A 144179-nucleotide genomic window follows, 5' to 3' on the forward strand; every position below is an offset into this window, starting at 1 on the left:
GGAACACAGCTCTGGTCCATTGTCAATGTGGTAGAGCTCACACAGAAGTTGTTTTCAAACCAATCAGCTTTCTGTTGGTCAGTGCACCAAATCCCCATCACCAACTTGAACATGAGTGAGATGTGTGTGGGAAGCTTCTCCATCCTGAAACTTTTGCGCTTTTCTATTAGAATGACTGATACTAAATTACGAGCAATGGTAAATGTGACCGCACCTTAAGTTAGGATAGAAGTTCATTGTTGTCCATCAATGTTCTAGACACACAGGTGGATTATGTTAACACCCTAACGTATGAAACTCTCTTCACAGGGGTGATCCGTGAGACGTACCACAGAGACCGCGATCAGATGGTTCCTGTGACGCTCCTGGCCATCGCCGTCATCCTCGCCTTCGTCATGGGCGCCATCTTCTCTGGCATCATCGTCTACTGCGTGTGCGACCACCATCGCCGGCGAGACTTTGAGCTGCCCGGCCGCAAAGACAAGGACTCTGTTCAGTCCAGACGAGGCTCTATGAACAGCGTCACCAAGCTGACGGGCCTGTTCGAGACGCAAGCCAAGGATGGCCGGTCAGAGGCCATTCTGACCCCGCTCATGCACAACGGCCGTCTGTCCAACGGCAAGATGCTAATCAAAGCTGACCAGCACCCGGATCTGACCGCCCTGCCCACGCCCGAGTCTACGCCCATGCAGCCGCGGCGCAAACCCAGCCGGGGTAGCCGTGAGTGGGAGCGCAACCAGAACCTGATCAACGCCTGCACCAAAGACTTGTCCTCAATGGGCTCTCCGGTCATTCCAACGGACCTGCCGCTGCGGGCGTCTCCGGGCCACATCCCCAGCGTGGTGGTGCTGCCTTTGCCCCAACATCAGCAAGCCTACCAGCACGAGTACGTGGAGCAACCCCACCGCGGCGGAGACCTTGCGGATGACCAGGCCGCCACGCTGGAGTACAAGTCCCTCAAGAGTCCGTGCCTGGGCTTGGCGGACGGCGAGGGAGCGCCGCCGCGTGTCCCCCAGCGAGAGGCATCTCTGAGCGCCGTGGTCCCGCCGGCCGTCCCGCAGATGGGCAAGAGGCTGGATGTGCATTCGTCCATGTACGGCCGCGGATATCCCATGAGCTCAGGCCTCAAGAAACAGCACAACACCAACTCGTCCAACTCATCCCACATGTCAAGAAACCACAGCTTCCGCGTGGAGACGCCGCCACCCGCCCCGCAGCGGGTGGACTCCATGCACGTCACCTCTCCGCCGCCGGTCCTCGGACTGTCACGCCACCCCAGCCTGAGCTCGTACGGCTCTCTCGTGAGGCAGCTCAAGCCCGACGTCCCTCCCAAACCGTCACTGGTGTCCCTTTCAACGAAAGTCAAATCCGGCGACCCCTGCACATAATCAATGCAGAATAAAAGATGGGGAACATTAAAGTGCGTCTGCTTTGTACAGCTGTGTACAGGAAATGCAACTCACTTTTTCCTTTCTTTTGTTTTTGGGTTTTGTATATTTTTTAATACATACATGTCGAGCTCAGGCTGATGAGTCCCCGGTCCAAGAGGGCGAACATCTGCTCCCGAAAGGAGGAACTCTTGAAGATTTCGCCGTGTTGCAGCTGATGTTTGATTTCTGCCAAAAGCACATCGGAGACAGGCGGAATTGAAGCTACGAGACGCCCCGGTTATCAAGTACTTGAACAAGTCCAGACTGGAGTTTACAATGGAAAACTGTGAAAACCGCCGCCTGTCTCAGTGTTACTGTTACTGGACAAAGCAATCGAGTTCTGCCTTCGTGCAAGAGTTCAAAACGTCTACTGAAACTGACTAAATAACACGTGACTGTTAATACTAACAGCAGGTCGTATTTATTTTTTAATAAAGTGCTTTTGCAGAAAGAGCATCTCTTTTAGGCTCAAATGAGACGCGAATGATCTTTTTAATTTGAATTAATCAAGTGTGAAGTTATTTAAAGTCATTAAACTGGAGCCAGTACTTCTGTCAACTAACTCTTTGGACGTTGCTAAGCAAACTCAGAGACGACGGAAGCCTCCATATGGAAGGAATATTTCTCGAGCTGTGCCAGAGGGGCTTGTGGGTAAGAGCTTACAGCCCGCAGACAGGAACTCCTGAATCTCACCTCTTCATCACCTTCAGAAAGCCGCCGGTCGATCACCGAGTGCCATTCTCGCTCGCGTCCGCGTGACGTGAAGCAAAGTAAAGGATGAGCCGCACTTAAGACGCTTGGTTTATGCTTTCGTTTTCTCGTCTTGTCCACACACACACACACAGGCCTTTTCGTTGAATCATTTCATTTTACAAACAAGCCTGTTTTTCTCCTTCCACCTGTAAATTTGTGCCTTACACCCCTCAGTAGTGAAGCGTTTGTTAGCTGTTAACTGTCGTAGTTCTTATAATGATGTTTGTTTTCCTCATTTGATTAAAAAAAAGAAAGAAAAAAACAACGTAATTGAAGAATGTAGGTGTTGTCGTCGTCGACTCTGGTCCCTTTGCTAACCACAAATGACTTTGTGCTTGATTTCTGATTGTGCCAATGAAACGTTGGAATCGGCCCTCTTCTTGTGCTGGAAGAATGTTGTTGTTTGCTTTGATTTTTTTGTTTTGTTTGTCCTTTTTTTTTTTTTTTTACTTTTCACAAAGTCAAAATGATGTTTTTACACTGTTTGTAGATGAATTGATGTGTATCTGTGGATCTGGCTGCTTCGATGCAATAAGAGAAAAACACATGAACGAATCAGATATGATGTTTCTCCCAAACACACACAAGCTTTCTAATGTATATGATCAAACACAGTTTTTAGGCAGTGAATACAGGCTGGCTCCTGTGTAGATATGCACCAATAATATTAGGAAACAGATTAATGTTTTCAATGTTTGTGACAGATTCCGATTAATATAATTTTCTAGCTCTATCGTTGTGATGTAATATGAGGGATTGTTATTTAACTATTTTGACACACGTTTTATTGAACTTGGCGTCCAGGAATCTCTAGTTTGGCTTTGTAGATGTTGAATTCACTCGTCGTCCGTAGCCACGTCTGAGACGACTCTAAATCTGTGCCGTCTGAATATACTCGCTCCGGCCGTAGCGAACGGAGAACACGGAGTAACACGTCTCCTTCTGCGGACGGAGGATCCCGTGCTGGTGCCTTTCGTCCGTCACCCTCCAGACGCCACTAGACTTTGGAAGTGGAGTTTGTACTGTTGTATGCTATGGTTTCGTCACCGGCCCTCTCCCACATCTGATTCACAGCTAAATGTATGTTGTAAAGAAATTCTCTTTAATAAATGGAAAAAGTAATAAAAACATTTCAGATTCTTGTCACAGAGCTTGTGTTGTTTGTCAGAGTCTTTCCTTATGTTCCCATTAAGTTGTGAAGACTTTATTTTCAGTGTTCTCTTTGAATGATCATTCTGTTAACGTTACTGGAAGAACATTAGTCAGTCCTGAGAATGTTGGTCTCATCAGCCGGAGTGATCGCTGAAACATGAGACTGACTGATTCACGCCACGATGAACACTTTTATCAGGCGGCGTCACATGAGGGTTTGGCACCTCCGCAGCAAAGACTCGATTGTTTGACATCTCTAACCGTGAATAAACATGGTGATAAGGATCGCTCTGGAGCCCCATGCGGCCGTCTACACGTCGACGATGACAGTTTAAAAGTTTCTGGGGCATTATATGTCTCAGGTGTCCTGTTGTTTTGTCTCAACATGCCCTCATCTTCACTGTTGGTCCATACGATATTTGTATAACAGTAACTTACTACTCGCTTTGTGTTCTAAATAAATGACTTTGACCTCCAGAACCTCGACCAAAGTTCCTTTAAGGAAAGTCATTTCACTCTGCGACCATCTTTGAAACGCCTCTCGGGCATGCAAGTGCAGCTCCTATGTCTTTGAATGGGGAAACACTGAATTCTCCTAAGCTTTCAATTAAATTTCACATTTGAAATCACCGATATAATCTGACATCTATCTAATGAACTTTGTTTCTAAACGCTCGAATCATGACAAAAAAATGCATTTTTTAGGCTGGATCAAGCTAATGTGCATGCGCAGTCCTAAGTGCGCATATAGAATTTACCAGTCTGCTATTGGCTCTTATTTAGAAGGCGGGACTTATTCCGCCATTTTGCATGTTGTACTTTCTCCCATTCGTAATAATACCAGTGTACCGTCTTTCTATGCCTCAACTCGTCAATTGAAGCGCTGCTTTTGAATTGTTTACACTTGCGATGGTCCTTTCGTGAGTGAACGCCATTGATTCACAGCCTGTAATCGGGAAACAGGCTTAGAGCTGTAATCCATCTGATATCTGCTAATGACCATCACCATGTGCCATTTCTGCTGCGGTCAGACTCAATTCACTCGTGTAGGATAGAGAATCATTAAACCAGCTGATTAATTGATGTCAGCTGCCAGCGAATGAGCCGATGACTAAAGCTCCAGACCACACAGACATTTAGCTTTTAACTCTACAAGCACTACATTATGTGAGTTTATAATGTGAAAAAAGTCTCGTAGGATGATGTGCAGTGCCTTATAATAAATCACATTCATAACTCATGGCATTTATCTCTCAGTTTGTTTCACGTCCAAACCCTGTTCATATTTTCATTGCAATAAAAGTCATATTTTAGATGCATGTTCCAGATTGCAAACGAGACGATATGATACAAGTGATTGTAACTGAACCAAACAATAACACTCTAAAAAATGCTGGGTTAAAAACAACCCAAGCTGGGTTGAAAATAGACAAACTCAATAATTGGGTTGTTTTAACCCATCGATTGGGTTGTTTCAACCTAGCGAATGGGTTGTTTTAACCCAGTGTTTGGGTTGTTTTAACCCAGCGTTTGGGTTGTTTTAACCCATCGATTAAGTTGTTTTAACCTAGCGAATGGGTTGTTTTAACCCATTGATTGGGTTGTTTTAAACCAGTGTTTGGGTTGTTTTAACCCAGCATTTGGGTTGTTTTAACCCAGTGGTTGGGTTGTTTTAACCAATCGATTGGGTTGTTTTAACCTAGCGTTTGGGTTGTTTTAACCCAGCATTTGGGTTGTTTTAATCCATCGATTGGGTTGTTTTAACCCAGCATTTGGGTTGTTTTAATCCATCGATTGGGTTGTTTTAACCCAGCATTTGGGTTGTTTTAACCCATCGATTGGGTTGTTTTAAACCAGTGTTTGGGTTGTTTTAACCCAGTGGTTGGGTTGTTTTAACCCATCGATTGGGTTGTTTTAAACCAGTGTTTGGGTTGTTTTAACCCAGCATTTGGGTTGTTTTAACCCAGTGGTTGGGTTGTTTTAACCAATCGATTGAGTTGTTTTAACCTAGCATTTGGGTTGTTTTAACCCAGCATTTGGGTTGTTTTAACCCATCGATTGGGTTGTTTTAACCCAGCATTTGGGTTGTTTTAATCCATCGATTGGGTTGTTTTAACCCAGCATTTGGGTTGTTTTAACCCATCGATTGGGTTGTTTTAAACCAGTGTTTGGGTTGTTTTAACCCAGCATTTGGGTTGTTTTAACCCAGTGGTTGGGTTGTTTTAACCCATCGATTGGGTTGTTTTAAACCAGTGTTTGGGTTGTTTTAACCCAGCATTTGGGTTGTTTTAACCCAGTGGTTGGGTTGTTTTAACCAATCGATTGGGTTGTTTTAACCAATCGATTGGGTTGTTTTAACCCATCGATTGGGTTGTTTTAACCCAGCATTTGAGTTGTTTTAATCCATCGATTGGGTTGTTTTAACCCAGCATTTGGGTTGTTTTAATCCATCGATTGGGTTGTTTTAACCTAGCGTTTGGGTTGTTTTAACCCATCGATTGGGTTGTTTTAACCTAGCGTTTGGGTTGTTTTAACCTAGTGAATGGGTTGTTTTAAACCAGTGTTTGGGTTGTTTTAACCCATTGATTGGGTTGTTTTAACCCAGTGTTTGGGTTGTTTTAACCCATCGATTGGGTTGTTTTAAACCAGCACTTGGGTTGTTTTAACCTAGCGTTTGGGTTGTTTTAACCTAGTGAATGGGTTGTTTTAAACCAGTGTTTGGGTTGTTTTAACCCAGTGTTTGGGTTGTTTTAACCCATCGATTGGGTTGTTTTAAACCAGCGCTTGGGTTGTTTTAACCCAGTGTTTGGGTTGTTTTAAACCAGCGTTTGGGTTGTTTTAAACCAACGCTTGGGTTGTTTTAACCTAGCGTTTGGGTTGTTTTAACCCAGCATTTGGGTTGTTTTAACCTAGTGAATGGGTTGTTTTAAACCAGTGTTTGGGTTGTTTTAACCCAGTGTTTGGGTTGTTTTAAACCAGCGCTTGGGTTGTTTTAATCCAGTGTTTGGGTTGTTTTAAACCAGCACTTGGGTTGTTTTAACCCAGCGTTTGGGTTGTTTTAACCCAGTGTTTGGGTTGTTTTAAACCAACGCTTGGGTTGTTTTAACCCATCGATTGGGTTGTTTTAACCTAGCATTTGGGTTGTTTTTACCCAGCATTTGGGTTGTTTTAACCCATCGATTGGGTTGTTTTAAACCATCGATTGGGTTGTTTTAAACCAGCGTTTGGGTTGTTTTAATCCAGTGTTTGGGCCCAACCTGCTGGGTAGTTTTATTTAACTATTGTTTAAAAATGTACTGTATTTTTTGCTTAAAATGAACCCAAAATATAGGTTGGAAATGAACATTTATTACTATGTTTAATAAATTAACATTTATTATTAAGTTTAATGAATAATAATTAAACAATAAACATTTATTAAATTGCTTATTAATAAATGTTCACCTTTTGATTATTATTGTTGCCCTTTATTATTGTTTTTCCAAAGCATTCATGAACTACAACCTGATAGAAAAGAAAGAAAGACGGCCTGTAAATGAACAAGTGAAAACACTCAGACATATGCACATCTGAAACATGGTGTTTTCCAGACTAGCGTTTCATCATGTGATGTTCTCATAGCCGCGAGACCTCCAGCGTGGAGTAAATCCCTGGACCGCGGCGATGGAGGGATGTAAGCCGTGGCACTCGGGGATAAAGAGGCGGCTGAACGCAGCTGGCACCAGGATCACAACTAGATGCTCTACTTTGCCTCGGCTTGTAAAACTCTTGGGCATAAAGAGTTTGCTGAAGTGATACGAGCCGCTGAAATCCCTCCAACCACAACAAAGAGAGGCTGGATGAGCCTGTACTAACGTGTCTGTGTGCCTCGAGATGCTTCAGATGTTTCTGGAGCTCACAGTCACGTTCAGACAATCATGTTTCAGACTGAAGCAGCAGCAGAGAGAGTTCAGACAGTTGTTGGAGCATTTTCTGCGTCTGAAGGTCGTGTCGTTGTCTCCAGAGTATCCTAAAGAAAGCTTCCCTCGAGTCCACTGTGTTCAATTCCAGAATGCCAGGCATGTGTCACTTCTGTTCTTCATCGCATCTGCCATAAACCAGCGATCCTCAAACGTTTTCATCAGCCGAAACGCCTTGAGCTAAATATTATTTAAAGGGATCCTATAATGCCTGTTTTCACAAGATGTAATATCAGTCTCTGATGTCTCCAGAATGTGAAGTTTCAGCTCAAAATCCCCCACAGATCATTTATTATAGCTTGTCAAATTTGCCTCTATTTGGATGTGAGCAAAAACACGCAGTTTTTGTGTGTGTCCCTTTAAATGCAAATGAGCTCCGCTTTCCAGAAGAGGGCGGAGCTTTAACAGCTCAACAACAACAAAGCTGGAGAATCTCACGCAGCCAAAATGAGGAAAGTGTTCAGCCTTACATTGTTCAAACCGGAGTCGACACTGATGGAGAGACTCAGGAAGAAGTTACAACTTTTAGACGTTTCTGAATGGTTAGTGGATAAATTGATGTAGTTGCTGTGGAGTTGATTCAACTCATCCACTAGCATGTGCCGTCATGTTCATCTTTTGTGTTGAATTGACCCTCGTTTGTGAAGCAGTCCGGCGTAAAATGACGGCATTTACAAAAACAAATCTTCCTCTTCTCTAAAGCAGCCCAACATGGCCCCGCCCCCTTTGTTGTGTGTTCTCGGGGGCGGGGTTTATGTAAATTTGGGGTTTGTGATGTCACTAACCTTGGAAGAAGCACGTTGTAGTCCTTAAAAAGTGATTTCTGTAAAAGAAAATATCTCTGAACTTTGAGTGTTGTAACTTTGCAGATGTTGTTTATGATCAAACAGCAACATTACACACTAACTAAAGTTAAAAAAGTGAAACCAGAGTCAACCACCGCTTTAATAAATTAACACATTTTCACACAAAAATTGCTAGTAAAGAATTAGACACATTGAATTAAATGTGAAATTTTGTAGTATTTTCTTTCAAAACATATTCCACTCTTCTTCACTAATGCATTAAAAGTGACCTTTTAAATAAATGTTTCTATTTTAAAGCATGACATTTTTATGATTTATTTCATTATTAACGTTTCACAAACCCTAGTTTAGGAAACTCTGGCGTGAAGCAGTGAATGGATTCTCAGGTCGTTCCCACTCGTCTGATTGAGCAGAATCACGTTCTTTGTGTGTGGAGATCTTCAGGGATCAGCTGCGCCGGAGGAAGAAGATGAGCTGAAGGTCGGATGGACGTTCGTTCAGACCGCGTGACCGTCCAGGTCTCGAGCCGCAGATGGATTTTCTGTCTCCCGGGGAATTATTTTCAGCATTGAATCACGTTAATAGCAGCACTTCAGAATGAGTGATACTGTCATTGAACACGAGAGGACGGCGCAGTAACGACCTCATGCTTGATTACTGCGCGGACGGAGGTTAATTAACACATTTACACTCCTAATCAAAACCACAGTATTATTTTTATTACTCTTCATATTCTAAAGCTGTCTACGGCTACATGTTCATGTTGAGCTCAGCCTTTGGTTTCAGTGAAAGTCTGACCCTATTGACCCAAAGGTCAGAGGTCAGACGAACATTCATGACACTGAGTGCTGAAGATCCCTGGAGAGTGAAATGAGTGGCAGGTCAGTGGGAGGAAGTGATGTCATCGGCTGATGTTGTATGCATGTAGGTTACTGAAACCAGAGCAGCAGCTTCATGCATAATAAACAAGCCCCTCCCCCTCCGTCCCAGGTGTCCTACAGCTGTGACACAATTTGCATGCTGCCCCGCCCACTTTCGTAATCATGCTGACAATGCATGGAGAAAACACACACACACACACACTCGCAGTGAAAAGCTCCTCAATGCATTTCGTGAACAAACAAATTCAAGAACAATTAAGCCTCAATGAAGTCAAAATCAATTCCTCTTTTCCAGCATATTAAAAACACATTCTCTGAAAGCCAGACTTGTGCCGCTCCTCGAGTGCATTTATCTTGTTTTGAACTGGAAAACAAAACTGATTAAAGCTGATCTGGGTCACTCTATCAGCAGAAGATCCAGACGTGATTGACTCTCCTGTGTCAGTGTTTCACTCCTAATAAACACATCATGTTTGGATGAATCTTAATAAAGGGTTTTAACGAAGCGAGAGCCTCCGGAGGAAACGCTGAAGCCGAGCGACACACATGAACAGATGAGCTCTAAACGGATTAAAGGAATAATTCACCCAAAAATGAGGATTCTGTCATTATTTATTCACCCTCATGTCGCTCCAAACCATATGCTGTTATTTACTGTGGGGAAGTTTGGAGTGTTTTGAGGTCACTGGGAACGGTTGAGATTTTTCCGTGTGAGTAAATGGAGACAGAATCGACGTGTTTTCAATGGAATACTTCTCTGTGAGTGTGTGAACGGTGAAGCGAGCTGAAGGCGAACGCAGATCTTTGTGTGAAAGAGGATCCGCGAGGCAGATGGAGAAAATGTGCAGCCATGGGATTTTCCGCATGGATTTCTCTGCGGGTACCTGGATTTGGGAAACAGGATTAGCGGGTGTGTAATTACGGCTGCTGTAGGGTGTGTGTGTGTGTCTGAGAAACACACAGTTCAGCTTTAAAGAATTCATGAATTCTGTCCTAATTTTAGAGTTCTTGGCGGAGTTGAAATATGAAGCAGGATCTTCTGCTGGAAATCTCAAAGCAAAACACGATGTTTTAAAGACAAAGACACGCAACGCACTAGTGACTCCAGAGAAATCCTCCGTCATCCAGCATGGAAACCCAGTTCCACCACATTAGAAAAAAAACAAACATACTTTTGTAAATCATGACAGAAAAAGATGAAATTATGACTGTCATATTTATGAAATGAAAACACAAAACACATATATGAGATAAAAGGTCAAAGTTATGACATACTAAGTAATTTATTAAAAGAAAAGTCCAAACTGACAGTCATTTATTGGATAAAGAGTCAAAATTGAAATTTATTGAACGAAAAGTTGAAATTGAGTCAATTTATTGAACAAAAAGTCAAAATTGAGAGTCATTTATTAAAAGAAACGTCGAAATTGACAGTTATTGGATAAAAATTTGAAATTGAGTCATTTATTGAACAAAAAGTTGTAATTGACAATCATTTATTGAACGAAAAGTCAAAATTGACAGTCATTTATTGAACAAAAAGTTGTAATTGACAATCATTTATTGAACGAAAAGTCAAAATTGACAGTCATTTATTGAACAAAAAGTTGAAATTGACTAATTTATTGGATAAAGAGTCAAAATTGACATGTATTAAACGAAATGTCAAAATTGACAATCATTTATTGAACGAAAAGTTGAAAAAAACTCATTTATTGGATGAAATGTTGAAATTGAGTCATTTATTGAACAAAAAGTTGCAATTGACAATCATTTATTGAACGAACGGTCAAAATTGACTGTCATTTATTGAACAAAAAGTTGAAATTGACTAATTTATTGGATAAAGAGTCAAAATTGACATATATTAAATGAACTTGACAATCATTTATAGAACGAAAAGTTGAAAAAAACTAATTTATTGGATGAAATGTTGAAATTGAGTCATTTATTGAACAAAAAGTCAAACTGACAGTCATTAAAAGAAACGTCGAAATTGACAGTCATTTATTGGATGAAAATTTTAAATTGAGTCATTTATTGAACAAAAAGTCAAAATTGACAAATTTATTGGATATAGTCAAAATTGACAGTCATTTATTGAACGAAAAGTCAAAATTGACAGTTATTTATTGAACGAAAAGTTGAAATTGACTAATTTTTTGTATGAAATGTTGAAATTGACTCATTTATTGAACAAAAAGTCAAAATTGACAGTCATTTATTGGATAAAGAGTGAAAATTGACAGTCATTTATTGAACGAAAAGTCAAAATTGACAGTTATTTATTGAACGAAAAGTTGAAATTGACTAATTTATTGGATGAAATGTTGAAATTGACTCATTTATTGAACAAAAAGTCAAAATTGACAGTCATTTATTGGATAAAGAGTGAAAATTGACAGTCATTTATTAAAAAGAAACGTCGAAATTGACGGTCATTTATTGGATGAAAATTTGAAATTGAGTCATTTTTTGAACAAATTGTAACAGTTGTAATTGACAATTTATCAAACGAAAAGTTGAAATTGGCAGTCATTTATTGGATGAAGTCGAAACTGATGCATTAAATCATTGATCGGATGAAATGAAGGGATTTATGGGATCTCAAAATTTTGACTTTTAATTATGAGTCAGTATGTCAGAATTTCAATTTAGAATATCATATTGCACATTTACTAAAGCATGATTTATTTATTTTTTAGGCTAAATGGGCATCCATACATTAGCTTTTGGTGTTTTAATGCCTTGATAATGAAGATGAAGTGCTCGCAGCTCAAAGCAGATGATTGACAGATCTGGCTCTAGAAGTCCCGCTATCGAAATCTTCATGTCAGTCTGTTATCTGCTGTAACGATCCCGTCTGGTGCCAGTTTGAGGTCATAAACTTGCTAAAACAATAGCGGGCAAACACGCGCCTCGCTCAGGGCAACATGTGAATGAGTCTCTTGATGCTCTCGTCTCGAGGGCAACAGTAGCACAAACGTGGAGAAAAGAGACGAGAGCCAGAGAGAAAGAGGCAGTGTTTGTGAAGAATAGAGGACGAGGCACTGGAGAAAGAGAGAAACGTCTTCAGCTGAACACAGAGTTCAGTGAGGAGCGTCACAATGAGCCTTCAGCTCCTCCAGACACTCGGATCACGAGTCCCATTCAGATCACTGGGAAATATTAGTGTTGCTTTAACTAAAATGAACCCGATTGCCTTAACCAGAACCCGAAGTTTACTGAAACTAAAAAGTTGAGTTAATACAAAGAGAGAGATGTTTAATCAACAAAAACTGTTATCTGAACAACATTAGTCAATTTAAGTTGATTTTAAATGCGAAAAGACAGAAGTTATAACTTGCGAGTCATTAAGTCAGAATTGCGAGACATATCTGACTTTATATCTCGCAATTCTGACTTTATATCTCTCAATTCTGACTTTATTTCTCGCAATTCTGACTTTATTTCTCGCAATTCTGACTTTATTTCTCGCAATTCTGACTTTATATCTCGCAATTCTGACTTTATATCTCGCAATTCTGACTTTATATCTCAATTCTGACTTTATTTCTCGCAATTCTGACTTTATATCTCTCAATTCTGACTTTATTTCTCTCAATTCTGACTTTATTTCTCGCAATTCTGACTTTATTTCTCGCAATTCTGACTTTATATCTCGCAATTCTGACTTTATATCTCAATTCTGACTTTATTTCTCGCAATTCTGACTTTATATCTCGCAATTCGGACTTTATATCTCGCAATTCTGACTTTATATCTCGCAATTCTGACTTTATATCTCAATTCTGACTTTATATCTCAATTCTGACTTTATTTCTCGCAATTCTGACTTTATTTCTCACAATTCTGACTTTATATCTCGCAATTCTGACTTTATTTCTCGCAATTCTGACTTTATTTCTCGCAATTCTGACTTTATTTCTCGCAATTCTGACTTTATTTCTCGCAATTCTGACTTTATATCTCGCAATTCTGACTTTATAACTCGCAATTCTGACTTTATATCTCGCAATTCTGACTTTATTTCTCGCAATTCTGACTTTATTTCTCGCAATTCTGACTTTATTTCTCGCAATTCTGACTTTATTTCTCGCAATTCTGACTTTATATCTCGCAATTCTGACTTTATTTCTCGCAATTCTGACTTTATTTCTCGCAATTCTGACTTTATTTCTCGCAATTCTGACTTTATTTCTCGCAATTCTGACTTTATTTCTCGCAATTCTGACTTTATATCTCGCAATTCTGACTTTATATCTCGCAATTCTGACTTTATTTCTCGCAATTCTGACTTTATATCTCGCAATTCTGACTTTATATCTCGCAATTCTGACTTTATATCTCAATTCTGACTTTATATCTCGCAATTGTAACTTTATATCTCTCAATTCTGACTTTATATCTCGCAATTCTGACTTTATTTCTCGCAATTCTGACTTTATATCTCGCAATTCTGACTTTATTTCTCGCAATTCTGACTTTATTTCTCGCAATTCTGACTTTATATCTCGCAATTCTGACTTTATTTCTCGCAATTCTGACTTTATTTCTCGCAATTCTGACTTTATTTCTCGCAATTCTGACTTTATATCTCGCAATTCTGACTTTATTTCTCGCAATTCTGACTTTATTTCTCGCAATTCTGACTTTATTTCTCGCAATTCTGACTTTATTTCTCGCAATTCTGACTTTATATCTCGCAATTCTGACTTTATTTCTCGCAATTCTGACTTTATTTCTCGCAATTCTGACTTTATTTCTCGCAATTCTGACTTTATTTCTCGCAATTCTGACTTTATTTCTCGCAATTCTGACTTTATTTCTCGCAATTCTGACTTTATATCTCGCAATTCTGACTTTATATCTCGCAATTCTGACTTTATTTCTCGCAATTCTGACTTTATATCTCGCAATTCTGACTTTATATCTCAATTCTGACTTTATATCTCGCAATTGTAACTTTATATCTCTCAATTCTGACTTTATATCTCGCAATTCTGACTTTATTTCTCGCAATTCTGACTTTATATCTCGCAATTCTGACTTTATATCTCGCAATTCTGACTTTATATCTCGCAATTCTGACTTTATATCTTGCAATTCTGACTTTATATCTTGCAATTCTGACTTTATATCTCGCAGACTTTATTTCTTGCAATTCTGACTTTATTTCTCGCAATTCTGACTTTATATCTCGCAGACTTTATTTCTCGCAATTCTGACTTTATATCTCGCAATTCTGACTTTATTTCTCGCAATTCTGACTTTATTTCTCGCAATTCTGACTTTATATCTCGTGATTCTGACTTTATATGTCACAATTCTGACTTTATTTCTCGCAATTCTGACTTTATATCACGCAATTCAGACTTTATATCTCGCAGATCTGACTTTATAACTCGCAATTCTGACTTTATATCTCGCAGATCTGACTTTATAACTCGCAATTCTGACTTTATATCTCGCAATTCTGACTTTATATCTCGCAATTCTGACTTTATATCTCGCAATTCTGACTTTATATCTCGCAATTCTGACTTTATATCACGCAATTCAGACTTTATATCACGCAATTCAGACTTTATATCTCGCAGATCTGACTTTATAACTCGCAATTCTGACTTTATATCTCGCAGATCTGACTTTATAACTCGCAATTCTGACTTTATAACTCGCAATTCTGACTTTATAACTCGCAATTCTGACTTTATATCTCGCAATTCTGACTTTATATCACGCAATTCAGACTTTATATCTCGCAATTCTGACTTTATAACTTGCAATTCTGACTTTATATTTCACAATTCAGACTTTATATCTCGCAATTCAGACTTTATATCTCGCGATTCTGACTTTATATCTCGTGATTCAGACTTTATATCTCGTGATTCTGACTTTATATGTCACAATTCTGACTTTATTTCTCGCAATTCTGACTTTATATCTCGCAATTCAGACTTTATATCTTGCGATTCTGACTTTATATCTCTCAATTCTGACTTTATATCTTGCAATTCTGACTTTATTTCTCGCAATTCTGACTTTATTTCTCGCAATTCTGACTTTATATCTCGCAATTCAGACTTTATATCTTGCGATTCTGACTTTATATCTCTCAATTCTGACTTTATATCTTGCAATTCTGACTTTATTTCTCGCAATTCTGACTTTATTTCTCGCAATTCTGACTTTATATCTCGCAATTCTGACTATATAAGATGCAATTGTGAGTTTTTATCATGCAATTCTGAGAAAAAAAGTCAGAATTGTGAGATAAAAAGTTGCAATTACCTTTTTTATTTAGTGGTGGAAACAAGCTTTCATACGATTTATATCATGTGAATTCATACGAAATCTCCACCTCGTAACATAGTTACGCTTTCCCGTGAGATGAAGTATGAAACATCGCAGCAGTGATTAACTTCGACATGCGGCCTCTAGAGGATCTCAGGTGATCTTTAAAAGCAGAGCAAGTTATTATACTTTGATGAAAAATGATGAATTATTCACAGTAAGGCCAGGAACACATCATGAGTCGATTATGAATTCATGTTGATTTTAAATCTCATCTCATCCTGCCATATTCATCCAGATCTTCTGATGAAGCACACGATCGTCTCAAACATGAAGGTTTGAGTTTATGGAATCAGAAGCCGTTTAATATTTTTATATGCTTGTTTTTATATTATGCTCAATTATTTTTATATGTAAATATGCTTTGGCAATTTTTGTATATTTTATTATATTTCAAGTAATGTAAATGTTATGTTATGTTTTAAGTTTTAATTAACTATAATAACCCTGTATGTATGTTATATCATATTATATTGTGTTGTACACTGTGGTCAGCATTGCAGTGTTTGAATATGCTGTATAAACACACTTCATGTGTCGGTGTTTGACCTTCATCTTCCAGCTGCAGCCTCTACATGAACCTACAAACATCCCTAAATGCGTCTGTGATCCGGCTGGGTTCTCCAGAACTCTGTGTTCTGTGTTCTGCTGGTCTCTGCTGGAGTCTCGCAGCACAGAGCGTCTCGCCATCTGTTCAGCGATCTGCGCGTCACACGCTTCCCTGCGGCGCTGCTTCACAACACGAGAGAAACTGTAACTCGGGAAGAATGAGTGCACTTAAAGAGAAGAGAACCACCTGCTGATGGAGAAACTCACTCATTGTCCTGTTAGTGTGAATGAGCTTCAGATAATGTGAAGGAGATCTCCACCATCATCAGATCTCAAACACTCAATTATCACTCAGCAAAGACACACTTGAGCAGAAGAAAAGCAGAGTCAGACGCTGGACCTTCAGAACAAAATGAACCTATTTAATGAAACATCATCAGACGTGTGATTCTGTCATCTGAGTCATCTTCATTATCACCTCGACATCAGCATGAAGTCTTCTTCACATCCAGGAAACCATCAGACAAACTGAACGTCTGGAGCGTCACGTGAGCGAGTCCAGCTGCGTCTGTATCCTCTCCATCTGTAAGACACGTGGAACATGAGCGTCTGAGCGTTACGCCGACGATCGGCAGTCATGAGGGATTCGGTCTGACCTGATTGTAGAAATCCAGCAGATCCTGATGGTTGAATTCCACACAAACATCCTGCAGACGCTGAAACAGAAGAAACATCCCGTCAGCTGCAGGATAAAAGCATCTCATCCATTATTAGCGAAACAATCACTTTCCCTCTGTGACTGTGAGCACATGTGACCCGTTTCTGAAAGTTTCATGATCATATCAATAAAATATATCAATAATACACCTTGAAATAAAACACACAGCTTTTGTTCGCTTTCAGAAATTCTGCAGAGAAAAACAGGACAGAGATATTCTGCAGGAACACACACACACACACACACACACTGATTGTGTTTATTACTGTGAAGCTGCTTTGAAAAGGTCTGTACTGTATAAAGCGCTGTAGAAATGAAAGAAACACACGAATGAAGAACACGTCACCGCACATCCGTGACACACGCCTGATTCCTGCCTCTACTGTAGGTCAATAGTGTTGATGAGAACGTGTGTGTGTGTGTGTGTGTACAGTATATATGAGCACTCCTAGCCGTGCGATATGGCTGTATATCAGCACGGCTGTGGTTCGGCCGTAGGTAATCAGAGTGCTAATATACAGCCGTATTGCATGGCTACAAGTGTAATATTGCGTTTATACAACAGTTTGATGGCACGAGTGTGTAAATAAATAAGAAACAACAACACTGTGTCTTTAAAAACCATCTTTTGTGAGGAACTACTTCCTTCCGCCATGGATTCAAATCTCAAGTGGACAGTTTGACCAAACCTCCGTTACTAATTCTAAAAACTCACTGTATTTTGTACAGTATTAGAGAGAGAGAGAGAGACTGATATAACATTTATTATTAAGATCGATGTCCATAAAAATCAGTTTGAATGTCTGCTGAGGATTTTTACAGTTTTTACAGGAATTACATACAGTGCTACAACAACATCCTTTATTTACAAAAGTCCCTTTCAATTTAAAAGTCTCTTGCGACTGACTCATTCACTCGTAAAGTTTGCCGCCATCTAATGGCGTATTAATGTAACTTTAATTACGCACTAATGGACCCTTTCTCAATACAAAATACAACATATTATTTCAATAAAATAATATTTATTCAACAATAATATTTAAATTTACAACAATAGCCAACTGTTTAAGTACTAAAAGCTGGTTTTGGTCACGCCTTACTGATCGGATCAAACACGACTTGCCACGTGAATACAGTAAACAAACTTCCTAGCAACAACACAGAAGTAAAATCAAACTAGAAACAACACAAAAACACTTACAGTATGTAGATCCTCTTGTTGCTTGACTTCTTCTCTCTAATAAATAAAGCATTAATATTACATTATTACATTTAAGTTAAATAATTAAGTTAAACATAGCAATAATATTAAATTATTACATTTAAGTTAAATATAGCCTTAATATTAAATTATTAAATTTAAGTTAAATAATTAAGTTAAATATAGCCTTAATATTAAATTATTAAATTATTAAATTTAACTTAAATAATTAAGTTAAATATAGCATTAATATTAAATTATTACATTTAAGTTAAATATAGCATTAATATTAAATTATTAAATTTAAGTTAAATATAGCCTTAATATTAAATTATTAAATTTAAGTTAAATAATTAAGTTAAATATAGCCTTAATATTAAATTATTACATTTAAGTTAAATATAGCATTAATATTAAATTATTAAATTTAAGTTAAATAATTAAGTTAAATATAGCATTAATATTAAATTATTACATTTAAGTTAAATATAGCCTTAATATTAAATTATTACAATTAAGTTAAATATAGCATTAATATTAAATTATTACATTTAAGTTAAATAATTAAGTTAAATATAGCATTAATATTAAATTATTACATTTAAGTTAAATATAGCCTTAATATTAAATTATTAAATTTAAGTTAAATAATTAGGTTAAATATAGCATTAATATTAAATTATTAAATTTAAGTTAAATATAGCCTTAGTATTAAATTATTAAATTTAAGTTAAATAATTAAGTTAAATATAGCCTTAATATTAAATTATTAAATTTAAGTTAAATATAGCATTAATATTAAATTATTAAATTTAAGTTAAATAATTAAGTTAAATATAGCCTTAATATTAAATTATTAAATTTAAGTTAATTATAGCCTTAATATTAAATTATTAAATTTAAGTTAAATATAGCCTTAATATTAAATTATTAAATTTAACAGAGTGCAATATGATTTGCTCAGGAACAAGTAATAGATTAATAAAACCAAAGATTACCCATTTTATGTACCCAAAATTAATTATATCTCATGTTTAACCACCATAAGCATTGCCAGCGGCAAATCCCCGAAGCACTGGCTGAGATGAAGCTGTTCTCAGCGGGTACTCGAGCACTGAACGACCACTGACGGCCTGGAGCTCACATCTCCGAAAACGTCCAAACAAATTGTAAAATAGGCACTATGATTAAACATGAATCACATATTTTAGGTCTAAAAAACTACATTATTACCTAAAGAACTCTTAAAACTACAGTTCATAGTACAACAAGTGTAGTGTTTGTAAAAATACGGTGGATTCGCTCGGCCGCCGTTACAGTCGCTTCCAGCGGGGTGATACGAATGGTGAAAAGGAATGAGTGCTGTTATCACTAGAATATCACTCCAGAGTATAGAGTCCCAGTAGTCTTCATCTTTGTCAGAATGGGCCCTGGCAAACTCTAGGCGGGCTTTTTTGGTGCCTGGGCTTTAGGAGAGGCTTCTTTCGTGGACGGCACCCATGTGTACGCCGTATTGTGTCACGGGAAATAGTCACCCCAGTTTGGCTTTCTACTTCTTTAGATAACTACAGTGAACTTGCATGCCGATTTTCTTTCTACTGTCGAGGTGTTAACTTCCGTGGACGACCTGGACGTCTCTGTGAGATGGTTGCAGTTCCATCTTTTTTAAACTTTTGTACCACTTTTGCTACAGTATTCTGACTGATAAGTATCTTCTTGTAGCCTTCACCTTTCTGGTGTAAAGAAATGATTTTCTTTCTTAGCTCATGTGATATTTCTCTTCCATGTGGTGCCATTGCTGACAGTAAGAAATGGGTTTTTAACACCCTTTTATAGTCAACTGTCTGATGGACACCTGTGTAATGAATTATTACACTCACCTGTGGTTGAATTCTTGTTAAATTAGACATTTGTAGTCTAATATTTAGCTTTGCTCCAGAGACTTTCAGTGCGGTGTACTAATTTTTGCATCACCCTATTTTGAGTAAAACTGAAAGTTATATTATTAACCTTACTTACATGTTATAAGTTAAATAGATGTTATATATATGTTGTCTTGTTTCTAGTCAAAATATCTTAAAGTTCTTAAATCAAGAAGCATTTTCTTGACAAGTAAATTTTTTTTCTTGTTTTCAGGAAAAATAACTCAAAATTAAGTGAGTTTTTCCTTAAAACAAGCAAAATAATCTTATTTCAAACCAAAAATAAGCTATATAATCTTGTTTTCAGTTTGGATTAAGATTATTTTGCTTGTGTTAAAGAAAAAAAAATCACTTAATTTTGACGTTTTTTTTGTTTTTTTTTTCCTAAAAACAAGAAAATAATTTTTACTTGTCAAGAAAATGCTTCTTGATCTTAGAATTTTTAGATATTTAGACTGGAAACAAGACAAAAATTCTAAGTAAGAACAGCATTTTTTGCAGTTGTCAACATTTTGGAAATTGTTTGTGTTCATTGAGATATTGTTTAAAATGTTACTTTTCAAAGGGGGTGAATGTAATGAATATGAATAATGAATATGTAATGAAAACATATATATATACACACACATACACACAGAAGTCCGTGTGTGTTCAGCAGAGTTTGTTGGGCAGGAACCCGTCAGCCCACATTAATGGCAAAGACATTAATTAGACACAACATTATCATCCATAATTAAGAGTAAAAGGGGAAGCGTTATCTTTAGCAGAGCCGCTGGAGACACGGCTAATATGTAGGACATCCTGGACAAAAGCAGAGCTGAAGAACAGGAACAAAAACACCAGAGAAAGAGAAGATCCATGTGATTCAATAGATTCAATATATCATTACAGGTGAAGAACATCCACAGCAGGATCGTGTGTGTGTGTGTGAGAGAGCATGAGTGTTCATACACACACGGGATGAAAGCAAATGTGTGTCAGGAATCAAGGGTTAATTTCAGCCTCAGTTTCAGTAAGTGTTTTGACGTATCTAGGCTAAAGCTAATGGCTCCTGCATGCTTTCAAAGCTGACGGGAGAATCACAGCTCTGGGACGATTGCTGACACACACACACACACCAATGAAACACGCATGCTGATTCTGATTCAGAGATCGACACAGAAAAGCTCTTCACACAAACTGAATCTCCATCAGTGAAACTCTCAACACAGCACAATGAATCTGTCTGGATCAGATACCCGACACACACGTCTGTAAACCCTCACTGAAGTATTTTTAGCTCTGAAGCGCTTTATGAAGAAATTCGAGCATATGGCAGATTAAGATGACAAATATGAGCACACATGACCTCACTTCAGTTTGTCTTTATTTCATTGCACAAAGACATTCAGACATAATTCATAAACCACACATAATGATAAATAAACCCATAAAACATCTAATCTTTAATGTCCTCTCATTCAGTCTGAAACAATGAGGAACAAACACTGACAGAAACAATAACAAACTCTGAGGCGCATCTGTTTCTCCGTTTGATCCTGACTGGAACATTCAGAGGTCAAATATTCCTGAATAATGAATCATCATCTGACAGCTCATGTTTGTGTTCGGAGTCATTTCTACTCGAATCAGTGGGTTTCACTCACTAACCCTGCGTACAAACACTTTACACCAACAAATGATTATTCAACATATTGATTTGACTCCACTGACACTACCAGATAAGAACAAACTGCACTGAATCAACATTGAAATGACTCTTTCTTCTGTTCTACACAGCAGAAACTGATGAATTCTGACACTGGCTGTAAAGGAAAGCTTGTGAGGGAAACCCTTATATGGGCATGTTTTGGGTGTGTTTTATGCAAATGAGCACTCATGTACAATACTCCAAATCATTAGAATGAGGTTAAGGACAAATTCATGTTTGAATTAGATGGAAATTTTTCGTGAGTTCTCTCTGCATATGAGGGCCATTCTACAGAATTGGTGCAAACTGCTGTCCCACAACTAAAAAACACATTTAAGTATTCAAATCTTAGATGTTTATTAAGATTCTTCTATTGTCTATTGAATCCCACAATAATATTTAAAATATCAGTAAGATTAACATATATAAAATCATCATTTATTGGGTAATTTCAATTGGGAGGTGTCTGTCCCGAACCCTGACCCCTAAATTTCAACTTGTGAAAATGATATTGAAATTATTTTTTAAAAACAACAATGGAAAAAATTTATTAGATTTTTTTTTTTTTATTTAAGTGAAGTTAAATAAATTTTTAAATAATGAAACTTTATGTAAAAAATGTGTTCAGCATTTTCACATCACTACCGAAACAGTGTGTGTTTGAGTCACTGAGTCTGATTTTATCACACTTCTACATTTCTTATCAGGCAATATTCCTGTGTTCCTCCTCTCTTTCACAGCAGATAGATCATCATTCTGAGTTGAATGTGTTCAGAAGCCTGAAAATCTGTGAGGAACTTTAAGAACGTCACTAACAAACACCTTTTTCTGCAATTAAGCAAACTTTTTTTGATGGTATTCCATAAAATGTAGTTTTGATGTGTGTTCAACTGTTCAGATTATCATCTTTGAGCGGCTCAAAAGTGTCGAAAATTGTCACTACCGAAACAGTCATGATCGAAACATGTCATCATTGTTTTGGTAGTGACAACAGGAACACAAAATCATTTATTTGAGGGAAATAAACAATTTTAGTACAGTTATGCAAATCATTAGTGTTTTAGTATGCGAGTTAAATTGTGTCATGTGATGTGGTCACTACCAATGGGATGTTTTGTTTAAAATAAAGAATATTGAATGATCAACTCAGGTGTTATTATAGTTTTTATTCAAACTAACGAATCCTTCACTTTGAAATCAGTTTGATAAACTTTATGACTTTTACAATGAAAGATTGGATTCAAAATACAACAAATCTCATAAATTGCACTTGAAATATTGTTAAAATTGTAATTGTTATTGATTTACCTGTGAAAACTTTCTTTAAAAATAGCAAAAAATATATTTACAACAAAGAAGATGTAAACAAAATCTCAATAGGTCAATGTGACCCTTCTTATTAAATTATTTATTATTGTGTTTCGGTCGTGACAAATTTGAAAATAGGAAAAATATTCAAAACTTTCTGAAAATACAATATGAGAATTAACTGCACAATTACTAGAAATGTGTACCTTGGATATTATGCAATTTGCATCAAACAAAATTTGTGGAAAAATAATTTCAACCAATTCTGTAAACTGAATGAGACCCAGTTTTTAATTCACATGTGTTTATGTTTTGATAAATAACAGAGTCATTAATGCAGAATAATATATAAAATAAAAATGCCTTAGAGTGTCTTCATGACTCTGGAGACACATATTAAATTTCTCACGTATGAATTCCCTGTGGTTTTTCTGGATGGGTTGTAGCGGGTGTTGAAGTCCTGCAGCTTCTCATTTGTTTAGTAAAGATGCGGTGAACGGGACAGCCCGCGCTTCCTGTATTAGAATAAACCACATCCTCTGTTTTGACTAAATAAGAACACACAGCGTCAGGTTGACGTGCCGGTCAGAGCGAGCGACGACGACACCAGCGCTCTGGATTCACGCCGCTCTGTTTTGTTTGTGAGCCGTCGAGGGGAAAAGGCCTCATTGTTCTATTGAGGTTCTTGTGTCTCTAAAGCGGGATGAATGGAAGGGGGCCAGAGCGGATTTTCACACGCTCGTCCCACTGCGCCGCCGTACAGTATGCAAGAACGCTGCGCCACAAAGACTGGGATTGTCCCACTATAGAGGCGTCTTTGAGAGGCTTTACCTTGAGGCCTCGTCCTAAAGCTTCAATACAAACCCTGCTGAAATATGACGTGAGACTTGAGACGTTCACATGACGTGACATCTCAAACATCTCAACATGCATCATTAATATATGCGTCTGGTTTGGTTTTATTCAATAAATAAGTGTTTTTAAAAAATCCTTGTGCACTATTCCATTCTGTAGTATAAATAGTGTGTTTAGTGTTTCACACTGAAAATTCCAACAAGAAAAGGTGCATTTCAAACACCCGGATGATGCACTTCATTAACCGAAGAAAGGAAGTGTGGAATGTCGGGCACTTCATGCATTCAATGGTCGCAGCTTTAATTATGCAGCGGAGGGGAGGATTTATCTATGGAGGCTCGTTTGCTCCACTAAATAAAAAAAAATTAAAAAGGTAATTGTGACTTTTTATCTCACAATTCTTACTATAACATGCAATTGCAAGATATAAAGTCGGAATTGCGAGATATAAAGTCAGAATTGCAAGATATAAAGTCAGAATTGCGAGATATAAAGTCAGAATTGTGATATAAAGTCGGAATTGCAAGATATAAAGTCAGAATTGCGAGTTATAAAGTCAGAATTGCGAGTTATAAAGTCAGAATTGCGAGATATAAAGTCAGAATTGTGATATAAAGTCAGAATTGCGAGATATAAAGTCAGAATTGCGAGATATAAAGTCAGAATTGTGAGATATAAAGTCAGAATTGCGAGATATAAAGTCAGAATTGCAAAATATAAAGTCAGAATTGCGAGATATAAAGTCAGAATTGCGAGATATAAAGTCAGAATTGCGAGATATAAAGTCAGAATTGCGAGATATAAAGTCAGAATTGCGAGATATAAAGTCAGAATTGCGAGATATAAAGTCAGAATTGCGAGTTATAAAGTCAGAATTGCGAGTTATAAAGTCAGAATTGCGAGATATAAAGTCAGAATTGCGAGATATAAAGTCAGAATTGTGAGATATAACGTCAGAATTGCGAGATATAAAGTCAGAATTGCAAGATATAAAGTCAGAATTGTGATATAAAGTCAGAATTGTGATATAAAGTCGGAATTGCAAGATATAAAGTCAGAATTGCGAGATATAAAGTCAGAATTCTGATATAAAGTCGGAATTGCGAGATATAAAGTCAGAATTGCGAGATATAAAGTCAGAATTGCGAGTTATAAAGTCAGAATTGCGAGATATAAAGTCAGAATTGTGATATAAAGTCGAAATTGCGAGATATAAAGTCGGAATTGCGAGATATAAAGTCAGAATTGCGAGATATAAAGTCAGAATTGCGAGATATAAAGTCAGAATTGCGAGTTATAAAGTCAGAATTGCGAGTTATAAAGTCGAAATTGCGAGATATAAAGTCGGAATTGCGAGTTATAAAGTCAGAATTGCGAGATATAAAGTCAGAATTGCGAGATATGAAGTCAAAATTGCGAAATATAAAGTCAGAATTGCGAGATATAAAGTCGAAATTGCAAGATATAAAGTCGGAATTGCGAGTTATAAAGTCGGAATTGCGAGATATAAAGTCGAAATTGCGAGATATAAAGTCGGAATTGCGAGTTATAAAGTCAGAATTGCGAGTTATAAAGTCGGAATTGCGAGATATAAAGTCGGAATTGCGAGATATAACGTCAGAATTGCGAGATATAACGTCAGAATTGCGAGATATAAAGTCAGAATTGTGATATAAAGTCGGAATTGCAAGATATAAAGTCAGAATTGCGAGATATAAAGTCAGAATTGCGAGATATAAAGTCAGAATTGTGATATAAAGTCGGAATTGCAAGATATAAAGTCAGAATTGCGAGTTATAAAGTCAGAATTGCGAGTTATAAAGTCAGAATTGCGAGATATAAAGTCAGAATTGTGATATAAAGTCAGAATTGCGAGATATAAAGTCAGAATTGCGAGATATAAAGTCAGAATTGTGATATAAAGTCAGAATTGCGAGATATAAAGTCAGAATTGTGAGATATAAAGTCAGAATTGCGAGATATAAAGTCAGAATTGCAAAATATAAAGTCAGAATTGCGAGATATAAAGTCAGAATTGCGAGATATAAAGTCAGAATTGCGAGATATAAAGTCAGAATTGCGAGATATAAAGTCAGAATTGCGAGATATAAAGTCAGAATTGCGAGTTATAAAGTCAGAATTGCGAGTTATAAAGTCAGAATTGCGAGATATAAAGTCAGAATTGCGAGATATAAAGTCAGAATTGTGATATAAAGTCGGAATTGCAAGATATAAAGTCAGAATTGCGAGATATAAAGTCAGAATTGCGAGTTATAAAGTCAGAATTGTGAGATATAAAGTCAGAATTGTGATATAAAGTCGAAATTGCGAGATATAAAGTCGGAATTGCGAGATATAAAGTCGGAATTGCGAGATATAAAGTCAGAATTGCGAGTTATAAAGTCAGAATTGTGAGATATAAAGTCAGAATTGCGAGATATAAAGTCAGAATTGCGAGATATAAAGTCAAAATTGCAAGATATAAAGTCAGAATTGCGAGATATAAAGTCGAAATTGCAAGATATAAAGTCGGAATTGCAAGATATAAAGTCAGAATTGCGAGATATAAAGTCGAAATTGCAAGATATAAAGTCGGAATTGCGAGTTATAAAGTCAGAATTGCGAGATATAAAGTCAGAATTGCGAGTTATAAAGTCAGAATTGTGAGATATAAAGTCAGAATTGTGATATAAAGTCGGAATTGCGAGATATAAAGTCGGAATTGCGAGATATAAAGTCAGAATTGCGAGATATAAAGTCAGAATTGCGAGTTATAAAGTCAGAATTGCGAGATATAAAGTCAGAATTGCGAGATATAAAGTCAGAATTGCGAGATATAAAGTCAGAATTGCGAGATATAAAGTCAGAATTGCGAGTTATAAAGTCAGAATTGTGAGATATAAAGTCAGAATTGCGAGATATAAAGTCAGAATTGCGAGATATAAAGTCAAAATTGCAAGATATAAAGTCAGAATTGCGAGATATAAAGTCGAAATTGCAAGATATAAAGTCGGAATTGCGAGTTATAAAGTCAGAATTGTGAGATATAAAGTCAAAATTGCAAGATATAAAGTCGAAATTGCAAGATATAAAGTCGGAATTGCGAGTTATAAAGTCAGAATTGCGAGATATAAAGTCAGAATTGCGAGATATAAAGTCGAAATTGCAAGATATAAAGTCGGAATTGCGAGTTATAAAGTAGGAATTGTGAGATATAAAGTCGGAATTGCGAGATATAAAGTCAGAATTGTGATATAAAGTCAGAATTGCGAGATATAAAGTCAGAATTGCGTGATATAAAGTCGGAATTGTGAGATATAAAGTCAGAATTGCGAGATATAAAGTCGAAATTGCAAGATATAAAGTCGGAATTGCGAGTTATAAAGTAGGAATTGTGAGATATAAAGTCGGAATTGCGAGATATAAAGTCAGAATTGTGATATAAAGTCAGAATTGCGAGATATAAAGTCAGAATTGCGTGATATAAAGTCGGAATTGTGAGATATAAAGTCAGAATTGCGAGATATAAAGTCAGAATTGCGAGATATAAAGTCAGAATTGCGAGTTATAAAGTCAGAATTGTGAGATATAAAGTCAGAATTGCGAGATATAAAGTCAAAATTGCAAGATATAAAGTCAGAATTGCGAGATATAAAGTCGAAATTGCAAGATATAAAGTCGGAATTGCGAGTTATAAAGTCAGAATTGTGAGATATAAAGTCAAAATTGCAAGATATAAAGTCGAAATTGCAAGATATAAAGTCGGAATTGCGAGTTATAAAGTCAGAATTGCGAGATATAAAGTCAGAATTGCGAGATATAAAGTCGAAATTGCAAGATATAAAGTCGGAATTGCGAGTTATAAAGTAGGAATTGTGAGATATAAAGTCGGAATTGCGAGATATAAAGTCAGAATTGTGATATAAAGTCAGAATTGCGAGATATAAAGTCAGAATTGCGTGATATAAAGTCGGAATTGTGAGATATAAAGTCAGAATTGCGAGATATAAAGTCAGAATTGCGAGATATAAAGTCAGAATTGCGAGTTATAAAGTCAGAATTGTGAGATATAAAGTCAGAATTGCGAGATATAAAGTCAGAATTGCGAGATATAAAGTCAAAATTGCAAGATATAAAGTCAGAATTGCGAGATATAAAGTCGAAATTGCAAGATATAAAGTCGGAATTGCGAGTTATAAAGTCAGAATTGTGAGATATAAAGTCAAAATTGCAAGATATAAAGTCAGAATTGCGAGATATAAAGTCGAAATTGCAAGATATAAAGTCGGAATTGCGAGTTATAAAGTCAGAATTGCGAGATATAAAGTCAGAATTGCGAGATATAAAGTCGAAATTGCAAGATATAAAGTCGGAATTGCGAGTTATAAAGTAGGAATTGTGAGATATAAAGTCAGAATTGCGAGATATAAAGTCAGAATTGCGAGATATAAAGTCGGAATTGCGAGATATAAAGTCAGAATTGTGATATAAAGTCAGAATTGCGAGATATAAAGTCAGAATTGCGTGATATAAAGTCGGAATTGTGAGATATAAAGTCGGAATTGTGAGATATAAAGTCGGAATTGCGAGATATAAAGTCAGAACTCCAGGGTTCTTGACTCCATTTTAAAGGGGTCCTTGATTATGATTTAACTTTTTTAACTTTAGTTAGTGTGTTGTGCGTGAGATTCTCTAGCTTTGTTGTTGTTGAGCTGTTAAAGCTCCGCCTCTTCTGGAAAGGGGGCGGGAGCAGCAGCTCATTTGCATTTAAAAGGACACACACAAAAACTGCGTGTTTTTGCTCACACCCAAATAGGGGCAAATTTGACAAGCTATAATAAATGATCTGTGAGGGATTTTGAGCTGAAACTTCACACACACATTCTGGAGACATCAGAGACTGATATTACATCTTGTGAAATTGACATTATAGGGCCCATTTAAAGATCTGTTTATGCCAAAAAGGTTCTATATGTGAAGCACCTGGGTTTAGAACTTTATCTTCCAGATTAAAAATAGTTTATTGACTCACAGAATATCAGAACTGGTCAGCGAAACTTCAAATGATTGCAGTGCCGAGCCCTCATTAAACACGTGATCATCATTAGCAGACGAGACTCCACAGAATGGGCTCTAATAAGACTCTCAGAGGGACTCATGATGCTGTTTACTGCTTCTGATGCTTACAGTAAGAGCTGCGGTCCTACAGGCCGAGACGATCATGTGAAACTGGGCCATCGCATGTCGCAGACGCCATATATGAACCGCACAGGTCTGAACACGTATGAATCATTCACGAGACACACTTGTGAACGCACCGAACACACTCCAGCTGACGTCTGAGAAGAGGACGAGACGCTTTCTCACACACAACTCAGACTGCTTATAGTTTCATTTTTATAGTTATAGTTTCACATGAGCACTAAATGAGGAGATTCTAACGTGTCACACGACCTGAAATCCAGGACTGAAGATGATTTTACGGACCTCACAGAGCCAAGAATAGACCGGCTGAACGTCCCTGATGGTTTGAATTATATAAGACGCACGTTTCTGGCTGCATAAACAGGTAAACAGCTCCAGCAAAACATTCAGATGCGCTTTAATAATTGAAGGAGCTCAGCGGGCGGCGCTGATGAGAGAAGCACATTTGCCTGAAAGCTGATGAAAAGAAACACAGAGAGGAATCAGCAGCAGGAATTTTCATCTGGGTTATGAGACTTTGAGGCCTTCAGTACGAGTTAAAGTCACGCCTGATCTCACACAAATTTGTGAGGGACGCCACCAGATGAAGTCTGCAGATGAAACACCATTCATGCATTTCTGCAGAACAATCGCTTAATTCGTCGTTACTGTCTCAATACGAAACTGATCAGGATCATCACTTCAAAACATTAAGCGACAGCAAAACTCTGCTCTAAAAGGTCAGTTTCTCCAGCAAACGCCTCATGAACCTTCAGAAAGACACGTTTAGGAGAGAAACCGGAAGTCTTTCATCACAGTGTGAGTCAGACGTGATTCTGCTGGAGACTAAACACTCGACAGCATCGCCATCTACAACGAAACTGCTTTCAATACTAGTCAAAGTTAAAATAATAATAATAATAATTTTGATCTTCTAAAGCAAGAGTTCACCGTTTACTCTTAAAAATCAAGCTAGGGCCCTATGAAATCCATTTTATTTTTTCTCCAAATTCCATTTTTCCGTTTTAATTTTTTTGGATTTAAATTTTTTTGGACTTTATTTTAATGGTTAAATTAAATTTTAGTAATCAAAAAGCATGTCTAATTAATTGAAATCATGAAACTCATACAATTTATTAAAAGTTTAACAAAGATTAAATTTTTTTAGGACCCTTTGAAATGTGTTTTTTCTCAAATTCCGTTTTATTTTATTTTTTCAAAAAGCCATGTCTAATTAATTGAAATCATAAAAACAACTAAATTTATTCTTTTTAAAAATATATGTTTTTTTTTGTTTGTTTGTTTTTATTTAGAATTCAGTTTTGTGGTTTTTAATTTTTCTGGCAATCAAATGAAGGCATAAGATATTAATTTAATTTCTCTTTCAATCATATGACAAACACTTTTTTGTCAAAGTGCTACAACAGAGCTTTACTATTAAAATTAAAACATGGAAGAATTGTGATTATTGCTTAAAAACAGAATTTATTATTATTTGTATTAGTGTTAGTATTATTATTACATTGAGACGTAGCTATTCTCTACTGTACAACAATAATATATTTGTCACAATTTCTTCAAGTTAAACAAACTTTTATTTTGACGGGTTGCCGTGAAGACTTTCCAGTTTCGGTGTGTTTATGATATGATGATGATAGTTTTTCTCAAATGAAACGGTGAAATGTTCATGAAATGACTCTGGAGATGAAGTTCATACATTCAGGTCCTCATATAGTGAGCGACAGACACCGTGAGCGTCACGCGGGCTTCAGTGTGTGTGTGAGGTAAAAGAAACCGTGTGTCTGTGCCATTCATTCATATTTAAATAGTCTTTTTGCAGTTTAATATTCACAAACACTAGATTTCAGTATACTGACCTACTTTAATATAGTCATAAAAAAGTCAAAGTCATGACATTCTGTGTTATACTGTAAAATTCCTTTTTTTATGACTGAATTCTGTGGTTCCCTCTTTGTTTTTTGTATTGCGGGAATCATAGGGTCCTATAAAAGGTTCAAAAAGAGGGTTTTACATAAAAAAAAACATTTCTGGTTCCCCAAAGAACCCTTCAGTCATCAGCTCTTAAAGGGTTAGTTCACCCAAAAATGAAAATAATGTCATTAATTCCTCACCCTCATGTCGTTCCACACCCGTAAGACCTTCGTTCATCTTCAGAACACAAAGTAAGATATTTTTGATGAAATACGATGGCTCAGTGAGGCCTGAGCAATGACATTTCCTCTCTCAAGATCCATTAATGTACTAAAAACATATTGTCATTGCTCAGAGCCATCGGATTTTATCAAAAATATCTTAATTTGTGTTCTGAAAATGAACGAAGGTCTTACGGGTGTGGAACGACACTAGGGTGAGTAATAAATGACACAATTTTCATTTTTGGGTGAACTAACCCTTTAAAAGAACCAAAATGCTGTTCTTACATACTAGAATTTCTGTCTTGTTTCCAGTCCAAATATCTAAAAATTCTTAGATCAAGAAGCATTTTCTAGACAAGTAAAAATTATTTTCTTGTCAAATTTAAGTCAAAAAGTAAAATAATCTTAATCCGAAACTGAAGATTATTTTGCTTCTTTTAAGAAAAAACTCACTTAATTTTGACTTATTTTTCCTGAAAACAAGAAAATAATTTTTACTTGTCAAGAAAATGCTTCTTGATTTAAGAACTTTAAGATATTTCAACTAGAAACAAGACAAAAACTCAAAGTAAGAGCATCATTTTTTTCAGTGATCTTAATAATCTAAAGAAGTTAGTGGAACCAATCAATGGCAATATTTTAAAACTACACTTCCTGTCATTCCAATTCTACTTCCTGTGTGTTGTGGCCGATTCTTCAGTTCTGATCTGAGGGGAACGCGACAAAAACCTCATTAACATTATAAACGGATCTCGGGGACAAATGCAGGATGATGTAAAACATAAAGCTGATTACAAACAAGACGGTGCAGTAATGAAAGAGCAACACGGCAGAATTACTGTAACAGAACAAGAGAGACAGAGAGAGTCTATTGAGAGTGTCCGAAGCCTGCGGACGGTCACCTAGACGCCCCTCCGGACGCCTGCGGCATCCCCACACACACACACACACAAGTCTTGGGTCTTCACTGCGGCCTCTGAATCCAGTGGGATTAACAGACACAAAAGTTCAAACATGATGAACCACCGTATGCATCATACATGTGTGATGAAGAAGAAGATGATGAAAGGCATTGTCCACCAAACTCCAGCGTTCCCACCAAACATGCCATGAACAAAAAGGCGCTTCATTGCCCCTGGAATGCCGATGTTCCTAACGCGGGCCTCACGCGCTGAACTCCGGCCAGATCCAGTCAGAAGAGACAAAGATGTGACATCAAGCTCTGGATCAGGAGCAGAGCCTCAGATAATCTCAGAATGATCGAGTATGTGCAACAAAACAAGCAAAAACATGATTTACAACGACCCTGAAACTCAATATAAGGGGGCAAAAATGCCTCAGTGTGAGTTGTTGTCATATTTCTCGATGATATAAATAAGCAATATTATTATACAGAATAAAAGCATGACTGCAAATGTGATATTATCTTATACAACAGATAGAAGTTTATACACACAATATTCAGCAGAAGTGTGAACGAATCAATGATTCACTTGCTTCATTCCTGAATGAACTCTATGATTCATTCATTAAGACAGGGATTTGCCGCCACCTACTGGTGGTTTTAGTTTCATATTTAAAATATTTCATTTTTAAAACATTAATCTCATAGCGGGATTGTAATTGCAGTCTAAATGCAGCTTCTGCAGTGCAAAAATCATAAATTTTATTTGATTTGGTAACAGCCTATAACGTTTTATTATTCTAATTGAATTTACTGATTAAATGTAAGAATTTTACATAAAAGATGATGCATACATCTAACAAGAATAGAAATAATTGCCCTCATAAAGCTTAAAACACCCCTGGAAATCCATTTAAGTTATCAAAGGTCACCTCATAATGAACTGAACACCGCTGAGAATAAGCTTCGACAGGCACAGAATATCTAATATAGTCACTGACAAAATCACAGAAAGCATCGCACTGAAGAACTCTTACGAGACAAATGACAGGAAATGAGCTCAGCAGTCAAACATGATGCTTAATTACTGTCTTTATCTGCTGCTGACGGAGAATCAGGAGCGTCAGCTCCTGAAAACACATTAACACCAGCTGCTGATGGACAAATGAAGAGATTCATTCCTTCTGTAGGTTCACACACACACACACACACACACACATGCTAAAAGTGCTGTTTTTCTCTAACATTCACATAACATTTAAAATCTGGGCATTTTGAACGTCCTTAGATCATATTTTTGTTGGCTTGGGAGCAGCTTCATGAAGAATATGGGAACAAACATCACATTATCATCTCACATCAACAGAGCAACATCAATTACTCGACCCGCATCTCAACCCGTCAATCATCCGCTTCACTTCAAGCTATTCAAATCTCACTGTCATGAATTATATCTTTTCATATCCAATTCAAACCACAGTTGTGATCTGAAGTATAAATGCATCTTATATTCAGGTTATGCATCTGATTGTGAATAGCTTTATAATGCATCATATCATACAGAGTATGATTTCACACACTTCATCTTTATAATAACAGTGATAAACAGAACGCAGCCTGCTGAAATAATTCTATGGCTATTAAAGGAAAACATTCAGTGTTTTATGGCAAGCCGTTTTGACTTTTAATCACATCTCAGGATATGAATTCTTGATATCAACAATTCAATTATTGATATCAGGAATTACATTTCCACTAGTGACAATGTTAATTCTTGATATCAACATTTGAATTTCCACTAGTAAAAACTAGAATTCTTGATATCTGTAATTGTATTTTCACTAGTGAAATGTCACCATAGGCTGCCATTCAAATTCAATTGTTGATATCAAGAACTGATTTCTTACTAGTCAAAATTCCAATTTCACATATCAGAAATACAATAAATCATAAAAATCGTAATTTTTGATATCAATAATTACTTTGCTACTAGTAAAATGTTCATTTTTGATATCAAGAATTCAATTGTCACTAGTTGAAATGTCAGTTCTTGATATCAACAATTGAATTGCTGCTATTAAAAATGTTCATTTTGATATCAAAATAATCAATATAATTTCAGATATCAAAAATGGCTTTCTTACTAGTAACAATCACATTCATGATATGAGAAACTAACATTGTCACTAGTGAAAATTAAATTATTGATATCAAAAATTTACATTTTTACTAGTACTAATTCAATTTTTGATATCAAGAACTGACATTTCAACTAGTGACTGAATTATTGATATCAAAAATGAACATTTTACTAGTAGCAATGTAATTATTGATATCAAAAATTACGATTTTTATGATTTATTGTATTTCTGATATGTGAAATTGGAATTTCGACTAGTAAGAAATCAATTCTTGATATCAACAATTGAATTTGAATGGCAGCCTATGGTGACATTTCACTAGTGAAAATACAATTACAGATATCAAGAATTCTAGTTTTTAATTCTTGACATCAAAAATTAGTATTTTAACTAGTGAAAATTGAATTGTTGATATCAAGAATTCATATCCTGAGAATGAATAAAAGTCAAAACGGCTTGCCATAGTGTTTTGATTCTGAAATGGTCAACCGAAGCCTTGAACTCAGTCACAAAGCTTTAGACTCTGAGAAACACACATGCAGCCACAGCGCCACCATGTGACGGCCGCAGGATTTGCAGCTCAAATCCCTCAGATCGAACAGCCTCACATTTAAAGAGACAAACACTCACATGCATGAGCTTCTGCATGTTCCCAAAACAATTAAAGGCAGTTTTTTCATTATTTTATTCTTTCATTTTATTATGTCTTATGTGTGTGCATGAAGGCAAGAACTAGTGTTAGAATTGAGCAGATTTGTCTCTGTGAAGCTGCTTTGAAACAATCAAATGTTGTATAAAGCGCTGTAGAAATAAAGCTGATGAACTGAAGTTACAGACCTCGGCGTCGTCTTCCGTCCGGAGCCCCAGATTAAGCACGGCGTGCGGCGCTTTCAGACGGCTCTGATCCGATCGGGCCATCTGCAGGTTGAGCTGCCATCCCACGTGATCCAGCTGAAGACACGGCGAACTGTTACGGCCGATTATATTGCGTAATGTATTATGAAAATCATGATACAACAAATGGACCTGAACTAATCCTCTTCTGGAAAGGGGGCGGGAGCAGCAGCTCATTTGCATTTAAAGGGACACACACAAAAATGGTGTGTTTTTGCTCACACCCAAATAGGGGCAAATTTGACAAGCTATAATAAATGATCTGTGGGGGATTTTGAGCTGGAAAACTTCACACACACATTCTGGAGACACCAGAGACTTATATTACATCTTGTGAAATGGGTCTCCTTTAATATATCCAGTAATATTATTGATCTGACTGCATGAACCCCTCGAACTGTGCATGAACTCACCTTCTTTGGGGCAAATATCCCGTGTCTGATCTTCTCCACCACATCTGGACCAGCTGAAGCCCAAACCTGACTGAAGACTTCAGCTTTCTCAGACGCAACGCTGATGTTTTCCAGCTGCTGTTTGAGAGCCGCCGGTTTAACGCTGTGATACACGGCCTGGAACAACAGTCACAAACGAGCCTATAGAATCTATAATGTTCTGCAGTTCGACGCAGAAATGATTTCAGAAGGTGCTGTAAGTGTGTTCAGAGAGTGTAAAATGTTAGACAATGGCTCACAAAGTCAAACATCATGAGAGGAAGAAAGAGGAGAATAAAGAAACCAACAAAAGTTGAGAGTGGGACAAGTGGAGCTTCGAAGCACTTGAAACAGAAAGTTGAAAATACCATGTTTATACCAAAGCGGTGGGGTTGTAGAAAAAGGGGCGCGTCTAAAACGCTGGAACTGATGACATCATTTACAGCACCTTTAAACTTGAAGATGAAAGATGAAGTTGCACTCATCTTTTCTTCTCTATTGTGCGGAATATCTATGGAAGCTTGTTTCCGCTACTAAATAAAAAATTAAAAAAGGGAATTGCGACTTTATATCTCACAATTCTGACTTTTTTTACGCAATTGTTTTTGATCACGCAATTTTGATATCTCGCAATTCTAACTTTTTTTCTCAGAATTGCAAGATAAAAATTCGCAATTCCGACTTTATATCTCGCAATTCCGACTTTATATCTCAATTCTGACTTTATAACTTGCAATTCCGACTTTATATCTTGCAATTCTGACTTTATAACTCAATTCTGACTTTATATCTCGCAATTCTGACTTTATAACTCAATTGTGACTTTATAACTCGCAATTCTGACTTTATAACTCGCAAATCTGACTTTATATCTCGCAATTCTGACTTTATATCGCAATTATGACTTTATATCTCGCAATTCTGACTTTATATCTCGCAATTCTGACTTTATATCTCGCAATTCTGATTTTATATCTCGCAATTCTGACTTTATATCTCGCAATTCTGACTTTATATCTCGCAATTCCGATTTTATATCTCAATTCTGACTTTATAACTCAATTCTGACTTTATAACTCGCAATTCTGACTTTATAACTCGCAATTCTGACTTTATATCTCGCAATTCTGACTTTATATCTCGCAATTCTGACTTTATATCGCAATTCTGACTTTATATCTCGCAATTCTGACTTTATATCTCGCAATTCCGACTTTATATCTCGCAATTCGACTTTATATCTCAATTCTGACTTTATAACTCGCAATTCTGACTTTATATCTCGCAATTCCGACTTTATAACTCAATTCTGACTTTATAACTCGCAATTCTGACTTTATAACTCGCAATTCTGACTTTATATCTCGCAATTCTGACTTTATAACTCGCAATTCTGACTTTATATCTCGCAATTCCGACTTTATATCTCAATTCTGACTTTATAACTCGCAATTCTGACTTTATATCTCGCAATTCTGACTTTTTTTACGCAATTGTTTTTGATCACACAATTTTGATATCTCGCAATTCTAACTTTTTTTCTCAGAATTGCAAGATAAAAATTCGCAATTCCGACTTTATATCTCGCAATTCCGACTTTATATCTCAATTCTGACTTTATAACTTGCAATTCCGACTTTATATCTTGCAATTCTGACTTTATAACTCAATTCTGACTTTATATGTCGCAATTCTGACTTTATATCGCAATTCTGACTTTATATCGCAATTCTGACTTTATATCTCGCAATTCTGACTTTATATCGCAATTCTGACTTTATATCTCGCAATTCTGACTTTATAACTCGCAAATCTGACTTTATATCTCGCAATTCTGACTTTATGTCTCGCAATTCTGACTTTATATCTCGCAATTCCGATTTTATATCTCAATTCTGACTTTATAACTCAATTCTGACTTTATAACTCGCAATTCTGACTTTATATCTCGCAATTCTGACTTTATATCTCGCAATTCTGACTTTATATCTCGCAATTCTGACTTTATATCTCGCAATTCCGATTTTATATCTCAATTCTGACTTTATAACTCAATTCTGACTTTATATCTCGCAATTCTGACTTTATAACTCAATTCTGACTTTATAACTCGCAATTCTGACTTTATAAATCGCAATTCTGACTTTATATCTCGCAATTCTGACTTTATATCTCGCAATTCTGACTTTATATCTCGCAATTCTGACTTTATATCTCGCAATTCTGACTTTATATCTCGCAATTCTGACTTTATATCGCAATTCTGACTTTATATCTCGCAATTCTGACTTTATATCTCGCAATTCCGACTTTATATCTCGCAATTCGACTTTATATCTCAATTCTGACTTTATAACTCGCAATTCTGACTTTATATCTCGCAATTCTGACTTTATAACTCGCAATTCTGACTTTATAACTCGCAATTCTGACTTTATAACTCGCAATTCTGACTTTATATCTCGCAATTCCGACTTTATATCTCAATTCTGACTTTATATCGCAAGTCTGACTTTATATCTCGCAATTCCGACTTTATATCTCGCAATTCCGACTTTATATCTCAATTCTGACTTTATATCTCAATTCTGACTTTATAACTCGCAATTCTGACTTTATAACTCGCAATTCTGACTTTATATCTCGCAATTCTGACTTTATAACTCGCAATTCTGACTTTATATCTCGCAATTCCGACTTTATATCTCAATTCTGACTTTATAACTCGCAATTCTGACTTTATATCTCGCAATTCTGACTTTATATCTCGCAATTCTGACTTTATAACTCGCAATTCTGACTTTATATCTCAATTCTGACTTTATATCGCAATTCTGACTTTATATCTCGCAATTCTGACTTTATATCGTAATTCTGACTTTATATCTCACAAATCCGACTTTATATCACACAATTCGACTTTATATCTCACAATTCTGAGAAAAAAAGTCGCAATTACCTTTTTTATTTTTTATTTCATGGTATGGAAAGAAGCCATATATATCCGAGTGAAATGGGTTTGCAAACAAGAACAAATGTAGGGCGGGGCTTGATTTTGTCTGTAGGGAATTGATTGGATGGTTGGAATACTGTAACATTCCAGTAGTTTTGATGTGATGGTGAGTTTAAGCGTGAACGACCTGCTCGAGGATGAAGGACACGGTTTCCAGCAGCAGCTGCAGAGTCTGTTTCTCCATTGAAAAAGCGCTCTGTAGCTTCTCCTCCTCCTCCTCGCTGAAGGATCGCTCCTGCGGACACACACACACACTTGTTCAGTCACACACACACACTCACACACACACACACACACACACACACCTGAAGCTTCTGAATCACAGACCTTCAGGTGCAGCTTCTGCAGAATCCGAGACAGAAGTCTGGAAAACTTGCTGCTGTCGATGGAGTTGATGTGAATCACGGCCGCTTTAATGCTGCAGATCATCAACACACAGAGAAAGCAATAATGTGTAAGAGATGGATGGAGCTGATCATTGTTAAATCATCTGTCAAACGATTTACGCTTCCATTACGAATACAGCGATCAGTATCGTAGATTCATGTACAAATTTCGCATGAATACAAATAAAAACTGTATTACCTCTGTGTTTCTGGGATTATTGAACTCATCGTCAATCCGTTCGTTTACTTTCTTAGAAACAGTCACTTCCTACCGCTCAGGCACGTGACGGTGACGTCAGCGCGTCAACACGCCCACCGAGTAAACGCGAGGCGAATTCTGTCCACAGTCTATGATTCTGTCCTAGGAACAAAAGTCCCCATGGCAACCATACAATAATTACTACAGCATTTTGTTTACTTTCCGTAAAAAATGAACTAGAGAATAATTATTATCTTTTATTGTTTTTATTTATGATTTCACATGGTTTTTCAAAACCAGCACTACCATGTTTTGTTTAAAACTAGAATCCTTGTTTGTTATTTATCTTTCATTATTTGTGAAGTAAATGAAAATATGTCTATGAGTTACATATGTGTGTGTTATACCTTTCATGCATGAATTATGAAAACCTCCCTCAGGATGTGTTTATTGCTCTTAGGGCATGAAAAACAAGATTTGAACTTTTTTTTACACATTTTTCAAAGAGATCTGACAGTATGTGTTTTTGGTTTTGGCTGAAGAGATACTGTATTAAACATAATACTGTAATAACACTACTGTGTGTATTTAACAAACCACTGAATAAAATTATATAAAATCATGTTAAAACTATACAAAAAATATAATACAGCTTCAATTATTGCAAACACAATTGAGTTTGCTTCTGGTCGATCAGCAGGCAGAGAAGACCTTCATACAAGTTGAACTTTGCGTGTCTGTGGAAAAACTAGAGATCAGGGGTTTTCAATCTCATATGAAACGAGCAGTGTTGGGTGTAACGCATTACAAGTAACGTGCATTACGTAAACAGGTTACTTTTTTCATGTAACGGGTAAAGTAATGCATGAGTAATGTGCATTACATAATCAGATGATTTTTTTGATGTAACGGGTAACATGTTACATGTAACATTCTTTACTGTAACAAATAATGAATTACAATTAACGTGCATTATGTAATCTAATTTTTTTGATGTAACAAGTAAAGTAACGCATTACAGGTAACATGCATTGCATAATCAGGTTACTTTTCTGATCTAGTGAGTAATGCATTACAAGTAACATGCATTACGTGAACAGGTTATTTTTTTCATGTAACGGGTAAAGTAACGCATAAGTAACTTGCATTACATAATCATATAATTTTTTATTAAACGGGTAACGTGTTACATGTAACATTCATTACTGTAATGAGTAATTAATTACAATTAATGTGCATTATGTAATCAAATAACTTTTTTGATGTAACAAGTAAAGTAACGCATTACAAGTAACATGCACTCATAATCAGGTTACTTTTCTGATCTAGTGAGTAATGCATTACCAGTAACATGCATTACATAAACAGGTTACTTTTTCATGTAACGACTAAAGTAACGCATTAGTAACGTGCATTACATAATCAGATAATTTTTTTATTAAACGGGTAACATGTTACATGTAACATTCATTACTGTAACGAGTGATGAATTACAATTAATGTGCATTACGTAATCAAATAACTTTTTTGATAAACGCATTACAGGTAACCTGCATTACGCAATCACTTTACTTTTCTAATGTAACGAGTAATGCATTACAATTAACGCTCATTACGTAATCAGATTACTTTTTGATGTAACAAGTAAAGTAATGCATTACAGGTAATGTGCATCATTTTTAATTTTTCTGCTGTAACGAGTAATGCATTACAAGTAACATGCATTATGTAATTAGATTACCTTTTTCATGTAACGAGTAAAGTAATGGATTACAGGTAACATGCATTATGTAATCACATTATTTTCCTGATGTAACAAGTAATGCATTACAAGTAACATGCATTAGGTAATTAGATTACTTTTTTCATGTAACGAGTAAAGTAACGTATTACAGGTAACATGCATTATGTAATCACAATTTCCATGCTGTAACAAGTAACGCATTACAAGTAACGTGCATTACATAATCAGATGACATTTTTGATGTAACGAGTAAAGTAACGTGTTGCATGTAACTTTCATTACACAATCAGATTACTTTTTTTGATGTAACTGCAAATTACATTCTTGTGACACAAATACATTTACAACCAAAAAGTGACTGCAGATGAAGTATTTTCAAGAACAGTCACAGTAATAGTATGAATACAGCTGTTGTTGCATGATGTCAAATTTAGTGGACAAATGATTAATCAGAAATTCCTCCCAATCTAAAATCAATATTTGGAAAATTTATCAATGATATGACTTATTAGATGTTACTTAATCTTGGTTTGGAGGAAAAAAGAAATCCACATGCAACAGCTTGCCACTTGGTGGCAGTGTATGATACACTTTTGTCGACTGTAGTGTTTTATGTGCAACTATGCCATCAGAACCCATGCATACGCAAGAAAATGCTTTTTGAATAGCCGTCCAGCGTAGTGACCTCTATGCGTGAAAGGGTTAATTGTGTTTGAATGTGTCGCCGGGTATTAATAACTAACCATCCATCACAAAACAGAATAGTGTTTATGGAAGGTGTAAACTTGAGTATTTCATCAAACACAAGACACAGAGTTAAAGAAGAAAAAATAATTTGATACTTTATTTTGTTGCAAAAGGAAATACATGCACCACTTAAAAACCAAAGCAAAACTACCGGCATAATAAAAGAGAAGACAAATCATATATAAATATACTCTGAGTACACACATATAGCAATATAATTTAGGCATTTACAGCATGATTGAGATTTCCATACTGGAATGTTTGTTAGGAGTGATGATCGGAGCACGCGCGCACACACACACACGCACGCACGCACGCACGCACGCACGCACGCACGCACGCACGCACGCACGCACGCACGCACGCACGCACGCACGCACGCACGCACGCACGCACGCACGCACGCACGCACGCACGCACGCACACACACACACACACACACACACACACACACACACACACACACACACACACACACACACACACGCGCACACACACTCACGACCTCCAACACTGCAGCGAGACACACAGAGGACAGAAGAATCAAATAAATACTTCATTTACAGCCATCATCACACAGTGCCTTCATCAATTGTGATGTCACAATATCTGCTTTGCATTCTAGTAAACACAGTTTCACTGTAAAGACTGGTGTGCAGGCCAGTGTTCACTACTTAAAAGATGGCAGGTTTGGCACTTTGATGCTGATGTCCCCGATGTTAATGTTCTTGGGCATCTCTGGCAGGTTCATGTTCTTGACGGCCGAAACAGCACGTGCCGGAGCTCCCGCGATCCCGGCCTGAACGGACACAAACACACAGTTAAACACGAGAACGTCGAAACAGAATCACTTCACTCCATCAATCACGCCGAACGCTCCACATCACACACGATGCAAACCGCTCGTGATCTCACAGCTCTGCGCATGCGTTACTCCACACGGCGGGAATCAGACATGACGGGGACCGAGGGACAATTTGAAGGAAAAAAATATAGTGTGGAAAGGGAATGACGAAAGACATGATAGAGAGCAGAATCTGATCCAGATGAAATGAGGAATGGGAAACGCACAAACCCTTCGAATCTAGGTGAACAGCGAAAGCAACGACTTGTCTTGAATAATTTTATTTGCTCATATTTTCTTCTCTATTGCGCCATATATCCGAGTGAAACTGCTTCTCAAACAAGAACAAATGTAGGGCGGGGCTTGATTTTGTCTGTGGGGAGTTGATTGGATGGTTGTGGTTTGCTATTGGTGGATCTCATGTGAGTGACAGGTTGCCCCGCCCTCATCATCAGAGAAGTCGCTGCAAGAGAAAGGGGAAGATATTCTGATTCAAGATTACGAGGAACATGAATTTAAAAACTACAGATTCATAATTTAGAATAAACACTGCAATCTTCCATAAAAAAACAAGAACTGTCCGTTTTGATTTCATGGTGACTTTAATAACCCGATGCTCACGTCACTAAGCGGCAGGATTAGGGTGGGTTAATCCAGATCAAATCCACTGATCAAGATCCAATTAAACTCAGATGATTCAGGTTGTGACGTCAGAGAGAATGAACATTTACTCACATCAGCTTCGTCAAACGGCAGGGTTTGTTTTAATGCCAAAATATATGAATACACAAAGTAAGACTAGTTAAAAATTAAACTAACTAGTACACAAACAAGTAAAGACTGACTGTATGTGTGTTAGCCTCAGATTCTCATATCTGAAAGATGCTTTTAACCCTTATAGGGTCTTTGGGGTCTTTTTAGACCCCAAACGACGTTTGCTAAAATAAATTTAAAAAAAGATCTCTTTGTCCAAATGACATGAAACTTTGTACAGTTTTTAACACTTTCTAGATCTACAAAAAAAAAAAAAAAGAAGGAAAAAAAAAGTGTGATATGTTTTTATGTTAGTGTAGAAAAAAAAGTCACACTCAGGGTTTTTGGGGTCTCCAGAGACCCCAGGCAACTAAATGTAATTTTGTAACAAAATAATTGTTTTTTAAAAAAACAAATGTAATTTTACTCTGTTTATTAATGTTTTTACTTCATATTTGTGCAGTTTTTAGAGGATTTATCTTATTTTTTAAATTTATATAAATAAAATATTTTTTAAAATACGTTTTTATACAAAAACAGCTTTTTATGTAAAATTCACTTTATAAAGACCCACATTTTCTAACTTTCATTCATGGGGATCACATGGATAATTTGACATGGTTTAGTGTGAGATTTTTGCCCATCTTTTGGAAAATGCAGTTTTAAAAGTAAGAAATGATCACTTTATCCAGTAGATGGCAGCAGAGCTCCACTATTTGCTGTTTGACTGACTGAAAGACATCTTTACACAAGTATTTTTCAGTTGGATTTATATCTAAATATTATGAAATAAAAATTATAACAATAAAAATTACTTTTTGTCAAAGTTTAACATTTTTTTGCACTGAAATTTTTTTTTTTTTTCAAAAATGTAGATTTTTTTGAGGATGATTTTTGTGCATTTCCTAAGCAGGGTCTCATCATAATGTAACAATATTGAAACACAGATTTTTTTTATTACAAAAAATACTAAACTTTGACAAAAAGTAGCTTTTATTGTCATAATTGTGATTTCATAATATTTAGATATGAATTCAACTGAAAAAAAAAACTTGTGAAAAGATGTTTTTCAGTCAGTCAAAGAGCAAATAGTGGATGTCTGATGCCATCTACTGGATAAAGTGATCATTTTTTACTTTTAAAACTGCATTTTCCAAAAGATTGGCAAAAATCTCACACTAAACCATGTCAAATTATCCATGTTATCCCCATGAATGAAAGTTAGAAATGTGGGTCTTTTATAAAGTCAATTTTACATAAAAAGCTGTTTTTGTAGAAAGAAAAACGTATTTAAAAGATATATTTTTTACATTTATTTATATAAATTTAAAAAATATGATAAATCCTCAAACTGCACAAATGTCGAGTAAAAACATTAATAAACAGAGTAAAATTACATCTGTTTAAAAAAAATATAAATATATTTTGTTACAAAATTACATTTTGTTGCCTGCGGTCTCTGGAGAGAGACACCAAAACACCCTGAGTGTACTTCCCAAAGGAAGACCGCACAAGGATTAAAGCATCCAGATGGTTTTTGAAGTGTCAGAAGATCAGTCAGTCTTTACCCGTGTCTGTTCAGCTGGAGCAGTGCATCATGGGACAGTGCAACAGGACAGATGAGAATATTCTACTTACCAGGCATGAGCTGTGAATCTATCTGTGCTACGGCTCTACGGCTCATCTCTAGAGAATTACACCAAATATTCACACAGATCTGCTCTATTCTAACCTGCCATCCTGAGGACCGACATTCCCACCGACGGACAAACACTGCAAGAAAGCGGATGCGTTTTACATCTATGCATCTGTTGGATCCGTTCTGGTTCTGGTCAATCCGAGTGTCGCGTTCCTCCATCGGTCGTGTCGGTCGCGCAGTGAATGTCAGCCCTCAGGATGACGCGTGTGACAGTCATTGAGTGTGGCGTTCAGCCCTACCTGTGTCTACCTGTCCTGTCTGGGACACTGAAAGATAAACGTCTGCAGAAAGAGAGAAACGCAAAGAGCTGGAGACAGTCAGGAAAGAGTGAAGAGAGACAGTTACAGCAGCTCAAAGATCAACACACTTCATACACAGAAGGGCTGTCGTGACCCACCGCACACCGCCGGTCTTCATCAGGAGAGAGACGTCGTGCTGGTGTACGGTGGGTCTTTATGAGAGGAGATTCAGCTGTCAGATCAGAATACCAAACATTTAAGCATTAAAGAGGACCTATTACTCAGTCTTTGGGCTCTACATGCTTGAATGTTCATCATTTTCCTCATTGTTGCAGCTCCTCTCTTCCCAGTCTGTCAGTAACGCTCCTGTCTCTATGAAGCCCCTCCTTCTGAGAAGCACAATGTGCTCTGATTGGTCGGCTGGACCAGTTGTGATTGGTGTTTGGGAAATGTCCCGCCCCTTACCATAACCGCCAGTTACTAACTTACTCAACCAGGCCCCGCCCCTTTATTCTGCGCATTAATTATTTAAATGAGGAACATTGTGACGTGTTTGGAGGCGTTTGAGGGAGTTCAGAAACACTGACACTGATATAGAGAATTCTGCAGCGCTCAAACAGCAACAGCTGAACGTGTAAAATAGCAGAATAGGTCCTCTTTAATGCTTTTTTTGCATTGGGACTCAGTCGTTGTGCATTTGTTTGTAAGAACTGAATTTTAATATTAATCACTGCTGAGATGATACTGCATTACAGTCAATATAATTTTGGCTTTAAATGTAACAGAAATAATGTCATAATGCAAAAAAAAAATGTTTTTAATGATTTATTTTTGCCTTTATTATAGAGACATGACAGGAGACGGGATTGAACTCAAGTGTTGAAGCGCCATCGGCTCCAACCGCAATGCAAAAAAATCGCAATCAATGCATAAATTGAGTTTGAAATATGGCGTTTGTCAAGAGCTGCAATTGAACTTCAGAAGAATAATCGAGCACAAATAAACATCCTGATTTCACCGACACACAAACACACAGGCGCTTCTCTCGTGGTTTGATGATGTCGTGCGCGTGTGGATGTTTATCTGTGTGAGATGAAGATGATCAGACGTCGCATCTGTGAGCGCTGACTGAGCCTCGGCCAGACGATGCAACGCGTTTGGGTTCGTTTCCTCTCAATGGCAAAAGCAAGGAATCCCACATGGGGTCTGACCTTCAGAAGAGCAGCGGCAGCAGACATTCAGAACGAAGGCATCACAGAACGGCATTCTGGGACATGCGTTCCACACACACACACACACAGACATGCTCACGGACTGACACGTGTCGCTCTCACCTCAGATTTCTCCATCTTGGTTTGCGCTTCCACCTGCGTGATGATTTCACTCATGTTGGTTTCCAGCACCATGCCGCCCATCACCATCTCGGCCAGGATGTTATGAACCTGCAGGAAGATTCGGAGCGTTATGAATCTTTTATGTCGAATCATGATTCGGATCACGATTCAAACTGCTGAAATCAAGACTTTGGCGCTCTGAATCTTCCCGAAGCAGTGTTTTGAAATTGGCCATCACTCGTTATTTAGTTTTTTTGGCGCACAAAAAATATTCTCGTGGCTTTATAATATTAATATTGAACCACTGTACTCACATGAACTGATTTAAATATGATTTTAGTACATTAATGGATCTTGAGAGAGGAAATGTCATTGCTCAGGCCTAGCTGAGCCATCGGATTTCATCAAAAAAATCTTAATTTGTGTTCTGAAGATGAGGTCTTACGGGTGTGGAACGACATGAGGGTGAGTAATTAATTAATTAGCATCTAATGTGAGTTTGAATATCAATTTGTGTGAATCTCTTCTGATTGGCTGTGTTTTTGATTGACTTTATCGCATCTCATACAGCTATTTTCTCATTTTTGTTGTGTGTTTATTTAGTTTTTGAGAGGAAAGTGCAGCACTTATTCATCTAAATGTGGATGTGAAGAACAGAACAGAGTTCGGCTGTGAGTATATCGTGAAGCACGTCACCTTATCCATGTGGAAAATCAGGTCGAGTTCACACACATTCTCGAAGCATTTGTCCAGCGTCTCCACGAACACCTGCAGACACAGAGAGTCACATGACCACATCATCACACTGACCGACCAACATCAGCATCAGTGCCGCCCTCACACCTGGATCAGATCCAGAATGCCCAGCTCGCTCTCTGACGAATCCACGCAGAACACGAAGTACAGGGTGGCGTAGTGTCGGTAGATCAGCTTGTTCTCCGAGCCGCCGATCAACCTGAACACACACACACACACACACACACACACGAGACGCAATGAGCCGCGACACATAGGGCTGGGTATTGACAATTTTCACAATTCGATTCGATTACTATTCGATTTGAGATCGATTATTTTGGATTTTAATTACATAGCATATTACATTTAATTACATACTAATATTATGCATTATTATTATGCAAAATTACAGCATTTAAATGGTTTTCCTTTTCCTATGTTCTCCTTGCTGTCATATAGTGTCTCTCTCAGTGAATGGGACACAGATTTTACTAGTAAAATTTATAAAATGAATAATAAATGAATGATAAGTCTTTTCTGTCTGTGGGGGAGACTACAATAATTTACTATGAATTAAATGGAAATCAAATTAAATACAATTTATAGTGTAACCAAAATACCAATAATGCCCAAAAGAAAAAGAAAAAAACTTAGCGTGTGACTTTTAATTATAAACAAACCCGAAATACACCGGGACTCTTATTTTGAAATGTCTGTACTATTGCAGGCTGATCCTTCAATCGTCTAAAACATTTTATATAAAGGCCATAAAGTAGACATTGTAATAATTCATCAACTTGAGTTCATTAGCAATCGCTTGGCATAAATCTGAACTTTTCATTGATTGAGAATCACTTTGAAGCAGTCTGAAGCGCTGTTGCGTGAGCTTGTAGAATGCAGCGCCCGTGGGAATGTTAGCGGGAGTAAACAGTTCTGACGCACACGTAACGAGCAGGTACGAAACGACTAGTTAATCGATCGCGGATGGTTTCGTTATATATAAATGTATAAGAGGATAAATATAATAAAAGCAAAAATGTGTCTCCAAATATACCTGGGCGGCCCGCCTAAGTAAAGTCTATGTGTGGGAAGCACTGAGGTTAAATTAACTTATTTATATACAAACGCTTAAATTACACTCAATTATGTTTTTATTATAAGTAAAGTTTAGAGTTACATAATCGTATTTTCTACTCCAATTCGTCTTTTTGAAATATAAACATTTAAATCGCGGCTGATTTATTCAAACATGCATTAAATATTGAATAACATTAAAGATTATAATGAATATGTAACGGTGCATAGCTATATTTATCTTTCTAGAGTCACTTTTCTAGCTGACTAATGAGTTTATGGTCACTGAATGTGTTTTTCTGAGGTAAATGTGACGTCACGTGACACTGAAGCTGTTTTATTGAGGTTGAAGCACTGATTGAGCGATTACACGAGACATGATACGGATTTCAGTAAGTTGTACTGTATATTTTAACATACCTTCAGATGTTCATGTTTATTTCGCTGTAACTGGTATTAAAGCGGAGGAGAGGATGATCACATGCTTCTCTTTAACTGAGGCGCTAAAGCGATCCGTCACGCCACATTAAACAGCGCCAAAACGCTATTTATTTTCTGAATCTCATAATAAGATGGACGTCATTTGAAATCTGAGACTTTGCTTCATATCAAAAGTAACAGATTATTGTGATTTATTGGATGGGAGGAGCTACATATTCTGCTCATTCATCAACTGAAAACAGACTAGACTAATCGATTCTTGGGATTTAAGAATCAATATCGGTTCATAAAAATGAGAATTGATTAAAATTGAGAAATCGAGCCCTAGTAACACACACACACAACGTCGCTGGAGAAATGCATGACTTACAATCCGCCCTCCAAGAAGTTGCAAACGTTCTCGTCTCGTTTGGAAACCAGATGAAACGTTTCTCTAATGATCTGCTGCTCTGTGTCTTCAGTCTGAAAGGAATAAAGCAGGCGTTAAATGAGTCACTGTAGAGCAGAAAACATCAGTTTCATGAGTTTATGATACGCGTCACACATTCTCCGGGAATTGAACCCATGACCTCCTGCTCTACTGCTTGTAGTCCACTGAAAGCATCAGGAACATTCATGGTGAAACAGCGACACCTGCTGCTCACACTGAGGAACTGCAGCAGAGGTGGTCTGTCAGAGTCTGCTGCAGTTCCTCAGTGTGAGCAGCAGGTGTCGCTGTTTCACCGCTCATGAATGCCACGCTGGCAGAATCAAACTGGCTTCCAGGAATAAATCTGCTCCATCGTTTATTATAAACTGATTTAGTTTCATAATTCTTAATTCTGCAACTGGTATTTTCCTGTTTATTACCGTGAAGCTCCATTTGTATTACATAAAGCGCTGTAGAGATGAATGTGAACATGTTAAAGTCGTTTCTTCTCACACTAATAAAGTTTCTAGAATAGAGTTCAGATCAGATCTTCAGTAACGTCTGTGAGTTTCTGTTCAGAGGAACAAACACGAGCGAGTCACAAGAGCCTGTGAAAATGATAGTGTAACTCTAGAGTGACCTCTGACCCCGATCACATGTCAAGAGACAAAGAGTGGCTCCCTCTTTAATATTTCACAGGCTGCGGTCACTGCGCTCACACACACACACACACACACTCATACAAACACACTCACTCAGACACACACACACACACTCATTCACATGCGCACACACACTTAAATAAAAGCACTCAAACACACACTCACACAAACATACACACTCACCTACACTCAGACACAAACACACACTCAAACACACTCGGACACAAACACTCATTCGCACACACACTTAAAAACACAAACACACTCATAGACACACTCAGACACAAAAACACCTATACACTCTCACACCTACACTCACACACACACACACACACACACACAAACACACTCTCAGACATACATACTCACACACACACTCTCTTAAAAACACAAACACACTCAGACAAACACACACAAAAACACCTATACACACTCTCACCTACACTCTCACACACTCACACACACTCTTAGACACACACACCTATACACTCTCTCACCTACTCACACACACACACACACACACACACACTCACACAAACATACACACACCCTTAAAAACAAAAACACACTCATAGACACACTCAGACAAACACACACAAAAACACCTATACACACTCTCACCTAAACTCACACACACACACTCTGACACACACACTCTGACACACACACACTTACAAACACTCACTCACTCACTCACTCACACAATTATGTTAGTCTATAATCAATAAATATAAAATTCCTCCATGACATCTGAATAAAACGACATTTATCCTAAATTATAATTCATATAAGCTTAATATTTATGTAACAGCAACTAACCAAACACTTTATTTATCTGACAGATCAGCTGTTCAGTTATTCACACAGTAACAGTAAACAGAGGCATTAAATGATAATAATAATAATGATTCGCTCACGTAATGCTCGTAGAATTTCGACAGTCGTGGTTTTCCATGATTATTAAATATCAGAATGGCTTTTATCATGTTCACCGCGATGGTCGTGTCCAGCTGCGGCTGAAGTCGTCGAGTTTAGAGAGTTTATTACAATAATCAATAACTAATAATCGCAATCTGACACTCACAGCACAGCAGAGCAGAAGAGCGGAACCTGTCAGAGTGATTTCCGCTACAGCGAGAAGCTTCCAATGACGCAGCGACACTGTCAAAATAAAAGTCATGAAAATCTGATCCAGAAGGCGATTTACTTTTTTTTTTTTTTTACACACAATTTTTACACATTGAATTATAATTATAAATCAAATAATTATTTATATTTATAAATGAATATAATTATAAATTAAATATATTTAATTGAGATATAGAATTATTGTCTGAACAACTTCTGAAATCTACGTCTACAATATTTTACCCTTCAAATAAACCTAATTTCTCATGATCGTCCACATGATGGCGCAAGATCGCACACAAACGACAAGAAAACAATCGATCAGAACATTTTACAACGCAGAATAACATTCGGTAGTTTTAAAACAAATATTTTCTAATTCGTATTTTCCGTCATGTTAAAGATTCTAGAACATCTAAAGAATCTGTATTATTTCGACACTTGAAAAAAATAAATTCCATACTTTCCATCAAAATAAAATAATATGACACTTTTATCTTTTGTATTGTATGTGTAAAGGTGCCAGTTTAAAGATATAACAACCGTTAAATATAAAGTTCACTTTCTGAATGAAAAAGCGGGTCAATCCAAACTGTAAAGGGGGTGTTCCATTATTAAAAATCGACAAAGAAACAAAAATTATATTTATTTGCTCTCATATGTTGGTTTGTTCAATCAGTGACTGCTTATTAAAATCTACATCATAGGTTAAAGGGCATGTTTACATACATTTTTTGGTAAAACTTTAATCGCAGTCCGCGGACCCCCCCTCTCTCGCATGCCGGTGGTACAGTCCATAAAAGTTCTGCTGGATCTATAAAAGCTCGAACTCCCTCCGCGAGACTCGAACCGCAGAAGAACCGCTGAAGATGGAGCAAACCGAAGTAGTGAAACCAGAAACTCTGGATGATCTGATTAAAACTCTGCACAAGATTTTTGAAAGTGACACTATTAATGTGGAAGAAGTGCAGAGCATCATGGAAGCGTATGAAAGTAAACCTCAGGAGTGGATGAAATTCGCCAAATTTGACCAGTACAGGTAATTATTATTATTATTATTATTAATAACGATAATAATTGTCTCATAAAACAATTATTTTTAATCAGTAGTCTGCTAAAATTATGCATTTAGGCTTACAATCACTATGGTTTTATTTTCTATATTTTTAACACAACTGAATTTTTTTTTTTTTTTTTTAATGTTTTATTTTTAATGTTGTTTTTTAATGATGACACTATTGCGCGATTTCAATCAAATGCAAGTCAATTTATTTTTGAGGAGATGCGATGCGTTCAGAGTCAGTTTTTCCTCCGGTGATGTTTTGAGAGGGGCGGGTCTTCGTTTCAGGAGGCGGAGATGAGGCTGGCCAATCAGAGCGCGGCTCCTGGCGCACACCCGCTGCTCTCCGTTCCATCAAATGTTCCAGCAGAAAAACACACATTCCATTCCCGCCACATGGAACAAACCTTTCTAGATTGTTCGACACAAACAGTTTCAAGATACAGGATGTTCTCTTTATCTCACCGACTGAAATCATTATGCTTAATGAGTAGTAATGCCAAAATTGATCCCTGCAACAACAAACAGTAATTCTAAATTATCATTAATCTCCAACATCAACTTGTATAGGAAATAAATACTGGAAGGAAAAACTTTTTCCACCACAATCATGCTTTTGTACATCATCATAATAATGAAAATTATGATACAAAAAACTGTTTATGATAACTGTGACGTATTAATTTATAAGAGATTAAAAAGGTGAAACGAGATGCAATCAAAGTTATAAAAATATTTAGTTTTTTCAAATTTTTTACTTCATTGGAATGGTACGAAACTTGGAAAAGGTTTTTGCGCTTGCTTATGAACACATAAAAAATCATGGACATGATTCGAAAAAAGGTTAAATGGTCCTGAAAAAATAGTCACACTTGTATTCACTGAGTGTAAAACATGAATATTCTGACATAATATCACACAATTCTGACTTTATATCTCGCATTTCTGGCTTTTTTAAACTCGCAATTCTGACTTTATATTTCACAATTCTGACTTTATATCACGCAATTCTGACTTTTCAAACTCGCAAATCTGACTTTATATCTCACAATTCTGACTTTATATCTCGTAATTCTGACTTTATATCTCGTAATTCTGACTTTATATCTCGCAATTCTGACTTTATATCTTGTAATTCTGACTTTATATCTCGCAATTCTGACTTTATATCTCGCAATTCTGAATTTATATCACGCAATTCTGACTTTATATCACGCAATTCTAACTTTTCAAACTCGCAAATCTGACTTTATATCTCGTAATTCTGACTTTATATCATGCCATTCTGACTTTATATCTCGTAATTCTGACTTTATATCTCGCAATTCTGACTTTATATCACGCAATTCTGACTTTTCAAACTCACAATTCTGACTTTATATCTCGTAATTCTGACTTTATATCATGCAATTCTGACTTTATATCTCGTAATTCTGACTTTATATCTCGTAATTCTGACTTTATATCTCGCAATTCTGACTTTATATCTCGCAATTCTGACTTTATATCTCACAATTCTGTTTTTTTTAAACTCGCAATTCTGACTATAATTCGCAATTCTGACTTTATATCTCGCAATTCTGTTTTTTTTAAACTCGCAATTCTGACTATAATTCGCAATTCTGACTTTATATTTCACAATTCTGACTTTATATCACGCAATTCTGACTTTTCAAACTCGCAAATCTGACTTTATATCTCACAATTCTGACTTTATATCTCGTAATTCTGACTTTATATCTCGTAATTCTGACTTTATATCTCGCAATTCTGACTTTATATCTTGTAATTCTGACTTTATATCTCGCAATTCTGACTTTATATCTCGCAATTCTGAATTTATATCACGCAATTCTGACTTTATATCACGCAATTCTAACTTTTCAAACTCGCAAATCTGACTTTATATCTCGTAATTCTGACTTTATATCATGCCATTCTGACTTTATATCTCGTAATTCTGACTTTATATCTCGCAATTCTGACTTTATATCACGCAATTCTGACTTTTCAAACTCACAATTCTGACTTTATATCTCGTAATTCTGACTTTATATCATGCAATTCTGACTTTATATCTCGTAATTCTGACTTTATATCTCGTAATTCTGACTTTATATCTCGCAATTCTGACTTTATATCTCGCAATTCTGACTTTATATCTCACAATTCTGTTTTTTTTAAACTCGCAATTCTGACTATAATTCGCAATTCTGACTTTATATCTCGCAATTCTGACTTTATATCACGCAATTCTGACTTTTCAGACTCACAATTCTGACTTTATATCTCACAATTCTGACTTTATATCATGCAATTCTGACTTTATATCTCACAATTCTGACTTTATATCTCGCAATTCTGACTTTATATCTCACAATTCTGACTTTATATCTCGCAATTTTGACTTTATATCTCGCAATTCTGACTTTATATCTCGCAATTCTGACTTTATATCTCACAATTCTGTTTTTTTTTAACTCGCAATTCTGACTATAATTCGCAATTCTGACTTTATATCTCACAATTCCGACTTTATATCTCACAATTCTGTTTTTTTTAAACTCGCAATTCTGACTATAATTCGCAATTCTGACTTTATATCTCACAATTCTGTTTTTTTTAAACTCGCAATTCTGACTATAATTCGCAATTCTGACTTTATATCTCACAATTCTGACTTTATATCTCGCAATTCTGACTTTATATCTCACAATTCCGACTTTATATCTCACAATTCTGTTTTTTTTAAACTCGCAATTCTGACTATAATTCGCAATTCTGACTTTATATCTCACAATTCTGTTTTTTTTAAACTCGCAATTCTGACTATAATTCGCAATTCTGACTTTATATCTCACAATTCTGACTTTATATCTCGCAATTTTGACTTTATATCTCGCAATTCTGACTTTATATCTCGCAATTCCGACTTTATATCTCACAATTCTGTTTTTTTTAAACTCGCAATTCTGACTATAATTCGCAATTCTGACTTTATATCTCACAATTCTGACTTTATATCTCACAATTCTGAATTTATATCTCGCAATTCTGACTTTATATCTCGTAATTCTGACTTTATATCACGCAATTCTGACTTTTCAAACTCACAATTCTGACTTTATATCACGCAATTCTGACTTTTCAAACTCACAATTCTGACTTTATATCTCGTAATTCTGACTTTATATCATGCAATTCTGACTTTATATCTCGTAATTCTGACTTTATATCTCGTAATTCTGACTTTATATCTCGCAATTCTGACTTTATATCTCGCAATTCTGACTTTATATCTCACAATTCTGTTTTTTTTAAACTCGCAATTCTGACTATAATTCGCAATTCTGACTTTATATCTCGCAATTCTGTTTTTTTTAAACTCGCAATTCTGACTATAATTCGCAATTCTGACTTTATATTTCACAATTCTGACTTTATATCACGCAATTCTGACTTTTCAAACTCGCAAATCTGACTTTATATCTCACAATTCTGACTTTATATCTCGTAATTCTGACTTTATATCTCGTAATTCTGACTTTATATCTCGCAATTCTGACTTTATATCTTGTAATTCTGACTTTATATCTCGCAATTCTGACTTTATATCTCGCAATTCTGAATTTATATCACGCAATTCTGACTTTATATCACGCAATTCTAACTTTTCAAACTCGCAAATCTGACTTTATATCTCGTAATTCTGACTTTATATCATGCCATTCTGACTTTATATCTCGTAATTCTGACTTTATATCTCGCAATTCTGACTTTATATCACGCAATTCTGACTTTTCAAACTCACAATTCTGACTTTATATCTCGTAATTCTGACTTTATATCATGCAATTCTGACTTTATATCTCGTAATTCTGACTTTATATCTCGTAATTCTGACTTTATATCTCGCAATTCTGACTTTATATCTCGCAATTCTGACTTTATATCTCACAATTCTGTTTTTTTTAAACTCGCAATTCTGACTATAATTCGCAATTCTGACTTTATATCTCGCAATTCTGACTTTATATCACGCAATTCTGACTTTTCAAACTCACAATTCTGACTTTATATCTCACAATTCTGACTTTATATCATGCAATTCTGACTTTATATCTCACAATTCTGACTTTATATCTCACAATTCTGACTTTATATCTCACAATTCTGACTTTATATCTCGCAATTTTGACTTTATATCTCGCAATTCTGACTTTATATCTCGCAATTCTGACTTTATATCTCACAATTCTGTTTTTTTTTAACTCGCAATTCTGACTATAATTCGCAATTCTGACTTTATATCTCACAATTCCGACTTTATATCTCACAATTCTGTTTTTTTTAAACTCGCAATTCTGACTATAATTCGCAATTCTGACTTTATATCTCACAATTCTGTTTTTTTTAAACTCGCAATTCTGACTATAATTCGCAATTCTGACTTTATATCTCACAATTCTGACTTTATATTTCGCAATTCTGACTTTATATCTCACAATTCCGACTTTATATCTCACAATTCTGTTTTTTTTAAACTCGCAATTCTGACTATAATTCGCAATTCTGACTTTATATCTCACAATTCTGTTTTTTTTAAACTCGCAATTCTGACTATAATTCGCAATTCTGACTTTATATCTCACAATTCTGACTTTATATCTCGCAATTTTGACTTTATATCTCGCAATTCTGACTTTATATCTCGCAATTCCGACTTTATATCTCACAATTCTGTTTTTTTTAAACTCGCAATTCTGACTATAATTCGCAATTCTGACTTTATATCTCACAATTCTGACTTTATATCTCACAATTCTGAATTTATATCTCGCAATTCTGACTTTATATCTCGTAATTCTGACTTTATATCTCACAATTCTGACTTTATATCTCGTAATTCTGACTTTATATCTCGCAATTCTGACTTTATATCTCGTAATTCTGACTTTATATCTCGTAATTCTGACTTTATATCTCACAATTCTGACTTTATATCTCGTAATTCTGACTTTATATCTCACAATTCTGACTTTATATCTCGTAATTCTGACTTTATATCTCGCAATTCTGACTTTATATCTCGTAATTCTGACTTTATATCTCGCAATTCTGACTTTATATCTCGCAATTCTGACTTTATATCTCGTAATTCTGACTTTATATCTCACAATTCTGACTTTATATCTCGTAATTCTGACTTTATATCTCGCAATTCTGACTTTATATCTCGCAATTCTGACTTTATATCTCGTAATTCTGACTTTATATCTCGTAATTCTGACTTTATATCATGCAATTCTGACTTTTCAAACTCGCAAATCTGACTTTATATCTCGCAATTCTGACTTTATATCTCGTAATTCTGACTTTATATCTCACAATTCTGACTTTATATCATGCAATTCTGACTTTTCAAACTCGCAAATCTGACTTTATATCTCGCAATTCTGACTTTATATCTCGTAATTCTGACTTTATATCTCACAATTCTGACTTTATATCATGCAATTCTGACTTTATATCTCACAATTCTGACTTTATATCTCGCAATTCTGACTTTATATCTCACAATTCTGACTTTATATCTCACAATTCTGACTTTATATCTCGCAATTCTGACTTTATATCATGCAATTCTGACTTTATATCTCACAATTCTGACTTTATATCTCGCAATTCTGACTTTATATCTCGCATTTCTGGCTTTTTTAAACTCGCAATTCTGACTTTGTATTTCACAATTCTGACTTTATATCACGCAATTCTGACTTTTCAAACTCGCAAATCTGACTTTATATCTCACAATTCTGACTTTATATCTCGTAATTCTGACTTTATATCTCGTAATTCTGACTTTATATCTCGCAATTCTGACTTTATATCTTGTAATTCTGACTTTATATCTCGCAATTCTGACTTTATATCTCGCAATTCTGAATTTATATCACGCAATTCTGACTTTATATCACGCAATTCTGACTTTATATCTCGCAATTCTGACTTTATATCATGCCATTCTGACTTTATATCTCGTAATTCTGACTTTATATCTCGCAATTCTGACTTTATATCACGCAATTCTGACTTTTCAAACTCACAATTCTGACTTTATATCTCGTAATTCTGACTTTATATCATGCAATTCTGACTTTATATCTCGTAATTCTGACTTTATATCTCGTAATTCTGACTTTATATCTCGCAATTCTGACTTTATATCTCGCAATTCTGACTTTATATCTCACAATTCTGTTTTTTTTAAACTCGCAATTCTGACTATAATTCGCAATTCTGACTTTATATCTCGCAATTCTGACTTTATATCACGCAATTCTGACTTTTCAAACTCACAATTCTGACTTTATATCTCACAATTCTGACTTTATATCATGCAATTCTGACTTTATATCTCACAATTCTGACTTTATATCTCGCAATTCTGACTTTATATCTCACAATTCTGACTTTATATCTCGCAATTTTGACTTTATATCTCGCAATTCTGACTTTATATCTCGCAATTCTGACTTTATATCTCACAATTCTGTTTTTTTTTAACTCGCAATTCTGACTATAATTCGCAATTCTGACTTTATATCTCACAATTCCGACTTTATATCTCACAATTCTGTTTTTTTTAAACTCGCAATTCTGACTATAATTCGCAATTCTGACTTTATATCTCACAATTCTGTTTTTTTTAAACTCGCAATTCTGACTATAATTCGCAATTCTGACTTTATATCTCACAATTCTGACTTTATATTTCGCAATTCTGACTTTATATCTCACAATTCCGACTTTATATCTCACAATTCTGTTTTTTTTAAACTCGCAATTCTGACTATAATTCGCAATTCTGACTTTATATCTCACAATTCTGTTTTTTTTAAACTCGCAATTCTGACTATAATTCGCAATTCTGACTTTATATCTCACAATTCTGACTTTATATCTCGCAATTTTGACTTTATATCTCGCAATTCTGACTTTATATCTCGCAATTCCGACTTTATATCTCACAATTCTGTTTTTTTTAAACTCGCAATTCTGACTATAATTCGCAATTCTGACTTTATATCTCACAATTCTGACTTTATATCTCACAATTCTGAATTTATATCTCGCAATTCTGACTTTATATCTCGTAATTCTGACTTTATATCTCACAATTCTGACTTTATATCTCGTAATTCTGACTTTATATCTCGCAATTCTGACTTTATATCTCGTAATTCTGACTTTATATCTCGTAATTCTGACTTTATATCTCACAATTCTGACTTTATATCTCGTAATTCTGACTTTATATCTCACAATTCTGACTTTATATCTCGTAATTCTGACTTTATATCTCGCAATTCTGACTTTATATCTCGTAATTCTGACTTTATATCTCGCAATTCTGACTTTATATCTCGCAATTCTGACTTTATATCTCGTAATTCTGACTTTATATCTCACAATTCTGACTTTATATCTCGTAATTCTGACTTTATATCTCGCAATTCTGACTTTATATCTCGCAATTCTGACTTTATATCTCGTAATTCTGACTTTATATCTCGTAATTCTGACTTTATATCATGCAATTCTGACTTTTCAAACTCGCAAATCTGACTTTATATCTCGCAATTCTGACTTTATATCTCGTAATTCTGACTTTATATCTCACAATTCTGACTTTATATCATGCAATTCTGACTTTTCAAACTCGCAAATCTGACTTTATATCTCGCAATTCTGACTTTATATCTCGTAATTCTGACTTTATATCTCACAATTCTGACTTTATATCATGCAATTCTGACTTTATATCTCACAATTCTGACTTTATATCTCGCAATTCTGACTTTATATCTCACAATTCTGACTTTATATCTCACAATTCTGACTTTATATCTCGCAATTCTGACTTTATATCATGCAATTCTGACTTTATATCTCACAATTCTGACTTTATATCTCGCAATTCTGACTTTATATCTCGCATTTCTGGCTTTTTTAAACTCGCAATTCTGACTTTGTATTTCACAATTCTGACTTTATATCACGCAATTCTGACTTTTCAAACTCGCAAATCTGACTTTATATCTCACAATTCTGACTTTATATCTCGTAATTCTGACTTTATATCTCGTAATTCTGACTTTATATCTCGCAATTCTGACTTTATATCTTGTAATTCTGACTTTATATCTCGCAATTCTGACTTTATATCTCGCAATTCTGAATTTATATCACGCAATTCTGACTTTATATCACGCAATTCTGACTTTATATCTCGCAATTCTGACTTTATATCATGCCATTCTGACTTTATATCTCGTAATTCTGACTTTATATCTCGCAATTCTGACTTTATATCACGCAATTCTGACTTTTCAAACTCACAATTCTGACTTTATATCTCGTAATTCTGACTTTATATCATGCAATTCTGACTTTATATCTCGTAATTCTGACTTTATATCTCGTAATTCTGACTTTATATCTCGCAATTCTGACTTTATATCTCGCAATTCTGACTTTATATCTCACAATTCTGTTTTTTTTAAACTCGCAATTCTGACTATAATTCGCAATTCTGACTTTATATCTCGCAATTCTGACTTTATATCACGCAATTCTGACTTTTCAGACTCACAATTCTGACTTTATATCTCACAATTCTGACTTTATATCATGCAATTCTGACTTTATATCTCACAATTCTGACTTTATATCTCGCAATTCTGACTTTATATCTCACAATTCTGACTTTATATCTCGCAATTTTGACTTTATATCTCGCAATTCTGACTTTATATCTCGCAATTCTGACTTTATATCTCACAATTCTGTTTTTTTTTAACTCGCAATTCTGACTATAATTCGCAATTCTGACTTTATATCTCACAATTCCGACTTTATATCTCACAATTCTGTTTTTTTTAAACTCGCAATTCTGACTATAATTCGCAATTCTGACTTTATATCTCACAATTCTGTTTTTTTTAAACTCGCAATTCTGACTATAATTCGCAATTCTGACTTTATATCTCGCAATTCTGACTTTATATCTCACAATTCCGACTTTATATCTCACAATTCTGTTTTTTTTAAACTCGCAATTCTGACTATAATTCGCAATTCTGACTTTATATCTCACAATTCTGTTTTTTTTAAACTCGCAATTCTGACTATAATTCGCAATTCTGACTTTATATCTCACAATTCTGACTTTATATCTCGCAATTTTGACTTTATATCTCGCAATTCTGACTTTATATCTCACAATTCTGTTTTTTTTAAACTCGCAATTCTGACTATAATTCGCAATTCTGACTTTATATCTCACAATTCTGTTTTTTTTAAACTCGCAATTCTGACTATAATTCGCAATTCTGACTTTATATCTCGCAATTCTGACTTTATATCTCACAATTCCGACTTTATATCTCACAATTCTGTTTTTTTTAAACTCGCAATTCTGACTATAATTCGCAATTCTGACTTTATATCTCACAATTCTGTTTTTTTAAACTCGCAATTCTGACTATAATTCGCAATTCTGACTTTATATCTCGCAATTCTGACTTTATATCTCACAATTCCGACTTTATATCTCACAATTCTGTTTTTTTTAAACTCGCAATTCTGACTATAATTCGCAATTCTGACTTTATATCTCACAATTCTGTTTTTTTTAAACTCGCAATTCTGACTATAATTCGCAATTCTGACTTTATATCTCACAATTCTGACTTTATATCTCGCAATTTTGACTTTATATCTCGCAATTCCGACTTTATATCTCACAATTCTGTTTTTTTTAAACTCGCAATTCTGACTATAATTCGCAATTCTGACTTTATATCTCACAATTCTGACTTTATATCTCACAATTCTGAATTTATATCTCGCAATTCTGACTTTATATCTCGTAATTCTGACTTTATATCTCACAATTCTGACTTTATATCTCGTAATTCTGACTTTATATCTCGCAATTCTGACTTTATATCTCGTAATTCTGACTTTATATCTCGTAATTCTGACTTTATATCTCACAATTCTGACTTTATATCTCGTAATTCTGACTTTATATCTCACAATTCTGACTTTATATCTCGTAATTCTGACTTTATATCTCGCAATTCTGACTTTATATCTCGTAATTCTGACTTTATATCTCGCAATTCTGACTTTATATCTCGCAATTCTGACTTTATATCTCGCAATTCTGACTTTATATCTCACAATTCTGACTTTATATCTCGTAATTCTGACTTTATATCTCGCAATTCTGACTTTATATCTCGCAATTCTGACTTTATATCTCGTAATTCTGACTTTATATCTCGTAATTCTGACTTTATATCATGCAATTCTGACTTTTCAAACTCGCAAATCTGACTTTATATCTCGCAATTCTGACTTTATATCTCGTAATTCTGACTTTATATCTCACAATTCTGACTTTATATCATGCAATTCTGACTTTTCAAACTCGCAAATCTGACTTTATATCTCGCAATTCTGACTTTATATCTCGTAATTCTGACTTTATATCTCACAATTCTGACTTTATATCATGCAATTCTGACTTTATATCTCACAATTCTGACTTTATATCTCGCAATTCTGACTTTATATCTCACAATTCTGACTTTATATCATGCAATTCTGACTTTATATCTCACAATTCTGACTTTATATCTCGCAATTCTGACTTTATAACTCACAATTCTGACTTTATATCATGCAATTCTGACTTTATATCTCACAATTCTGACTTTATATCATGCAATTCTGACTTTATATCTCACAATTCTGACTTTATATCATGGAATTCTGACTTTATATCTCGTAATTCTGACTTTTTTTAACTCGCAATTCTGACTTTACATCAGAATTATGATTAATTATAGAATTATGATTATATAAAAAGTTGCGATTACCTTTTTAAAATTAAACTTTTTTCACTTCAGCAGTAATCGTGTTTTCGTTAAAAAAAGATGAAAAAGTAAAAATTATTACATAGTCATAATTGATAGTGAAAATTATGATAAAGTTGAAATTGACATAAAAGTTGAAATACTGACTTAAAGTCATAATTATGATATAAAAGTCTATATTATTACATATAAACTCAAAATTATGACATCAATCGAAATTATTAAACAAAGAGTTGAAACAGATTTACGTCACGTGAAAATTACCCAAACATTCAGTCTGTGATCCAAAACATTCAAGATTTATGATTGTTTAATTTGGAAATTTAATTTTCAGGTCTATGTTCAGAAAATCAATAAATGGATTATAAATACTGCATAAATATCATTTAGTACCATAAATTCCCCTAAAAATACAAAATATGAAGAAAAAAAAAATTGTACATTCAAAATATAGTACAATGAAAAAATTGTTTGGGTAATTTTAGACGTAAATCTGTTTCAATTGATGATTGAAGCATGACTGTTTCTGAGTCTTTCATTGAACTGACAGATGAAAGTATGTTTTAACAAGCATGTCTTTACAGGTACACCAGGAATCTCGTCGATGAGGGAAATGGAAAGTTCAACCTGATGATCCTTTGCTGGGGTGAAGGACACGGCAGGTAAACTGAACTCAGATTCTGCCGTTTGAGTTATAAATCAGTCTATATGCACTTCTCAATCTGAAAAACCTAAAATCATTTATGGATCAATAATTAAACAAGCAGAACACATGCGTCAATGAATTAGAGATATTAACAGGCAGATAGCGACCTGATGGAACAGTCCAATGTCTTGTGATTAGTTAAGTCATAAACAGAGATAATATATTCAAAGCCCTTAATAAATTGATTGAATTTGAGATAAAATAAGGACATCGCCTCATAAAAGCATAAGCAGTTTTTCACAGTGGGAGAAGAAAAAGGAAGCAAAGCGCCTGATTTTTTTGTTCATCTTCACCTACTAAAGAATCTCTGGATAGTTGTAATGTTTCTAAACACAGAAGCATGTTTCTGAGTTTGCCGTGTTTGGCTCCACCGCAGCAGCATCCACGATCACACGGACTCGCACTGCTTCCTGAAGCTCCTGCAGGGTCAGCTGAAGGAGACGCTGTTCGACTGGCCCGACCGCAGACTGCAGGGCGGGATGGTGCAGAAGTCACAGCGGGTCCTGCTGGAAAACCAGTGCGCATACATCAACGGTGAGAATCACTGCCGGCTGTGAGCAGAAGCTCCTCTGACCGACATGCGTCTGACCTTTACTGCACTGTTTCAGACTCCATCGGCCTCCATCGCGTGGAGAACGTCAGTCACACGGAGAGCGCCGTCAGCTTGCACCTCTACAGTCCTCCCTTCCAGTCCTGCCAGACATTCGACCAGCGCACTGGACACCGCAACACTGTCAAGATGACCTTCTGGAGTAAATATGGCGAGAGGACACCGTATGTAAGTGTGCATGTCCGATCTAAGGCACAGCTTGTATTAAGATACGTTTTGTTCGATCGGATCACATGTGGACGACGCTAAATACAGGTGTAAAACGTTTTGAGCTTGTCCACCTTTGACCACTTCCAGCGGTAGATGAAAATGCATTCGGCCGGAAAGCTTTTGTAGAGTAGACGCTCATGTGATCTGACCTAACACATAACACCGTGTCCTAACCAGACACAAACATAAACATAAACATTCACATAAAAGATGTCACCTGATGGAGTTTGGGTTCCTTGCCGCTGTTGCCTTTGGCTTGCTTAGTCGGGGACACTTGATATTTGATATTCAACAGTGCTTTGATCTGCCTGCATTGACACTATTCTTTAATTTCAAAATTATATACCAGTTATCAATGTAAAGCTGCTTTGACACAATCTGCATTGTAAAAAGCGCTATATAAATAAAGGTGACTTGACGATAATAATTAATAAATCAATTTTTACGTTGATTAGCTCTATAAAAATCTACTATGTTTTTATTTTAGCTGTATCGAGGGTCATTTGCTCTGTGTGGATATATTCATACATACATTAATGTTACATTCTTTAAAATCGTTCAGTTTACCGTGATGAATAAGCCGAGGGTAACGGTTGCTTCACAACCAATTTCAAAGTTCCGTACGACTGCCGCTAGGGGGCGACAATCGGATACAAATGTGGTGTGCAGTGGAAAGGCGGCTTTTGTCTGTCCACACCAGACGCGACACGACTATGAGATGCGATAAAGTCAATCAAAATATCACAGCCAATCAGAAGAGCGCGTGGGCGGGCTCTCTCCGCAAGTTCCAACGTAAATAATCAAATTCATGAATATTACACCATTTTAACATTGTTAAAAATACAAACTGAGTTACTGAAATAATCTTTATCATCGAATACACTTACAATGAGTTGATCGTTTGAGTGTTCTTGTTTCCTTTTTATTTATTTTGAAGATCTGAGGTGAATTGTCCATTGTTGCTTTCGGTACGACTATAAAAGACACACAAAATGATATTCAAACGCTTTTAACATTTAATAAAGCACATAAACATTACCTGAGATTATCATTGCCATACTTTGTGTTGTTGTTCCAGCCGTGACGTCACAGAAAAATAGAAACCGTTGCGTGTTGCAGGACAAAAATGTACCAAGCACAATGTTCTCTCGCCATTCCTGATTTCTAACACGCACTCACAGCGTTCGGCCGGTCTTGCGCCTGTCAGAGCAAAAATGAAAGCTGATGCTCTCCCTGTGTTTTTCCATCATCTCCGGTTGCGTTCATTTGTAATTTATGTTTCGTCCATTAGATCGAAAGATCTGAAAAAACAAAACAAAACATACATAGACCTTCCCCTCGACGAGATCATGTGGTTGAAAGTGGACAAAAAAGATCAGGTTTAAACGGGATCTGATCGACCGAAATGTTTCATCATCTGCAGTGCCAGTCGAATGTTAATATTAAAGTCATCATGAAATTGAAGTTGCGCTCGTCTTTTCTTCGCTATTGTGCCATATATATCCGAGTGAAACTGCTTCACAAACAAGAACAAATGTAGGGCGGGGCTTGATTTTGACTGTGGGGAATTGATTGGATGGTTGTGGTTTGCTATTGGTGGATCTCATGTGAGTGACAGGTTGCCCCGCCCTCGTCATCAGAGAAGAGATGATGCAAGAGGGAGGGGAAGTTAAAAGTTAAAAATCCATATAAAAACACTGTCAGTTTTGATTTCATGGTGACGAAACAGTCCGATAAGATAAATCAGGTGAATGAATATGAATGAATCCTGGAACACTTTGAAAGAGTCTGGAAAGTTTAAGTTAATATTTAGTTATCAGAAGATAAACCCTCTTATCAGTGTATTAGTCTGCATGAATGATGTTTTGAGTCTGTTCAGAACTGTACGTTCCCTCGGCGCAGGCAACATTCCAGCGTTGCGCCTCTCGGTGACGTAGCGTCTGTTTTGCAGAGCTGCAGGAATCCTGCTGTGGACTGATGCATGCTGGATAATGTCTTCCACATGCGGCGCTCCACTGCTGCCAAACTTATCTTCATTCAGAGGTTGCATAAGTTTACCTTGACCAAATTGCTGTCTGGACAAAATAATTTCGACATCAGTGCTGTACTCTGATAAGATAAGATAGGAAAGCGCCAATGAGACCGTCGCTCCGTCATTAACTCGCTTTTAAGTTTGTCTTTATCTGTTAATTAGAAGCTTGCGCTTTTGTTTGACCACTTTTGTGCCGCTTTCTTACAGGAAACGACCCTTTCACAAGAAAACAACTGAGACGGAGAGAACGACGATGCTCGATGGAAGCCAAATTTCCACATAAATGATGTTTAATACTTGATCCAACACTTTTTGAGATTGGCAAAGGACAGTGGGAAGAGGGTCTTGGCGGTAATTAAAGTTGCTTAATCGTGGCCTAGTTTAACGCTGGCAGGCGCTGCTGAAGCCAGGCTGAATGGAGCCGCACCGTCAATCTGCTCTTTGTTGGAGGAGAAGCCATTCTCCCAGCATTCCTCTGTGCCTGTGACCTGTGTAATCGCTCTTTTGTACTGTTACGGGATGAGAGCTGTTTGTTGGAAGTGTGTAATTTATGAGAAGAAACTATTTGTCTTTCCTTTTGTCCCTCTGAAATGAAAGCGCTGTCCTGAAACGGCCTCCATCGGCATCAGCGGGAACCGCAGCACTTCGATCGGTGTGTGTTATTGATAATCGCCAGGCCTCCAATCTCCACATGCTTTTTATTCAATTTCCAGATGAACGTTTGCATGGAAGAGTTTATTTTTATGAATCTTGCTGTCAGTAATTGATGTCTATGGTCTCTGCATTTGTAAACTGGAGCTTTTATTTAAAATGGACCTGAATCTTACCTGGAAATGAATTTTTGTCTTAACATTGAAGTAAATAAAAAAATGTTTAGCCACATGTGTGTATTGTCTTCAGTTCTGCAGAACTCATCTCCTTATTAATGTGATGCATTGTTAGAAGTGTGAATGATGGACAGCTCGATCAGCTACTTTGTGACGAGTTTGTCTCAGCATGTCTGAACTAAAGCTCTTCTAGAAGCTGCTGTCGTTCCTGTTGCCGCCTGTCTGCCGACAGATTCCTCAAAGTGAACGGAATGTTCTGGCAAGGTTATGAACTGTAACGTTTAATAGAACTTTCGTTGAAAGTTATCTGGACTTTAATAATGTTCTCAAAACGTTGGGTACAACGTTACTTATAATCGATTGTCTAAAGGGGACTATCAATTAACCCTTTCACGCACAGTGGACCGCTATTCAAAAAGCATTTTCTTGCGAATGCATGAGTTCTGATGGCATAGTTGCACATAAAACACTAGTGCATCATCCTATACACTGCCACCAAGTGTCAAGCTGTTGTGTGTGGAGTTTTTTTCTCCAAAGCAAGATCAAGTAACATCTAAGGAGTCATGGCTTTGTTAAATTTTCCAAGTATTGAATTTCTGATTGATCATTTGTCCACTAAATTGGACATCATGCATCACTAACTATATTTCAGATACAATTCATACTATTACTGTGACTGTTGTTCTTGAAAATACTTCATCTGCAGTAACGTTTTTGGCTGTAAATATATGTATTTGTGTTATAAGAAAGTAATTAATTAGATAATGCATGTTATATGTAACGTTACTTTACTCGTTACATCAAAAAAATAATCTGATTACGTAATGCATGTTAATTGTAATGTGTTACTTTACCCGTTACATCAAAAGTCACTTGATTATGTAATGCACATTATTAATGCGTTACTTTACTTGTTACATGAAAAAAGTCACTTGATTATGTGATAAACATTACATGTAACACGTTTCTTGTTACATCAAAAAAGTCACCTGGTTATGTAATGCACGTTACTAATGCATTACTTTACTCGTTACATCAAAAAGTAATCTAATTACATGAGAGTTACATGTAACATGTTATTTTACTTGTTACATCAAAAAAGTTACCTGATTATGTAATGCACATACTAATATGTTACTTTACCCATTACATGAAAAAGTAATCTGATTACGTGATGCAAGTTAATTGTAATGCAATACTTGTTACATCAGAAAAATAATGCGATAATGTAATGTATGTTACATGTAACGTTACTTTACTCGTTACATCAAAAAAGTAATTGCAAAATGCACCATAATTGTAATGCATTACTCATTACAGTTGAAAAATAATGTGATTACGTAATGCATGGTACCTGTAATGCGTTACTTTACTCGTTACATCAAAAGTTATCTGATTATGTAATGAATGTCACATGTAACACGTTACTTTACTCGTTACATCAAAAAAGTCACTTGATTATGTAATGCACATTATTAATGCGTTACTTTACTTGTTACATGAAAAAAGTAATCTGATTATGTGATAAACATTACATGTAACACGTTACTTGTTACATCAAAAAAGTCACCTGGTTATGTAATGCACGTTACTAATGCATTACTTTACTCGTTACATCAAAAAGTAATCTAATTACATGAGAGTTACATGTAACATGTTAGTTTACTTGTTACATCAAAAAAGTTACCTGATTATGTAATGCACATACTAATATGTTACTTTACCCGTTACATGAAAAAGTAATCTGATTACGTGATGCAAGTTAATTGTAATGCAATACTTGTTACATCAGAAAAATAATGTCATTATCTAATGTATGTTACATGTAACATTACTTTACTCGTTACATCAAAAAAGAAATTGCATAATGCACCATAATTGTAATGCATTAATCATTACAGAAGAAAAATAATGTGATTACGCAATGCATGGTACCTGTAATGCGTTACTTTACTCGTTACATAAAAAAGTTATCTGATTACATAATGCATGTTACCTATATTGCATTACTTGTTACATCAAAAAGTTATTTGATTATTTAATGAACATTACATGTAACATGTTACTTTATTTGTTACATCAAAAAGTTACCGGGTTATGTAATGCACGTTACTAATGCAATAGTGTACTCGTTACATCAAAAAGTAATCTTATTACCTGAGCGTTACATGTAACACATTATTTTACTCGTTACATCAAAAAGTAATCTGATTACATAATGGGCGTTACATGTAACACATTATTTTGTTACATCAAAAAAGTTACCTGATTATGTAATGCACATTACTAATGCGTTACTTTACTTGTTGCATAAAAATGTAATCTGATTATGTAATGCACGTTATTTGTAATGGTTTTTGCACAGACATGAAAAGTTCAACTTGTATGACTCTTCTCTGCAGAGCTATTATTGTTTACATTCACTATCTGTCGAGGGGTTTAAAATGCACTTGATATTCAGTAACATTATTGATCTGACTTCAGTGACTATCAGATGAGAACAAAACTTGAGCTGAATATTGTCTTTTGTAGATCTGTACTGTATAAAGCACTATGGAAATAAAGCAGACTCGACTATAGAGTCTGGAAGCTTCTGATCCAGTGTGATTCTGTAAATGCGTGTTCTTCATGCACATTTGTGCCAGATGTCGAGTTGTGTAACATGTGGGATGGGAGTGTGTGCCAACAAAATCAATACGCCAGGAACCTTGAGCCACTGAGAACAGGAATTCAGTCACGTATCAACCATCCATGTTGAGATGAAACACCATGGGCTTCTGGTACACAACCTGACTGTGCCTGTCTGTCAGTGATGTCAAGAGAAAAAGATCCCGGCAGGTTTCATAACCCCACCAATGTTTTCAGCACCTCCATCACTATCACATCAGAGCAGTTGAGAAAACACCCATAAAACATTATGACTGTGTTTATCACCTTTTCCTCCAAACTCACATCACAGATGCAGGAACTGTCACGAAGGTAGAAAATTATTAATAACTTCACTAGGAATCGATGATTCACAGCAGATAACATTTATTGATCAGCTTTGATCGACTTTATCTGTCTTTATCTTAATCTTTATCTATCGGCAAGAAGAATGAACATTCACACTGTTTTTGTGCTTCCAAAATGATCAAATCGTTGTGTGTCAACACAATGAAAACACAAGATAAGGTGTGTGTGTTAGTGTTCTTGTATATATGGTTCATGAGGACACAAATGTGTATAATGACATGGGTATTACAACGCAAACCTCCTAAACCTGTGTCCTCATAAACCAAATGGCTTAAAAAACATACTAAACTGTTTTTCTGAAATTCAATAAATGCAGACAGTTTCCTGTGATGGGAAGGGTTATGGGGAGAGAATGTACAGTACAAAAAACATTACGTCTATGGAGAGTTCCCTAAACCACATATACAAGTATGTGTGTGTCTGTCAGTGTGTGTGTGTTACGCACCATTCTGATAAAGCAACTAAACAGCAACAATAAACACTGTGTGAGTGTGTATGATGTTCTTCCTCAGTGTTTCTGTCTTGTTTTCCAGCACAAATATCTAAACATTCTTAAATCAAGATACATTTACTGGAGAAGAGAAATATCTAAAGAAAATATATTAAGACTTGTTTACTAAAATGATCAAAATAAGTAAGTTTGTGCTTAAAACAAGAACAAATATGCCAATGGATTAAAAAAAAAGCCTTTGAATGCAGATCATTTTTCAGATGATTCTTATGTTAGTGTATGATGTGGTCCAAACGCCACATCATCAGGTCAGATCCGGCGCTGCTCCACTGCTGCCCTCTGCTGGACCGAAGCGGCTAAACATTCTATTATTGCGTGACGTTCTACGACGCAATTACGCACGAACGTGCAACGTCACACGTCAAATAACTTCCTGCTTCCGGTTAGGGTTTCGAGGTAAGCTGGATTCATCACCAACCATCGTTATTTGTTATAAAGTCGATTAATTAGACGATAAAATTGGTCGATCTGGTCACATTTGCGCACGCGGATGTGTTTAAACAGGGTGAGCTCGTGCCCGCCGCGCGCGCGTAACCGACCTGATCGACATCCGGGTTCGTGTCGGACAATAAGCTCTGCTTGATCTCTGACAGGTGTGAAGATGTGGTCCGGGTTCCTGCTGCTGCCGCTGATGTTCGGATGGATCTGCGCGTCTGAACTCACGTTCGAGCTGCCGGACAACGCCAAGCAGTGCTTCTATGAGGACATCATCATCGGAACCAAGTGCACACTGGAGTTCCAGGTACATGCGGATCCGGATTCACTCCGGTTTCACTGTCAGCGTTCCTCCAGAATGTTACGCTCAGTAATCCTCGTCACTTCCTCTGCAGGTGGTCACCGGCGGTCACTATGATGTGGACTGTCGTCTGGAGGATCCGGATGGGACAGTCCTGTATAAAGAGATGAAGAAGCAGTATGACAGCTTCACCTTCACCGCCTCCAGGAACGGCACATACAAGTTCTGCTTCAGCAACGAGTTCTCCACATTCACACACAAGACCGTGTACTTCGACTTCCAAGTGGGAGACGATCCTCCGCTCTTCCCCAATGAGAACAGAGTGACCGCTTTAACACAGGTGAATCCAAAATACAATTCTCATTTTTACGAACCGATATTGATTCTTAAATCCCAAGAATCGATTAGTCTAGTCTGTTTTCAGTTGATGAATGAGCAGAATATGTAGAATATGTTACTTTTGATATGAAGCAAAGTCTCAGATTTCAAATGACGTCCATCTTATTATGAGATTCAGAAAATAAATAGCGTTTTGGCCATAGACTGTAAAAAAAGATGGACGACGCGACGTCGCTTCCTTCCATTGTATTGAACTGAAGCCAAAATGGGCTGATGAATGGGCGCTGACACGTTACGCAATATGTCAAAAAAAAAAAAAAAGTTTGGAGCCTGGGCATGCGCAGAAGGAATCGTCAGTTGAGCCGGAGGCGGAGTCGCGATTTCAAACTTCCGCCCAGACGATGTATTTTAAATAGACTATAAAAATTATACACAATTTAAAAGTCTACCTATAAAATAATAAGCTATTCTGTTTCTAGAGCAATAATATTTTTGAAACAGCAAATCAATATAATATGCCACTAGAAACAACTCTAAATCGTCAGAAACGGTCCTGCCATTTTAAATAAAGTTCAACTAACGTTACAGGAGATCGATTGCTGTAATTAGAGTAAGCTATCATTAGTTTTGTCCTGCTAATTATTATTTTATACCCATAAAAATAATAAGTAACTGCCAGATAACGATCACTGCTTTTTCCCGACATGGTTAATATTAGGTGTGTTATCTTAACTAATAACATTTATTAATTAGCTTATAACGCCCACATTTGATGTTACAGAAAAAAAGTTCAGTGATCCGTCAGATCCTGTAGGTCAGTTAGTACAGTTTACTGCTGAACAACTCATTTTGTTGGTGTTAAATAACAAAGAAATCGAAAATTAACAGTTAGTTAATACATCTTCAATCTCCCCTCGAAGCTCCGACAGTCCTCAGACAAGCTGTTAATCAACTTCGAATCAATGACGACACGCCCCGTTTTTATAGAATCAAATTGCTAGCTAAAATCTAAATCATCTCAAAAACGAACAATTGAATATATATCAGTGTGATAACAACTACCTTAAATGACCAAAACCATCTTTCAGAAAGTTTTATTTGAAGCAGAATTTATTTTTAAGTTTTCACTGAAGTCTCGTTCGACTGCATTGAGCGGGCGGGGTTTATGACCTGTACTGCATCCAGCCTCCAGGGGGCGATCAAAGAGCCTGTGGCTTCACTTTTCAGAACGTATGAGACACACACGGTTTTGGCGCTGTTTAATGTGGCGTGACGGATCGCTTTAGCGCCTCAGTTAAAGAGAAGCATGTGATCATCCTCTCCTCCGCTTTAATACCAGTTACAGCGAAATAAACATGAACATCTGAAGGTATGTTAAAATATACAGTACAACTTACTGAAATCCGTATCATGTCTCGTGTAATCGCTCAATCAGTGCTTCAACCTCAATAAAACAGCTTCAGTGTCACGTGACGTCACATTTACCTCAGAAAAACACATTCAGTGACCATAAACTCATTAGTCAGCTAGAAAAGTGACTCTAGAAAGATAAATATAGCTATGCACCGTTACATATTCATTATAATCTTTAATGTTCTTCAATATTTAATGCATGTTTGAATAAATCAGCCGCGATTTAAATGTTTATATTTCAAAAAACCGAATTGGAGTAGAAATATGATTATGTAACTCTAAAATGTATTTATAATAATAACATCATTGAGTGTAATTTAAGTGTTTGTATATAAATAAGTTAATTTAACCTTCAATATTATTACAGTAGCACCAGCTGACTCCCATGTGTAGCTTACAGCATTTTTTTCCTCTAGAAAATTTGCCATGTGCTGAAACTGAAATACTACATTCAAAATAATCCATATTGAATCGAAAGCTTGTGAATAGTAATCGAATCATGAAAATTGTGTCCATACCCAGCCCTATTTTAGAGTGTAACAATAACGAAAAGATGAATCTTATCATCATATCACCGTTTGGACTGTTGTCTGTTTTGCACCATTTCCTGCCAGTCTGTCATCAAAGTTATGCAATTCAATTCACTAACTTGCAGTTCGAGGCAATATCAGTTATTTTTGGATATACTGTAACAAACTTGAATTACACTTGAGGAAATTTTTATAATAATAAAGTTATAATACTAACTTTAAATGTATTTTTACTCCAATTCGTTTTTTGAAATATAAACATTTAAATGGTGGCTGTCAACTTTTTTTTTTTTTTCAACAACATTTTTTGGGGGATTTATTCAAACATGCATAATATAGGCTAACATTAAAAATTATAATTAATATGTAATATGTTGTATATATTTAGCTAAATGCTCCTCTCTAGAGTTCATTTTTCTAACGAGTTTATGGTAAATGTGACATTACATGGCATTCAAGTTGTTATTAATGTCTTTCCGAGGTTGAAACACTGATTACGTAAATACACGAGACATGATATGGATTTCAGTAAGTTGTACTGTATTCTTTTATCATACCTTGAGATGTTCATTTACGTTTATTTCACGCTATAACTGGTATTAAAGCAGAGGAGAGGATCAGTTCACATGCACATGTCTTGAACTGCTACAGCGATCTGTGACGACAGATTAAAGAGCGCCAAAACGGTATCACGTAGACTACGCCACTGATTGCGAGATATAAAGTCAGAATTGCTAGAAATAAAGTAAAAATAGCAAATTATAAATCCAGAATTGTGAGATATAAAGTCAGAATTGCGATAATTCAGAATTGCGATTTATAAAGTTGGATTTGCGAGTTATAAAGTCGGATTTGCGAGATGTAAAGTCAAAATTGTGAGAAATAAAGTCAGAATTAAGTCAAAATCGCGTCATATAAAGTTAGAATTGCGTGATATAAAGTCGGAATTGCGAGATATAAAACCAGAATTGCAAGATATAAAGTCAGAATTAAGTCAGAATCGTGTCATATAAAGTCGGAATTGAGATATAATGTCGGAATTGCGAGATATAAAACCAGAATTAAGTCAGAATCGCGTCATATAAAGTCGGAGTTGAGATATAAAGTCGGAATTGAGATATAAAGTCGGAATTGAGATATAAAGTCGGAATTGAGATATAAAGTCGGAATTGAGATATAAAGTCGGAATTGAGATATAAAGTCGGAATTGAGATATAAAGTCGGAATTGAGATATAAAGTCAGAATCGCGTCATATAAAGTCGGTATTGAGATATAAAGTCGGAATTGCGAGATATAAAACCAGAATTGCAAGATATAAAGTCAGAATTAAGTCAGAATCGCGTCATATAAAGTCGGAATTGAGATATAATGTCGGAATTGCGAGATATAAAACCAGAATTAAGTCAGAATCGCGTCATATAAAGTCGGAGTTGAGATATAAAGTCGGAATTGAGATATAAAGTCGGAATTGAGATATAAAGTCGGAATTGAGATATAAAGTCGGAATTGAGATATAAAGTCGGAATTGAGATATAAAGTCGGAATTGAGATATAAAGTCGGAATTGAGATATAAAGTCGGAATTGAGATATAAAGTCGGAATTGAGATATAAAGTCAGAATCGCGTCATATAAAGTCGGTATTGAGATATAAAGTCGGAATTGCGAGATATAAAACCAGAATTGCAAGATATAAAGTCAGAATTAAGTCAGAATCGTGTCATATAAAGTCGGAATTGAGATATAAAGTCGGAATTGAGATATAAAGTCGGAATTGAGATATAAAGTCGGAATTGCGAGATATAAAGTCGGAATTGCGAGATATAAAACCAGAATTGCAAGATATAAAGTCAGAATTAAGTCAGAATCGCGTCATATAAAGTCGGAATTGAGATATAAAGTCGGAATTGAGATATAAAGTCGGAATTGAGATATAAAGTCAGAATCGCGTCATATAAAGTCGGTATTGAGATATAAAGTCGGAATTGCGAGATATAAAACCAGAATTGCAAGATATAAAGTCAGAATTAAGTCAGAATCGCGTCATATAAAGTCGGAATTGAGATATAATGTCGGAATTGCGAGATATAAAACCAGAATTAAGTCAGAATCGCGTCATATAAAGTCGGAGTTGAGATATAAAGTCGGAATTGAGATATAAAGTCGGAATTGAGATATAAAGTCGGAATTGAGATATAAAGTCGGAATTGAGATATAAAGTCAGAATCGCGTCATATAAAGTCGGTATTGAGATATAAAGTCGGAATTGCGAGATATAAAACCAGAATTGCAAGATATAAAGTCAGAATTAAGTCAGAATCGTGTCATATAAAGTCGGAATTGAGATATAAAGTCGGAATTGAGATATAAAGTCGGAATTGAGATATAAAGTCGGAATTGCGAGATATAAAGTCGGAATTGCGAGATATAAAACCAGAATTGCAAGATATAAAGTCAGAATTAAGTCAGAATCGCGTCATATAAAGTCGGAATTGAGATATAAAGTCGGAATTGAGATATAAAGTCGGAATTGAGATATAAAGTCGGAATTGAGATATAAAGTCGGAATTGAGATATAAAGTCGGAATTGAGATATAAAGTCGGAATTGAGATATAAAGTCGGAATTGCGAGATATAAAGTCGGAATTGCGAGATATAAAGTCAAAATTGTGGCTTTACACAGTGTTTCAAGTTATTATGCATGTGACATATCAGTAAGATTACAGCACAATAAACATTCAGATTTTAGTTTTTCTAAGAAAATGTTTGTTTATTTATCCATGTCTTTTTAGATAAGTGGTATCAATCTCAGACAAAATAATTTGCCAGAAACTCTACTTAGAGGTTGTTCCACTTTATTAAGCAAGTCACAGTTCTCATGCAATATGGGGAGGAAGTAAGATCTTTCTGAAGATGAAAAGCATGAAATGGTGCAATGTTGTGCAAAAGGCATGAAAACAACTAATATTGTGTGAAACTGAATGGAGATTATCGAATTATAAGATTTGTGAGTGATTTAGAGCACAGCAGAACTCAGAAACAAACAAACTGATTAGTTCAAAACAAATTCAGTGTGCGCCTGTGTGTACAAAGTATGTGCCGTTACAAAAGCCACTATTCTGGTGACGTAATTTCTGCTGAGAACATGAGCTAACATAACGCTGCTGTGTTTCAGATGGAGTCGGCCTGCGTCTCCATTCACGAGGCGCTGAAGTCCGTGATCGACTATCAGACGCACTTCCGGCTGCGAGAGGCTCAAGGCCGCAGCCGAGCTGAAGATCTCAACACGAGAGTGGCCTTCTGGTCCATCGGCGAGGCCTTCATCCTCCTCGTGGTCAGCATCAGTCAGGTGGTTCTGCTCCGGAGCTTCTTCTCAGACAAGAAAACCACCACGACTCGCGTGGGATCGTAAGATCCGGGACTCGCGCAGGGTTTTTATACGACCTGTGAGCGATTGAAACCTGTGTGTCGATCCCCACGTCCTTATCCGGCAGAATATTTGCTGAAATTTAAACGTGTTAATTTATTTTTTGGGTGTGTGTTGACTTTACACACGATGTGTATGTGAACATTATAGGAGGTAAGACACTGTAGTCCTGCTTGATGCATCATCATCATCTTCATCATCACTCATTATTAAATAGGACTTCAAACATTAGTTCAGTCTTCATAGAGCCACTATGTGTTTCGAATGCAAGAGAGCTTTAATTGCTTTATGTTGTATAAAACAGGCATCCTCTCTAATGTTTCTTAGTCATTGTTTTCTTTGGTGTAATTTGTGTGTTTTATATTAGCTGTTTCTTTTTAATAGTGGTGCATTGATTTCTTTACCTTGTTTGAATGGGCTAATAAATGTCTGGAGGAACGTCTCTCAGCCTCTTCTTCTTCATAAAACCTCATCCTTCTCAAGTCTTCTTTGCAGGTTGGTGACATCACTACCTAGGTGGAAAAAAAGTACATTTCTATAATATACTTATTATGCTCTATTTTCGTGCACTAATTTTGTACTTAAGTACTAAAGAAGAATTTTTAGTATATTAAGTACAGAATTAATGCATGAAAATAGAGCAGAAATGTACTTTTTTTTTCACCTGAGTAACCCTAAAATTTACATAAACTCCGCCCCCGAGATCCCACAACAAAGGGGGCGGGGCCATGTTGGGCTGCTTTAGAGAAGAGGAAGAGTTGTCTTTGTAAATGCCGTCATTTTACGCCGGACTGCTTCACAAAAGAGGGTCAATTCAACACAAAAGATGAACATGACGGCACATGCTAGTGGATGAGTTGAATCAACTCCACAGCAACTACATCAATTTATCCACTAACCATTCAGAAACGTCTAAAAGTTGTAACTTCTTCCCGAGTCTCTCCATCAGTGTCGACTCCGGTTTGAACAATGTAAGGCTGAACACTTTCCTCATTTTGGCTGCATGAGATTCTCCAGCTTTGTTGTTGTTGAGCTGTTTAAGCTCCGCCCTCTTCTGGAAAGCGGAGCTCATTTGCATTTAAAGGGACACACACAAAAACGGCGTGTTTTTGCTCACACCCAAATAGAGGCAAATTTGACAAGCTATAATAAATGATCTGTGGGGGATTTTGAGCTGAAACTTCACACACACATTCTGGAGACACCAGAGACTATCTTGTGAAAGGAGCGTTATAGGTCCTCTTTAAGTCTTATTGGTTAAACCCAATGATTTAAAACCCTAAATATATTATTTAAGACAAAATAAGATAAATGTAAGGTCGCTTCCCGCCAGCAGGTGGCATCACTGAGCCGCCGTACGCGTCTTTGCTCCCGGAAGCAGCTGTGACGTCAGCAACCACTGCCGTTTCTTCTCTTGCGGGTGAGTTTTGTTTTCATCAGTGTAACACAAATGTGTCAATGTCGAAATGTTATGTTTTTAAACTCTTTCTGTCTGTACGATCGTTCGGCATGTTTGATGCCAGTTTGATCAGTAACAATCACACAACATCATAAAGTAATTTATGCGACGTTATGAATTAATTTATGCATTTGAGATTTTTTAACGTGTTTTTAATGGTAATACTATTTTTTCCCGGCATGTGCATTGGAAAAGCTATCGTATCTTTACCATGCTATATCGTAAATCACGTAATAAATAAATATTGTCATCAGTACTATGGTATATATTACTTTACCATGGTAGTGTCATACTAAAAGTCCTATTTTGACTGAAATTTAAAATTTACTGACGAACTCTGTGTGTGTGTATATATATTTATTTATTTATATATATATATATATATATATATGTGTGTGTGTGTGTTCCATGATGATTTGTGATGTTCTCTAGTGTTGTGTTGTGATGTCTCTGACTCTCTTGTATTAACAGATTCTCTCAGCTCTGTAGATGCAGTGGTCATGGTGCTCAACCTGTGCAAGCCACATTTCCAGACCTCCATTCAATGCAACAAGGTACTGCACCACTAACAGCACCTTCACTGATGCGCTTTAATGAAGGCTGATCTTCTGTTAAAATCACACTCATACATCACTGACTGCAGTTCTATAGTTAAGCAATATCACATTATTTGTTTATTTAACAGAGAAATGCATTAGAATAATAATACAAATGTGAACATGCCAGTTTATAGCAACATCGCTACTTTAGAAAAGGGAAACAAAACTCATAATTTACTGCCCTGGATGGTTTTCTTTCTTCATTTTAACACAACAGGAGATCTTGGAAAGAAAACTGATTTATGCACAAGGAATGCGGATGGTGATTTATACTATAAAACCCTAAGAAGTCTTTAGAAATCATGGTATCCAAGACCAGTAACACTGTATTTTGTCTGGTACCCAAAACTACCCAGCAAACATTTGATGACCGTTGAAAAGACGTCCCTCCGACACGTTGTGTCGAAAGATAGTTCCAAAATGAAAGTTATGAAACATATCTTACACGTTTTTACCAATTTATGCCGTTCCAACCACCACGGACACAACGTTATGCTGGGTATCAACTAAAAGTCTTCATTCAGTTTAAAGAGGAATCCAAGGAAAATATGACGATGATGAGGAGGAGGAGGATAAAATATGATCAGGGTTTACTGAAAAATCTTAGTTTTGTATGTTTGTCCGGCACAAACACAAGAAGTGTTCCAACAACATCCCATTAAACCCTTAAAAAAAAAGAGACATTCCCTCTTATTCATGAAGACAAACATTTAACTATTGAAATATTCAGTAATCATAAGATTGAACAAGCATTGCAAGTAATAAGCAATATAATACAAGTGCATAAATGATTAATAAATAAATCATAAATCTCTGGCTAGAAGAAATATATTCCAATTTTAAATGGCACTATTTTTAAAAAATTAATCAGAAAGAATGGCGCTATTTTAATTGATTGCTCTGATTAAGCTGTTTATTATTAATGCAGGATGTTTGGAAATGTCTCAAGGAATGATTGTAGTCGGTGTGCATTTATGTGGATGAATTTCTGTATGATACCAGGCAAATTTCCAAACAGAATGGACAATAAAGTTAAACTAGTTTCTAGTAATTACGTCTGATTGTTAATTTCCAATCTGTTTTGGGTTCATTTTAAGCCAGCCATATACTAATTGAGTTATATAACACTACCCAGCAGGTCTGCCAAGAATTTATACGGTTAGTTCAGCCAAAAATTAAATTTCTGTCTTTCATTACTCACCTTCATGTCGTTCCACACCCGTAAGACCTTCAGAACACAAATTAAGATATCTGTTACATCATCTGCTGAAAAGGCCAAAGCTGAAAAAGTGCAGAGAATGTAAGAAAGAAAGAAAGTCTGAGTAAATAATGACCGTACTCTCGGTTTTTGCTGAACTTTCCCTTTAAAACACCTCTGAAATCATGAGTAATAGAGAGCTGAGCTCTGACTGCATTGTGTTTCTTCTTCTCTTTGTGTGACGGACGAGGGTCTTGTGTGCGTCTGAACTGACCTTGCAGTGTTCTGTGCCAAGAATATAAGCGATGTGTGGGTCTTTCAACATCTCGCTGTGTTTTTTGTGTTCCTGACAGCTGTGTGCCGACGGTTACGACGTCTCCAACCTTCTATCCGGTGACCCGATGGTGCGCCGGAGGGGATTCAAACTGGAATACTTCCTCCGGCCTCCTGTTCACGTCACGCTGAGCTTCCACGTGGAGATGGAGTTGTGTCGGCTGGACGTCGAGCTCTGGCCCTGGGGAATGGATCAGGGTCGCACCTCCCGGAGGATTGAGATCCTGGCCAGTTCGGAGCGAGACGGCGGGTCGTTTCAGCTCGTGGCTCGGAGTGATTTGCAGGAGGAGCTGCAGGTGTGTTTCCTGCATCCGTCTTTCAAACCTCGAGATCCGTTCGGTGATCCTCCACCTCCGCCGGCGGCTGGAGCTAAAGCGCAGGAGCTCTGGAGCCGCGGATCGCTCTGCGCCGTCGCTCGGCTCAGAATCAGCATTCCCTACAGCGGCGCTGCGTCTGCACTGGGAATCAAGTCCCTCGCCGTTTGGGCTTTGCCTTCTCGTCGCTGTCCCGCTTCTGAACTGGAAAAGATTCGGGACGCACACCTTAACAGCCTGAAAACAAACCATACGACTGTCGTACCTCCCAAACCTGATCCCGTTGCAACCGATATCCCAATTCCAGAGGAATTCCTAGACCCGCTGACACAAGAACTCATGGTTTTCCCGATGATCCTACCAAGCGGAATGATCATTGATAACAGCACTTTAGAGGAGTACCAGAAGAGGGAAGCGACATGGGGCCGTATGCCTAACGACCCGTTCACTGGCGTTCCTTTTACCCAAAGCTCAAAACCTCTTCCAAACCCTCTCCTCAAAAGCCGCATTGACCGTCTGGCTCTGCAGACGGGATGCACGGGAGTCGGGAGCAGGAATAACCTAACTAAACCACAACCGTCCAGACTTGCGTCTGCGGAGGTCAAAACTGTTACGGACTCCGGTAGAAACTGTGATCACACAGACACTTTAAGACAGTTTGGATCTGTCTCAGGCTCAACAACAGCACTGACGCAGAGCCGTTCTGCTAAAAGGAAGTATGACTCCAGTTTTCCCTCCACCAGCGCCGATCCCGGTCGCTCTGCTTTGAGGAAACCTCACCAAACTCCCCCAGGTTTGAATGTCACACTAAACCACATTAGTCATGTCCCAAATTGACATTCAGCACTGATACTCTGACTATTGCGACACAGACATTGCTTCTGACAGGCTGCGCTCCAGGCAGGTTTTTAACTCCTTGCTTATTTGAGGGAAACGGTGCATAAGGCAAGAGAAGCTGTCATACCTTATATTTTACGTTATTTTACAATGCACTTGCATAAAAACCGCATCCGTAGGGGCAGCCATTGTTGTTTCAGGGGCTATGTGATGTCAGAGCGCGGAACTGGGAGTACATCCATCTAGTACAAGTTCACGGGTGGGAAGTCACGGGTTTGACTGCAGTTCCAGTGCACTTTCACAGGTAGAAGGTTGGAAAAACATGGTTACGGGTTGTCTGGGACGCGGCATAAGTACTATAGACACTAGGGGTGTAATGGGGTGTTCAGACCAGACGCGACTTGCGCGAATAAATCGCACATAGTTAGATGCTTAAACATTTTTGAGTTTACTCGTTTCATTCGCGCATGAAATTCACTTCACAACAGACGCAAATTCGCAAACTCTTCCGCTTCTTTCTGCACACTTCCTCTGAATAAACACATCAACTTGTCAGCGGGAAAGTAGTTGTAAAATATGGCGAATATTTGCTGGCTTTACCTATCTTAGTCTATGTATAGCTTAAATTGAGTAAAGAGCATTTTTTTACAACTTACCAGATTGTCCGACCTCCTCCCTCACTTTCTTCCAAGCAAGATCATTTTTATTCCTGTTTCTATAAAAGTACGAAGATGTATTGTACAGTTCCGGGTATTTCCACGTACAGCGACGATGATTGTTGTTTCGGATTTCTGCCTCCGCTCGCTACATCGTAATCCCGTCACTACTAGAGCAAGCTCCTGATTGGTTAACGTGGCGCGAATATTTGCCAAAGTTCCTTTTTCCCCAACTCGCCCGAAATGCTCAATTTGCGTGAATCGCGTCATTCGCACCGCAGGATGTCTATCGTGTCGCAGAATGTCTATCGCGTCTTTGCATTGACTTAACATTTAAATCACTCATGCTTAATTGAGCGTTCACACCAGGTGTGACTTTCGCGAATAAAATGCACTATTCGTTTGTAGTCGAACGCTTGAACATTTTGAGTTTACTCGCTTCATTCGCGCATGAAATTCACTTCACAACAGATGCGAATTTGTGTAATGAGTGGGGCTTCGTCTTGTTTCTGCATATATATAGCTCAAATTGAGTAAAGAGCATTTTTATACAACCTACTACCAGATTGTCCGACCTCCGCACTCACTTTCTTCCAAGCAAGATCCTTTTTATTCCTGTTTCTATAAAAGTATGATGTATCGTACAGCGACGATGATTTTGTCCTCCACTCGCTACGTCGTAATCACGTCATACTAGAGCAAGCTTCTGACTGGTTAACACAGCGCGAATTTTCGCCAAAGTTCAGATTTTTCAACTTGCGGGATTCGCGCGAATCACGCTTTACGTGCATCAAACGCCCGAAACTCTAAATTCGCGCCGCAGGATGTCTATTCGCGTCTTTGCATTGACTAAATCACTCGATCGCGCTTCACGCTTCATTCGCGTCTGGCGTGAACGCACCATAATTCACCATAACGATATTCAAACTGAATAAAAAAAATCGCGGTATGGCGTACCGAACGCGCCCGCCCAGGCCTGGCCCATTGGATCTACACGACGAAAACAGCGTTGTATCCTAACCACCAATAATCGCATTAAACTCCGCGATGACAAAGTGTCATCTTTCAAATAATGTCCATTTTACCACGAAATTCAAACAAAAATGCCGTTTTTGCGCTCTTTTGATATGGCGTGCCGCGTGACTTATCAACGTTACAGGCGTCAATTCAAGCGGCGGCGCGCGAGTGACGCGATCATCTCTTCCTTTTTAATACTAGTTACAGAATAAACATGAATGAACTTCTGAAGGTACAACTCTCAATCGGTGTTTCAAAGGCGGAAAGACGTCAGCTTGTAAACACATTAGCACTAGCATTTACCTCAGGCTGTCCACAGCTTGTTAGTCGCCAGAGAAATGAACTCTTTCGCTAAAATATGCACTATGTATATTAATTATATTTTACATCATGTCATGAAAATGACAGCCACTGTGTAAATGATTATATGGAGTAAAAACATAATTTTATAATTCGATTTAGAAGTTAATGCAAAACCTAAGTCTGCTTACAATTTGTTACGTGAGTGAGCTAAAAAATAAATAGCAACTGGATTTAGTCTAATAGTTTGGGCTCTGAACCTTTATTATTATAATAATGTGTATGGAAAGGATTCCTATATGGTTTACAACATTAGCAGAGATATTTTTTTATTTAATTAAATTCATTTAAAGAGAGAGAAACACGATTTGTTCAGTAAACTACTGTTTAATTTAATTATTGAATTTTTTATATTTTTTTAAAAAGCAATTTTGTTTAGTTTTCACCCCTGCTGTACCGAACCGAATCCTCCCAATAATCAAATATAAATATTTAGCATACTTGATAATGCGCTATTCCATTATGCACCACTCTGTTTATTGTTTGGATGACAAAAAGTAAAAAAAAATAATAATTTTGGGCTGTTTATAAAAAATGCTTTGTTAAAAGTTTGGTTAAATATGGACAAACCCAGCGATTGGGTTATTTTGACCTAGCAGTTGGGTTAAATGTTTGACCCAACCTGCTGGGTAGTTTTTATTGAACAAAACTATTGTTGCTTGCTTAAAATCAACCCAAAATATGTTGGAAACTAATATTTATAAAAATTGCATATTAATTAATGTTCCCCTTTTGATTATTATTGTTGCCTCTAATAATTATGTGTCTGATTAACCTATTTTGGGTTCATTTTAAGCCAGATATATAATAATTGAGTTAAATAAAACTACCCAGCAGGTTGGGTCAAACTTTAACCCAATCACTGGGTTAAAACAACCCAACTGCTAGGTTTGTCCATATTTAACCCTAATTGGGTTGTTTTTAATTTTTTGAATATTTTCTACATTTGTTCTTGTTTGCGAAGCCGTTTCATTTGGAGAGACCAGTGCAACTTCCCTTTCATGCCGACTTTAAATCCCCCCAGTGTTGCAATGTTTTGTTTCTGATGTCTCACTCATGTTCAGGTTTGATGTATTCAGAGTCGGACTCACACGAGCGGCGGTTAGCAGACAGTTTAGATCATGCTCTGAACGCTGCGCTTCATGGATTACCAGTGTTCACTTCACCGAGCAAAACCTCTTCCTGTGTGGACACGTCCGCTGGTATGAGATCTGCACATGCAGCGCTTTATACAGTACAGATTGTTTCAAATCAGCTTGCCAACTTGTTTCAATAAATGCTGAATGTTACAGTTTGATTTATGTTACAATGAATGATCTCAAAAGAAAATGATATTCTAATTGCATTCATCTTGACTTCGCTGATCTCACTAAAGCTCTGTTTTCCAGGACAGCACACATGTGCGTTTTGCTCTTGTTCTCTGTCGGTGTATTCTTCCGGCGTCCTGACGTACGCTCTGCCCTGCGCTCATCTCACGTGTGGACCGTGTTTGCGGCAGAAACGACCATCTGATTCTCAGAAAATGACGATTACATGTCCCACATGTGGCACATCTGCGTCAGGCGGTGACGTCACACGAGTGCATCACTGAACCGCACGTCTCATCATGAACTCATTTGTTTGCAGATTTTGTGTATAATTTTCATTAAAAATTGTTGAAAAATTAGAAAGGAGTTTTTTTATTATTAATAACTGCAGATAATATATTCTAGGAATATATATATATATATATGTGTGTGTGTGTGTGTGTTAATATTGTGTATCTAAAAGCATTCAATGTGAAATTTTGTAGTTTATATATACTATTCAAATGTTTGGGGTCAGTAAGATTTTTTTATGTGTTTAAAAACAGTCTTTTCTGCTCACCAAGGTTGCATTTATTTGATCAAAATACAGTAAAAATATTTTTACAATGTAAATCAGCTGTTTTCTATGTGAATATATAGTAAAGTGTAATTTATATCCAGTGATCAAAGCTGAATTTTCAGCATCATTACTCCAGTCTTCAGTGTCACATGATCCTTCAGAAATCATTCTAATATGATGATTTGCTGCTCAAGAAACATTTATGATTATTATCAATGTTTAAAACAGTTCATATTTATGTGGAAACATTTTATTTTTCAGGATTCTTTGATGAATATAAAGTTCAAAAGAGCAAAATTTATTTAAAATATAATCTTTTGTAACATAAATATCACTTTTGATCATCTTAATGCATTCTTTTTGAATAAAAGTATTATATTTAGTAAAATATCTTAGTTTTAATGTACAATAGTGTTCAAAAGTTTGCTATCTGTAATATTTGTTTAAAAGAAATTATACATTAATTCATCAAGGACACTTTAAATTGATCAAAAGTGACATTAAAGGCATTTATAATGTTACAAAAGATTTATATTTCAAATAAATCATGCTCTTTTGAACTTTCTATTCATCAAAGAATCCTGAAAAATAAAATGTATCAGTTTCCACAAACATAGTATCTGTTTTCAACACTGATAATAATCATAAACGTTTCTCGAGCATCAAAATCATCATATCAGAATGATTTCTGAAGGATCATGTGACACTGAAGACTGGAGTAATGATGCTGAAAATGCAGCTTTGATCACTGGATATTAATTATATTTTAAAATATATTAATATAGAAAACAGCTGTTTTAATTTACAAAAATATTTCAAATTTTTACTGATCAAATAAATGCAGTGTTGTTGAGCAGAAGAGACTTCTTTTAAACATTTAAAAATCTTACCGAGCCCAAAGCTCTGCCGGCCGTGTACAGTCTGTGCCGTGGATCCGGATGAATCCGTTGTCTGCGAATGAATGAAGGATCCTTGAGCTCGTGTGTTCAGTGGGACTGAAGCGCAGGAGGTTGATGGAGCGGCTCAAGGCTGAACTCTTTGTGTGTGAATGAACAGCTCTGACCTCTGCCGTCTATTGTGATGCTAAAATGAACTTTCTCTGTGTCCTCCACACAATCACACACCTGAAGGACGCGCGGTGTCACATCTAAATGTGTAAAGTTATTAACTGAAATATCCAGCTGTTTTCTTCATGGAAACTGATTCTGCTCCTCACAGCCAGTTGAGCGTCAGATGTTGTCGTCATGAATATGAGACTATAATGGAGTAAATAATAAACTTTGATGCAGTACACTGTCTTCTATGGTGTAATGTATTCCCAAATGTTTTTAAAGCAAACACAGAAAGCCAAAATGTTTAAATGCACATAATGTTCTTTAAAGTTCTGCCTCTGATTTCTAAGTCTTATTATAAGTAATGATCAATATCTTTTGTGCAGCATTTCATTATGACAATTATTTCTGTTATTGCTGTGCTGGATTAAATAAGGTGACTGAACTCGTCTCATCAGGGCTCGTTTGTATCATTATGATGAGTTTATTATCTGTGCTCATTTACAGTTGATGTTCCTGAAAGCACGAGTTCTCCAGGTGTTATTTATGAAATTGTTCTTTTGTTGTCCTGCATGTGCATAAACAATATGCAAATGCTCTATTAGATTAGAGTTTCTGCAGCTCTGAATACTGAACAGGCATTTCCGTAGTTTAGTCCTGAGCTCAGATGAATCACAGATCCGTGATTTCGCAAGTCTGACCTTCTACTCTCTCCTGTCACTCAGTTTGACTCTCAAAACATTAACCCATTCAGTCCTGTGACTGATCCATGTGCTCCAGAAGTCTCTTAAGGGTAAGTTTTATTTAAAATTCTCTCTAATTCTCTCTCTCTCTCTCTCTCTCTCTCTATATATATATATATATATACAAAATATAAAAAATATACGTTTTTATATTTTATATAGAAAATATATATTTATGCATTTTATATATATATATACACACACATATTAAATGCAAAAAATAAATATATAAAAATAATAAAAATATCTTTTTTTATATTTATTAAAAATATACATTTAAAAAAAAAAATATATATATATATACACAAAATGTATACAAAATATATTTAGATTTTATATAAATATATACAAATATATTAAATATAATTTTATGCATTTAATCATATACATAATTATGAAATATATAAAAATATATAATATACATTTAATCATGTATGTAATTATGTATGTATATCTAAATATAGTCTCAGACCAGTATTAAATGTTTACAACAAATAATTTGTTTTTATATTTTATATAGACAATATATATTTATGCATTTAATAATCACATTTATATATTAAATAAATTATTAAATGTATAAAAAATCTAAATATATAAACAGATTAAACAAACAATATTTATATTTATATAAATATACAAAAATGTGTGTATATATGTATATATACAGACATATATATATACAAAATATGATTTTATATAAATATGTTCAAATGTATTAAATATATTTTATGCATTTAATAATTTAATAATTGTATATATATAAATTATGAAATATATATTTTTAATAATGTAATTGTGCGTATATATATATATATTTTAGTATTTGTTTGCTTTAAATTATATATATATATATATATATATAAAATTTAATATACAGTAGTCAACATTTGTAATGGATCAAAAAATTTAATCAAAGTTGTCCTAAGAAGGTGGTTTTAGGACAACTTTGATGAAAGGTTCACTTCAAATGTTGACTACTGTATATTAAATGTATAGAAATATAAATATAACCACATAAAAATATAATAAAATATTTTTTTATACATTTATAATCTAAATGTTCATACACATTTTATATTCTTTTAATATATATATATATATATATATATATATATATATATATATATATATATTAAATTTAAATGTATTCATTGTAAGGAGTATATAAATATGAAATATGTAAATATGAAGTCTTCATTGCAGCAGTACAGTAATATTAACCCTCTAATGTTTAAAACCATTCAGACTACAAACCACCATGAGTGATGACCTTTGACCTTCACCCATATGCCTTTGTGTTTATGAAAAAAGATCATCTTCTGTTGAGTGGATGATGTGGAACTCGTTCTCAACACTGAGAATAAACACGTACGCATCAGATGTTGTTCAGCGGTCTTCATTAAACTTCAATATTGAGGTGAGGTTTTGACCGCAGTGGATCAGAGGAGGAGGAGCTGGGGTCAGATGATGCTGCAGGTGTATATAAGCGTCTCTGAGCATCAGTGGATCAGTCAATCGAGATGTCCGACTCTCTGCTGTCCGCGTGTGTCCTCTGTCTGCTGGCGCTCTCCGCGCTCTCGTCCGCCTGCTACATTCAGAACTGCCCGCGAGGAGGAAAGAGATCTCAGCCGGACGCCGTCAGACAGGTACAGACATCAGCATCACTACACCAGCCACACACGGGACATTCAACTTCAGCCACTTATAGTTCATTTAAATAGAGAATATTCTTAATAACTGCTTTAAAACTATTGGCAACAAAATATTAGCCAATGTTTCATGTTGATTCAGTAGCAATATTACATTTGTTCATGTATATATATTTCAAACAGGGTTATTATATCTCACTAAAAACAAAACCATAAGAAAAATGCTGTTACTTGAAATAAAATGTTATTTGGAATAAATACACCAACATTTACTCATTTTAATCTAGTTTGAGTTGATATACTAAAATAACTAAAACTGAAATAAATAATAATATATATTTGAACATAAACTGATAAAAAAAACTATACATTAAAAAAAAAAAACTGACAAAACAATAACTTAAATACTAAATAAATTACTACTAGTGCAAAATATAAAAATTGAAAACATTAATAAAAACTATAAATTATACTAAAATAACACACTAAATTCAAAATTCAAACTAAATTCTATTCATTGTGGTTTGACAGTTTAATGTAACTGCTAATTAATATTAATAGAAGAAAAAATAATAAATTAATACAAATACATTTTTATTACGCTGCAAAAAGAATAGTTGGTTTAACTTAAAAAAGTAAGTTACCTGAATTTTGAGTTCATTGAAATTAAAAATTTGAGTTCATACAATGAAGGCGATTGATTTAATCTACAGAAGCACAAAATATTATGTTATTTGTACCACATTATAATTATTCAAGTTGATTTGACAAAATAAAAAATGAAAAAGTGCACTAATATTATTATAATGTCTACTATTGTTAATTTACGTTACTCTTATAATGAAAATTTAAAAGAATTACATTATTAAATAGATTGTACTCATGGCAGCGGTGTCCTATTTTAATAATTGCAACAGACTGTAATGATAAAGCATGTGTGTGTGTGTGTGTAGTGTATGGCGTGTGGTCCGGGGAATAAGGGCCGTTGTTTCGGCCCCAGTATCTGCTGCGGAGCCGGTCTCGGTTGTCTGGTTGGATCTCCAGAGACGCTGACCTGCATGGAGGAGAATCTCCTGCCCGGCCCCTGTGAGACGGGCGGGACGTCCTGCGGAGCCGAAGGGGGCGTCTGCGCCGCTCCGGGCGTCTGCTGTGACTCGGGTGAGGGAAACACCTCCTCATGTGACATCACACACACTGTTCCTTTAACATCTCACAGACCGGCTCTGAAAGATTCTCTGTCCTAAACACATGACGTTTCTCTCACAGAGAGCTGCGTTCTGGATCCACAGTGTTCTGAAGACGTCAGGTTTCATCCGGCGGAAGACAGCAGCGGACTGAAGAGCGTTTCCGGAGAAATGCTGCTGCATCTGTTGAATCTGGCCTCGAGGAGACAAAGACCCTTCTGATCGTGATCTGTGTCTGTAACTCATTCACACGTGTTGCTCAACTCAACACTGTGTACATACTGTATGTAGTAAACGGATGTAAATGTGAATCTGGTTTGCTTGTTTGTTTTAAGCACTTTGGTTTGAGTTTATTGTCCCAAAAGCTGCATGACCAGTTACTGGCATTGTACGATTACAATGCAGAGATTTCTAAGGGTAATTACCCGTTTAACATATACTCTCAGTTGAAACCAGCCTGTGGCTTTTCTCTAACTGTATCTCAGGGTATCTTTGGCAGATCCTGACAATCAGGTTTGAGACTCTTTTATGACCCAAGCATAAATCAAGCACACATGGTATTTTAAGGGTTAGTTCACACAAAATGAAACTTCTGTCATTTATTACTCACCCTCATGTCGTTCCACACCCGCAAGACCTTTGTTCATCTTCAGAACACACATTAAGATATTTTTGATGAAATCTGTTGTCTCAGTGAGGCCTGCATTGACAGCAAGATAATCAACACTTTCAGATGCCCAGAAGACGTATTTAAAACAGATCACGTGACTACAGTGGTTCAACCTTAATGTTATGAAGCGACAAGAATACTTTTTGTGTGCGAAAAAAACAAAATAATGACTTTATTCAGCAATATCTAGTGATGGGCGATTTCAAAACACTGCTTCATGAAGCTTTACGAATCTTTTGTTTCAAATCAGTGGTTCAGAGCGCCAAAGTCACGTGATTTCAGTAAACGAGGCTTCGTTATGTCATAAGTGTTTTGAAATTGCAATAGTTCACGTGACTTTGTTTCATACACGCTCTGAAACACTGATTCAAAACAAAAGATTAGGAGAAATCAAAAAATATCGATTTTAACCGCTTCTCATCTTTACGAACCGATATTGATTCTTAAATCCCAAGAATCGATTAGTCTAGTCTGTTTTCAGTTGATGTATGAGCAGAATATGTAGCTCCTCCCATCCAATAAATCACAATAATCTGTTACTTTTGATATGAAGCAGAGTCTCAGATTTCAAATGACGTCCATCTTATTATGAGATTCAGAAAATAAATAGCGTTTTGGCGCCGTTTAATGTGGCGTGACGGATCGCTTTAGCGCCTCAGTTAAAGAGAAGCATGTGATCATCCTCTCCTCCGCTTTAATACCAGTTACAGCAAAATAATCATGAACATCTGAAGGTATGTTAAAATATACGGTACAACTTACTGAAATCCGTATCATGTCTCGTGTAATCGCTCAATCAGTGCTTCAACCTCAATAAAACAGCTTCAGTGTCACGTGACGTCACATTTACCTCAGAAAAACACATTCAGTGACCATAAACTCATTAGTCAGCTAGAAAAGTGACTCTAGAAAGATAAATATAGCTATGCACCGTTACATATTCATTATAATGTTCTTCAATATTTAATGCATGTTTGAATAAATCAAGCGCCATTTAAATGTTTATATTTCAAAAAAACGGAGTAGAAATATGATTATGTAATTCTAAACTTTATTTATAATAATAACATCATTGAGTGTAATTTAAGTGTTTGTATATAAATAAGTTAATTTAACCTTCAATATTATTATAGTAGCACCAGCTGACTCTCATGTGTAGTTTACAGCATTAGTTGAAATTTTTTTCCTCTAGAAAATTTGCCATGTGCTGAAACTGAAATACTTCATCCAAAATAATCGATATTGAATCGAAAGCATGTGAATAGTAATCTAATCGAATTGAGGAAATTGTGTCAATACCCAGCCCTAGTGGTCATAATGTTATGCCTGATTGGTGTATAATATATAGTCATGTGAAAAATAAAGAACACCCTTTAGAATTTTATGGTTTTACATATCAGATCATAATAGGCCGTAAAATTAGGTGAGATGACATATCACACTGTGTCATCGTTTTTTTTTTTTGTAACAAAAACTAGGCCAAATTAGAACAGCCATGGGTGACACCCTATGATTCAGTTGCTTGTAGATCCACTCTTAACAGTAATAACTTGAAGTGTGTCATTACACTGCTTAGGCCCCGCCCACAGTCGCTGACTGACAGTCCTACATTACCATATGCTGCGTCCCAATTGACCCTTCGCTGGGAGTTTGATTGACAAGCGATCTAACCAATCATAACACCTAATCCGATATTTTGTCCGACAAAGCAGTCAGGAGTTCGACAATAAATATATTAGACAATAGAATTAGTGTATCCCAAATCGTAGTGTGTTGAAATGAGTATTCCAAAGATACCCGGATGGTCTACTTTTTCCAGTTGGAATCCGAAGTGCAGATCCGTGCACACTCTTAACGGCTAATATTGCCCACAAACCATTGCTCTGTGGACGAGGATTTGATTAGAACTACAAACACGAATAAAAAGTGTTTGTCATGATGACGTCTAAAGTCCCTGCCAAAGGAAGCAGTCCCTTGTTAGCAACCGCCGTTTTTAAGACACAATAAATGTTTTTTAAAAAAATACATAAAAAAAATAAATAAATAAAAATCACAAGAGGGTTATAACTGGTGCGTTTTATGTCATAGATCAAAACGTGAAAATATTTAGAGGCTTTGTTAACCACAGACCTTATTTCAGGCGATTTAGCAAAAACCCATTCAAAAAACCCATAGACTTTACAGCGATGGAACCGGAAATCCTAAAATGCTAACTCGCTTCTGGGTTTTGCCTACAAAAACATGGCACTGAGTGGCACAAAGACTGCTTTGACAAAATCTGAGGTATATTTCTACAGACTGCTGAAAGCTACAGAAAAAAAGAAGCAAATGGGTCACTGCAACAGCAAGAAACATGTTTTGCAGTTATCATTTTGTGTCAAAATGTTGGATTTTGGGGTAAAATCATATACTGTATTGTTATATATTGTGTTGACAACTCATCAATTAAATATTTACCATCTTATATTCTGCATAATTGGGTGTTTTTAAATAAAAAATGACAAAAACTATACAAGTTTTAGGGCTGGGAGAAATGAAATATATATATATAACATTAATATAAGTGAACATTCGGTTTTAGACCTACCTATAGTGTAGTTATATGAACATTCACAGGCAGATTATCCATGGATTAGGTTTCTTTGACATGTTAGCTAATATAGCTAAGGAAAGCTTTCGAGTCCAACCTTTACTGTAATCGTTTGTTTCACTCGCGTTTTCTCAGTTTCCCCTGTTAAATCCAGTCATGCAGCAGGTTATTTTGCTGAGGGAGCGCGTTTCGGCGGGAAAGTGACGTCTATGCATGACGAAGTAGTATGTCCCAAAGCTTGCATATTCTTCTGCTACTCACTCAAAAGTATGTAATTTGTCTTCACAGTCAAAACAGTAGGCTACATACTTTCAGGGCATAGTCTATAGGCGAATTGGGACGCAGTAATAGTTTCCGCCGTCAGCGAGTTGCTGTCCGCCATTTTCTCCGTGCTCGAGCTTCTGTAGCGACAACAACAACGTCTGAGGTGTTTTGTTGTTGGATGTGAGTGAACATAACAGTCTTCATTTACCTTCTGATTACGTTTACAGACATAACTCACTGTGTTTATGTGAATTGTGTGTAATTGATAGTTTAAACAACAAAAAAATGTGAAAGAGCTTGGAGAGGGGGCGTGGCACAGCAGCTCATTTGCATTTAAAGGCACATGTACGAAAACATCCTGTTCTTGACTGTAGTCAGAAATGTGTATTTACAACATGGATTTATTAATGATCTGTGAGGTGTTTTAAGCTGAAACCACACAGACGCATTCTGAGGACACCTGAGACTTAAAGGGTTGGTTCACCCAAAAATTAAAATAATGTAATTAATTACTCACCCTCATGCTGTTTCACACCCACATGACCTGCGTTCATCTTCAGAACACAAATTAAGATATTTTTGATGAAATCCGATGGCTCAGTGAGGCCTGCATAGCCAGCAATGACATTTCCTCTCTCAAGATCCATTAATGTACTAAAAACATATTTAAATCAGTTCATGTGAGTACAGTGGTTCAATATTAATATTATAAAGCCACAAGTATATTTTTGGTGCGCCAAAAAAACCCCAAAATAACGATTTATTTACTGATGGCCGATTTCAAAACACTGCTTCAGCAAGCTTCGGAAGGTTATGAATCTTTTGTGTTGAATCATGATTCGGATCGTGTGTCAAACCTCCAATCTGCTGAAGTCACGTGACTTTGGCGCTCCGAACCGCTGATTCATAACGCTCCGAATCTTCCTGAAGCAGTGTTTTGAAATCGGCCATCACTATATAAGTCGTTATTTTGTTTTTTTGGCGCTCCAAAAATATTCTGGTGGCTTTATAATATTAATATTGAACCACTGTACTCACATGAACTGATTTAAATATGTTTTTAGTACATTAATGGATCTTGAGAGAGGAAATGTCATTGCTCAGGCCTCACTGAGCCATCAGATTTCATCAAAAATATCTTAATTTGTGTTCTGAAGTTGAACGAAGGTCTTACGGGTGTGGAACGACATGAGGGTGAGTAGACGTAGACATATATAGGCCTATAAAATAAAATAAAAACATTTATTCTTTTGCTCAGAGTTTTTCTCAAATTTATTTGTGTGCATTCAACCAATCAAATGACCTCTTAAGAGGATGTCACTGATATTAATAAAAGTATTGGATATGATTTTCTTGGGGATTTCTTGGAAGATCAAAGGTGAAATTGTGCCTGTAACAATATTAAAAAAGAAAGTAAAGCAGACAATTACTGAGACACACCCTGTGACAGATTACTGACCGTAACGAATCAACATGAATCAACACATGCCTGAGAAACACTCATAATGACACATAATCAAAGCCTTTAACACATGTCACGCATAACCTACAGCTCAGTACAATAAATTTCAACAAATGCAAGTCAAATTAAGATGGTGCTGCGGGGAATATTCCATCCGTAAAAAAGATATTTCATAATGGATTTGTAAAAAACTGTTTTCTTTGGCGTGATTGATGATGGGTTCAGACAAGCCAGGTGATAAGGGCGGAACAGGACTTGCGTGCGTGGGTTTAAAAGATCGTTTCTGCATTCATTCACACTTATTGTTGTTATTTCAACCATGGAGCTGAAAGCAACATCTCTCCTGTTGGTCATGTGTGTCGGCATCATCATCCTCACCAGCAATGAAGGTCAGAATATTTGATTGTGCAGTGTAAAAAATGATGTTGTTCCTCTGTATTTTTGTCTTGTTTTCCAGCACCAAATATCTAAACATTCTTAAATCAAGATACGTTTACTGGAGAAGTAAAAAAAAAAAAAGTTGTCTTGTTTAATGAAAAACTGATAAAAAAAAAAAAAAACTGGGTCAGAAAAAAACCTATTTTCCATTTGAATTGAAATTATTTTTTTCTCACTCCATTGGCAGATATTTGTTTTTGTTTTAATCACAAACTCACTTCATTTTGATTCATTTGTCATTAAATCTTCTTTTGCTTCTCCAGTAAAGGTATGTCTTGATTTAAGAAAGTTTAGATATTTGTGCTGGAAAACAAGACAAAAACACTATAGGCAAAAAAAAGCATTATTTTTTCCTCTTTCTGCTCTCTTTATGACTTTGTGTTGTTATTGCAAATTACAAAATGTAGGCTATACTCTAAAAAAAAATGCTGGGTTAAAAACAACCCAAGTTGGGTTAAAAATGGACAAACCCATCGATTGGGGTATTTTAACACAACGGTTGGGTTAAATGTTTGCCCAACATGCTGAGCAATTTTATTTATTTTATTTAACTCAACTATTCTTTAATAATTACTGTATTTCTTGCTTAAAACATCCCAACCGCTGGGTTAAAACATCTCAACCGCTGGGTTAATACATCCCAACTGCTGGGTTAAAACAACCCAATCGCTGTGTTAAAACTACCCAATCGCTGGGTTAAAACAACCCAATTGCTGGGTTAAAAAGACCCATTTGCTGGGTTAAAACATCCCAACCGCTGAGTTAGAACAACCCAATCATTGGGTTAAAACAACCCAATCGCAGGGTTAAAAAATCCCATCCGCTGGGTTAAAACCAAGCGGCAACCTCCTCCTTTCTCTCGTAAAGCCAATACGGAAGTAACTTAAACTGCGATTCATCGACTGGCCGCTAGGGACAGGCTCCAAAAGAGAGCAATTAAATTGGCCAAGTTTACAGCAGAAAAAAACATGTTTACAAGTTGGTTCAAATTGTGGTTTTGGTCTATACTGCTATTTTTGCCCTTCATGACAACTCTGAGGGGGGTGAATTTTTTTATAACTTATCCGTTTAAATTATATTAAGCCTTAAAGTTCTGCATAATTAAGGGCGTGGTGACTTGAGTGACAGGTAGATTGCTGCTGTCTGTGAGCCGTCGTTACCTCAGCTGTCGCTGAATTTGGCATCTCAGCCATTTTTGTGCTTTTTTTTCTCGATTATTTTATACAATTATAAAATATGGCTTGCTGCATAATATTCGAGACTGATGTGTGTCTGTAGATGTGCGTGCATGGGGAAGAGACACAGAACACACGTTGTTGGATCGTGGCATTGGCTGAAAGTTTTGATTGCGAGATTTACTACAATGACAAAACCAGGAGGATATACAACTCTGACAGCACTGCTTGGATATTATAACTAAAACTGCTGCACTATTTTGAAAAAAATATACTTTGGACACAGGCTCATTTGTTAGATACGATCGTATAACGTTACAGTTTTACAACATAAAGGCTGTTGCATCCTTTCTTGAAGAACGATGACAGAGAGCAGATCATTCAGAAGAAATGTGAAATGTTTTTTTTTGTTTTGCAATGGACACTCATATTTTACCCAAGTGCCACAGATTGGATTCATCTCGCGATCTCTATTATAAAAGGTATGAAGTCCCATTTGATGTTCCTTGTTGTTATTTGCACACCCAACACAAATTACTGGTGTTGGAGCATCTATATCTTAAAAACACCGTAGATTGACAGTAAACCTTTAGAACGTTCTGATGATAAAACTTATCTTTATTATTAATTTAGATAGTATCTAGATAGATAGCTCCTTTGCTTGCTAACATGGTCACGTCGAGCTAGGCGGGCGTGGTTCAGCAACCAATCACATCAGCTCAAACCATCTCCCCGCCTCTTTGCCCATTTTCAGTTATCCGGGAGTGACGTGCGGTGACGCGCAGCTAAGATGGCCGCGACCTCATTTACGCTTCAAAACTGCTGTTCAGAACTCTATGGGTGACGTCACGGACGCTACGTCCATATTTTTTTACAGTCTATGGTTAAAACATCCCAACCGCTGGGTTAAAACAACCCAATCGCAGGGTTAAAACATCCCAACCGCTGGGTTAAAACAACCCAATCGCTGGGTTAAAACAACCTAATTGCTGGGTTGAAAAGACCCATTCGCTGGGTTAAAACATCCCAATCGCTGGGTTAAAACATCCCAATCGCTGGGTTAAAACAACCCAATCGCAGGGTTAAAACAACCCAATCGCAGGGTTAAAACAACCCAATCGCAGGGTTAAAACATCCCAATCGCTGGGTTAAAACAACCCAATCGCAGGGTTAAAACAACCCAATCGCAGGGTTAAAACATCCCAATCGCTGGGTTAAAACAACCCAATCGCAGGGTTAAAACATCCCAATCGCTGGGTTAAAACAACCCAATCGCAGGGTTAAAACAACCCAATCGCAGGGTTAAAACAACCCAATCGCAGGGTTAAAACAACCCAATCGCTGGGTTAAAACAACCCAATCGCAGGGTTAAAACAACTCAATCGCAGGGTTAAAACAACCCAATATCAGGGTTAAAACAACCCAATATCAGGGTTAAAACAACCTAATCGCAGGGTTAAAACAACCCAATCGCAGGGTTAAAACAACCCAATTGCTGGATTAAAAAGACCCATTCGCTGGGTTAAAACATCCCATCCGCTGGGTTAAAACAACCCAATCGCAGGGTTAAAACAACTCAATCGCAGGGTTAAAACAACCCAATATCAGGGTTAAAACAACCCAATATCAGGGTTAAAACAACCTAATCGCAGGGTTAAAACAACCCAATTGCTGCATTAAAAAGACCCATTCGCTGGGTTAAAACATCCCATCCGCTGGGTTAAAACAACCCAATCGCAGGGTTAAAACAACCCAATTGCAGGGTTAAAACAACCAATCACATGGTTAAAACAACCCAATTGCTGGGTTAAAAAGACCCATTCGCTGGGTTAAAACATCCCAACCGCTGAGTTAAAACAACCCAATCATTGGGTTAAAACAGCCCATTCGCTGGTTAAAACATTGCAATCGCTTTTGGGTTTGTCCATTTCATGCATTGTGCAGTTCATGCATTCACTGGGAATCGAGCCCATGATATCAGTGATGCTCTACTGTCTGAATGATTTAGTGTGTGTCGTTATTAAGCTCCTGTAAGGCTTGAATACACTGAGAGACAACAGTAAAATGTGCCGTAACATGCTTCGCTCTGAGCTGCGGAGAATATAAAACATGCCCTCTATAATTATACTCTCTTCTGCCTCTGTCATTCTTGTTTTCTGAGCTGAAAAACATCCTTCAGGAAGTCTGTAAGTTTTGATGAAAGAGGATTGCATTGACACGAACACAGATATTAAATAGAAGATCCTGCTTTTTGTTCCAGCTGGTGCCATTCCCAGGTGCTGTTTGACTGTTACCAAGAGGATCCCACGGCAGGTCCTGCGAGCCGTGACCACATACGAGACCCAGAGCAAGTCTGGACGCTGTGAGATTGATGCACTGATGTGAGCGTTTAACAAACACAAATGCTTATGAATCATTAGCTCTGGTATTTACTGTGCTTATTGCTCTTCAGATTACACATCAGAAACGGAAAGAAACCTCTCTGTGCTCATCCCAAACTGGGGAAAGTCTTGAAGAAGCTCAAGAAGAAACCCAAGCTGGCGTAAATAAACGAGGAATGATGGGTGGAGCTTCATCCCCCGGCCACACCCTAACCACACCCATAACCCCATCTCTCCACGCATTAAACAGTTAAGCTCCACCCTTGAGCTGGAGGTCATTCGGCTTTGCAGCACCACAATACTACAATAGAACTACAATATACTGTATATATTACTTGTATGCTCTTCTTTTTAATGAAATAAAATCCTTTTTTTTAAGTTTTGACTGTATGTTGGCTAATTTTTCAATTTGAATTGCTTTTTTGAAATGCTTCCATGATTTAAAAGAAATAATAGGAGTCTGATTATAATTTTACATGATTTGAGGAGGAATTAGGAAAGTACGTGTAAAACACAATTGCAAACAGTAAATAAATGAAGAAGTCAATAAATAAATAATATGTCAATAAATTAAACAGTAATAAGTTAAAGCTGCAGTCTGTAAGTTTTACCTCTTTGTCGCCATCTCTGTTCAAAAAGTTATTTGCATAATAATCATCTTTACGTGGGTTGTGCGTTGGCACGGCTCGTCAGCGCGGATGAATCTAATGTTTGGTGTCAGTCACCACATCTGTGGATGCTTTACTTCAGAAACAGATTCTACGTCTTGGAAGTATGATCAAAATAAGAATTTTCATTTGTGATTAAATGTAATAATCACTTAGCTCATATCTCTTCATTATTGTTATGCTTTGTGTATGTTAACAACATCAGCATTGCGTGACTATGTGTATTTAGTGTGTATTTTACCTGTAGATATCAATTTCTGTACAGTCTAATCTCTAAAGTTAATTTGTACAAAATACCACACAATCCGCTATCAAAATAATAAATTATTCCAGCTGCTCTGAGCAAAGCCTATAAATGATCTGCCATCCTCACATGATTTAGCCGACTACTTCTTTATGTAAACAGACGTGACTTAATGACGCAAAGATGAATGACTGCATGCTCAAATTTCCTGTGGAAATCCACCAGTACCACCCGAATTATAAAACATTATTACAAGTTTACCGTTCTGAGTCGGGCCAAGGTAAGGAGAACACTGCCCTTACAAAAAAAGAACTGCAGTAAAATTAAAGTTAAAACAATCCATTCGCTGAATTAAAACATCTCAACCACTGGGTTAAAAAATTGCAATCGCTGGGTTAAAACAAATAATTCACTGGGTTAAAATAACTAACTTGCTGGGTTAAAACATCTCAACCACTGGGTTAAAACAACCCATTCGCTGGGTTAAAACAACTAATTTGCTGAGTTAAAACATCTCAACCACTGGGTTAAAACAACCCATTCGCTGGGTTAAAACAACTAATTTGCTGGGTTAAAACATCTCAACCACTGGGTTAAAACAACCCATTCGCTGGGTTAAAACAACTAATTTGCTGAGTTAAAACATCTCAACCACTGGGTTAAAACAACCCATTCGCTGGGTTAAAACAACTAATTTGCTGAGTTAAAACATCTCAACCACTGGGTTAAAACAACCCATTCACTGGGTTAAAACAACTAATTCACTGGGTTAAAACATTGCAATCGCAACCCATTCGCTGGGTTAAAACAACCCACAACTGGGGTTAAAACAACCCACAACTAATTTGCTGGGTTAAAAACAACCCAACCACTTGATTAAAACAACCCATTTGCTGGGTTAAAACTACTAATTTGCTGGGTTAAAACATCTCAACCACTGGGTTAAAACAACCCATTCGCTGGGTTAAAACAACTAATTTGCTGGGTTAAAACATCTCAACCACTGGGTTAAAACAACCCATTCGCTGGGTTAAAACAACTAATTTGCTGGGTTAAAACATCTCAACCACTGGGTTAAAACAACCCATTTGCTGGGTTAAAACAACTAATTTGCTGGGTTAAAACATCTCAACCGCTGGGTTAAAACAACCCATTTGCTGGGTTAAAACAACTAATTTGCTGGGTTAAAACAACTAATTTGCTGGGTTAAAACAACCCAACCACTTGATTAAAACAACCCATTTGCTGGGTTAAAACTACTAATTTGCTGGGTTAAAACATCTCAACCACTGGGTTAAAACAACCCATTCGCTGGGTTAAAACAACTAATTTGCTGGGTTAAAACATCTCAACCACTGGGTTAAAACAACCCATTCGCTGGGTTAAAACAACTAATTTGCTGGGTTAAAACATCTCAACCACTGGGTTAAAACAACCCATTTGCTGGGTTAAAACAACTAATTTGCTGAGTTAAAACAACTAATTTGCTGGGTTAAAACAACCCAACCACTGGATTAAAACAACCCATTTGCTGGGTTAAAACTACTAATTTGCTGGGTTAAAACATCTCAACCACTGGGTTAAAACAACCCATTTGCTGGGTTAAAACAACTAATTTGCTGGGTTAAAACATCTCAACCACTTGATTAAAACAACCCATTTGCTGGGTTAAAACTACTAATTTGCTGGGTTAAAACATCTCAACCACTGGGTTAAAACAACCCATTCGCTGGGTTAAAACAACTAATTTGCTGGGTTAAAACATCTCAACCACTGGGTTAAAACAACCCATTCGCTGGGTTAAAACAACTAATTTGCTGGGTTAAAACATCTCAACCACTGGGTTAAAACAACCCATTTGCTGGGTTAAAACAACTAATTTGCTGGGTTAAAACATCTCAACCACTGGGTTAAAACAACCCATTTGCTGGGTTAAAACAACTAATTTGCTGGGTTAAAACAACTAATTTGCTGGGTTAAAAACAACCCAACCACTTGATTAAAACAACCCATTTGCTGGGTTAAAACTACTAATTTGCTGGGTTAAAACATCTCAACCACTGGGTTAAAACAACCCATTCGCTGGGTTAAAACAACTAATTTGCTGGGTTAAAACATCTCAACCACTGGGTTAAAACAACCCATTCGCTGGGTTAAAACAACTAATTTGCTGGGTTAAAACATCTCAACCACTGGGTTAAAACAACCCATTTGCTGGGTTAAAACTACTAATTTGCTGGGTTAAAACAACCTAACCACTGGGTTAAAACAACCCATTTGCTGGGTTAAAACAACTAATTTGCTGGGTTAAAACATCTCAACCACTGGGTTAAAACAACCCATTCGCTGGGTTAAAACAACTAATTTGCTGGGTTAAAACATCTCAACCACTGGGTTAAAACAACCCATTTGCTGGGTTAAAACAACTAATTTGCTGGGTTAAAACATCTCAACCACTGGGTTAAAACAACCCATTTGCTGGGTTAAAACAACTAATTTGCTGGGTTAAAACAACTAATTTGCTGGGTTAAAACAACCCAACCACTTGATTAAAACAACCCATTTGCTGGGTTAAAACTACTAATTTGCTGGGTTAAAACATCTCAACCACTGGGTTAAAACAACCCATTCGCTGGGTTAAAACAACTAATTTGCTGGGTTAAAACATCTCAACCACTGGGTTAAAACAACCCATTTGCTGGGTTAAAACAACTAATTTGCTGGGTTAAAACATCTCAACCACTGGGTTAAAACAACCTAACCACTGGGTTAAAACAGCCCATTCGCTGGGTTAAAACATCTCAACCACTGGGTTAAAACAAACCATTTGCTGGGTTAAAACATTTATAGGTTGAACGACGTTGACATTTATGTGATTAAAGTCGAGTCGATGTTGACTAGTCAAAACAAACAGAACGCGCATTTCCATCGTTTCACTCTGTAAACACGTGCTATAGACAGACACACTGCATTCTAAAGACGCTGCGCTCACTTTTTTTTTTATTCAACTGCCCGCATCTTGCATTATTGAAAGCAAAAATGCACTGTGGGCCGCCTGCAGGACTTTATCTCAGGGTATGCACAGAAATAGCAGCTTATTGTGCTTATTGTTTCCAGTCACGTGAATGCTTCGCTTTGCGTGTCAGAATGTTTGAACCCAGACCAATACTATAATACCATTTACTAAACATTTTAAATATATAAGCCTGTAGCCTATATTACATCATCATATGTTCTGTCACAGTATTTACAATAAAATCTAGCGTTAGCGTCAGTTCAGGCAGGTCACGTCAGTCAAGCTTGCATCAGCTGACTCCCAGGTGACTTGCATCTACCTATAGAAATACGACGCCTATTACGGCATCTATATATAAGCTCCTCAGTATTGTCAGCAGCTATTGCATTTCTCAGGAGCAAATTAAATGGCGAATTCGACAGGCAAACAGCATCATCTCACTAGGAATTGTGCAATCGGGAATTTAACAAGAGGGATTTGTGGATTTCACCTCTCATTCACTGCATTGATCATAAGCCGACTGATTGGAAATGACTGAGTTAAGGTTAGCATTGCTTCTCGCATCGCTGCAATTAGACATGGACTGGCAGTTCAGATGATCTGCACTCCCCGCATGAAGAAGCGTTTCGAGACAAGATCAAACATCCACGTTACAGCCGGCTATTTCACTCTCCTTCATCTCTGAATGTTTCCACGAAGCTAAGCTGAGTTCCTTTTAATGCTCATTGTTTTAAAGCTAACTCATGATGTCGTTTAGCTATCACTCTTGCTTAGGCTTCTAGTCCTTCTCAGTAAAAATGTTTTTGCAAAGCTTTTGCGATCGTTTTCGGCGATGTGCGTTACTATCTGTTGTCATTGGCAACCGGCTGATCGCCGCACACGCTGGTCGGATCGCCGTGTTTAGCGCTATACATCGCAGATTCAAACAGCTTTGCAGTAGAGACAGAAAAAACTAAGATTCATGGTGCAAACGGCTTTTCTGTTGTGGTGCAGCACATAGTAAACATCGTTTTTCTTAAAGCTATAGTGCCACTGGAAACACTCGTTCTTAAAGGGATAGTTCACCCAAAAATGAAAATTTGATGTTTATCTGCTTACCCCCAGTGCATCCAAGATGTAGGTGACTTTTTTTTCTTCAGTCGAACGCAAATTATGACTTTTAACTGCAACCGCTGCCGTCTGTCAGTCAAATAATAGCAGTGATTGGGAACTTCAACTATAACAGTAAATAAAACTTGCTTAGACAAATCCAAATTAAACCCTGCGGCTCGTGACGACACATTAATGTCCTAAGACACGAAACGATCGGTTTGTGCGATAAAAACCGAACAGTATTTATATAATTACCTCTAATACACCACTATGTCCAACTTCGTTCAGCTTCCGGTTAGTGAGGTCAAAAAACGCGTTGTGATGACGGAAGTGATGTCTCGCCCATATACTTCAACGAGAACTAGACATCACTTCCGCTGTCAGAGCGCGATCAGACCTCACTAACCGGAAGCTGAACGCAGTTGGACATAGTGGTGTATTAGAGGTAAAAATTATATAAATGTTCGGTTTCTCACACAAACCGATCGTTTTGTGTCTTAGGACATCAATGTGTCGTCACGAGCCGCAGGGTTTAATTTTGATTTGTCTAAGCAAGTTTAATTTACTGTTATAGTTGAAGTTCCCAATCACTGCTATTATTTGACTGACAGACGGCAGCGGTTGCAGTTAAAAATCATAATTTGCGTTCGACTGAAGAAAAAAAGTCCTCTACATCTTGGATGCACTGGGGGTAAGCAGATAAACATCAAATTTTCATTTTTGGGTGAACTATCCCTTTAACCCTCTACCGCACGCTGCACGCATTATGATAAATCTATAAAAAAAAAAAATATTTGACTTTTTCTTTTCTTAGAATGGCTTAACTTAAAGTGCTGTAAAAAAAAAATTGGAAAAAAATATTATTTTAAGGTACTTTATGATACGTTGCCATATGGCAACAACGTACAATAGTGGAAAAACTTAGAATAAGTGTATATAGTTCATATTTTTCCTCAGAAATGTTGTTTTTATTGAATCAATTAGTGCTATTATAAGTTGTAGCAGTAATTATAAACAATACCATATACTTATATTCCAACATCTTGTGTTTTTCCATTCTCTTTTGCTGGATAATGCTTTATATTCTTTAGATTTCACTTTTTTCTGTATGAAACTTCAAAAAGCATTTTTTTTTTTTTTTTTTTTTTTTTTTTCCAAAGGTGAGACACATGTAGACATCACATTTGGTGCTCTTCACACTTACAATACACTTACAGCCACTTGCACCTGCCTTTTTGGTAGGACAGTGGTTGGTCTGGGCCAGTATACATGGCTGTGATGGCAGATCTCTGATGTTGATTTAATCCATAAAACAAATGCCACGGCAGTCCTTAACATACGACTAATCAACATTATATCACTAGCATTAATGTTTTTATTGTTATAGCTTAACAGACTGCAGCTGATCTTTGTTAGCTATCTAACCTATTATAATAATGCCATTCCATTATTGCGCAGTGTTGCCATATGGCGTATATCGCGTCACAGAAAAAAAAATTGCATGTCATGTGACTTAACCAAAGCACATCATTGGCTAAATTAAGGTCTTCTCTTACCAATAAAAAAACTAGAATGTTCTCTTAAAGAGACGGTGGCAAGGAAATGAACATAAAGAGTATGTTGCCATATGGCAACACTATGAACAAGCTGATCTTAAGGCTATCTAAAATATTGCTTGTTACTGAAGCTCTAATGTCGTTGCTGCATACTATACGCACTACTGTGGTAAGTTTATTCAAGCACATGTCGAATCATGATTCGGATCGCGTGTCGAACCGCCAAACTGCTGAAATCACGTGACTTTGGCGCTCCGAGCCGCTGATTCGACACGCTGATTCATAATGCTGCGAAGCTTCCTGAAGCTGTATTGCAGCTTTATTACTAGTACTTTAGATGTATTGCAGTAATACTGCAATTGCACTCCAGCAAATTGTCAGACATCTATTATTATACTGTAATATTGCAGTTCTTGATCAAACATTGATTTTGGATCATTTTTAACCAAAAAAGTTATGCACATCAGCTTTAACTATCAAAATATTATTCTTGTAATGGGGAAAGTGAAAGCAAGCATGGTTTAACAACTGGATAAAAATGATTAACTGTATTCTACTGAGCACGTTTGTTTTGTCAAACATCTTGTGTAGTTTCGACATGTTCCAAACAGCTGAAAAGAGTCACGTGGACAATGACGCACGTTTACATGTAGATGCTTGTCTGAAATCATTACTCGTTCACTGTTCCCTATATAGCACATGAAGCTCACTAAGGAATGGCGTCCATTTCGCGGCATCTGCTGCCACCTTGTGGCGGAATCAGGAACAGACCTTATTAAATCTTATTTCTACTCGGTCCTTTTGTCTTCTGTCGCAGCAAACATTGAGTTGTATGTTGTCATTAGCAAATAAATGTTTCATGTGTCAAAGTTGTTCCTTTTCGAGAGGGCACTGGCATTTTATAATCGTAAAAGTGCTGTAAGCATCAAATGTTTACAAGACACATCAGCAAACCTGTTGTTAAAAACCAACTTTACATAAATTCATAGTGTTAATGCACTTTACATATACATAACACATTTGCAAAGCATCCATTGGTTTGTTGAAAGGTGCTATACAAATAGCATTATAATTAAACAATAGCCACCGAATTTACACACTGTTTAAATGTTAAAACTTATTCAACTCGACCAATCAGAATGTATTTTTTTGCTTTTGTAAATCATAATTGAAGAAAAAAAAACTTCTGACGTAAAAAGTCATAGTTAAGATGTCAAAAGTCGAAATTGTCATAAAAAGTCGACATATTTAAAAAGTCATAATTATGACGTGAAAAGTCAAAATTAGGATATACACTGCTGACTTTTTACCTCAATTTTGACTTTTTGTGTCGTAATTTTGTCTTATTATAATATTATTATTATTATTATTATCATAAGGTTTACTAAGCATGATTTCTTTCTTATTTGAGGGAAACATGCTTCCACAAATCAGAGAGCGTTTCGGCGCCGCTGAACCCCGCCCACTCCGAGACCCCGCCCCTGTCACTGTGATTCTACTAATGTTAGTTAATTTATAGCATCAAATAAACATGTATGAACTTAAGGAATGTTGTTTCAGCCATGGACAGACACACCATTTTTCAAGTTCAAGTTCACTGATGTTAATCTACTAAATCTGCTATGTCGGACATAACGGTGGATTTGATGTTATGATTGGTTAGATCGCCTGTCAGTCAAACTTAAGCCATGACTTTACCAATCGGCGTTTAGCTCTTATTTAAAAGGCCTGACCTATTTTGCGCATTGATTGCACTCATTCGGTGTGTTCCGAACGGGAAATATCGTCCTCTGAAGGGCACTCGGAGTGAAAATAATCATGGCCGACATATTGACGGGTCGTTCCAAACCGAAGTGCTCAAAATTGGTCACTTCAAAGAGCACTTCTGAATGAAGGATTTCGAAGGGTCCAACTAATGGACACTTCGGGCCCCCATGAACCTTTGCACAGGGAAGTTGTTTGACGTCACAGAATGAGTACCGGAGGCTCAGAGTTCGATTTTATTGTATTTTCATCAGTCACCAGAGGGCACTCCACATCCCATCAAAAACTGTATTTCCCAGCATTCCGTTTGCAGCGGTTTCTCATTAGCTTGTTAGTCATGTCTATAAAATGCCTGGTTCATGCACTCACTCTTCAAGGCGTTTCAAGTATAATGTTACTCTGCAACTCTAAGCCCTGAGGGCTGTTTCATAAAACAAGATTAGAAGACAAGCCAGGCTTATTTTACTTAGTCAGATTTGTTGTCAGTGAATTCTGTTTCATAAAACAAACTTAAATTAGTTCAAACTCAGTTACTCTGGCAACTTATGCTGGAGCAGGCTAACTGTCAGGCTAAGCTGAGCTCCTCTAACACTGACCAATAGGAATGCAATGATATTACAGCTGACTCTCTCACATACAATTATTTGACCTTATTAACATATATATATATATATATATATATATATATATATATATATATCTTTTATATTTTTGATATTTATTAAAATAAACTGTCGAAGCAATTTTTACATATGCTATTTTTCACTAATGTATATACACTCATACATAAATATGCCATGATTTCAAACGCAACATTTGAAGGGAATAATTTACAGCCATAAAACCAGCTGTAAAGTGTTCATCTAGGTGTCAGCTGTGATGCTTTTATACACAGGAAGTCTGTTGAAAGAGGATTGCATTGACACGAACACAGATATTAAATAGAAGATCCTGCTTTTTGTTCCAGCTGGTGCCATTCCCAGGTGCTGTTTGACTGTTACCAAGAGGATCCCACGGCAGGTCCTGCGAGCCGTGACCACATACGAGACCCAGAGCAAGTCTGGACGCTGTGAGATTGATGCACTGATGTGAGCGTTTAACAAACACAAATGCTTATGAATCATTAGCTCTGGTATTTACTGTGCTTATTGCTCTTCAGATTACACATCAGAAACGGAAAGAAACCTCTCTGTGCTCATCCCAAACTGGGGAAAGTCTTGAAGAAGCTCAAGAAGAAACCCAAGCTGGCGTAAATAAACGAGTCATTGATCTTCTGACACTTTCAGCATCTGATCTTTTAAAAGTCCTTTTCAGCTGATAGTTCCAGATATTAATATACTGTATATATTCTTTTTAATGAAACAAAATCCTTTTTTTCCAGTTTTGGCTGGATGTTGGCTAATTTTTCACACAACTGAAATGGTTCCATGATGTAAAAGGAATAATAGGAGTCGGATGATAATTTTCCATGATTTAATGAGGAATTAGGAAAGCGTGTATAAAACAATTGCAAACAGTTATAAATAAGTAAACAATCAATCAAGAACTCAATATTATCAATAAATAAGTAAACATAATAAATAAACCAACTAATCAACAAATAATTCAATATGTAAATCAGTCGATAAATAAAGCTAATAAACATGATCCTTGGTTCGAGTTATGAATGACCCGTTTGTCTCAGAGCCTCTACCATCTTGGTCTTGATCTCCAGATCTCAGTGCAGCACAGTGTGTCATTCTATCCTGCTAAATAGGCTGGAGAGATGGCTTGGTATTACTACTGGTTAAATCTTACCTCACTGAACAGTCCCAGTTTGTTGTCTTGACAGGTCTGTCATGGTGTTCCTCTGGGAACTGGTCCCATATTATGCCTATATGCTTCCTTTGGGGCAACTCATTAAAAGATTAGTTCACTTCAGATTTCAAATTTCCTGATAATTTACTCTCCTCCATGTCATCCAAGATGTTCATGTCTTTCTTTCTTTCTTCAGTCGAAAATAAATGAAGGAAAACATTCAGGATTTTTCTCCATATAGTGGACTTCACTGGGGTCCAAATGTCAGTTTCAGTGCAGCTTCAAAGAGCTCTACATGATCCCAGACGAGGAATAAGAGTCTCATCTAGAGAAACCATTGCACATTTTCTACAAAAATAAATAAAAATGTATATAATTTTTTAACCACAAATGCTCATCTTGAACTAGCTCTCTTCTTCTTCTTCTCTATTAGAATTCCAGCAGTGTAGACACTGCTAAGTGTATTACTGCCCTCCACAGGTCAAAGTTTGAACTAAATTGTCATATTCAATATGCTAGTGCAAGTATATAACAATTAGTTCAAACTTTGACCTGTGGAGGGCAGTAATACACTTAGCAGTGTTACCGGACATTCTAATAGAGAAGATAGAAGAAGAGAGCTAGTTCAAGATGAGCGTTTATGGTTAAATCATATATCATTTTTAATTTTTTTTTTTTTTTTTTTTTTTACAAATGGCAGATGGTTTCTCTAGATGAGACTCTTATTCCTCGTCTGGGATCATGTAGAGCTCTTTGAAGCTGCACTGAAACTGACATTTGGACCTTCAACCCGTTGAACCCCAGTGAAGTCCACTATATGGAGAAAAATCCTGGAATGCTTTCCTTAATTTGTTTTTGACTGAAGAAAGAAAGACATCTTGGATGTCATGGGGTAGAGTAAAATATCAGGAAAACTGCATTGAAAGTGGACTAGTCCTTTAAGAAATATGGTTTGGGGAACCACTTTTATGCTGATGTTACCCAAATTTACATCAGCTAAGTCTGATCCTGTCATGTCAGCACATCACAGTCGTGCCTTATCATCTGCATTGGCTTCCTGTTCAGTGGCATATTGTTTTTAAAACTCTCACGCTAATATGGTGTTGGTGTTAGTACCATAGACTGTGGTTAGTACCAAAAGTTTGAGAAAAAAACTTTCCAAAGCCTACAGATTGTTGTTCAGACACTTCACTGTTCCCTGCTGCCATCTTGTGGCGGAATTAGGAACAGACCGACCTTTTTTGATTTTTTAATGTCAATTTTTTATGACTTTTTGTCAAATGTGTCCACGTTGTTCCTTTTCTAGAGAGCACTAGCATTTATAATCTATATATTTATAATCTATAATCTATAATTAACACCAAATGTTTAGACTTCAAGCACAGAGAGACGATTGACAGCTTTTCATAATACATGTTGTTTAAAAGCAACTTTATAGAAGTTCACAGTGTTTATGCTTATTTACATTATTATAGCTACATATACAAAATACATTTGCAGAGCCTCCATTGGTTTGTTGAAAGGTGCTAAACAAATATATAACATTATTACTTATTTATTATTATTATTAATAAACAATAGCCATCGAATTTACACTGTTTAAATGTAAAATTATTTGAACTTACTCAACTCGACCAATCAGAATGGATTTTTTGCTTTTGCAAATAATAATTGAAAAAGAAAAAAACTGACGTAAAAATCACAATTAAGACGATAAAAGTCGAAATTATGTGATAAAAAGTCGATATTATACTTAAAAAGTCATAATTATGACGTGAAAAGTCAAAATTATGATATGCACCGTCGACCTTTTACCTCAATCTTGACTTTTTGTGTCGTAATTTTGTCTTATTATTATCATTTTTATATCATAAAGGTTACTAAGCATGATTTTTTTTCTTATTTGGGGGAAACATGCTTCCACAAATCAGAGAGCGTTTGGGCGCCGCTGAACCCCGCCCACTCCGAGACCCCGCCCCCTGTCATTCTGATTCTACCGAGTCGTTCTGTGTCGTTCAATTATTAACTGACACATCGTTCATAAACTTCCTCTCATGTAATGTTTGGTTATATAACTTATTAAGTGTGTTTAACGGACAGGTTAGGGAGACTATAGCAGCATGTTAGTCTCCGGTCCGCCGAAGGAAACTATGAGGATTAAAGGAGACTGAAGAAACCGAAAGAAAGATGACGTTAAACGATGATATTAAACACACGAAACTCATGAAGTTTTCTTCCGCCGCGTTTTACGCCTTTTCTTCGTTTTTCATCATCGTGGTGAATAAAAGTATTTTAACTCAGTACAAGTGAGTGTCAACTTCCGGCTTTCATACTAGAAGAACCGGTAGTGTATTTACATATTTATGCAATTCATGATTAATTATTTATGACATGTGTTATTGTAAATTTTAGGTTTCCCTCATTTATGTTTCTTGGAATTGGACAGGTGAGAATCATTTTTAAAATGCTATTTCATTAATAACACACTGAAATCTATCTGATTTTATTTTGTGTATATTCATAGATGACAGCAACAATCATCATTCTGTATGTTGCCAAAATGAACAAGGCGATCCATTTCCAGGACTTTGACAAAAGTATTCCTGGCAAGGTGTGTAATTTTGTTTTTAATCACACTATCATCACACTGCTTTGCTTATTGATTATTTATTTGTGTATAGATTTTTCCTCTGCCATTGCTGTATGTGGGCAATCACGTGACCGGACTGGGCGGAACAAAGAAACTGAGGTAAATAAATTAAGAGTTTTGCATAAAAACAACACTTTACAATAAGCTTCCATTTGTTTACATTAGTTTACTACACTTAAAAAATGCTGGGTTAAAAACAACCAAGTTGGGTTGAAAATGGACAAACCCAGCGATTGGGTTGTTTTAACCTAACGATTGGGTTGTTTTAACCCAGCGATTGGGCTGTTTTAACCCAGCGATTGGCCTGTTTTAACCCAGCGATTGGGCTGTTTTAACCCAACGATTGGGTTGTTTTAACCCAACGATTGGGTTGTTTTAACCCAACGATTGGGCTGTTTTAACCCAACGATTGGGCTGTTTTAACCCAGCGATTGGCCTGTTTTAACCCAGCGATTGGCCTGTTTTAACCCAGCGATTGGCCTGTTTTAACCCAGCGATTGGCCTGTTTTAACCCAACGATTGCCTGTTTTAACCCAGCGATTGGCCTGTTTTAACCCAGCGATTGGCCTGTTTTAACCCAGCGATTGGCCTGTTTTAACCCAACGATTGCCTGTTTTAACCCAGCGATTGGCCTGTTTTAACCCAGCGATTGGCCCGTTTTAACCCAGCGATTGGCCCGTTTTAACCCAACGATTGGCCCGTTTTAACCCAGCGATTGGCCCGTTTTAACCCAGCGATTGGCCCGTTTTAACCCAGCGATTGGCCCGTTTTAACCCAGCGATTGGCCCGTTTTAACCCTGCGATTGGCCCGTTTTAACCCTGCGATTGGCCCGTTTTAACCCAGCGATTGGGCCGTCTTAACCCAGCGATTGGCCTGTTTTAACCCTGCGATTGGCCCGTTTTAACCCAGCGATTGGCCCGTTTTAACCCAGCGATTGGCCCGTTTTAACCCAGCGATTGGCCCGTTTTAACCCAGCGATTGGCCCGTTTTAACCCAGCGATTGGCCCGTTTTAACCCAGCGATTGGCCCGTTTTAACCCAGCGATTGGCCCGTTTTAACCCAGCGATTGGCCCGTTTTAACCCAGCGATTGGCCCGTTTTAACCCAGCGATTGGCCCGTTTTAACCCAGCGATTGGCCCGTTTTAACCCAGCGATTGGCCCGTTTTAACCCAGCGATTGGCCCGTTTTAACCCAGCGATTGGCCCGTTTTAACCCAGCGATTGGCCCGTTTTAACCCAGCGATTGGCCCGTTTTAACCCAGCGATTGGCCCGTTTTAACCCAGCGATTGGCCCGTTTTAACCCAGCGATTGGCCCGTTTTAACCCAGCGATTGGCCCGTTTTAACCCAGCGATTGGCCCGTTTTAACCCAGCGATTGGCCCGTTTTAACCCAGCGATTGGCCCGTTTTAACCCAGCGATTGGCCCGTTTTAACCCAGCGATTGGCCCGTTTTAACCCAGCGATTGGCCCGTTTTAACCCAGCGATTGGCCCGTTTTAACCCAGCGATTGGCCCGTTTTAACCCAGCGATTGGCCCGTTTTAACCCAGCGATTGGCCCGTTTTAACCCAGCGATTGGCCCGTTTTAACCCAGCGATTGGCGCGTTTTAACCCAGCGATTGGCCCGTTTTAACCCAGCGATTGGCCCGTTTTAACCCAGCGATTGGCCCGTTTTAACCCAGCGATTGGCCCGTTTTAACCCAGCGATTGGCCCGTTTTAACCCAGCGATTGGCCCGTTTTAACCCAGCGATTGGCCCGTTTTAACCCAGCGATTGGCCCGTTTTAACCCAGCGATTGGCCCGTTTTAACCCAGCGATTGGCCCGTTTTAACCCAGCGATTGGCCCGTTTTAACCCAGCGATTGGCCCGTTTTAACCCAGCGATTGGCCCGTTTTAACGCAGGGTTTGGCCCGTTTTAACGCAGCGATTGGCCCGTTTTAACGCAGCGATTGGCCCGTTTTAACGCAGCGATTGGCCCGTTTTAACGCAGCGATTGGCCCGTTTTAACGCAGCGATTGGCCCGTTTTAACGCAGCGATTGGCCCGTTTTAACGCAGCGATTGGCCCGTTTTAACGCAGCGATTGGCCCGTTTTAACGCAGCGATTGGGTTAAATGTTTGACCTATGCTGGGTAGTTTTTAAAAAATAATAGTTGAGTTAAATAAAACTACCCAGCAGGTTGGGCAAACATTTAACCCAATTGCTGGGTTTTGTCCATTTTCAACCCAACTTGGGTTGTTTTAACCCAGCTTCTTAGTTAATGTTACTTATTAATTTACTAATACATTATTAAAATCTAAAGTTGTACTAATATTATTTAATGGACCTGAGCTGACATAAACTAACAGGAACAGTTGTATTTTCAAGAAATGTTAACAAAGATTAATAAATACTGTAACAAATGTATCGCTCATTGTTAATTAATGCATTAACTAATAGTAAAGTGTAACCAGACACTCATTTGAAGCTCTTGTGTTTTTCAGTTTACCCATGTTCACCGTTCTCAGAAAATTCACCATTTTACTGACAATGATTATGGAATCAAGGATACTGAGGTATATTAATTAATTTATAATATTATTACATTAAAGCGGATCTATTATGCCCATTTTACAAAATGTAATATAAGTCTCTGGTGAAGTTTCAGCTCGCCTCCTTTAATGATTATACTGATTATAATTATTTTATTATATTAATGAAGATTATTTGTTATTTTAACGATGCTTATACGGAGCACATATTAAAAACAGTGTGTTTGTCTGTGCAGAAAAACCTTCCCTCCGTCGCTGGTGTTCAGTGTTCTGGCTATAGTTCTGGGCGCTCTGGTTGCAGCGAGGTACAGCACATGAACACACACTAATCATTCATACATGACAGACACGCATGTGAACGAACACACCGTGTGTTTTCAGCTCGGACCTGTCCTTCAATGCAGAAGGTTACACCTTTGTTCTGCTGAACGACGTCTTCACGGCCGCCAGCGGCGTTTACACCAAGAAAAAACTGGGAATGGAGGTACTTTATCAGGATATTTCTGTGCAAACTCCAAAAATAATGTGGCGATAGCTCAAGAACTGTCGCTTCGACAAATCGATGTGATTCGGTCTTATCAAATAAGTGATTAATTTGTACGTTTTGGTTAAAAATACACTACTTTACAACTTTAAACACGTCACACCTTCTGAGTAAAGCACACATCTAAAGCCAAACCCTGTATGCAAACACGTTTGTTTCTGTCTGTCATTCCAGGGTCTTGGTAAATATGGGGTTTTGTTTTATAATGCATTTATCATTATTATCCCAACCCTCCTGGCGAGTGCGTACACTGGAGATCTACAGAAAGTGAGTGAGAAGATGAAGGATAAAGAATCAGAGATGAGAATTTCAATATAATATATTTTTCTCCTTGTTTTAAGGCCCTTTCCTTTGAAGGATGGCTGTCTTTTACGTTCATATTTTATTTTTTACTGTCTTGTATCATGGGGTGAGTCTGACTCTTGATGTTTTTTATAATTGCATGAGCCATATATATATATATATATATATATATATATATATATATATATATATATATATATATATATATATATATATATAATTAACTACAATCTTTTCCCATTTCAGGTTTATTTTGATGTATTCTATCATCCTCTGCAGCTATTACAACACGGCACTAACAACGACAGTCGTTGGAGCAATTAAAGTATGTTCACTGATTATATATTTTTATTATTTTAATATTCAAAGGTTTGGGGTCATTAAGATGAAAGCTTTTATTCATCAAGAACACATTAAATTGATCAAAAGTGACAGTAAGACATTTATAATGTTACAAAAGATTCTATTTCTGTAATTCCTGTTCTTTAGAACTTTCTGTTCATCAATGAATCCTGAAAAATAAAATGTATCAGTTTCCACAAAAATATGAACTGTTTTCAACATTGATAATAATCATAAATGGGTCATTGACGAATAAGGTTTTTAAAAGTAACTAAAAATAATGGAGATATAATTAATTTTGAAGTTTTATTAAGTGTTAACAATGAGATTATGAGGTTTTTATAATCAATTATCACTGCTTTTGTAATTTTTTACAAAATTTGTCACCAAAAAAGTCATTCGGTTTAACCAAAATTTTACCGAATGACGATATTTTCAAACAATGCTAACAGGCTGATATCTAGCAAAAGGACAATCGAACATTTTATATTTAGTACAAGTTTTTAAAATATTCCATCATTTTCCATGTTTTATAGCGGTTGCACCGAATGATGTTTCAGGACATGCGTATGATCAAGTGAAAACATGAATTTATCAAATAGTTAAAAGAGAGTTTGTTACTTTGCTTCACGACCATGTGGTCCTTTGCAGGTGTCTGAATGATGTCACATCCTGTCACATGATTTGATCCAAAATGGTCCCTTTATATCGGTTACTCCGAATGACATCAATGAAATTCATTTTTCCGGACATTCTTTCTCATGACAAAACAACGACTTCTACACATAATTTAATATCATTTTGCACTATGTTGATATATGATGTTATAAAATCATGCCAGAATAAAAAATATCTTAAAATGTAATAAATGTATATATTTTTTACACAAATAAACGGTTGGACGGTTAAACCGAATGACCTTTTGACACTTCAAAATCTTTAAAATCCCTTTATATGAAGCAAAATATAATTAAAACCTTTTGGATTCAATAAAAGAGATCTAGTTGTATGTCATATCTTTGTTTTTTATTATTATTAAGGCCTTTGGACAAATGAAATGACCCGTCACACCATTGACCCAAATGTTTCTTGGATCATGTGACACTGAAGACTGGAGTAATCACAGGAATAAATGACACAGCTGTTTTACATTGTAATATTTCAGAGTTTTTTACTTTATTTTTGATCAAATAAATGCAGCCTTGGTGAGAAGAGACTCAAAAACATCATACCGACCCCAAACTTTTGAACGGTAGTGTGTTTACATATTAGTTTATCAATCATATGTTCAATAGGGTTGTTTGGTTTTCTCTCAGAATGTGGCTGTGATGTACATCGGCATGTTTGTTGGTGGAGACTATATCTTCTCATGGCCGAACTTTATAGGCCTGAATATATGGTACGAAACTTCTTCACCTCCTTGTAATGAAAATGAAATTTCCCCTGCATCACTGACGTGTTTCTCCATGTTCTCAGTATCTCAGCTGGACTGATTTATTCCTACATCACGTTCAGCAGCAGCTCTTCCGAAGCCAACGTGAAGCCAGCCGAGGACAAACTAACAGTTCACATCACAGAGGATGAACCGGAGAAAACATGACTGCATCTCAATGCTTACTTTGTTTTATTGAATTAGATTTTGGGAAGAAAAGCATTTGCTGCTTGAAAACCCTTGTATATTTTTATTTAAATAAAAACAAACGTGACAACCAAGAACGATTTATATCATTTAATAATCAGGACTTGAAGTGCTAACACTAAAATCGGCTAATGAATTAAAAAAAAGCCCGCTTACACATTTACAAAGTCCTTTCAGCGAACAGAACGTCTCAAAACAAAACACTTGATTACATTCTGCTGTCGTGACGTAATCGACTGGGATCGTTGCGCTTTTACAAGGTACATCATGCACGGCTTTCCAAAGGATTTTGGGGGTATATATTAAATCAGTTATAAAATGGACAAATAAAAAAGGAACATCTTCCAGTTTTCGCACATGCACATACCAAATGAAGTTACAAAGAGGAAAGAGGCTGAATTTAACTGCATCAAGCATGAAATTTACAAATGCATTTACTCCAAATGAAATACTAAATTACATGAAGCACGTGAACAGAGCGTAGTGTTGCGGATTATGACATAACAAGTGCTGTTCGGATCACATCCAGAATCTCATTCGATCGTCTCTCTTTGGAAGTGTCTATAGTAGAGCTATTGACGCGAGACAAACAATAATAGATTAATATTGTAAGTGCTTCAGTTTATAGGGTTTACCCATCAACTCTATACGCTAGCATATAAACGTGTACCTCTGCGACACATAGATGGCGTTTTAAAGCTGGTTAGTTTGACGTTATTGCAAAGCCTGAGCCCCTACGGCTGACAGCAGGTGGCGCTCAACACTGGTTTAAATACAATAAATACATGATTAAACGTGACCAATGTGATGGAAGCGAACCGGACTAATGCGTGCCTATGAATGAAATGAGCCATTATATGTGATCCTCCGTAAATAAGTCTTCATCTTTAGCAGGTCAGTCAGCGCACCCTGTTTCAAAACACACACACACACACACTCTAAAATCCTTTAAAAAAATAACGTCACATACACAACTCCACCCACAAAATCCAAAAAAGAAACACTTGTTTCCACAAAAGTGCTCAACGAAACAACAAAAAACGACGTCTCATCTGCTTAACAAGCTGAGAAAACAAAACGACATTCTTCATATAATGATATCATCTACCATCATAGCAGCCTAAAGGTACAACAGGAAGCAAAATAAGGTGCTTTTAGCTTATATCAACCCGGGCCGGGTCTCCAACGTGAGGAAAGTCTGCTCAAAGGAACACGAGGGATGGTGATGTTCTCAGGCGGAGAGATTGTTGGCCAGCTCGATGAGAGCGAGAGCGCCGTGAAGACGCTCCCTTTGCTCTTGGAGGCGCCGGCGCGCCGTACCGCCACCGCCGCTCTTCTCGTCCTCCTGCTCCTCTTCTTCACCTTCATCCGATGGCAGGAAGTCCAGAGGATCCTGCTGCTCCTGGTCCTCCATAGTGGTCTTACTCAGAGTCTTTCCTTTCCCCGGCGGCGCGGGCGACCGCTGTTCCCTCATCTGCCAGTATCTGATAAAACAAGCACAAAGCAGGGTTACGATCATCGTTAAGTATGAAAAACATTTGTTAATTGGTCACTTAGGGCATGTCTGAATCCACTTTTGGTAGATCAGAATCAGAGTCTCATTCCCTTTAAAAGCCAGTTGCGCTTGCGCCGTGTTGGATTCGCCATCAACATGGCGGAATATAGACACCCTCAACCAGACGAGTCGGTTTAAATACATTTTTAATATTTGGCATGTTTGTGAGCTGCTGCGTGTGTAACACGTCTATATGCACTTATTACTAAAGCGCCCCTTAAAAAATAAAAAACATTGACTTTAGAGCAGGTTTTTGTTGGTCAGTGGCGCAGTCGTTTTCAGTTGCCTCAAAATAGCAACACACCAACAATGCACCTGAAGTCAAGTCACCTTTATTTATATAGCGCTTTTTACAATGCAGATTGTGTCAAAGCAGCTTTACATTGATAACTGGTATATAATTTTGAAATTAAAGAATAGTGTCAGTGCAGGCAGATCAAAGCACTGTTTAATATCAAATGTCAAGTGTCCCCGACTAAGCAAGCCAACTGAACACACCTCGTTTTAAGACCAGCATGCCCATGGGCGAACAGATGGGCGAGAGTGCATTTGCTATTTAAACAACGGTGCGATGGACATGAAAATAACTGCGTCGGGCTGAAACTAGCAAAAAACAGTTGTGTTGCGTGTATGATAGGCCCTAAGGCATTAATATGTGCTTTATAAGTACTAATAAACAACCAATATCCTAGTATATATACATATATATATATAAATAAATAAAATGCATGCTAATAAACAACTAGTTAATAGTGAGAATTGGACCCTAAAGTATTACAATTAATTGAAAAAAATAAATTAATATTAGTTGAAAAACTTACACTAAAATGAAATAAGTTTAAGTTGAAGCACAAAAATTATTAGTAACTGGAAATAAAAACTAAATGGCAATATTCTAAAAAACATTAATAATAATAAAAAAAAATACACATAACAAAGGGACTAAAAATTAACATGAACATAAAAATTTAAAAATAAAAGCCAATTCAAAATATTAATAAAACTAAAATAACAGTGGCACAAACATTAAAACCTCCCTTGTTAACATATTCAATATTTTTGGGGGATGGACCAGTTATTATAGTATTATACATTATATGTGAGAACGCTCTTCCTCAAAGTCTGAAAGAAAAATGTCAAATTATTATTGTTTCCTGCATTATGAGCTTAAATTATGCACAATACTTGCAATCGCAAGTGAAATTCACTCTCTGAAAATATCAATACTTGGTGTCTGTGTGTGTGTGTATATATAATATAATATAATATATATATCTCAATACAATACCCCACTCGAAATACCGCAATATTATGCAGTATCAATTTTTCCCTCCACCCCTAATCAACATATAAACACATTAACATTCTTAACGCACATGAACTGAATTCACGTTTCTCCGCCCCCTTTTGATTGACAGCTCTGATCATCAGCTGTTTTTACACAATAACAGCACAGATAATTGCCTTTATACTCTCGTTTTCATGAAGTGTATGAATGTCTCTTGATGCTTTACTCACTTTGTCAGCCATTCGGCCACAGCCTTGTTATCGGCTCCCTGTGATTTCCCCGGGCCGCCCGTAGGCTCCTCCCGCTTCAGCCTGGCGTACGGGTGTTTCGGGCAGTGGCGGTTGGCATGAGTGAATCGGCTACAGCAACCTAAAACAAAGAGCGAACAGACTTTACAAATATAAATGAACCATCTGTGAAACTAGAGATCAAAATGAAGTCACCATGAAATCAAAACGGACCATTCTTGTTTTTATGGAATGTTGCAGTGTTTAACATAAATGATTAATTTTATTAAATCCATGTTTCTGGTAATCTTAAATCAGAATCTCTTCTCTGATGATGAGGGCGGGGCAACCTGTCACTCACATGAGATCCACCAATAGCAAACCACAACCATCCAATCAAAATCAAAATCAAGCCGCATCCTACATTTGTTCTTGTTTGCAAAGCAGTTCACTCAGATATACAGCACAATAGGGAAGAAAAGACCAGCACAACTTCCCTTTCATGCCAGCATTTGGATCTCAAAATGGCATTAACTGCTATATTAGTAGCCCCTCATCCAGCTGTCAGTCAATCACTCACCTTTCTCCGAGCAGACGAAGGGTTTTTCTCCGGTGTGGAGACGCTGATGAGTCTTCAACTGTCCGCTCTGGACGAACGCTTTCCCGCAGTCCGGATAATCGCACAGATACGGTCTCTCCCCTGTAACATAACGAGGAAAATGAATGCTCTCGTTCAACGTGAACAAACGTGACTGCAGGACTCAATGTGGCGACACTGACCCGTGTGCGTCCGTTTGTGCGCCTGTAACGACTTCTCCCTGGGAAAGACTCGGTTGCAGATGTTGCAGCGGATGCGGCTGGTGGAGTTTTCGCCCTCGTTGATCAGTTCTCTGACGGTATCGGCCCGCGGGCGTCCGCGCCGGATCCCATCCTGCAATAATAAAGCATGTTAGACTGACGACAGGATGATCCCTATATAAAACACTCAAATGAACTGAATAACGACACTATTGTCTTCTGTAGAGCTGAAATTTAAGAATTTTACAACAATAACAGTAAAGGTACAGAAAAAACTATGCGTAGCATAATAAAAGTTACCAATTTATTAAAAAATGAAAATTCTGTCATTACTCGCCCTCCTGTCATTCCACACCCAAGAGCTTTGTTCATCTTCAGAACACAAATTGAGATATTTTTGATGAAATCCGATGGCTCAGTGAGGCCTGAGCAATGACATTTCCTCTCTCAAGATCCATTAATGTACTAAAAACATATTTAAATCAGTTCATGTGAGTACAGTGGTTCAATCTTAATATCATAAAGCCACGATAATATTTTTGGTGCGCCAAAAAAACAAAATGACGACTTATTTAGTGATGGCTGATTTCGCTCCGAAGCTTCCTGAAGCAGTGTTTTGAAATCTGCCAGTGCCATCACTATACAAGTCCTTATTTTGTTTTTTTGGCGCACCAAAAATAACCTTGTCGCTTTATAATATAATATTGAACCACTGTACTCACATGAACTGATTTAAATGTTTTTTTTTTTATATGTTAGAGAGGAAATGTCACTACTCAGGCCTCACTGAGCCATCGTATTTCATCAAAAATATCTTAATTTGTGTTCTGAACGATTAATGAAGGTATTACGGGTGTGGAACGACATGAGGGTGAATAATAAATGACAGAATTTTCATTTTTGGCTGAACTAACCCTTTAAAAACACAACAGTGCCACATATTAAATATAAATAGTGATACAATAATGTAATTTTAAAAGTGTCATACCCAATAAACAAATAACATTGTAATGACGTAACAATAACAGTATAATAACATCACACCACATATTATGATTAATAACATATTAATGCAATAACATAATCGTTTTATACCTACAGTGGCGTGTCACATTTATGCAAATATTCATGTGAAGTTATTATTTTTCTCTACCCCATGTGGGCGTGCCTAGTTTTCTATTGAACAATTTAAAATTTACAAACTCAAACCTGAGAACAATGCACATGAAAACATGTGTCATTATGTGGCAAATGGAGTTTTCTAGAAACATAATCGGTAACATTTTGGCGCGCACGTCTGACGTCATGTCCAACTTCCAGCTGCCTCACAATGGAGGAAAATTTAAAATCCCATTCAGAGCGCGCGCGTTTTACATATGCAACAATTATGCATCCATTAAAACTCAAATTCACCTCGTTTAACATTAATAAACGCTAATAAAAATATAATTGCGTGCTAGTATTATTTAATACAGTATGCATTACTATTGTATACAGTATATCAATCTCACCTTTAAATGCTCCGGGCAGGAGTTGACATCTGATTCGGCGGGAGAGCCGCTGTTTCGGGTGGGCGACGCGGTTCCGCTGCCCGATCCGGGGCTCAGAGTCACATTGTGCGCGTTTTCGCCCCAGCGCCACGGGTAAACCATGAAATCACTGAATCCGGGGCTGGTGGGCATCAGAGAATCCGCCGCTTTGGGTTTGATGGGGGTCGTTTTGATCACGGACACCAGAACTCTTTTTGGTGAATCGTTACAAAATATCACTTGATGTTTGCTGTCAGCCATCGCGAATAACGTGCAGTAAAAACCTGGATCTTAAAAACCGTTCAGTTAAAATAAAAAATGCTTAAAAAAAATCCAAAGTGTAAATAAAAGTGTGAATTTCCCGCCGTTAACGTCCCGCCGCGAGTTGTTTTATACTAAAGTCAGTCATTCCCAATGTTACATGTATCACTGTTCCAGCTCGCGGTGCCTTTGATTCCGCTCTGTCTCACTGGCAGAAGTTGATACAGTGACCCGATCGCACTCGGTATTTTCCCGCGTTGGAAATCGCGCCCGCTCGCAGCGCCCAGCCAATCCGCGTGGAGGACGTTACAGCGCTCGCGCACAGTAGCCAATGACAGATCGCGAACATCTCCCTGACGCTCCAACACTTTTAAATATGGCAGAGCGCGCTCTTTCTGACAGACATGACCGTTATCCAATCACATGACGCTTGGGCGGGTTCGCGTGAGGGTCTTTCGGTTCTTTCCTGGAACTTAACGTCTCCCGCGCATAATGTTTACATTTACATCGATTTAAAGGGAAAGGCGGGCGATGACGGTGGCGCGAAAGTTACGTAATCAAACCGCCTTTTGTGTCTAGCAGCTGTCTCCATACAACAAACGCGAAGCGTGAAAACCCTTTAATTATCGCAGTTTCTTTCACTTTGAAATCTATTTGATTTTAAAGGAAGTGATTTATTACTTTTTGCTGTATGATGTCCATCTTATTGTATGTTTATTGAAGATTCAGTTCACTCAAAAATTTAAATTCTGATATCATTTACTCGCCCTCAAGTTGCTCTGCTGAACATAAAGATATTTTGAAGAATGTTAACCAAATAGTTGTGGAGTTCCATAGTATGGAGGGAAAAAATACTATGGAAGTCAGAATTTTAATTTTTTTGGGTGAACTATTGCTTTAATAATGAAAATTCTGTCATTTATTACTCACTCTCATGTCGTTCCATGCCTGTAAGACCTACGTTGATCTTCGGAATATAAATTAAGATATGTTTGTTGAAATCTGATGGCTCAGTGAGGTCTGCATAGCCAGCAATGACATTTCCTCTCTCAAGATCCATTAATGTACTAAAAACATATTTAAATCAGTTCATGTGAGTACAGTGGTTCAATATTAATATTATAAAGCCACGAGAATATTTTTGGTGCGTCAAAAAAACCAAAATAACGACTTATATAGTGATGGCCGATTTCAAAACACTGCTTCAGGAAGCTTCGGAGCGTTATGAATCTTTTGTGTCGAATCATGATTCGGATCACGTGTCAGACCGCCAAACTGCTGAAATCACGTGACTTTGGCGCTCCGAACCGCTGAATCATAACGCGTCGAATCTTCCTGAAGCAGTGTTTTGAAATAGACCATCACTAAATTTTTTTTTTTTTTTTTTTGGCACACCAAAAATATTCTCATGGCTTTATAATATTAATATTGAACCACTGTACTCACATGACCTGATTTAAATATGTTTTTAGAACATTAATGGATCTTGAGAGAGGAAATGTCATTGCTCAGGCCTCACTGGGCCATCGGATTTCATCAAAAATATCTCAATTTGTGTTCTGAAGATTAACGAAGGTTTAACGGGCGTGGAACGACATGAGGGTGAGTAATAAATGACATTATTTTCATTTTTGGGTTAACTAACCCTTTAAGGAAATAAACGATAAAACCGTCAAAGAATGAACCCATGTTTGTGTGTGTGTTATTTTTAATAGAATCGCATTTAAAGTTATTTTCTGGAGATATGCATGCTTAAATTCTCTGTAAAGTGTTTACATTGATTGCCACTATCTGATTTTCGATCAAAATGCTATGCAGTTTTTCTTTTTAAAACTATAGTATCCCTAGTCTTGAATTTCAATGTTTATGTTTGTTCTTGTCTGCGAAGCAATGATCTTTAAACATCATTTTAGTGATTGCAGTCACAACTAGAGCAATTATATTTACTAGTTATTTTCTGGAAATACGAAAGCTTAAATTCTCTGTAAGCTGAAGTGTTTACATTGATTACCACTATCTGATTTAGCATTAAAATACATATTATATATATATTAAATAAACAAGTATCCCTCTTAAATTTCAGTGGTTTACATTTGTTCTTGTCTGCTAAGCAATGATTTTAAACATAATTTTAATGATTGCAGTCACAGTAAAGAGCAGTTATATTTACTATAGAAATTATTGGGTTCAAAAGCAGGAACTTAAAAATCTGATTAAACCCAGATTATGGATATCTAAAATAAACAAGGTTGCGAAGTTTTCACAACAAAACCCAGCCAATTTCTATTCAAAACTAGCCAAATTGCATTTATGGGGGTGTAAAAATCATGTTCTGGGTGGTAAAATCCGTGTTTCTGGCAGGGTTCCCCTGATAACATTCATATCCCAGAGACTAAATATTATGTTATGTGGGGTTGCTTCAACATAAACAACAACAACAACAACAAAAAACAACAACAAAAAAACAACAACCCGCAGCAACATTGTTAAAGTAGCCCGCCGACTTGGCAATACTGAAAGTAAGCACTCAGAAATATATAATAATGTTCATTAATTAACCACAATGCAACTGCAGAAAGGATTTATTGAAAGGGCTAGGACTCAAATCCTTTCCTATTATATATATATACACACATGTGAAATTATCATGATTTAAATTTGGTCATCAAAATAAAAAGGTATGCAGTATTTACAGTAAAAAAAAAAAAAAAAATCAAATTTCAGCTTATATACAGCTTTCAGTCATGATTAGCACAGTATGATTCATTTACAGTCCGTAGAGCACTGTAAGTACGAGATACAGTATTAAAAAAAAAACAATATTACAGGTTTAGCAATGCATAATGGCAGCTTCTGACATGATATTTACAATGGCATAAAAAGTTTATCTTCACAGATGCTTAAAGCTCTCTCTGATTAAAAAAAAACCTCACTTTCTCTTTATAAAATAAAAATGATTTTTCAGTTTCCTTGTTGAATACTGTTGATAGATCATCACTTAGACAAACCCATAAAGAAGTAAAACTAGAGTAATAATATCAGTGCAGTCTCTGTGACGTCGGTCTTCCTGGATCCGCGGCCGTTTTCAGCGGAGGAGAGGAGCTCGAGCTTTGGAGATGGAGTTACTGTGAAAACAAGAGATACTTTAAACACCAAACCAAAATGTGCAGAATCGAGCACATGCAGCATGCTCTAAATGCTGAGCTACGCTCTTATTAAAAAGCAGAAGGAAGCTAAAGAAGAAGAAACGAAGGAAATCTGATACCATGGTCTCTGAAAGCGCACCGATGGCATTGCGTGAAGAACTTTCCTTCTTCTGGACAGAGATCGTCTATTACAGGTAAGGTTGCAAAAGCAGTGAAAAGATAAAAACCCGTTAAAGCTAACAAGAAAGACGAATGTTTAATGTTTCAGAGGCCCGTTTACAGCTGGCATTAACACGTCTCAGGTGATCCGATCGCAAGCGAACAAACATATGAACTGATTTCAACATTGATAATAATCATAAATGTTTCTTGAGTATCAAATCATCATATTAGAATGATTTCTGAAGGATCATGTGACACTGAAGACTGGAGTAATGATGCTGAAAATTCAGCTTTGATCACTGGATATAAATTACACTTTACTATATATTCACATAGAAAACATTCATTTTAAATTGAAATAATATTTCACAATTTTTACTGTATTTTTGATCAAATAAATGCAGCATAAAAACTTACAAACTTCTAAAAACTGAGCTGAAACTACAGTATAAAACTTTGCATTTGTATTTGCAGCTTTAAAAGCCCAAATATATCACAGATAAATCTGATTTGAGACGCGCAACACAACCAGGTGTAAACGGGGTCAGATTGATGCTCACTGCCAAGCCACTGATTTTGGAAAAGTCATTTAAACTGAATCACGATACAGTCATCCATGACCAGCAGAGGACAGCGTGCAAGCAAAGACGAGATACGCCCGCTAATCCCGTCAAAGTCATGCAGGAAGGCTGGAGACGGGATCGTAAGGAAGAGCGTTTACGAGCCTGTTACACGGGCCGCTATAGACTTACTGAGCTGAGGGAACTCAGACTGCGGTGCATGGAAATGGCAGAGTAAGTCCTCTGGGCCGCGTGTGGCTTTAAGTGCTTTAAGTTCGACTGCTTGATGAAATTATTGTTGGCCATAGAGGCAGCACTAACGTCAGAGAACACACCATCCGTTTCACAGGCCATTACGTGCAAGCTGCCTAAAGATTTAGCGAGCCTTGAATGTAAAGGGCTGTGAAAGGAAAACGTCAATGTCACACCAGAGCTTGCTCAAGTTGCTTTAGTGATTTTCATGTAAAAAAAAAAAAAAATGGCTAAAAACCTCAGTGAAATACCCACCTGCTGGCTCTGTTGGGTCCAAGTGACGCCCGAGTTCTTTTCCTTTTATCTGAGCTACATGAAAGATAGTTTACAGATTATTTGACAGATGTGCACGGTAAATTTTAAAATAAATTTTTTTTTTTGTCAATAATCGAACACCAATGCTATAATTAATTAAATAATAAAAAAAAAAAATAAAAAAAAAAAAAATCAAATAACATGTTCTAAATAATTAATTAAATTATATATATATATTTTGTCGTCAGTAATCTAATATAATGGCTAGGGATATACGATATATCGGCCGATATATGATAATTTTTAATGTTATCGTTATTGGTCCGATAAGAAAATTTGGCTGATATATTAAAGCTGATAAATAATGGATTATTTCCTTCAGATGCGCACTGTCCACCATGATGGTAATGAATTGTTTGAAATATGATTAAAAATCACTTCAAAAAGGAAAATACAGTAAATACAGACATGTGCAGTGCAAGTCTGTCATATAAACTACATTATATTATAATTGTGTGTTTGGGACATGGCTTTTAATGGTGACACTTTTGTTTTTGTAATCAGGCTCTCAAAAATTATATAAAAATTTGGATTTTGATTTATCGGCCAATATATCGGTTATCGGCTTTTAAATATAAAGAATTATCGGTATCGGCCAAAGTTTTTATATCAGTGCATTCCTAACCAATGCTCTAAATAATTAATTAAATATTAAAAAAGATTTAGATTTAATGTCGCCCCACTTTAAACAGAGTACTATTTACTGTATTTAAATTATTTTAACAATTAACCGAGTACACAATCTTATTCAAATAAATAAGAACAGTTACCTTAAAGACTTTGATGTTGATTTGGTGTGAATTGTATTTTCTTCCAACCTGCAAGTAAAGAAAAAGAAAATTTCAGTGTGACAAATCTGTGAAAGCAGTAAAACAGGAGGAAGATCTGATGCATTAGTGGCGTCGTGATGCAGACAGAGCGTCGCCAAATCATACAACGTGCATCTGTATAGTCATTCATTCAAGTATTGAGAGCAAAAAACATCATTTCTGTGGATTTGGCCATTCATGTGTTCCACCAAACATTGTTTCAAAGCAGCTTTATGGAAAATCATTGTTTAGCTCATTTGGGGCTTTAAAAGGAAGGACTTTAGATAAAGATGGAACGACACAAAACATTTACATACGTCAAAAACAATCCAGTTACATAATGTGTGATGTGTTATGTTTCAGAATTAATTATTAAAGTGTGCACTGTGCAGTGAAAGGGCAGATAAAGATAATTAATGGACTCCTGAAGCATATTGACTCAGAACAGAACGGATCACATCAGCAGCTCAACATGCACAATTAATGTTGGAAAAAAGTTAGTGGAAAAAAATATAAAGATCAGTGCATTACATTTATGACATATTCAAGTGTTTAAGCAAAATTCAGCCACCAAAGACTGTTTTAATATCATGTTTACCCTGGTAAAACCCAACACACCAAACTGAAGCATGAGATGAATCTAATTTTAAAAGAGCACAATAATATTCCTCCAGTAAAGTTTTAAAAGTACAGCCACAAAAGTCAATCATCACACATCTTAAAAGACTGAAGTGGTAGTCACTCATTAACCTGGTTATATATATGTAAATGTACATCTAAACACCTGTGGTGACCATGTGAAGCGTGTAAGCCCAGTACGTTCGAGGGTTATTATAGTTACAAATAGATATTTTCCTTACTTGAAATAAGATTTTTTGCAGTTAACGTTTACTTCAGCTAGTTGCAAAGGCAACATCTCTTTTTCATTTAGTTTAACTTGATTTACTAAATAACTAAAAACGGCAACAAAAAAAAAAATCTAATAAGCAAAACAAAAATTAAAGTCATAATTAAGAAATGACAAGTCGAAATTATGACATCATAAACTTGTCATTTTTTATGTCAATTTCGATTTTATGCTAAAATTGACATCGAAATTATGACTTGGTTGAAAAATTACTTAAAAAAAAATAAATAAAATAAAATTACATACCAAGCCAAAATTATGGCTTGGGTCGAAATGAGTAAATCAATTTCGACTTAGTGTATGCCATAATTTTGTCTTTTTATCTCATAATTATGACTTGTCATGATTTCAACATGGTATAAGTCATAATTATGAGAAAAAACAAACAAAAAACAATTATGAGATAAAAAGACATCAAAATTATGACATACACCAAGTCGAAATTGAGATACTCATAATTCGACCCAAGCCATAATTTTGGCTTAGTGTTTCAATTTTTTTAAATTTATTTTTTAATTAAGTCAATTTTGACTTCAAATCATTATTTCGACTTAGTATGTTAATTTTGACTTAAGTCAATTTTAGCATAAAAAAGTCGAAATTGACAAGTCGAAATGATGGCATTCGAAGTCAATTTTGGCTTAGTGAGTAAATTTCAACTTATGCCATAATTTAAATTTATTATTATTTCATAATTTCAACTTAAGCCTTCATTTTGACTTTTATCTCATAATTATGACTTATAGTTGAAATTATGACTAAAGAAATAAAGTCAATTATGAGATAAAAAGACATAAAAATTATGACATGCTTTGAGATAATCATAATTTCAACCCAAGTCATAATTTTGGCTTAGTATGTAATTTAATTTAATTTTTTTTTTAGTAAATTTTTGACCTTAAGTAATAATTTCGATTTAGTATGTCAATTTTAGTATAAAATCAAAATTTACATACTAAATCTAAATTATGACATGTCAAAATTGACAAGTTTATGACGTAATAATTTCGACTTGTCATTTCATAATTATGACTTTAACTTTTGTTTAATAGTCATAATTTCAGCTTAGTATGTCAATTTCGATTCGAGTCAATTTTAGCATAAAAAGTCGAAATTGACAAGTCGAAATGATGGCATTCTAAGTCAATTTTGGCTTAGTGTGTCAATTTCAACTTATGCCATAATTTAGATTTATTATTATTTCATAATTTCAACTTAAGCCTTCATTTTGACTTTTATCTCATAATTATGACTTGTAGTTGAAATTATGACTAAAGAAATAAAAAGTCAATTATGAGATAAAAAGACATCAAAATTATGACATGCTTTGAGATAATCATAATTTCGACCCAAGTCATAATTTTGGCTTAGTATGTAATTTAATTTAATTTTTTTTTTAGTAAATTTTTGACCTTAAGTAATAATTTCGATTTAGTATGTCAATTTTAGTATAAAATCAAAATTTACATACTAAATCTAAATTATGACATGTCAAAATTGACAAGTTTATGACGTAATAATTTCGACTTGTCATTTCATAATTATGACTTTAACTTTTGTTTAATAGTCATAATTTCAGCTTAGTATGTCAATTTCGATTCGAGTCAATTTTAGCATAAAAAGTCGAAATTGACAAGTCGAAATGATGGCATTCTAAGTCAATTTTGGCTTAGTGTGTCAATTTCAACTTATGCCATAATTTAGATTTATTATTATTTCATAATTTCAACTTAAGCCTTCATTTTGACTTTTATCTCATAATTATGACTTGTAGTTGAAATTATGACTAAAGAAATAAAAAGTCAATTATGAGATAAAAAGACATCAAAATTATGACATGCTTTGAGATAATCATAATTTCGACCCAAGTCATAATTTTGGCTTAGTATGTAATTTTATGTTTTTTTTAAAGTAAATTTTTAACTTTATGTCATAATTTCGATTTAGTATGTCAATTTTAGTATAAAATCAAAATTTACATACTAAATCTAAATTATGACACTTCAAAATTGACAAGTTTATGACGTAATAATTTCGACTTGTCATTTCATAATTATGACTTTAACTTTTGTTTAATAGTCATAATTTCAGCTTAGTATGTCAATTTCGATTTGAGCCAATTTTAGCATAAAAAGTTGAAATTATGACAATCTAGGTCCGTTTTGACTTAGTATGTCAATTTTTTTAATAAAGTCAATTTAAACTTTTTAAAGTCATCATTTCGACTTAGTGTGTCAATTTGGAATTTTAAAGTCAATTTTAGCTTAGAATGTCATAATTTCGGCTTAGTATGTAAATTTCGACTTTGTTTCTCACAATTATGACTTCTCAGAGCATTTTCCCCCTTGTATGGTGGAAAGGGACTTCTCTTACTTGCATTGCAAGGTCTTTACTGGAACTCTGATTTTATTTTATTAAAAAACTATCAGTGAATTATTCTTGATGATAATCAACATTAAGCTACAAATGCAAAGAATAGAGCTCATCTGCGTAAAATCAACCCAAAACGCTCACAAACGAATAAAACGCTGCTGTATCTCAGACTGACGCCACAGTTGTCAGGAAGCCTGTGATATCTGTAAAGGATGATCCGTCGAGACACTTACAGCGTTCCAGTCCAGAGAAGGGCTAAGAGAGTGACGGGAGAAATCATTTACAATCCCACCCCGTCTATACAGAAATGGATGGAAGGGAAGCCAAACAACATCCAGCAGAAGACAACGCTACAGAGTGCAGACAGCAGCATAGCTAGCGGCCATCTAGACACAGGGGCGAAATTCAGAACAACAAAAACAAGGAAGGAACAGAAGACAGACGTCTTTTCCCATCACTGCACACTGGATGGATCTGTAGTGCGTGCAAAACCGCATTCACACTGATTTAATGTGCCCCTATTATGTTATTAAAGGCTCCTAATATTGTTTTGACGTGTCCTACAACAGGTTCACATTCATCCAAGGTCAAAAACACTTTAATTTTCTCATTATATCCACTGTAGAATCAGCTCTTTTCTCACAGTGTCTGAAACGGTTCGTTCAAAGATTCGGTCTCTCTAAACCCCGCCTTTCTGAGAGCTGCTCTGCTTTGATTGGTCAGAAACCAAATGCTCATTATCATATCTGAATCTCAGAGACTTGCATAACGCAAATTAGTTAAAAATCTACATAGGTTTAGCAGGAAGAATCAAATCTTTCTTTTGGGAGACAAAAACTATCTGTACTTTGATTTTTGAAAATGTCCATTCACAAACAGCTCTATTATGACAGGAAATATCCCACAAAAACATAATAGGGGCACATAAGGAACTTTATCAGTTTTTTTTAATCATCGTTCTGTGCTTTATCAATGGAGTAAATGCTCTTTATAGACACTTTAATATTACAAAACTTAAGCGGAAATGGGTTTCCAATTGTAAATCGAACTCAATCAGTGTCAGTATCTGTCTGAGATCAGATCCAGGTTACAGTGCAAATGAAAAAGACGATCAAAGCAAACTGGCCACAGTGTGTTACAACAAGACAAACAGTTCACACACTTCATGCATGACAAATCAAGCACATACATCATCAAACAACATCATGCAAAGCCAAGACTCGGTGAAATGCTTCGGTTAGAACACCTAAAATGCTCGTTTGTTACATAAAAAGTACGGAAAATGTGGGTTTGTGAAGCTGGAAGCTGGAATAATCTCGTCCGGTAAAGCTGGATTTGAGACTTTCCAAAAAGAGCCTGCTGGAAAACGGTGGCTTTTGGTTTTGCGATGGAGATGAAATGAAGACCTGCGGCAGCCGCGCGTTCATTATGCTGGGCGATGATGTCACAGGCTGACTTACCTGAGCGTCATTCTGCTACCATTTCAACGGCACACAACAGTCGGGCCACAGCGAGCCCAGAGCGCTGCAGCACTTTACTAGCACTCGCCTGCTGTGTGATAAAAGGCTTTTGGAGTGTCTCTCGTCTCGCCAGCATGATCATTAACAGGAAGAATGATGTTTTTAACTCTAAAGCATGCAGTTAGTCTATGTATGTCATGCACACACACACTTAATCACCCATCATCAACAGAAAACCACTACTTATGCAGAGTGTCCGCTGGGGGAATCGACTCGATGAGTGTCTAACGCGCTACACTACGGTACACGTCCACTGGTGTGCGGTGTTCATTTCTTAATTGAACTTAACATTGTGACGTCCATTTCAGTTTGCGCTGGTGGATTCTTATTATATCATACTATATGAGTATTAAAGCCTGACGTACCAAATATGTTACAAAAAACACATGCAAATGTTTAATTAGAATTTTTTTTTTTTTTAATTGGTTTGAGTGAATGATTCAACGACTCACTCAAATACTTCACTTGTTTCATTACTGGATGAATCAGTGTTTTTGAACGAATCTCTTGAATGATTCAATGACAAAAACATTTTATCACGTGTCGCCACCTACTGGTGTACCGATGTAACTGATACAATCGTTATTTGAAGCATCAAGTTACTTTCAAAAGGTGATTTGCTGATCACTACTGTAGATATCAGTGTTTGGGCCAATGACGTGACGGGTTTTTTGACATCCAAAGTATGTACAACTAGATCTCTTTTATTGAATCCAAAAGGTTTTAATTATATTTTTCTACATATAAAAGGGATTTTAAAGATTTTGAAGTGTCAAAAGGTCATTTGGTTTAACGCCCAGCCATTTAATTTGTGATTAAAATATCTTAAAATGTAATAAATGTATATATTTTTTATTCTGGCATGATTTTATAACATCATATATCAACATAGTGCAAAATATTATTCAAATTATGTGTAGAAGTTGTTGTTTTGTTATGAGAAAGAATGTCCGGAAAAATGAATTTCATTGATGTCATTCGGAGTAACCTATATAAAGGGACCATTTTGGATGAAGTCATGTGGTCAATATCATGTGACAGGATGTGACATCATTCAGACACCTGAAAAGGACCACATGGTCATGAAGCAAAGTAACTATCTCTTAACTATGTGATAAATTCATGTTTTCTCTTGATCATACGCATGTCATGGAAAATTATGGAATATTTTAAAAACTTGTACTAAATATGAAATGTTTGATTGTCCTTTTGATAGCTAGCTAGATATAATCCTGTTAGCATTTTTTGAAAATATCGTCGTCATTTGGTAAAACCGAAATTTTGGTTAAACCGAATGATTTTTTTGGTGACAAATTTTGTCCATCTTCTTAAAAAAAAAAAGAAAAGACAAAAGCAGTGTTAATTGATTATAAAAACCACATAATCTCATTGATAACACTTAATAAAGGTTTAAAATGAATTATATCTCCATTATGTTTTAAAAACCTTATTCGTCAATGACCCATTTATATCCGAACTATATTTATCCCAGTACTTTCGTGATTATTTTGAATTATTTTAACACAGAATTAATGATATTGTGTGGCTAAAAAGGCTGTTTGTGAAGCGGTTTCATATCTAAACATGACAACTGCTCTCTGGCTCAACTGCAGATCTCAATGTTCAATAGACACAGGCAGATCTTTGTAATTTAGGAATAAGATCACCATCTTAACAATTTAAATATTTATATAAACTTTACAGGGTTATATTGTCACCTTTAATTCAGATTTCAAATGCCATTTGCTTGCATTCATTGTAGCAACCAAAAGTCACAAGACCCTAATAAATTACTGTAATTTTTGAATTTGAAATAAAGTTTGCATTTGTGAAATCATAAACATGATGACTTTATTAAATCATGCACTGAAAGCAATCAAAGACTGCACTGAAGATGACCGTATCGAGCAGATTTCTTCTGCGCCAGTGGACACGTACCGTCAGGCCTCGATGGCTACATGTATATGGATGGACGGGAGAGCGATGTAATGGAGAAGAACTTACGATATTGAACCCGTGGACGCTCTGGACTGCCTCTTACTCTTCAGAGCTCGTAGTTTGTCGCCTTGCGTGAGGCCGCCACACTCCTCTTCCTCTTCCTCAGTGTGCTAAAGAATGGAAAACAACCTGGTTAACAATCCCTCGAGCGACGACACTAAATGAGTCATGTTAATCAGATGATCTTTTCCTGTGTAATTGTGCAATTATTGGCCATAAAAAGCAGCAAAGTGGACTAAACTTATGCATAAACTGAACCGTTAGTGCTGGTTAGGAGTTACTCACCGTTTCAGTGGCTGTTTTTCTCTGTGATATGTTCTTGTTTGTACCATTGATGGAAATATCTTCTACTCCGGACAGGATTCCAGCCACTGCCATTTTACTTGAGCCATTTTCCTGCTCACTTATTTTTTGGCGGTACAGATCACCCTCTGCCCACAGATTCATCTGTTTGCTGTTAGATGGAGGAAAGTATCAATCAGTATTAGACCCACTGAAAGAGACAGATTGGTACATACCCTACCGGTCAAAAGTTTGGAATAGTTCAGATTTTTAATGTGTTTGAAAAAAAGTTTCCTGCTCACAAATGCTGCATTTATTTGATCAAAAATACAGGGAAAACAGTGAAATATTTTTACAATGCATAATAACTATTTTCTATGTGAATATATAGTAAACTCTAATTTATTCCTATGATCAAAGCTGAATTTTCAGTAGTCTTCAGTGTCACATGATCCTTCAGAAATCATTCTAATATGCATATTTGCTGCTCAAGAAACATTTATGATTATTATCAATATTGAAAACAATTCATATTTTTGTGGAAACTGTGATATATTTTATTTTTCAGGATTATTTGATGAATAGACAGCATTTATTTGAAATAGAATCTTTTGTAACATTATAAATGTCACTTTTGATCAATTTAATGCATCCTTGCTGATTCAAAATATATTATTTTTAATATTTTTTAATAGTTTTACTTACCCCAAACTTTTGAATGGTAGTACATTACAGTTTCCACACAAATATAAACTGTTTTCAATATTGATAATGTTTCTTGAGCAGCAAATCATCATATTAGAATGATTTCTGAAGACTGGAGTAATGATGCTGAAAATTCAGCTTTGATCACAGGATATAAATTACACATTATTTTTTTCAAATATAAAAATCAGCTATTTTAAATTGTAATAATATTTCACAATTTTGCTGTTTTTTCTGTATTTTTAATTAAGTAAATGCAGCCTTGGTGAGCAATAATCTTAATTACTCCAAACTTTTGACCAGTATGTAGATACATTGCAGTGGATTAAAGTGTTTGCAGATGATCACCCACTCTTCAACAAAGTTCTGTTGAGGTCCGATGACTGAACCGGGTCTGCAGATCCTGATCCATGCGATGGCTTCAGCTGCAGTCAGTCTGAAGTGTTTCATCATGTAACAGCCAATCAGAGTCCCTGTTCGGCCCAGACCAGCTGAAACACACAGTAATGCCTGTTAACGTCTACTTCATGACATAGAAAACTGAACCTGCTGCTGCCCTGAAAGAGACAGCAGATTCACTGATACAACAAAAATAAAGCAGCTTTTATAAGAGGAAAACATGCAGAACAGTTTTAGATAAATGGATAATTTTCTGAATGATGCATTGATAGGATGCTGATAACAACCAGACATGCAAAGTTAACATGCAAATCAATAAACATCAACAACACAGGAAAGATCCTGTGCAGGCCTGAGTAACGTAGGCACATATGACGTCTTTCTGCACTACAATTGACACTGATATAGAAAATAACTGGAACTTGGAAAGATGGCATCAGAAGCTTAAAATGAGCATTTAGTGCCGAACCTTTACAGTGGACCGCGATGGCTCCGTCAGCATTCTCGCAGATGTTCAGGAACTTGGTGACGATGGCGTCGTTGGGCGTACTACCATCTACAAAGAACAAGTCGTGGTGCTTGAAGCCCATGTCTGTGAAACGCTTGGCGTCGTACATTTTCTTGTTGAGCCGGATGATGGTGGTGATGTTGTGCTTCCTGAAGTAGGGGAAATAGGCTTCAGGGGCATGAAGAGGGTATCCTGATGGGAAAAAAAAAGAACTAAATATGTACAGCATGACCAGATTTACACTAATTACTCAAACAGACTAAGGTCAAAGCAAATCCATACGCACCGTTCTCAATTTTGCTCTTCGGATGAGGACCGCTGAAAGCCAAAAACTTCCCTGGAATGATCCAGTTAAAATCTCCATTTTCTGCCCGCTGGGAAAAACACATCATGAAATCAAAATGAACAATTCTTTAATCAAAATAACTTCCCTTCCCTCTTGCAGCATCTCTTCTCTGATGACGAGGGCGGGGCAACCTGTCACTCACATGAGATCCACCAATAGCAAACCACAACCATCCCATCAATCCCCCACTGACAAAATCAAGCTACATTTGTTCTTGTTTGCAAAGCAGATTCACTTGGATATACGCCATAATAGAGAAGAAAAGGCAAGCGCAAACTTCCCTTTAAAGACGCATCAAGTCTGAAGTGTGAGATTAAACTCTTTACCCTTTTAGATCAGCGGAAACTCACCTCATAATGCTCATATTCCTCCACATTAAACTGTGAGAAATCCAGCCAGCCGAACTGCAGAGCCTGAAACACAAAACATGCGATCAGCAGGAATAGTGGACGTGTCTGATGAATCTTCAGGATCTGGATTACCTTGTGAACGCCCCGTAGACAGTCAAGAATATTCAGATTGTACATGCAAGTTCCAAAAGACGCATCTCTGTTGAATATAACGGAAAAATTACGTTAGGTCCACATGCAAGTTGTTGTGCCAGGAAAAATATGCATTTCTTGAATAATAAAAGGTGATACCTGAAAGGAAGATATGATGCATTTTGAGAGACAAGAAGGCTGTACGCTTCTTCTGGTGTTTTCTGTAGATGCATTACCTATAGAAGAGGACAAACAATCCAACATCCAAATATCTGGAAGAACTTTTAAGCATTTCATCAAGTTTCACTTCCCTTAAAGGCAAAATAAACAGTTGGACTTAAACTTACAGCATAAGAGCCGATCAAATACGCAGCATTGGCTTGTTTCTTTCTGTCTCCACAGGTATAAAACACAATTTTCTTCTTTGCATGAACACAAGACTGTTGGATTAGAAAAGCACAAGTTTAAAAACTCATTGCATGCTTGCACTGTATTATGTAGAACAGTGTAATGTTCTACTTTGAATGAAGCGTCATTACCTTCAGCTTCTTGTTGAGTTTGCAACAGAAGCGATAAAACATGGCCAGATTGAGCGGGCCAAAGTCCGCGTAGAAGCTGTTCAAATATAAAAATCAAAGGGGTCAATGATAAAGGTGCACTGGAAATCATAGACACTTTACAGGATATTCTGGGGAAAAAAAAAAATCTAGGATAGTGCAAGAAAAATTTCTCTTTCCATTGTTGTAGTACACAAACTTAAAAGGATTAGTTCACTTCACATTTAAAATTTCCTGATAATTTACTCTCCTCCATGTCATCCAAAATGTTAAAATCGAAAAACATTCCAGGATTTTTCTCCATATAGTGGACTTCACTGGGGTTCAACGAGCTCTACATGATCCCAGACGAGGAATATGAGTCTTATCTAGAGAAACCATCGCTCATTTTCTAAACAAAAATAAATGTTTATATACTTTTTAACCACAAATGCTCGTCTTGCACTGCTCTGCGATGCGCCACGCATGACGTAACCATGTTGGAAAGGTCATGTGCGATGTAGGCGGAAGTACTGACATCATCCGACATTCAAAATCGTCCGACATCGTTGTTTGACTTATGGGGCGTTCACATCTAGGCATGTGACGGTATCAAATTTTCATGTTGCGATTAATTGATGAAGCTTTTATCACGGTATTAAAATGATTTGCAAAACCATTTTTGTTAAAGTTTAACAGGTTTAAGAACTCTTTTTGTAATAAAACAAAAACAACTCTGACTGAAATTTTCAAACAGATTAAAATGCAAAAGAATTAGGCTATAAAGAACAACAGATAACACTTTACTCTATTTAATGCATTAACTAAGATTGAGCAATAGCTACATTTGTTACAGAAAGTGTTATTTTTTGTTTAGAAACACAACTGATCATTGTTAGTTTTATCTCAGGTCCATTAAATAAGTTATTTTGATTTTAGCAATGTTATTAAATAGTAACTAAGAAATTAACATTAATTAATAATAATTAGTACTTTATAAGTATTTTTATTGTCAGTTTAGTGATAATGAATTAACATGTTAACTAATGAAGCTGTATGTTTTCAAAGTTTTACTGAACAATAACAAATAATCAGAACATTTCTAATCATTAGGGCATGTTGTAGTCCAGATTAAAATATAAAAATGTTTAGGTTTAAAAATAAATAATACTGATAAGCCACGCAATATCGCGTTCATTATCGAAGGCGATTCATCTGCGTGGCTTATCAGTGATCTACGGCTCTGTCTATTAAATGGCGCTCCATTTGAAAGCAGGTGATGGCGATTTAGCGGTAATCAGGAAACCGGCTTTACTGACGAAATGCGTGTGACAATCGCACCCGATATATCACCCAGCCCTAGTCTCAATATGTGTATATAATCTCAAATTGAGTAGCGTTTTAAACTTACCAGATTGTCCGACCTCCTCACTCACTGTCCTCCAAGCAAGATCCTTTTTATTCCTGCTTCTATAAAAGTACGAAGATGTTTCGTACATCGACGATAATTTTTGTCCTCCATTGTTGTTTCGGATTTCTGCCTTTCACTAGCTACATCGTAATCACGTCATACTAGAGCAAGCTCCTGATTGGTTAACGCAGCGCAAATTTTTGGCAAAGTTCAGATTTTTCAACTTGCGTGATTCGCGCCGTCTCATTTGCGCAAATTGCGCCACAGGATGTCTATCGCGTCTTTGCATTGACTTAACATGTAAATCACTTATGATTAACGCTTCATTCGTGTCTGGTGTGAACGCACCGTAAGTCTTTGCAGGTTCACTTTGTAAACACTGGATCGGTACTTCCGCTTGCGTCACGTGTGACCTTTCCAACGTTAATGCATTTGAATTCTGAAGTGAACTAATCCTTTAAATGCTTAATTTGATGATCAAAGTTTTAAAACATGAGAGATGAATTAAAGGGTTGGTTCACCCAAAAATTCTGTCATTTATTACTCGCCCTCATGTTGTTCCACACCCGTAAGACCTTCGTTCATCTTCAGAACACAAATTAAGATATTTTTGATGAAATCCGATGGCTCAGTGAGGCCTGAGCAATGACATTTCCTCTCTCAAGATCCATTAATGTATTAAAAACATGTTTAAATCAGTTCATGTGAGTACAGTGGTTCAATATTAATATTATAAAGCCACGAGAATATTTTTGGTGCCCCAAAAAAACAAAATAACGACTTATTTAGTGATGGCCGATTTCAAAACACTGCTTCAGGAAGCTTCGGAGCGTTATGAATCAGTGTGTCGAATCAGCGATTTGGAGCGCCAAAATCACGTGATTTCAGCATTTTGACGGTTTGACACGTGATCCGCATCATGATTCGACACAAAAGATTCATAACGCTCCGAATCTTCCTGAAGCAGTGTTTTGAAATCGGCCATCACTATATAAGTCGTTATTTTGTTTTTTTTGGCGCTCCAAAAATATTCTCATGGCTTTATAATATTAATATTGAACCACTGTACTCACATGAACTGATTTAAATATGTTTTTAGTACATTAATGGATCTTGAGAGAGGAAATGTCATTGCTCAGGCCTCACTGAGCCATCGGATTTCATCAAAAATATCTTAATTTGTGTTCTGAAGATGAACGAAGGTCTTACGGGTGTGGAACGACATGAGGGTGAGTAATTAATGACAGAATTTTCATTTTTGGGTGAACTATGCCTTTAATAAACCTTCCACAAATCTCAGAAAGACGTTAAGTTTGTACAATTATACTAAAAGGCTTTTACATGCTAGAAAAAAAGTCTAAAAGATTGTGTGCAATGATTTTGATCATATAAGAGGCATTTCGCATATCAAAAATAATACCTTAGGCTTTATGGCATTATAATGTCTCTAATAATAATCATTATGACTGTTTTAACTTCTTACTTCTCATAGGAGAGCTCATCATCTATACAGAAACAGTGTCTGTCAGGACTGCTCTTCACCTTCTGATGAAGAAGAGCAAAATACAGCTGATCTGAAAAACACAAAAAATATATAACAGTTTGATTCCCACGCGCTCCATCAATGTAAACACACGTGACTGAATCTATTGGTCCAACAGATTTGAATCCGCGTCCCGGAAGTGAGTCTCAGACAAACCCACTAAATTCACACAGAATTGGACAAAACACAGAAACACGAGCCTCACCTTCAATGAACTCGATGCAGTTTGACAGATCACAGGATTCTATAGTGAGGTTGTTCCGGTACATTATTTAAATCTCGGTTTAGTTCTCCAACCAACGGACATTTACACATTCAACCAAATTTCCGTCGACACTTTATGAAGAAATCGAATAAATTACGCGACAGTAAAGTAATGTTTACTTGTTCTATGCAATAAAAACAAAGAAAATAAAACAAATATCCGTTTTAAAACTATAAATGAATTAACGTTACACACAGCACGAGCGATCTTTCTCTCTCTCTCCTCAAGTCCGAATAAAGTTCAATGCGGTTTAAAAGTTAAATCCTTTTCCCGTCACCTGATTGGCTCACAATCGCAAGCTCACACGTCAATCACATTAGGCCCCTCCTTCCACCATTTAAACGGAACAACAGAGAGTATTCGAAGCGCCGATTTGCTAAAATAATCTCATTTTATGATTGTTTTAAGACATATTTTCATGACTGTAATGTAAAACTGTAAGTATTTATGCACAGTCTATAAGTTGTGCAGATTTTACTGCACCTGATTGGTTCACGGACGCGTCAATCACATTAGGCCCCTCCTTCAGGAATTTAAACGGAGAGTTTTCGAAGCGCCGATTTGCTAAAATAATCTCATTTTTAGGATTGTTTTAAAACACATTTTTATGACTGTAATGTAAAAATGCACAGTCTGTAATTTATGCAGATTTTACTGCACCTGATTCGTTCACGGTCGCGTCAATCACATTAGGCCCCTCCCTCTCCAGAATTTAAACTAAACAGCAGGGAGTATTCGACTCTAATTGGCACGCTGCCCAAGCCGTTGCTAGGAGAGAAGCGCCGATTGGCCAATGGGATCTCATATTTTTTCGCTTTGATCCACTATTTATTACACTCATTTCAGTGATTTACAGACCAAAGAAGCCCGTTTACAAGCAGACACTAGTACTTAATAGTGATGTTATAATCACCCTCATATACTAATCTCTATATAAACAACAGTTCAAGTCTGTGACGTGATCTCATGTTTCAGCGAAACGCGCGAAATGAACCTGACAGGATTTGTATCACATGACCCAAGCTCATTCTTGCAGGTGTGTTTACCTGTGATATGAACGTAAATATCGCTCTTGGACTCCGTCTGGTCGCTCAGAGAAGCGCAGACTCTTTTCCTCGACTCGCTCCGTCGCTCGCTCTTGCGCTTCATACTTCTCTAAGCATGAAAAGATGGCGTTTCAAACGGGAATGTGTGATGAAAGGGTTTTATTTCGCATAGTCCAGCTTGTAGCGGCTCCATGCGCCGCAGACCAAAGTATATTTGAGCCAGTTGTCCTGCGAGTGACGTATGGAAGGCAAGTTTCTAAAAGCCTTCCGAGTGACGTCACTGCGCCACCATCCATCCTGCTGCCCAACATCCGGGCACTGACAGAACTTTAACCCATCACTGCAACCCTGCGAAGACATAAGTTCGGTTTTAGGATTGCACATTTTCCTCTAATTCACATAACTGTAATGTATAAAATTAGTTTTAGACTCTAAAGAAATAAAATATGTCAAATATGCAAGTTGTGTTCCAAATTTTGAAGTTGATAAGGTTTTAAAGTACCGTTTCAATGGTAACGAAATGTCCAATTTCAAAAATGATGCCTAATTTATGATGATTAATAAAATATGTGATAGGGAAAAAAGGGAATAAAAGCCCTAACTGGGACACTGACAGTTAACAGACTAAATTGTAACGTATGTATGCATAATCGTAATACTGTATAGTCTATACTTTATGCACATTTAATTTTCTTTATGTTAAATATCTTATTTCTTATCTTTCGAGTTTGGGGATAAAACATAATTTGGACATATACATGCATGCATACATACATACATGCGTACGCACGTACAGACATACAAACATGCATATATAAAGTATGCGTACAAACCTACGTGCATACAGATATGCATGCATGCATAAATATATATGTGCATACATACATGCAAACATAAATAAATACATGCATACATACATCCATCCATCAATACATACGTGCATACATACATTCTGTACATACATGCATACATACATAAATACATGCATGCATACCTACATACATACATTAATGCATACATACATACACACATTCTGTACATGCATACATATGTGCATACATAAATATATGCATACAAACATACATAAATACATGCATACATACGTGCATACATACATACAGGGAGACATGCATGAATGCATACATACGTGCATCTAGATAGAGGTACCCCGAAATGTAGTATTATGTGTGTTTGATAAGGCCTGACTGGTGGAAGAGATTGAGAGAAAAGGGGAGTGATGAGGAGGATGTGCACTCAGATGTGAGAAAAGACACAAGGGTCGCTGCAGCAGACATTCCAGTAGGGGTGAAACGATGCTGGAAGCCATCAGAGGCAGACAGTGTATGTGGGCTGCTTCACTTTGTGTTTGCATGTTTTTTCCCCTGTAAATTTCTCTTCTGTTAAGCACTTTGTAAACACCGTTTTTAAAAGCTGCTGTATAAATGAAGCTTTACTTTCTTACATGCATGCATATATATATATATATATATATATA

The 144179-nt window shown here is 36.5% G+C and overlaps 11 protein-coding genes across 24 annotated transcripts in view; 7 read left to right on the top strand and 4 right to left on the bottom strand.

Annotated features, from left to right (window-relative positions):
- The window catches only part of sema6a (sema domain, transmembrane domain (TM), and cytoplasmic domain, (semaphorin) 6A), an 80697-nt gene extending 77207 nt beyond the window's left edge, over positions 1-3490 (top strand). For all 5 annotated transcript variants that reach the window (XM_067394238.1, XM_067394240.1, XM_067394241.1 and 2 more), the window contains one exon: positions 310-3490. In XM_067394238.1, the coding sequence (XP_067250339.1) occupies positions 310-1388 (1079 nt within the window). In that variant the 3' untranslated portion in view covers positions 1389-3490. The remainder of the gene's footprint in view (positions 1-309) is intronic.
- A 12547-nt stretch (positions 3491-16037) lies between these two features.
- Positions 16038-38981, bottom strand: commd10 (COMM domain containing 10). 2 transcript variants are annotated; one of them, XM_067393434.1, is made up of 7 exons: positions 38893-38981; positions 38635-38725; positions 38435-38542; positions 35277-35432; positions 34807-34920; positions 16547-16606; positions 16038-16473 (listed from the first exon to the last, which is right to left on the bottom strand). In XM_067393434.1, the coding sequence occupies exons 1-7, from the start codon at positions 38919-38921 to the stop codon at positions 16435-16437; spliced, it is 597 nt and encodes a 198-aa protein (XP_067249535.1). In that variant the 5' UTR covers positions 38922-38981; the 3' UTR covers positions 16038-16434. The 2 variants fall into 2 exon arrangements, with proteins under 2 accessions (XP_067249535.1, XP_067249537.1); XM_067393436.1 differs by lacking the exons at positions 16038-16473; positions 16547-16606 and adding an exon at positions 17765-17845.
- Positions 38982-41477: 2496 nt separating this feature from the next.
- On the bottom strand, positions 41478-50733 carry ap3s1 (adaptor related protein complex 3 subunit sigma 1). The gene is made up of 6 exons (XM_067394244.1): positions 50494-50733; positions 48876-48967; positions 47096-47207; positions 46949-47020; positions 46253-46360; positions 41478-42182 (listed from the first exon to the last, which is right to left on the bottom strand). The coding sequence occupies exons 1-6, from the start codon at positions 50560-50562 to the stop codon at positions 42054-42056; spliced, it is 582 nt and encodes a 193-aa protein (XP_067250345.1). The 5' UTR covers positions 50563-50733; the 3' UTR covers positions 41478-42053.
- Positions 50734-51539: 806 nt separating this feature from the next.
- Positions 51540-67161, top strand: cdo1 (cysteine dioxygenase, type I). The gene is made up of 5 exons (XM_067394243.1): positions 51540-51743; positions 63298-63375; positions 63796-63953; positions 64028-64197; positions 66479-67161. The coding sequence occupies exons 1-5, from the start codon at positions 51574-51576 to the stop codon at positions 66506-66508; spliced, it is 606 nt and encodes a 201-aa protein (XP_067250344.1). The 5' UTR covers positions 51540-51573; the 3' UTR covers positions 66509-67161.
- A 3648-nt stretch (positions 67162-70809) lies between these two features.
- Positions 70810-77504, top strand: tmed7 (transmembrane p24 trafficking protein 7). The gene is made up of 4 exons (XM_067394245.1): positions 70810-71020; positions 71218-71366; positions 71455-71700; positions 76817-77504. The coding sequence occupies exons 1-4, from the start codon at positions 70825-70827 to the stop codon at positions 77051-77053; spliced, it is 828 nt and encodes a 275-aa protein (XP_067250346.1). The 5' UTR covers positions 70810-70824; the 3' UTR covers positions 77054-77504.
- Positions 77505-78045: 541 nt separating this feature from the next.
- ubox5 (U-box domain containing 5) lies at positions 78046-85509 on the top strand. 5 transcript variants are annotated; one of them, XM_067393437.1, is made up of 5 exons: positions 78046-78488; positions 78999-79081; positions 80678-81764; positions 84906-85043; positions 85230-85509. In XM_067393437.1, the coding sequence occupies exons 2-5, from the start codon at positions 79028-79030 to the stop codon at positions 85430-85432; spliced, it is 1482 nt and encodes a 493-aa protein (XP_067249538.1). In that variant the 5' UTR covers positions 78046-78488; positions 78999-79027; the 3' UTR covers positions 85433-85509. The 5 variants fall into 5 exon arrangements, with proteins under 5 accessions (XP_067249538.1, XP_067249540.1, XP_067249542.1 ...); XM_067393439.1 differs by having other exon boundaries at positions 78481-78488; positions 79009-79081; XM_067393438.1 differs by lacking the exon at positions 78046-78488 and adding an exon at positions 78514-78623.
- A 3516-nt stretch (positions 85510-89025) lies between these two features.
- avp (arginine vasopressin) lies at positions 89026-90560 on the top strand. The gene is made up of 3 exons (XM_067393442.1): positions 89026-89151; positions 90108-90312; positions 90421-90560. The coding sequence occupies exons 1-3, from the start codon at positions 89026-89028 to the stop codon at positions 90558-90560; spliced, it is 471 nt and encodes a 156-aa protein (XP_067249543.1).
- Positions 90561-95643: 5083 nt separating this feature from the next.
- ccl27a (chemokine (C-C motif) ligand 27a) lies at positions 95644-99483 on the top strand. The gene is made up of 3 exons (XM_067393443.1): positions 95644-95713; positions 99198-99318; positions 99390-99483. The coding sequence occupies exons 1-3, from the start codon at positions 95644-95646 to the stop codon at positions 99481-99483; spliced, it is 285 nt and encodes a 94-aa protein (XP_067249544.1).
- Positions 99484-111464: 11981 nt separating this feature from the next.
- On the top strand, positions 111465-118650 carry slc35d2 (solute carrier family 35 member D2). 3 transcript variants are annotated; one of them, XM_067394250.1, is made up of 12 exons: positions 111465-111761; positions 111868-111901; positions 111980-112066; positions 112137-112204; positions 114586-114657; positions 114870-114938; positions 115015-115117; positions 115352-115444; positions 115519-115586; positions 115727-115805; positions 117139-117221; positions 117299-118645. In XM_067394250.1, the coding sequence occupies exons 1-12, from the start codon at positions 111643-111645 to the stop codon at positions 117420-117422; spliced, it is 999 nt and encodes a 332-aa protein (XP_067250351.1). In that variant the 5' UTR covers positions 111465-111642; the 3' UTR covers positions 117423-118645. The 3 variants fall into 3 exon arrangements, with proteins under 3 accessions (XP_067250351.1, XP_067250352.1, XP_067250353.1); XM_067394251.1 differs by lacking the exon at positions 115352-115444 and having other exon boundaries at positions 117299-118647; XM_067394252.1 differs by lacking the exon at positions 111868-111901 and having other exon boundaries at positions 111675-111799; positions 117299-118650.
- A 39-nt stretch (positions 118651-118689) lies between these two features.
- Positions 118690-123342, bottom strand: znf367 (zinc finger protein 367). Its single transcript, XM_067394253.1, has 5 exons — positions 122841-123342; positions 121312-121462; positions 121112-121231; positions 120535-120673; positions 118690-118945 (listed from the first exon to the last, which is right to left on the bottom strand). Exons 1-5 carry the CDS (start codon positions 123117-123119, stop codon positions 118693-118695), a joined length of 942 nt encoding a protein of 313 aa, XP_067250354.1. The 5' UTR covers positions 123120-123342; the 3' UTR covers positions 118690-118692.
- A 2353-nt stretch (positions 123343-125695) lies between these two features.
- On the bottom strand, positions 125696-143026 carry cdc14b (cell division cycle 14B). Of its 3 annotated transcripts, none has more exons than XM_067394247.1 (16): positions 142685-143026; positions 141314-141404; positions 138423-138498; positions 138231-138323; positions 138043-138119; positions 137884-137950; positions 137752-137814; positions 137342-137429; positions 137017-137247; positions 136501-136639; positions 135447-135615; positions 135168-135271; positions 128325-128372; positions 127495-127548; positions 127180-127387; positions 125696-126244 (listed from the first exon to the last, which is right to left on the bottom strand). In XM_067394247.1, exons 1-16 carry the CDS (start codon positions 142785-142787, stop codon positions 126242-126244), a joined length of 1614 nt encoding a protein of 537 aa, XP_067250348.1. In that variant the 5' UTR covers positions 142788-143026; the 3' UTR covers positions 125696-126241. The 3 variants fall into 3 exon arrangements, with proteins under 3 accessions (XP_067250348.1, XP_067250349.1, XP_067250350.1); XM_067394248.1 differs by lacking the exon at positions 142685-143026 and adding an exon at positions 141579-141890; XM_067394249.1 differs by lacking the exon at positions 127180-127387.
- Between the last annotated feature and the right edge of the window lie 1153 nt (positions 143027-144179).

This window comes from Chanodichthys erythropterus, chromosome 9 (genome assembly GCF_024489055.1).
Source record: "Chanodichthys erythropterus isolate Z2021 chromosome 9, ASM2448905v1, whole genome shotgun sequence".
Taxonomy (NCBI): domain Eukaryota; kingdom Metazoa; phylum Chordata; class Actinopteri; order Cypriniformes; family Xenocyprididae; genus Chanodichthys; species Chanodichthys erythropterus.

What these genes read in the sequence shown, in the direction of transcription:
- commd10 (XM_067393434.1), bottom strand. Translation starts at nt 38,921, where the DNA reads ATGAGTTCAATAATCCCAGAAACACAGAG. An exon ending in ATAATCCCAGAAACACAGAG is followed by an intron (nt 38,726 to 38,892) that starts GTAATACAGTTT and finishes GATGATCTGCAG; the next exon opens with CATTAAAGCGGCCGTGATTC. An exon ending in GGATATTTGCCCCAAAGAAG is followed by an intron (nt 34,921 to 35,276) that starts GTGAGTTCATGC and finishes CCGTGTCTTCAG; the next exon opens with CTGGATCACGTGGGATGGCA.
- ap3s1 (XM_067394244.1), bottom strand. Translation starts at nt 50,562, where the DNA reads ATGATAAAAGCCATTCTGATATTTAATAATCATGGAAAACCACGACTG. An exon ending in GCATTCTGGATCTGATCCAG is followed by an intron (nt 47,021 to 47,095) that starts GTGTGAGGGCGG and finishes CTGTGTCTGCAG; the next exon opens with GTGTTCGTGGAGACGCTGGA. An exon ending in CCAAGATGGAGAAATCTGAG is followed by an intron (nt 42,183 to 46,252) that starts GTGAGAGCGACA and finishes GTGTCCGTTCAG; the next exon opens with GCCGGGATCGCGGGAGCTCC.
- cdo1 (XM_067394243.1), top strand. Translation starts at nt 51,574, where the DNA reads ATGGAGCAAACCGAAGTAGTGAAACCAGAAACTCTGGATGATCTGATT. An exon ending in TGGGGTGAAGGACACGGCAG is followed by an intron (nt 63,376 to 63,795) that starts GTAAACTGAACT and finishes GCTCCACCGCAG; the next exon opens with CAGCATCCACGATCACACGG. An exon ending in ATGGCGAGAGGACACCGTAT is followed by an intron (nt 64,198 to 66,478) that starts GTAAGTGTGCAT and finishes GCTTTCTTACAG; the next exon opens with GAAACGACCCTTTCACAAGA.
- tmed7 (XM_067394245.1), top strand. Translation starts at nt 70,825, where the DNA reads ATGATTCTTATGTTAGTGTATGATGTGGTCCAAACGCCACATCATCAG. An exon ending in AGTGCACACTGGAGTTCCAG is followed by an intron (nt 71,367 to 71,454) that starts GTACATGCGGAT and finishes CTTCCTCTGCAG; the next exon opens with GTGGTCACCGGCGGTCACTA. An exon ending in GAGTGACCGCTTTAACACAG is followed by an intron (nt 71,701 to 76,816) that starts GTGAATCCAAAA and finishes GCTGTGTTTCAG; the next exon opens with ATGGAGTCGGCCTGCGTCTC.
- ubox5 (XM_067393437.1), top strand. Translation starts at nt 79,028, where the DNA reads ATGGTGCTCAACCTGTGCAAGCCACATTTCCAGACCTCCATTCAATGC. An exon ending in CCTCCATTCAATGCAACAAG is followed by an intron (nt 79,082 to 80,677) that starts GTACTGCACCAC and finishes TGTTCCTGACAG; the next exon opens with CTGTGTGCCGACGGTTACGA. An exon ending in CTGTGTGGACACGTCCGCTG is followed by an intron (nt 85,044 to 85,229) that starts GTATGAGATCTG and finishes TCTGTTTTCCAG; the next exon opens with GACAGCACACATGTGCGTTT.
- avp (XM_067393442.1), top strand. Translation starts at nt 89,026, where the DNA reads ATGTCCGACTCTCTGCTGTCCGCGTGTGTCCTCTGTCTGCTGGCGCTC. An exon ending in AGCCGGACGCCGTCAGACAG is followed by an intron (nt 89,152 to 90,107) that starts GTACAGACATCA and finishes GTGTGTGTGTAG; the next exon opens with TGTATGGCGTGTGGTCCGGG. An exon ending in GGGCGTCTGCTGTGACTCGG is followed by an intron (nt 90,313 to 90,420) that starts GTGAGGGAAACA and finishes TTTCTCTCACAG; the next exon opens with AGAGCTGCGTTCTGGATCCA.
- ccl27a (XM_067393443.1), top strand. Translation starts at nt 95,644, where the DNA reads ATGGAGCTGAAAGCAACATCTCTCCTGTTGGTCATGTGTGTCGGCATC. An exon ending in CATCCTCACCAGCAATGAAG is followed by an intron (nt 95,714 to 99,197) that starts GTCAGAATATTT and finishes TTTTTGTTCCAG; the next exon opens with CTGGTGCCATTCCCAGGTGC. An exon ending in TGTGAGATTGATGCACTGAT is followed by an intron (nt 99,319 to 99,389) that starts GTGAGCGTTTAA and finishes ATTGCTCTTCAG; the next exon opens with ATTACACATCAGAAACGGAA.
- slc35d2 (XM_067394250.1), top strand. Translation starts at nt 111,643, where the DNA reads ATGACGTTAAACGATGATATTAAACACACGAAACTCATGAAGTTTTCT. An exon ending in ACAAAAGTATTCCTGGCAAG is followed by an intron (nt 112,067 to 112,136) that starts GTGTGTAATTTT and finishes ATTTGTGTATAG; the next exon opens with ATTTTTCCTCTGCCATTGCT. An exon ending in GGCGGAACAAAGAAACTGAG is followed by an intron (nt 112,205 to 114,585) that starts GTAAATAAATTA and finishes TGTGTTTTTCAG; the next exon opens with TTTACCCATGTTCACCGTTC.
- znf367 (XM_067394253.1), bottom strand. Translation starts at nt 123,119, where the DNA reads ATGGCTGACAGCAAACATCAAGTGATATTTTGTAACGATTCACCAAAA. An exon ending in CCTGCCCGGAGCATTTAAAG is followed by an intron (nt 121,463 to 122,840) that starts GTGAGATTGATA and finishes TTATTATTGCAG; the next exon opens with GATGGGATCCGGCGCGGACG. An exon ending in GCACAAACGGACGCACACGG is followed by an intron (nt 121,232 to 121,311) that starts GTCAGTGTCGCC and finishes GTTATGTTACAG; the next exon opens with GGGAGAGACCGTATCTGTGC.
- cdc14b (XM_067394247.1), bottom strand. Translation starts at nt 142,787, where the DNA reads ATGAAGCGCAAGAGCGAGCGACGGAGCGAGTCGAGGAAAAGAGTCTGC. An exon ending in AACTCAACAAGAAGCTGAAG is followed by an intron (nt 138,324 to 138,422) that starts GTAATGACGCTT and finishes CTAATCCAACAG; the next exon opens with TCTTGTGTTCATGCAAAGAA. An exon ending in GGACCCAACAGAGCCAGCAG is followed by an intron (nt 127,388 to 127,494) that starts GTGGGTATTTCA and finishes TTCCTTTCACAG; the next exon opens with CCCTTTACATTCAAGGCTCG.